Here is a 123,292-nt window from a genome sequence, read left to right as displayed (position 1 = left end):
CCGAATTTTATTTGAACTGTGATAGCATTAAATCAAAAGCAAAAAATTCAAGTGCTGTGAAAACCATAGCCTCTCATGTGTTGGTTTCTAAGGGCACTTTCTACAGGACTTTTTCATCTTTTCACCATATTTTAAAAACTTCAGTTCTTCCAGCTGAGCTGAGAAAGCTTCATTTTGTTGCCTGTGAGGTTAGTGGGTGGTTGGGTCTGACATTCAGTACTGAAAGGCTCAGATCCAAACTAATGTGTTCAATAGCTTGTCAACTAAATATGATGAAGAAGTGAAAGACTCATAAAAAGAGTACTTGTAAGTTGAGTTATTAAAGCATACAAATTTTAATGGTTTCTTTCACAGTATAACAGTAAAAAATTGCAAATTGCCAAAAACCAGCAAAGATGAAAGTGAGAGTTGGGCTCTAAGTATGTTGAGAAAATGACTGAGAATAATGAAAACACATGGGATGAAGCTGAAAAGAAAATTTGTTCAAACCTGTTTAAATAAAATGTGCTGTGACACTTGATGAGTTGGTGAGATTTCTGTCTTCAGTGTGTGGCCAAAGGATTTCTGTGTCTATCCGTAAGTGTCTTCAAATGGGGAAGAAGAGGGCTCTCAGGAAACTGTAAGTTGAGTCTCACCCCTCTCCTTGGCACAGCCCACATCCCACTGCCGAGCTTGGTGGTCCCAGGTCACAGTCTGCTGGTGTTTGTAGCTGTGCCCTGGCAAACCTTCATCACCCCTCCAGTTATTGAAGACACTAGTAAGGCCTCTCCCCTGGTACCAGATATATCTCATCATGCAGTGGCTCTCTGCCTGCTCTATAGCAGATTCAGCAAAGTTGTTGATTTGTCCATGTTCATGTCATTTCAGTGGTTTGTTTGTTTGGAAAACTGCAGTTCTGATGTTTGTATTTATAACTAACAACCCACAGTCGCCTCAAAGGGCTCTCAGCCGAAGTAACTCCAAGTGTGATTTTCCTCAGTGAAATGTGGTTGCTGTCTGTAGAGCGATGGCAAAAGCTGTGCTTCTGTTTTGCTCCTCCAGGCCCATTCCCTCAGCTTACGAGTCAAAACAAGGCTTGTCTGGCCTGTCAGGATTGCAAACTCAGGCTGACATCTGAAAACTGTGCTGTGTTCTCCCAGCATCATCATCCACCCCCAGTTGTGGAACTTGTACTTCACTCTTAGCTGTGTTGATGCTGGAGGCAAAATTATCCACCGTCATGACAGTGACACCCGTTGTTGTTAAAGGAAATGCCTTCAGCACAAGGCGCTATTTTCAGCTTTCTCAAAAATTATCCTTTATATTCTCATCTTTCACGCTTATCCTCAGCCCAGGGGTGATTTTGTTCCCTTGTGAAAATGTAGCTGAATGCTGACCAGCTATTAGTGAGATATTCTGGCCCTGGATGAGGCAGTTTTACTAGATAAAGCTTTAAAAACCTTTTTTTTGGAACTGGGCAGTTTGTAAATAGCTTCTTTTAAACACTCTCAGAATGCTACTTGTCTAGTCTTTTGGAGTGACGTTGATTACACTGGTTTTAAAGAAAGCTGTCTTTCTGAATGTCAGGAAATCTCTATGGGCCACATGAAGTGTGGGACAGTTCTTGATTTTTTTTTTTTAGTTGTTATGTTTTGGTTTTTTTTTTTCTAAAGCAAACCTTTCAAGGAGCCAAATCCTGAGTATTTTTTTTTCCCATCAGAAGTAATGGGAGGTAGGTCTCAGGAAAAGGGGATTAGAACATTGTTCCATAAAGGGAACAGAAGAGGGATTGCTTTGAGCAAGTGTAAACAAGTTGTCCTGTGAGCAGTAGAAATGATAAAACAAGGTTTCTACAGATGTTTATGTTTTCACATTACTAGGCATTTTCCTCTGCAATAGTCAGTCTTCTGCCCTCAGTTCGCTCCTCAAATCCTCCATCTTCTCTCTGGTCCAAACACCTCTCTCTGATGTGCTGCAATCCTTCCTACAATCTTCTATTTCATCCTGGAAGTATCTCTGTTTCCCTGTTCCTGGTCCCCCATAACCATGCTGCTGTATCCTGCAGCCGTGCCTGTATCTGTTTGGTACTGGATAGGCAAGAGGTGGAACTGCCAGCAGCCCACCTGGAAATAAATGTGTGCTGAGTGGGGTCATCAGGAAGCTCAAGTTGTGTCTCTGTTATTTCACTGCCATTTCTCCTTGCGGGACTGCAAGTCTGGAGAAACCTCTGCTCCCATGATGACTGTGGTTAGAATTTGCCAGTTGGTTCAAAAATCAGTTGAGGAGAGGTGGTAAAGGCAGTTTAATTAGATTGATCATTATCTTCCTAAGAAAACATCCAAAAGCCATTAGTGAGTTTTCTTTGTGTCCTAAACCTACAGGCTACAAAGATGGTGAGGGGTCTAGCAGGGAAGCCCTGTGAGGAGCGGCTGAGATCACTTGGTCTGTTCAACCTGGAGAAGAGGAGACTGAGGGGAGAGCTCGTGGTCTTCAACATCCTCATGAGGGGAAATGGAGGGACAGACACTGATCTCTTCTCTGTGGTGACCAGTAATAGGACCCAAGGGAGTGGCATGAGGCTGTGCCAGGGAAGGTTTGGGCTGGACATAAGAAAAGGTTTTTCACACAGAGCGTGGTTGAGAACTGGAACAGGATCCCTAGAGAAGTGGTCACAGCACCAAGTATAACAGAGTTCAAGAAGTGTTTAGACAATGCTAACAAACACATGGTGTGATTTTGGGATTGTCCTGTGCAGGGCCAGGAGTTGGACTTTGATGATCCTTGTGGGTCCCTTCCAACTCAGCATATTCTCTGGTTCTATGAAACAGGACCTGAAATGTTTCATTCCAGAAATCAGTCTATATTAGGAACATAACTCCCACAAATCCCTTCACTTCCCACAGCAAAAAAAGGGTCACAGACTTCCATTATGAGCTCTTGTAGCACTTGTAATTGCTCATGTTGATTCCAAGACATGGACAAGGCATATCAAAATTAACAATAAGTAGAAATCCCCCGCTCCTTTTTTTTCCCTCTCTATTAAGTTTAGAGTAAGTTTGATTAAAAAAACCTCAGTCATCCTCAATTTTTATCAGCTGGACATGGATATCCTCTCTGAGGCACACTTCCACTAGCCTAAGTGTGTGCCTGAAGAGGAATTAGGGAGAAGCTGGCTGCAAATGGTTAGTTCTATTTTAATACTTAGGAAGTATTATAATGACATAAGTATGCAGGCAGATCAGATAAATATTGACTTGTGGTTGACAAAGAGATGTTTTAAAATACCTATTGAGTGCTGGCCCTGGTCATGCACTTTCATTCCTGCTTTCCTGCTTTCCGCTGTGTCTCTGGATGATGTCCTATCCCACTGGCATCAGCTGCAGGTGGCACCAGCAGGGCTGTAATTTTGCTCTTCAAATTAACATGCTAAAACCCTTGTACATGCTGTCATATAGGTAGACAAAATAAGAATGGAATAGTTATGAGGACAGTTTTTTTAATGCAATGAAAACAACCATGAAGGGAGTATGGACTGAATGCATCCAGCTCTATTGAAGTCAGTCTATGTAGAAGGAATTAAGCAATATGAATGCAATTTTTAATTGAAATTCCATGCTTGTGGAAGTTTCACAGGTCCAAGACACAGGAAAAAGAACGGAAAAGTTTCCCAGATACTTATGTGTGCACCTAGTAAATTATACAACCATTAAAAAAACAAATCCAGAAGCAAATAATGAATAATTCCCTCAAGAAACAGTACAAACATATAACCCAGTGGGAGTGGGCAGCCTCCCTCCTCAGTCTGTGTGAACTGGTTCTGCAGAGAGCTGAGCTGCAGCCCTGTCATCAGGGACAGGGAGGAGTGTGTGCATGCACAGCAATGAGGAAAGCACTGAAACGTGATGGCACCTGGAGCTGTGGTTGGGCAAACCCCTAATGATAGAAGGCTGCATTGTGAGAAGATAAGAGAAAATGAATCACACAAACAATTAGATAAGATCTATGGAGTCTGCCCTGGAGTGTGGATGGTGGTGATGGAGAGCTGTCCCTGGGACTCCTCACAGAGGCCATGTGGCCCTCGGCCGTGGGCTGGCCTGGTGGGTGGTGAGGGGACTCTGCCATCTCGAGAGCACAGACACTCACAGGGCCTGGGTGACCATCTCCCACAGGCAGCCCAGACAGTGGCACAGAGGCAAACTGACTTGCTATAAAGTGTAAGAGCATTCCTTTGGTTTCCAAGGGCTCTGGAAAGAAAAGCCTTGATGCAATCTTGGATAATTTGGTGTATTTGAGAGAAAAAAAAAAAAGGTAACAAACTTGAAATGAGTCTACATCGAGCAAATGATGATTGTGCAATCCTTGTACAAAAAAAAATCCTTGTTCTAAAAAAAACAAAAAAATAAAAAATGCACTTACAGAACTAAGGTCCTTAATGTATCAACAGCAAGAATTAGCAAGTTTCACCTGTGGCAAGGTTTGCAACCCCAGAGATTGAGAAGCATCTTCCAAGCATCTTCCTCTCTTTCTGTGGGAAACTTCATAGCTGTATTTAAGGGAGGAAATACTTAGAGATGTATCCTTACAGGTGTGTGTGTACATGTGATGTATACAATATAGATGTGCAAATATTTGAGAGAAGAAATGAAAGCTGACTCCAACACAGGACCAAATGAAACCAGGGACAACCCAGAGTACATTTTACACCTAAGGGGTGAATTGACAGGAAATGAGCTCACATGGCCTGGCATCCACATTTCCCAAAGATCTCGATGTGATTCAGGGCATTCTGTCTTTAGGTTAGGAAAGCAGCCGTGCTTATCTCGAGGCAGATTACGTTCTTTTGTTTTTTGGTGTTTCTTTTTTTTTTTTTTTTACCAGGGTCATCACGGCAGGGAAAACTCCAAAGACGAGGAAGGCTCTGAAATTCCGGGTGGGAATCCGCGGGGTGGGAGCCGGGGGGGTAGGGAAGCGCACGGCCCGGCCGGCAAGGGGCGCTCCCGGGCGGGGCCCCGCACCTGTGCGGGGCGGGGTGGGGCGGGGCGAGGCGGGGCTGGCGCACCTGTGCGGGGCGGGGCGGGCGCACCTGCCCGCGGTCCCGCGGCCGGCGGGGCGCGCTGGGGCCGCGCTGCGCGGAGGCTGCCGGCAGCATGGCCCGCCTGCTGGGCACCCTGCGCAGCTCCCAGCCCGTGGCGCGCTTCCAGCGCTCCTGCGGGCTCTTCCCCGCCGGCGAGGAGGGCGGCGGCAGCGACCCCGCGGACGGGTCCCGGGACGGCGGCGCCTGCAATGGGGCGGCCGCGCTGCGCTGCCGAGCGGCCGCCGGGCGCGGCCCCCCCGGCGGGGTGAGGAGCGGCCCCGGCCCGCAGGTGAGTGCTGGGGGGCCCGGCCGTGACTCAGCACAGCCGTGCGCGCAGGGGCACCCCGGGAGGGTCCCCCCGCATCCGACCGCCTGCCCGGGCTGGGGACCGGGAGGAGGGATGGAGGGGCCGGGCTGCGAGCGGGCGCCGGGGAGCGCTGTGCGGTGCCGCAGCCCGGCTGCATCCCGGCCCCGCCGGGGAGGCAGCTTTGGCTTCTCCGCTCATCCCCATCGCTGGCGCCCCCGAAATGAGGCGGTCGGTGCGAGCGGGACTTGCCTGCTGAGGGGCCTGGAGGAGCCCTGTCCCGTCACCCCGGGGTGCGGGTTTTCCGGCGGGCAGCGGCCGGGAAGGAGTAGTTCTGTTCCCCGCGGGTCTCTCCGTCCGGGGTGCACCTGCCGCGGTGCTGCGCTGTCCCCGCACCGGGTGCCCGCAGCCGGCCCCGCTGCCGCCCGGGACTGGCGGTGAGCGGCTCATCTCTGTTCGTCGCAGCCGGGGTGCCGGTGGAGACAGGCTGAGCTCCCTGCGCTTCCCGCTGGCCGGGCAGGTCGCGGCGTTTCTCGGCACGGTCTGTAATTCCCTTGTGTATCAGAAGGGAACAGGGAAGGGCATGATGCAACCCATGTGTACAGGTCGGACGACCTGCTTTTTCTCTTACAGTAATGACTTCATTAGTAGATCGCTTTGTGGTGCCTTTTGGAAAGCAGGTGTGATAATGGGCTTCCAAACTCTACCTGCAAAATAAACACGGACCAGCCGTGAATGCTGCAACTCTACCACTCCTTCCCTGTTTTGCATCCAGTGCCCGGATTCCTGTTTCAAGTATCTAAAACTCTTCATCAGCTGCTGCTTGACTCTTTGTCAATTAGAAGATGTAGTTCTTCAGTCTGTTAATTTCTGAACTACAGTAAGATCTATTTGGGTAAAATATGCAGATATTTCACAAGAAGTTTTGTTATCTCTGCTTTCTTTTGAACAGTGACGTAGTTAATGTAGCAGTGTTGATACTAAAATACTGTCCAAGTTAATGCTCCATGAATGCAGCTGTTCACCTTGAGCAACTGTTTTGGCTTTCACAAAGTAAGGCACAACTACCTGTATATGAAGGGTGAATGTGTCCTGAGTGAGACCACATGAAACTTGGAGATAGAAGCAGAAGGGTTTGTTTCCATAGAATTAGGACACTAACTTCTGAAACATGTGAAATTTGGGTTCACATGGAGATGGGAGTAATGGTTTGAATAGTGTTTCTTTCAGTGAGGTCCTAGAATTATAAAGATAGACTCTCTCTGCTCCTTTTTTTGAAACTGGAAATGGAAAATCCATTTTTACAAGGAGGGCCTTGTCCAACCTGCCAGGAGATGAAAAAAGTGAATTTGGATCTCCCCCGTGCCAACTCCCAGGCCCACTGCTCTGTTGCTAAATGAACTGGGGTTGCCCTGATGTATCTGCAAATAAATAGTTTTAGGAGTTTCATACACGTAGCAAATTCCTTGGCCGTAAGTTCTCTATGGACAGTGGTATTTTCTTGCCGTTAGCTGCAGGTGTTTGTAGAAAGGTGCTTAAGTGCTGCCCCTGCATCATCTCCTGCTGACTTGGAGTGGCTCTATGCTCATCTATCCCTTCCTGAAACTTGGGAGTTTTAAAGTTTGTGTCATCAGGACAAGTGGTTTCTGTGAGGTAGTAACTCTCACACTGCTTTGTTCTTGCTGCCACAATGCAGTAGTTAAAGGTTTTCAGGTTTTCCTGTGTAAATTCTTGTGTAATCTGTGGGTTATATCTGTGAAAACAGAGTATATTGCATGCAGTGAAGATGTGAATGGCTGACTGGATGCTGGGGTTGCCACAGCCCCATCTCTCCAGGGCATTCCCCCTTTCTTCAGTGCCAGCTCTCAGGCCCCTGCATCTGACATGGGCTGGACTGTGTGCCAGGGTGTTCCAGCTGGAGAGACTCTGGGAAAAGGGAGTTGAGGGCCTGTAGCTGGTGGTGGTTTGGGAGGACATGGACACACCTGGTAGGGATGTATGTCATACTGGATGGAGAGAAAAGAGGATCCCTCAGGAGGGTAAAGAGACAGGACAGCTCGTCATCTGGGAGAAGGAGGACTTTAATTACCTGCATACATCTGTTGCCAGGAGGGCTGCTCACGATTCATGAGTGTCTTTTATGTATAACCTGTTAAAAATAAAAGGCCAGCAAGGCCTGATTACAGTTGCTGTATTCCTGAATCTTTGGAAGTCAGTCCTGTCTGCCCCACAGGAGTTGCCATGAGATGATGAGACAAGGAATGAAATGCTTAGATGTGACATCCACGGATACATATTAATTATTGAATTAGTTGAATTACTTAAATATTGAATTAGTTGCCTAGCCCATGTTCTTGATGTTCCCTGGTTACCAGATCATTTAGAAACACTTTTTAATACCTCAGATGAAAACTCTGGTATTTGTGGATGATACAGAACGGTGCTAGTCCAAGATGCTAACTGGATTTATGACCTGGTTTGGACTGCATATTGAACCCATGGGCTTTTAGTGGAAAAACTGTCTGTTTTTATTGCTACAGCAGACAAGACAGTAACTTCTTGTAATTATCCTGTCTCTAGCTAATACTACTTTCTTTTCTGTGCTCCTTTCTATTATTAGCTTGTTTCACAAGGAATTTATTTCTGAAACTGCTTGAAAGGTATCTTTTCCTGATGCTCTGTATAAAGTCCTCAAGTTGTGTACTTCAAAACACTGACTTGCTTTCTGAGGATTTCTCTGGTGTTCTGTGAGTGGTCAAATAAATGCTAGATATGTTTAAAAAGTGGAGCTCTGCTTATCTCTAATCTCCTGATGGACTTTTGCTCCTGAAATTAATAGCCTGAATGAAAGGGAGCAAAGGAAAAAAATAATCATCTATTCAAAGTTCTCTGTAGAGATTTGTTTGTCTTTCTCCACTCTTCCTTTCCCAGATGCTTTATCATCTCTTGAGATCTTTCTTTCTGCCTTTGAAAGAGTACAGTTCATGTTTACTCTGTAGTTATACCTTAACTGCCAGAACTGCTCCGAACTGGCACAATGTTTACAAACTGCCTGATGACGTTTAGTGATTGTATGGTTCTTGCTCATGCTGTAGGTGAGGAGGATAATAACCAGGATAACAGCAAGGTGGTGGTAACAGAAATGGAAAAGGTGGGTAAAAACTGCCCATCCAGCTCAGGTGTATTGCAGTTCCCAAAAATTGTAGTCAATTACTGGCAAGATGTAGATGACAACACTGCTTTTGCTGTGGTGGCATGGCTGGTAACTTGAAGCATGCTTGTTCTAGGGCTAGAGTCAAGCTCTCTCTTCTGTGGTGTTCCCTTGCAATAGATTTTTACATCAGCCTCAGTCTTTCTTTTCTTTTTTAATCATCTTGCAGGCTTACTTGGTTTCATGTTGTTTCCCTTTTCGTGCAGCAGTAAGTTGGTGGTAGCTGGGGTAGGTCCAGCAGATGAGACAAACTCCTGTGAAAAATGCCCATGAGCACTGTTAGGAGAACTGGCAGCAAGGCATTCCTGCCTCAAGTGCTAGCACTTTGTCCTTCTAGAGAATGCAGCTGAACTTTTGGAAGTTCCTCAGTTTGGAGCTGCAGCTGGAGAAACATGAGATCCAGTTTCTTATTTCAATGAGCACAAGGCTCACGTTCCCCAACGTTGTTCCCATGCTCTGGTACTCCATGTTCAATCTCCCCTACCTGGTGTGGCTGCTGAGGGAGCTTGCCTGTCTTGCATGTGTCTGATTTTTGGTTTAAGGTTTAAGCAGGCACTAAGGGATGATGTTATTCTGTATGAGTGAGATGGTTTCATTGGATGGTTTTGGCCAGCCCTCTGAGTGACGGTCCTTTGGAAGATGACAGTACAGTCACATCCAAGATTCAAGTAGTGTGTGGCAACCCTGTGAAAATCTGTTAGCCCTGGGTTTGCCACTCCTCAGTGAGAACCCCAGTGTACCCTGCAGAGAACAGACAGCAAAGCCAGACGTGTCATTTGTTACCATCTCACCTTCAGGATCTTGCTGCAGAAACGCCTGATGCTGACAGAAGTTTGTGAAGCTTCACTGATTGCAGTAGGTATCCTGTGTGGTGGCTGTGTGGTGCCAGCTGCTGAGAGAGCTGCTGCTGGCCAGGTGGGTGCCAGTGCAGGTGGTGTGTGAGGGGCTGTGCCGGCAGCCCGAGTCCTTACACCCATGATGATGAGCTTCATGACTCAGTGCTTCCTGGCTCACAGCCTCACTCATCTTTTTTGGAGGCCATTGGACCTCGTAATGAGGAGCTGTCAGGATCCTAGGATTAATTCCAGTTCTTGGAGGTGAGCCACTTACTGCTCTATAATTCTGCTGAATGTCTTAGGCCATTAGTTCAGATATCAACCAGAAGAATAAAAGTTCATCTGCTGTCATTGTTCTCCTTTACAGCTCTGGAGAACAGGAGTAGGTTTAACAGATGAGAAGCTGGAGAAAATTTGTTGTCTCTGGAAAATTCCTTTGAACAGCCAGTTCTTTCACTTTACCTTGTGTATATGCTCTGCAGGGAATGTTTATGGGTCATCTGGACAGTGGAAGGTGACTATTGACTGCCAGGGCAAGTAAATCTGAGGTCTAGAATGTATGGGTAGCATTGTCTAAACCATGAGAGTTTTATTTTAAATGGCTATTCACTTTCCTGCTTTATAGGGCTTCATATCAGTTCAATTTGGTTAGCATCTGCTACTTATTCAAGGTAAACTGCTATTGGTTTAGATATAGAGGCATTTAAATGCTTTAATATGGAGCTGCATTGCTGATTTATTGCTATTTTATTACTATATTTGGAAATATTTATTACTAAATGTAAAAATAAAAATAAAAATGTTTAATTCTTCCTTTTGAAGACAATTGGCAGCTGCAAACTGGATTCTGGCACACAGGAAGCTGAGTGGTTACTCTATAACCCCAGGCCAGGTTGTTATCCCCTTTGTAGCTCACTTCAGAGGACTGATTTATAAATACTTATGTTAACCAGTTTAATGAGGTGTATTGCCTTCAGTGTTTCCCATTCCAATTTCCTCTTGTAAAGAGAGAGCACCGAGATACTTTATTTTACAGAAGGCAGTGTCAGACACCTCAGTCGTGCCACAAGAGCAAATATTGAGTGTTTGCAGGGAAGGGGCTCAGAGGAGTTGGCAGTGAGGAGCCTGTTCTCTGAAAAATATAAGGCCTATCCACCAGGATGTATGGCATGAAGGAGAGAAGAGAGTAAGCAAAATAGTATATGAAAGGTCTAGGAAGGAGGAGGGGGGTCCTTATAGAAGGGCAGCTGTGATGCCCTTCACCTGGACCTATGAAGTGCCAGGGTGAATATTGAACTGGCACAGACTGAAGCATTAAGCCTTGCAAACACCTGCCAAGTAGTGCCAACAGTGCTATGCTGGCACTGCTGGCTCATGGAGGCTGCTGGAGTGCTGAGGGGGCTTCAGCCACAGAGTCACTTGTTCAGCAGGGTAGGAGATCCAGGCCTTGAAGCAGCAGAAGAAATCCTTGAAACTGCACTTGATGGCAACATGAGGTTACATGTTGGTCTCCCTGTGTGTTTCTCCATTGGAAACAGAACTGACACTGGCATGGCCTGCACTTATTGCAAGTGAACTGAGAACATCTTATCTACAGCTCTCCTCCCCAGGGGCGGGCTGGCTGCTGAGGTGTCCTCCAATATGCCTCTCCACAGCCACAGCTGCAATTTGAACACATATCCCTTCCCTCTTACAGTGGTCTGAGAACATCTGGCTGGGAATTGCATATTTGTGATGATACTTAGCCCTAAGTACTACCTTAGGAAACTGCTCTTTGACTTGAAACCTCGAGCTCTCTGCAGGGGAAGCAGTCACTTCCCCCTGTGGTGCCTGATTATAAGAGATTAAAAAAATAATAGTTTAGTTTTCTGAAAATGGTAAATGTTTCTCTGCCCATTTATCTTCCAGAAACCTTACTGCTCCATGCCTCTCAGGATAGACCTCTGCTGTGGAACCAATCTTTGTGCAAAAGTAACTGACTGCATTCTTGGTGCTGCTGGGTAGAAATATGTGACTAATCTGTGGTGTCAGACTTCCAGGATATGTTTAATTTCTGAAACAAAATCTTAAGATGCGAACAAGCTTTTTGCTCTGAGAAGAAACATAAAAGTGAAGTGCTGGTTCTCCATGGTCACTGGCCATTCACACATGTTTCTGTTGAGTTAGGTCAGGTTAAGCTTCTGTTGAGGAGCTCCCATCAGCTGGGAGCTCCTCAAACCTGATGTGCTGGGGGAAAAGTAATAGAGGGGCTTCCCATTCCTCCTCCCCTATATCTCTGAGAACACCCTGGCTATTTAGCAGCCATGCAGGTTCTAGTAATGCTCTGACTCATGTGTTTTTGGCAGGAAGTCAAAACTAAGAGGTGGTGGTGCTTGCAGGGAGCTGGTGTGTAGGCAGGGTGGCCATCTAATGCTGTGCAGATTGAAAACTGCTGTTTTGTGACACATCCTTCTTCTGTCCAAAAACAGTTTTAGTAACACTCTGCCTTTGCAGAGATGAAGTACAGTTATGTTTCAGAGGAATGTGATATCTGCTTTGAAGTTGGAATGCCCATCTTTCTGAACTGCCTGTAATTTTCTTTCTCTGGCTTTTAACTCATGTGTTTTCCTCCCTCTGTCCACAGACACAAATGCTACCTAGCCCTTAAAATAACTTCCTCAGACATTTCCAGGTGTGGACCCTATGTTGCACCTCTCAAAATTGCAGTCTAATTCTCGTAAATTAAAATGCAATTAAATAAACCTGTTCTTCCACTGTAAAACAGGGAGGAAGGAAACCTTTTCCTTCTGCCCTTCCCCCTCCTGGCTCCCTTTTGCCCTGTTGTTTTGATATTGCACAAATTGGCCAGTTCTTCCTGGAATGTGGGAGGATGCTGAAGTGCATGGGAAGCTCACCCATCACTTCTGCCGTGGCCCTTGAAACCATGTCAATCTGCCCAACCTCTGACTGGCAAAGCAGGGCTGAGGGGATGCAGGAGGTGAACTCATTGAGAAGGAGATGCACATAGCCCCACCTACGCTGTTGTTGTGCAGCTTTCTTGGCAGGAAACTGCTGCCAACACATATCAGTGATTAAAAACAAAAGAGTAAGAACTGGACATTGGGGAAGTCACTTGAGCAACTGGAATGGCCGTGAGAGGACCAACTTACCATAAGGAGCATGCAAGGAAGCAAACACAAAGGCCTTACCCTCTGTGTCAGGGAGGTGTGTATAGGTGTGTGCTCAAAACTCTGGAGATCATGGTGGAAGGTAGACCTTTTTGGGTTCCTCAAAATTATACCAGAAGAAAAGGAGGGAAGCATGATTCTGATCTCATGAGACCACTGTGTGGAAAAGATCAGAACACCTCGCCTTTTTACTAGCAACTGGTAAAAGCTCCAAAGTATATGAGCTAGCAGGTTTGAGGGTTGGACTAGATGACCTTTAAAGGTCCCTTCCAACCCAAACTGTTCTATGATTCCCTGAATCATGGTTGTCAACTCTCCAGGTATCGGCTAAGAAAGGAATATATGAAGCTGCATGGCTTGCAAGTTTGAGTGCCACAATGGACACCTTTTGATGGAAAACAATGAGAGCCTCTTCAGAATAGGTTTCGTATCTATGTGGAAATAACTAGATGGAAATTTGATTGTGAGAGACATGCTGCTTGTGAGATGAATTTAGGAGAAACTGTAGTCAGGCTGGAGGATGAGAACAGAAATCAAATACTCTTGTCAAGCTGAAGGTGTGTTTGAAAATCGACTTCTGTTCAATAGGTGCAGATACTTAGTGAAGAAGCAGTTGTAATAAATACTCAACTGCAGAATGGAAAACAGTAGACTTGGTAGTGATTTCATGGAGGAAAAGAAGTGGGTAGAGGAGATCACAGGTTGGGCATGGTTCAATGGTGGCATGCCTCTGAAAACCACCCTCAAAATGAATGAAATTCTGCAGGACTGTTTCTTCAGCATTACTGCACCATGTCTGATGTTTGGGCTCTGAAATTCAAGACAGGCATGTTAAGTGCTGCGTCTGGAAAATGCTAAGTATCTTCTGGAAGAATTACCAGGTGATTAAGCAGTGGAAGAGAGGACAGTTATGTCCTTTCTGAATGCTTGTGTAACCTTCTCCTGTGTAAGCTTTAAGAGAGGGGAAACAACTTTTTCCTTGTCTGCAGCAGATAATAAAATAGTCATAGGTTTAAATTTCAGTAAGAAAGTTTCAGGCTAGGTGTCAGGAGAGCAAAACACTTGGAGATTGCCTGGAGAAGCAATGGAGCCTCCACCACTTGTGTCAGTAAGGACAGGTCAGACAAATTTTAGACGAACTTCCATCAGAGTGATGGGAGTGTAAGCTGTCCGTCCTTGGTGGACAAGCTGGACTAGGCTTGGGTTAGGTTGTCTTTTAGGAAACCCAAGGCTGTCCTTCCAGTGACTGCAGGCATGGTCCTTCATAAGCAATCTCACTCTTGTAACCATGCCCCTATGCATCTGAAAGATTTATGGGGTTTTCTTTGTTTCTTTAAGAAGGCTTTCTTTTAGAAAGACAACGTAATCAATTTTTTCCTTCACTGATTCTTCCTATTAACTGCCTGAACAAATGCTCTGTCAACTCTAATCTTATGTTATTCCCTTTACATTTAAATTACTTGGCAGATTCTGTTACTTCTATGTGTTCTTCCAACTGAATGAAGGAGGCTAATAGTGTTACCTCAAAAACATGGTACAGAAATAAAACCTATAATTCAGTCTACCTCCCAAGTACTAATTGGAGTGGAAGGAGTTATAATCTGAAGTTTAAAAAATTAAATCTTCACACATAAACTGAGGTATTTTAACTGTGTGCTGGGTGTGTGTTGATTGTGCAGGTGTGTGTATCTCTCTCAGCTACCCCATCCTTTACTGCAGACTGAAGGGGAAACTTCAGATGAAGATGTACTGATGTCAAATGTGGTGAATGGTGTGAGAGATTGATTGGGTGACCATTGTGCCCAGTGGAACAGTTGGAAGACCTGGATGCTCATGTCCTCTTTACTACTTGACTGATTTCAGGCTTTGGTCTGGCAAAGTATAGCCCCTTTCAGCCTGACAGCTTCCAGCCAGCCCTGGTGCCATTTGCAGCACTGCTCTGTTACGGTACCTTTGCTGAGAGCTTTAGGTAATGGCCTTTTTTAGTGCTTTGAATGAATTAAGAAATGTTACTGGGATTCTGTCTGGTTTTTAGGCTCCCCACTTGTTTTTTGCCTGAGATGACTGAAAGTGCTCTGTGACTCTGGCTTGAAGCTCATGTGTTGTTACTTCTCATGCACAGCAATTGTCTTTGCTTCTGCATCAGCTGATGGTCCCAGATCACATGTCCCTGTAATTGCTGGGAGCTGGACGTTGCCCCTCTGTGTACTACTCAACAAGCACTTGCTGCAAACAGCAGAACTGGACTGAACTTTATGGCATTGTCTTGTGATTTCTGTTTGTCTCAGTCTCCACATTTCTGAGGTTTCATTAGCTCTAGGTGTCCCTCCTTCAACAAGAGCAGTATGTAGACTGCACAACTATTGCTTGCTGGCTGCCTCACATTCTTTAGAGGGTAAAAAATTAATTACTCGTTTAAAAGTGGTTGAACAGAGTGGGAAGCTGCACATATGTATGAGTTTGGTTAGGTGCGTTTTTCATGCCTTGGGGCTTCCTGTGCTATTGCCCTCCCCACCACTGTCTCCCTGACATCTTTGCAATTCCTTCCATCTCTCTGTAACCCTCCTTTGCTGGCTCCTCCCTCACCTCACCATGGGTGCTCTGCCACCAGCCCCTCCCTGTGAGGGTTGAGGGACCACATCAGGATCTCCCACTGGGGCACAGAGCCTGTCTCATGGCCACCCTGTTCTTTCCTCTTGGAGCACAGAGTCCCAGTGTTGCTGCTCCCAGGGAAGGTGAATGCATAGGTCCTGGAGTGTTACTGAGTGCTCTCAGCTGCTTGTTGGATCTTCAGGAAACTCTGAATGTGTTTGACATTGAGATGGATGGAAGAGCTGAAGCTTTTGATAATCATGGTTTTTGCTTTTTCTTATTTTCCAAAATCTAATCACCAATATCTAATTTTTTTGTTGTGATTTGATAGGTTCTTTTATTAACTGTTAGTAAACATAGAAGCTGATGTAAGACTGACTGTTTCTACAGAAGACTGGAGCACAGAATGTTTTTTCCCACTGCTTATACTCCAGACAGCACTGCCCTTTGGGGCTCAATTGTCTGATTTATACTTTCTCTGTGTGCAGCAACATCTAGATTAGAATTTTTGGCTTTTCCCCTTGTTCCTGGTTTCTGGTGGCTTCTCTAAATTTTGTACCTTTTTTTTTTTTTTTTTACTGCCATAAAAAAATCACTTAGATGATAAATATTGCAATGCATTAACTACGGACTTTAGAGGGAAATCGCTGATCTTCTGCAAGGCAATTCTGTTGGAAGGGGAAGCAAGGGACTTCAAGAACTTCAAATAAACATGTACATCTTCTAAAAGATCCAAAGTAATTGAGAGCTGAGAACAGAGTGTTGGTTAATTGTATCTCTGGGTCAGACTCTGAGCCTTAGAAGTCTGATGCTGCAAAGCTTGTCTCTAGAGACAGGGCAAGATAAGCCAGGGCCTGTTTAGATCTCTGACAAGAGATATCCCACTGGAATTGCAGGAGTAGTATCTTTACACAGCTACTATTTTTTTGTCTTATGGGGTTATACCTCTGCCTAAAAATACATGTTATGTTAGTGGTGCAGCTGCTGTTCTCTCAGCTTTGAAGGCTAAATGTTACATATGCACATCCTTTTCAAATGATGGATTCCTCCTATGCTGTGTCATTGTCTGTTATTGTATCTCCAGAGTCACCATGGTGTTGGTTTGCCCCGCTCTGCTGGCCCTGTCATTACTGCTCTGTAGGAATGCTTTGGGGATGCTCCCATGCTCCAGGGAGGTTGGGTGGGTGCTGTGGCACAGGGTTTGCACTCAAGGGCACTGAGATAAGGCAGCGCCTGGTGTGGGTGACCCACTCAAGTGCAGAGACTGCCAAAGTGGGATGACCTACAATAGCCATTTTCCATGACAATACTTCAGGTGAGTAGTTAATTTACAGAGACTCACCATTCATGAGAGTTTCTTATATCCTGAGCAGTCAAGGATTTTAAAAAATAGATACTTTACAGTTGATGAGAAGAGTAATTTGTGGGAAATTACGTGTCTTCTGCATCTGCAAATGTCATGGCTTATAGCATCTTCCTTCTGAAATACTCTAAAATTCTGATTTTATATACAGCCTTAATTACTGCCCATTAAAACCCCTCTGGTCCAGACCAAATAGCAGTGGAGATGCATGAAAGGGCTGACTCACTGAAAGGGCTTCAGGGATTGTGAAAGGCATCAGGTCACTTCAGTACATTAAGAATAACCAAGTCTAAAGATCAGAGCTACTTAAAATTAAGAGATTGAATAAACTTCTGAGAATGTTAGAATATGCTAAATGTTCACATGAATAATTGCAATCACTTTTCCTGCACTGGGATTAGAATGAGAATAAAAAGGGAAGACACTTCACAAAGCACAGCAGTCTTTGCTTTCTGCAGGAATAGTGTGTATTAATAGTGAATGTGAGCTAACTGCTGTCTGAAGGTGCATGGAGCAGGTTTGCTGTACTTGCAATGCTTTAGGATCACAATGAGTGCAAACATCAATTTTTTATTGCCATGCACTACCAAACATCAAGTGGTGATACCGTGCATGTCTGTTGTAGCTGTTAGCACTGTGGGTCACAGACAGACTCTGTTTGTCCCCTGCCACACACTGGCTGTGCACAACTGCTGGTGTAGAGTTAAAAAAAAAGTGTTAAAAACCCAAGCAAACAAAAAATCCTAAACGGGTGTGTGAAGGGGGTGATTTCTGATAGGAAAGGAGAAAGGAAAAACAAAGGTTTTAAAAATCACGTGGAAGGACTTGGCCCTACCCTCTACCTGGAAATATTTTTTTAACTCCAGATTTCTTTTAGAACCTGAAAAACTATTCCCCACAAAACAGCTATTGGAGTTGGAAAATTTTATCCCTCATTTCATGAGATTCTGAGTATAAAAGCATTACCTTAGGGATAAATCTGATAATCTTGAGCTAAAGCACACAAGCACATCATTCCTAATACCTTGGAGGATTGATGCTTAATTGAGGAGTTAGTGATGCCAGAAGAGGGCTTTTTGTGGGACCATGTTAAGTGTCACCAAATATGGTTTCAGAATCTCAGACAGAAGCAGCATTGGAGTGCTAATTGCACTTGGGGTGTTTTCTAAGTGGCAGATGAGACTACAGACACTCAGACTGATTGCTCTGTCATTTGGCCAGCCCCAGCATACTGCTGTGTTATCCTAGAGGGATTCCAGTAAATCCTCTGTGACCTCTGCTACTGATAGATGGGGGAACACTCCTCTGACCCCGGCGTTTCAGACTCATCTTTTCTGTTTATTGACACAAAAATCAATTTAAGTTGTGTTTTTTCTATGATAGGTGAATGGATGCAACTTCTTTCCATCTTGCTTTTGTTGTGTCCATGCAGTTTGCCTCATCTCTGCATTAAAAGCAGATGAAATGATTGAAACTTCTAATGGCTTTTACAATGAGTCACAATTGTATATCTAGACTCCTTAGATGATTTTTACATTTTCTCACTAGCACATAGGATGAGAGTTTCTCTCTGGTTAATGAGTTACACAGACCACTCTGAGTATAACAGTGTTCCTATTAGAAGAGTTTTGCTAGCTTATGTCAAAGCTGTATCTTAACTTAGTGTGTCCATGCTGAAACCTTTGTGATTCCTTCTTAGTTCTCATCTTTAGGAAGGTCTGTCATCTCATATTTACATAGGCAACCTCTATATTAATTTTTGGGGGGGAGATGGAGTGAGACTAAACTGGCTCCTTTGCTCCTTCCCCAAATCAAAAATTCTCTTCATATACATTTGTGTATGTGTATATATATATCCTTTTTTTTCCTTAAGTGTACAGGTACTCCTATAAAATGTGATTGACTTGCATGTTGCTCCTGCTGACAGGGTGTGAGGGTTCTTAGTGGTGTCCTAGTCCCAAATGGCAGCAGCAAACCTTTTCTAGACACTTTGGACAAGTGAACAAAGTCACAGACTTAGCAATGAGTGCTGTTCTGTGGCTTCCCAGCCCTGGAGGGCTGCGTATCACCTTTTAGAAGAGAGAATACAAACGTGTTAGGTGGGGTACATCTTATGAAATCATCCAGCTGCCAAATCCAGAGATTGAATGAAATATCTAGCTTAATAAAATGAATAAATAAAGTGCTCAAGTGTCACTGACTGTGATGTATCTGCTGGTAATGTTTAAAGAGACAACCTGGTGGTTGTTACTTAAAAATTTCACAGAAGTGAAAATCTGGTGGTGACAGGGGCAGCTCCTCTCTGCCCACTCATGGCCTTGTTTTCCCCTGGATCTGCTCATGCAGCTGTGGCTGCTGAGCCCAGTTCCATGTAAGAGCTGTAGTTTACAGCTGTGGCATCTCAGTGTGGGGTGACACCCTGAGCATCCTGCCATGGGCAGCATGGGGTGGGAGGCAAATGGAGAGCCCAGTGTTGAGGGCAGTGCTGGGGATCCTGCTGTCAGTGGACCTGGCAGCAAATTTCTCGTAGTAGCAGGGTCAACTTTGCCTGCTATAATGAGGCAAATCCTAATTGAAGTTGTTTGCTAATTGCAGTTTATGTTTTTCATCTCAACAGTGAAAACAATGGTGGCTTTGTCTACAGATGTAAAAACTTAGCACATCAGTACTCTTTTCTGAAATACTCTTTATTACCCTCGAGGAAGGGCTGATCCCATCTCTTGAAAGTTTCTGTCAGTTTAATTAGCCTGAACAGATTTCTGCTCTGCAGGAAACGTAGTTGAGCTATCACTATAGTCTTCATTTTAGTATAAAAGTTGAACTTCATTTCTTGACACTTTTTATAACAAGTTGTTTAGTTTAAGGTCTGGGAACTGTAGCAGTTAAAGTATCTTAAATGTTTGCTGTGATTTTCTAATTCATTAAAACTTTCCAAAATTCTCCATTTCCAGGGCTGCACACAGAAGTATATTGTGAAGAACTACTTCTACTACTACTTGTTCAGGTTTTCAGCTGCTTTGGGTGAAGAGATTTTTTATATCACTTTCCTTCCATTTACCTACTGGAATATTGATCACTCCGTATCTAGAAGAATGATAATTGTTTGGTCTGTAAGTATTTCTATGATTAATTTAAATGTTGATTCTGTATCTATAACAAATGAATATTTAAGAATAACCCTTCAAACAAAAGAAGAACTGACACTATTTATACATAACTCGTGTGTTCAGGAATCAGAGGTATTGTGATGCTGAGAGAGGAGCTGGCAGGCATTAGCTGATGTAGGGTGTCTGTTCATCTCTGCCATATCTTGGATTGACTTATTTTTTTCCAGCCCAGTCACAGATTCAGCAGCTTTTGATGGATTTACATAGAACAGTTGGGAAAACACTTCCTTCCCAATGTGTCATAGTATTTTAATGATAATTTTTCATCACTTCGGGAAATCTTTCTCTTACTCTAATTTCTTCTGCATAACTTCTTCGTATAGTTCTTGCTTGATTGAAATTACTATAAACCTGATAGTAAGGGGATGTGCAGGCTGCAGTGGGATAAGCAGTAATTTGAGGGGGGGAAAATCAGATTGTCTGTTGAAGACTAAGACTAAAAGCATTGATTTTTTGTTAATACAAGAGCATTCCCAAATTAACTGGTTTCTCCATTACTTCAGCCTTCACAAGTGTGGTTTGTGGGTATCCAGAATAATGTATTCCATTCTGGCGCTGAAAAAAACAGTAGATAACCAGGCACTTCAGGCTGAGATTGGCTGTTTTGTCACTGACATTGCTCATCTTGGTATTGATCAGATCTTTGCTGCCCAAATATGACCATTTTAGAACAAGGAAGGGAGGTAAGTGAGCACCTCTGGCAGATGGCAGGACCATGGAGGTTTAGCTGTCAATTGATTTAAGAAATTGAAGTTTGGTAAAAACTTGGGTTTGATAGCTAGCTGCTTTTCTTTACAGTGAAGCTCCTCTGTGATTTGGTCAATTCTGTTTAATAGTGTTCTGTCTTTTGACCAAATAATATGATAAGAAACTATTTGAATTCCTAATACACTTCAAATACACGTGGTCTTGGAGAGAAGGCATCAGTTGCTCTGTGCCAATAACCCTAGTCAATACATTTTATAAAGAGAACATGAAAAATAACTTGCAAGTGAAATGTAGAAGTAGGTGGACACTGTATAATTAGAGCTGGGTTTTGGCCAGGAGTACACCTACTGCTTCTGGAAACATGCCACAGAAGATGAAAATTGGTAGTCACTGCCTTCTGGGTTTGCATATTGCTCAGAAAATGACTCTTTAGAGCTCCTCACATGCAGACTTGCCTTGTCTTTTTCTTGCAAGGAGTTCATCTGAGTACTGGCCAGATCTAGTCTGGTTTAAGACCTTGTCACAGTCTATAACTTCCTCGTGAGGGGAAGAGGAAGGGTAGGCACTGATCTCTTCTCTGTGGTGACCAGTGACAGGACCTGTGGGAATGGTCTGAAGTCGTGTTAGGGGAGGTTTAAGTTGGATATCAGAAAGAGGTTCTTCACCCAGAGGGTGGTTGGGCACTGAACAGGCTCCCCAGGGCAGTGGTCACAGCACCAAACTTGACAGAGTTCAAGTGTTTGGATGATACCCTGAGGCACATGGTGTGATTCTTGGGGATGGTCCTGTGCAAGGCCAGGAGTTGGACTTGATGATCCTTGTGGGTCCCTTCCAAATCAGCATATTCTGTGATTCTGTAATTAGAGTATTCAAGCATGTGATATTATGATTATTAATATTATTTTTCCAGTTACTGAGGGAGTTGTGGAGTTGTACTTTATAATGAAAAGGGGAAATTGTTTTAAATATATGGGCTTATGACAACCTGTATTTTTAAAACGTTAATTATGTGTAATTGCAAAATGACTAAAGATGTCTGTGCAGGCCGTGTGTTAATATTATGGCAAGCTCAGCTGGGTGGGTTTCTTGCTGGAGAGAAGGCTGTGAGCAGGAACTGGTATTAACAGTGCTGTAAGTGGTGCTGGTCTGTCTTACAGAATCATAGAATGGCTTGGGTTGGAAGGGACCTTAAAGATCATCTACTTCCATCCTCCCTGCCATGGGCAGGGACACCTTCCACTAGACCAGGTTGCTCAAAGCCCCATCCAACTTGGGCTTAGTCATGTATGTGACAGCACAATTGGTTTAGCTGCATGGGAAATGCCAAGGAGTCAGTGGGACAAAGCCATGGTGTCAGCTAACTGGGAGGTTCTTGGTGATAGCAGTGGAAGGACACCTGTCTGGTGACACGGTGGTGAGCAGAAGTGCAGACCCGCAGGCTCTCTGCAATCCGGAGTTTTGAAGAAATGCTTCTGAATGGATGATGATGATGTGGGGCTAAGAAGAGCTGTGTTAGATAAAAGTAAAAATCCAGGTAGCCTGATATCTCTGGCAACAGCTGCCAGATGAAGTCTGGGAAAAGCATGAAGGGGCAAGTGCAGCACCCAGGCATGTTCTGCGGAAGGCTCTTACCCATCAGGGGAAAGGAGATGGTATCAAAGGAGAGCTTTAAGGGGAAGGTAGTAGTAGTTCCCTTTAAAGGAGATGGTCAGGATGAGGAGGGGCTGTTAGTGAAGCTCTTCAGCAGAGAGCAGACCAGCAATGATCTTTGTGAGAGCTGGGTACGTTTGGAACACAGTAGGCAGGGATGGTGGTGACAGAGAGGGTGAGATCATCGGCCAGGAGAAGTGGGGCTGCCTGTGAGCACTGCAGAAACAGAAGGGTGCTGAGGGTGGTACTTTGGTTTGTGCTGTTTCCAACTTAAACCTATGAGTTTCTGCTGCAAGTTGGAAATAATGTCAGTTTGCCAGGATGAATCAGGGGAGTTTCTTCCTTTAAAAATCAAGCAGCATTAATGCTGTTTACAAAGCTTTCCTGCCATCTTATCTGTAATATTTTATGCAGAGCCAGTCACCCCCATTTGAGAAAGATGATTTCAAACTGGAGCAGGGCCAGGGATGATTAAAGAACAGACTATTTTCTGAGCAGACTGAAAACTTAGATAAGTCCCTAACAAAATGAAGTTGGAGAGAGAATGGGGCTGGCTGCAAACACCACAGGAAAGGAGCTTCTTTAAATAAAAGTACAATCACAAGAAGAAACATGCATAAGGCAGTTCCAATGGTGTCTTTCCTCTGAGGATTCACAGTACATATGCAGGCTTTACCTTTCTGGATAGATGGAGGAAATAACTGAAACTTCTGAGCAAGATGCTGGGTCAGTGCTGAAGGTACTCCGGTGTCTTTGCTTCTCTTCTCCAGAAATTTGAAGTAAAAGCTCTTGAACCTGCACAGACAAAGCTTTGAAGCCTGTGACTGTCGTGACTTCAACCAGGAAGTACAGAGATGAAAAATAGCTTCACACAAACCAGGTTCCAAATGTACTTTAAATTCACTGCACATCTCAGGTCAAGAGGTGAAAGCTCACTTCGGGTTTGTTTGTTTGTTTGTTTTTTATTTTCTGCACTTCTTCAGGTCTGAAAGCTTTATTTTGGTGTGCAATTTCAGAGGTAGAGACCTGGGGAAAAAATTAGTTACAGTTTCAGTTTGTTATTCAGCATGCCTGGAAATCTTTTTTTTCTCTTTTTTTTTTTTTTTTTCTCCAAGGGTATCCACACTTCTTTATAGCCTATAAAACTTTAATTTATGCAATATAAATAAGAGCTGGCCAGCATGGACTTTGTTGGGGCAGGTGTGGAAGCTGTTGGCATGTGACAGTGATAAGCTGCTGACTCAGGGGTAGGCGTCAGCTCTGAAGGAAGGCAGGGTTTGGGTGCCTGGTGATGCCAGGCAGGTGTTTGCCAGGCTGTGTGTGCCCCTCTGGGCTCCTTGAGCAGCACTGGGTGTAGACATTTTCAGCAAGTCTGAGAAGGTCCTGGGTCTGAGTCCATGGCAATTTAGCATCTTGCTTTTCAGAGGAACAGTTTTCTACAGATTGTCAGCACACAGTTAGGAATGATGAGCTCTGAACTCCATCTCTCAGGGTAACCAGGAGTTTCCTAACCAGCAAGAGTTTACCTGCAATTGAGATGCCACTGACATTACTGTGAGGTGCTTGAATCCCTGGACACTGCTTTGAAAACACACTTCCAAGCAAATTTTGGGTTTAACAATTCTTATGTGTTTGTTAGTTTTACTGCTTTTGCTACATTTCACCCAAACAAGCCTGGAACAGCTGATAAACATAGTCACTCAAAGGTCGAGCTCTTGAAAGCATCATGTATTACACTGCACAAGATCACGTAAAACTGTATTTGGGCTCATAAATAGCTACATAATGTCAGAATACAAAAATAAATGATCCCTAAAAGAAAATGCCATGTGGAAGTTGATAAAGTGTTGATTGAAATGGAATTTTGTAAGAGCTGGTAGCTGTACTCCACCCCTGAAGAAAGAGTGCCAGTGAGGCTTTCACAACTGAGACCAGCTGTGAATCATTTAAGGTGAAGTTTAAATTGGCAACCTTTTGTATTTCACTAAATCTACTAGGTATAACCATTTCCCAATTTTAGGTGTTAGGTGACAAACCAGATCAGTGTGACAGTACTTTTCCTGCTACCAGGAGATTGGCCCCAAATTTCCTTCTTTGAGCTCATTATGAGATAGTCAACTCCTTACAGTTTTTGTCCAAAGGCTTCTTTTAAAGACAGAGTGAATGTGCTAGGGTGTTAGTTGGTTGTTCTTCTGGAAGCACGAGATCTTGTTCTGGTTTTGTGTTTCTGAAGCCTGAATTGAGACAAAGTCCTCCCCCCTTATATACATATATATATAAGTTTCTCTAGGAAGCTGTCCATGGTGTCTCTCCTCTCTCCCTGTCTCCTGCTGACCCTTGCCATGACATGTGTGCTGTGATGCTTGTGGTGGGCTGGAGACCTGCCTCCAAGATTTGCTGCTCCCATCGTGGAGCTGGGACAACCCAAGTGTCTGAGCATCCCACCAGCTCAGTGTGACCTTGAATGTCCCATTCAACCTGACTAAACCCTTGGAAAACATGTAAAGTTCCTGTGCAGCTAGCACAAGATTGATGTACTTTCTGAAAAACAATAACCAGGCTGGAAATGGCAGATCCTTGAGTTCCCACAGCCAGCTGCCCTCTCCCATAAGGCATGTGTGCCTCAAGGAGGATCCCAGCCCTTGGCATATCTGCATGCAGGGAGCAGCCAGGGAGTTCAGGGAGGGGATGGGGAGCAGGATAAAATCAGAGGGTGGCTTAGGGCCCCCCCAGGCTGGGGGTGCCTGGGGCTCCTCTGCTCTACAGGGCTTCCTCCACATGGGCTGCTGCCAGGGCAGAAGGCCAGCAGTGCTGCTCAGTGACTTTCACAGTGTGTTTTCCTGATGCCAAACCTTAGTTCTTGGCATTGACTTGGGGGTAGGAGGAGCATCTCCACAAGAACGTTCTCTTCCTTTCCCTGCTCCTCTTTCCTCATGAACCAAGGGATGCTCAAGGGGCACAGTCACAGCTATTATCTGCTGCAGTGTTTCTCTGGTCACTTAAGCTTTCGCTGGGGGATGCTGAGAACAGAAGCTCTGAATGGTGCAGCCTGGGTGCTTGGTTTAATTCCTGTATGGTAAATGAAAGTCATGCCTGCCTTGGCAACCACATACAGTTTTGCTTCTGCTTGACTAATCTGCAAATGCCAGTTTATTAATAGTGCATCCTTCTTTTTTCCCCTGATGTGCTTGGTCACTCTTATCAGTGCATAATGTTATGGAAAAAAACCCAAAACAACATCATTTTCAAACTGTGAGTGAGTTTCCTTTCTGAGAAGATGACATATGCTACTGCAGGCCAGGGTTTCTAGAGCCAGGTTATAGAGTTTCTGTTTTGGAGCCAAAACAGCAGATTCAAAGTCAGGCTGCCACACGGTGAGTCTCGGGGAAGACGTCGCCAATGCTTTTTGACCCCATGTCTCCTCTTGAATTTCATCTTGTCCTTTTAGTAGATCAATAGCATAGATAGGAGAGCTGTAAAATCAGAAGTTGAAAATAAACATGTTCTGGTTTCTCTTTGTTAGCTGAAATATTACAGAATAAAAAAGAGTTGCTCCTCCTGACCTTCACATGCCTGTGGGAGGCTCAGGTGTGTCCAGCCCTGTGTGGAGGCCGTGGCAGGGGAAGGGTGATGGAGGATGTCCGATGTCCAGACACAGCACACCTGCAGCACTGAGCCTGTTTCCTTAATCCTGCCAGACTCAGGGTCTGGGCAGCTGCCATAGGAATGTTCCACAGGGGAAATCGTGCCCTGAGGCACTGGTGCTGTGCCTCTGCATGCAGAACTGGCTTGGCTGTGTGTCTGTATGCCCTCTTGTGCATCTGCACTGTGGTGGTAAATCTGCTTGCAGTGCTCTTGCTTCCTGCCACGGGAGTGCTGCCTGCAGCAACTGAGAGAGGAGTGAGGGAGAACCACTGCAAATGTCAGACAACATCTGCAGGTGAGAAAAACCTCTTCTTAGATGATTGACTCAATACCAGAGGTATGCAAATGTCTAGGAGACAGATCACATTATGGGACTAAAATGTTCAGAGGGAAGGGAGCAGTCTCTTACCCCAGAGAGAAGTCTTGCAGATGTTGAAACAAATGAATTGGCATCTGGACCTGTGTGGATGCTAATGCCTCAAGTTTAATTCTATGATTGTTCAGTAAAGCAAGATCTGTTAAAATTACAAAAGTAGATTCATCTTGTTTACCGTGATGTAAAGGCCCAGGTGAGGATATATTTTTGGAGACAGACCATATATATGACTCAGAGCAAATTAAGAGGAAGCTCTCAGAAAAAGACTACAGAGGCTGTCGTGCTGCTATAGCAACTGCCAATTGCCTTTGTGTAGTAAAATGTAATGCTGTTGACCCAAAGTGGCAATAAAGCTTTGCCTTTACTTCACCTGATACCCTGGCTTACTGTAAATGATTGCTATTGCCCTTGCACAGCACAGGCCACCCCAGCTGTACTGGTAGGCACCAGGGAGGGAAGTCTTGATTTTAAGTTGCTTACAGTATTAATAAAAAATAATTTTGAGTGGGGAACAAGTAAGAAGTCCTTACCCAGGTATTTTTTTTTTAACTGATGCTTACATTTTTTGTAAGGATTTAACTTGGGAGACTTCAGAGTCATTTTCATTGCATTCAGAAGGCATGGATGTGTATGAGAAAAGAGCAGTAAATTCACAGGATCCAAAACTGAATAATAGTGTCTATGGGCTTGGATTTAGACAAAAGCACTGGTGTGTCCAGCTTGCTGCTCTGGCCCATGTGTTCAGCCTGTGTGGTTATAGATGCAAGACCCTTGGGAGGGACGGCAGCTCAGGCACAGTCTGTGCCACATCACATTCCCAGCTGAACGGGAATGACTGAACTGGTGTGGTAGCACCTGGCAGTGCAGAAACAGAGGAGGCTTGTTCACTTCTGTTCAGATTAGGGCACTTGTACTCTGGGTTTCAAGCATGGCTCAGTTAGCCGGGTTGCTTACTGCTTCGCTGCGGAGCAGAGTGAGATGCAGATAACACATTCCCGTGCAGTGCTGAGCAGGAGTCCTTGGGAGGAAAAGCCTGCCCTGGGCTCTCCCTCTGCCTGTGAGTGCAGCTCACAGATTCAGCCAATGAATGGAGTGCCTGGTTTGTGCTGCACTAAGGCAGGAGCTGTGCAGCCTGAGGCCAGGGTCTCCTGGGAAGATGGCAGAGGATAGCCCCATGGTGACAGGCTGTGCCCCTGTGGCTTTGGAGGAAGGGACTGAGGGGATGTACTTTACTTCCCACAGCTGGTGCTGCCATGCCCCTGTAAAGTGACCCTCCAAATGTTAGGGAGCTGACATAACTTCCTGAGGGTCCCTACCATGTCAATGCTATGGGAGCAACTTTTCCTTGTGTGTACATTCACACACCTCAGTATAGACAGGAAGGTGGCATTTCCCTGCTATGCATTGTGCATGATGGTTGCCAGTGACCCCTCCACCACACCTCTGCTCCCAGGTCACGGTCCTGCTTTTGCTATCATTTGTTTAATAAGGACTCACGCTGTAGCTCTTGTCTCAACCATAGCTTGTAGGACTGGAAAATGCAGAGGGAAAGCAGGGTCCCTGAGTGTCCCTTAACAGGGGTTCCTGTGGGAAAGTATGGTGAGGGTCTTGGGACAAGGGCTCCTTGTGCAAACCTATCTGATGTTCAAGAACATTGCTTCTTTCTGCCCAGGTTTGGGGCCTGGTTTTGGGTACTTTTCCCTTGTCCATCCTTGAGCTTCAGCTCCCCCCCCCTCCCTGCCAGCCTTAGCAGTGCCCCTTTTTCACCCATACATCATTAAAACTCGGGTTATTTAAAAGAGCCTGTGCTAGAAATAAACACAGAAGAACAGCACTGAGAGCTGTAATACAGCACTCTAGGCAGGCAAAACATGTCAGCAATGCAAGGAAGAAGCAAACAGAACAATTAAGCATGGAGGCATTACTTGCTTCAAGGTTTTGCTCTCTGCCATGCCTACAAGAGAGCAAACAGCACCTGCTTGCTCTGTGGTCAAGGGCCTGTTCCCTCTTCTCCCCAGTGTTCAGCCTTGGGCTTGGAGACCCCTTGGGTGGAAATGTACACGGGAACAGAAAAACTTTTGGAATGGGTTTTACTTAAATCTTAGATGAGCGTGGTTTGAGTCTGGCTCCTCCAGCTGGTGTGAGCAGCATGTGGGGTGCAGGCAAAGCAGAGCAACACCTGTGCTGGGTGGCCTTTAGACACAAGCACTTGCCATGTTTCGCCTCTCGGGGAAGCCTGCCAGTTCAGCTGGTGGGGGATGTTTTACTGCGCCCACAACTGCTGCTTCTGCCAAAAAATCCAGGACATTGTGTGTAAAGACACGTGCATGGTACCCAGATAAGCTAAAGGCAAAGGTCTGGTGTGTCAGAGATCAGTCCTTAGCCTGAGCATATTCTGGATTCCTCTTCATGTTTATACGGAGGTTGTCTCACCTCTCCTTACCGTCTGTACAATATGTGTTTTTAAAAAGTAGAAGGGTCAGAATTTAATCTGGGATGCCAGGAAGGAGGGTGTTGTGAGGAAGCTTGGTATTTTTGCTTACCCATACCACCTCAAGCATTCAGCCTGTTTGTCACCATCACAGGAGTCCTAGCATAGCCTTCATTTTAGAGATGACTCATTTCCTCTCCTGTAATGCTCTTACGTACCAGCACTAATAATACTTCCACAAGTGGAAGTCATTATTACAGAGGACTGCTGATAAACTGGCTCATTCTACCTTGCCTCTCAGATGGTATCACAAACAGCAGCCTCAATGTTTTATGTTCTGCTGGAGAGAGTAATTTTGCTTTCTACCCCAGAATTTAATTAACTTCCAAAGATGTGCCTGCATCCATTTGGAAACTGGTAGCATTAACCAAATAAACCCACACAGTGTTTTCTAAAAGACATTTGTTCCTTGAGCCTTTGTTTACTGTGAACAGTCTGGGGCAGGATCTTGCTGTCTCTGTGCCCTGTGTGTCTGTAGGAGCAGCCAGGAGTGTCACACCTGGTGCTGATAATAAGGCAGTAACGTGATTCACATGATGAGGGATAAAAGCTGAAAAGGCACCAGCAATCACTTTTCCAGGCTCTGGTGCTGGATCTAAGTCTAGCACTCCACACAGCATGTGTTTTGCTGTAGAGAAAAGGGCATGACTTTTGGCTTTTTCCTGGTCCTGACATGTGAATCCTGAATCCTGATGTCTTTCTTTCAATGTGAAGCCATTTTTTAAATGGCTGGTGGGAGAGAGAAGGATGTAATGTGGCTGGTGACAAATGTGGCACTGGATGATCGTGTTGCTGTTGTAGCATATGGCTAACACCAGCATGGGAAGGATGTTATTTTAAGACCCCTCCTTTGCTAGTGGAAGCGTGAGAAGCAGAACAGTGAGCTGTCTCACACAGCAACTGAGCTTTCATGGTAGACATCAGTTAACCTGATTTTTATATTAAAAAAAAAAAGGAAAAAGGTTTGCTTTGTTTTGAAGAGCCTTCTTTGCCTATGTCTGGCTACACTATCTAAAGGGAGGAGGCTGGAAATAGAAAGGAAATGCATCCTCCAGGGACAGCCTGGCTGATTTTTCTCAGTCCTCACTGGATGCTGAGAGCCTGCTGCTAAGGAGCAGAGGATGTCGACACAGTGGGTGCCCTGGGCATGGCTGGATGAGCTGCACCTTAGGGATGCTGGCCATCCTTGCCTCTGCTTCTGTTGCTGAACCGAGAATGCAACATTTCCCCCCCCAAAAATAGTGTTGCTCTGCTTGGGAGCTAATTAATGGAGTCTTTGCTTAAACCTCTGGGGTCCCAAGCAGGGAACAAAAGCCTTTTACTGGGGAATTAGGCAGGAGAACTGGTACTTCATGTTGCTTGTCCAGTTCTCCCTCTGCTGCCCCACCAAGGATGCTGAGGTTGTAATTTAATAACCACACGGGTGGTGCATCCCAGAGGGTTTCCTGCAGCACCTCGTGCAGTGGGTGGAGTGGGAGCTGCTGGGAATGGGGGAGCTGGTGCTGCACGCAGCTGGGAGGGACATGGCTGGGCAAGGCAGTGATTCAAAGATGGTGGTGGGAAAACTTCTCTTATAGCTGTTTTCTTTGAAGGAGAGGGGGTGTGAGGGATAGGGAGGGAACTTAAACTTCTCTGGCATGGGGTGGGAGCCAGCTGTCTGTCTCACACTGTCCTGTATTGCTGCATCTCGTCAGCCAACCCTCCTTTTGGTCCCACTTCTGATCAGGTTACCACACGGTGCAGTAAAACCACTGCTTCCTTTGCTGACTGAGCTAATGGAAACCCCTTTAATAATTCAGGGGATAAATTCTGCACTTGGAGGGGTGGATTTTGCAGGAAAAAACACAGAAATACAGGTGGTTGTTGGGTGGGCTGCATGGGGGTTGCCTGTGCTGACTGACAGCCCTGTGGCCTTTCCTGTCCCCAGATAGTGATGTACATAGGCCAGGTCTCCAAGGACATCCTGAAGTGGCCTCGGCCTCTCTCACCACCTGTCGTCAAGCTGGAAATGAGGACGAACGCGGAGTATGGAATGCCTTCCACCCACGCCATGGCAGCCACAGCCATCTCCTTCTCCTTTTTCATCGCAACCATGAACCAGTACAAGGTAGGGGGTACAAGAAGAAAGGAAGGAAAAGAAAATATATGTCTTTAAAAAAGCACGTGTCTGCTTCCAGCAAGCTACACAAAGCTGGCAAATCCAAAGCTGTTGCCGCTTCCAGAGGAGCTCTGTATTTATTTTCACAGATGTGTACGTATTCTTTCCTGTGGTTACCTGTAGCTGGCCAATAATAGACACAAAAAGAAACTTAGTGGAAATCTCCTCTCTTTAGCATGAACTGTGGGCAGGCTGCACTGCTCTGCCATGGTTTGGTGAGTTCACTGTGCTTTCTCACGTGGGGTGACTGTGGAGGGAAGGTGCCCAATGCCAGAATTTTGTGCTCATCCCATGCCTGCCAAGTCACTGCTGTATGTCAGGACAGGCCAGCTCCCAGGGAAACCAAGGGGCTCTGTGTCACCTGTTTTTTGTATGAGAGGAAAAGCATCCTTGGAAATCCCCTGGCTCTAACATTTGTTAGACTAACAGCATACAACATGATTTGAGAGCCTGTTTGCCGGAGAAGTAACAGCAATTTCACTGCACTGGAGCTGTAGGCTGCTTGGGGATGTTTCATCATTATTTTCCCTCATTATCTAGAAACTCATTTCTCCATGATGATTATTTTCATTTCATGTTATGAATCCAAGCATGCGTTTCCTGTACTCTAGCAATAATAACTTCCTGGCTGCATTGTACTTAAGCATGTTTCTCAGCCCTCTCAAGTGTATTTCAAGGATAAATCCATGTAGCCAAGCGGGCTTGCAGTACAGCCAGGGGGGTCTTGCTGTCACAGTGTCCCTGGGTGTCCCCCCTTGCAGTGCCAGCCCTGTGCAGGGAGAAAGGTGGCCACTGTTCACTGCGTCCTGGGACTGCAGCTCATAGCAATGGGGATCTCTGAGTTACACTGAGATCTCTGAGACAATTTAACTTCCAGACCCCTCTGGTCCCAGCTGTGAAGTAACAGGCTTTTCTCCTGCCCACAGCATGGGGACAAGTGAGCAGGTCAGTCGTGCCCAAAGCTGTGCTGCCAGCCCCCTGCTCCCTGATCACTGTGTGGGAACTGATCAGAACAGCTCGACTGTGGGATGGGGACAGGAAGCCATAAGATGGGATATTTGTCATCCTTGGAAGACCAGATCCATCCCATGTGCCAGAGCTGCCAAGAAGACCTGGTCAGCAGCACCTTCTCCTCCTCTTTAATCAACAAGTGACCACTGGGACATGCAGCTCTTCACAGGCTGCCTGGCACTTCTTGGAAGCTGCCATGAAACAATAAAACTGCTGTCAAATAATTAAATGATTTAATTGCCTCTATTAGGACAGAAAAATCTTCCAGAACATTATGCTGCTATCTTCTCAAGCTGCCCTAAATATCAATTACTGATCTGGACTAGCTCCCAGGCTGCTCGCTAAGGGGGGAGTAAAGTGGGTGTAAATCCTCTGAAGGCTTAGAGAAGCGAGGAAAAGTAGTGTTTTATGAACTGGGAGTGACATCTGCAGCTGGGTCTGTGCTCTCTATTTGGTGGTTAGAATATGCTGGGTGAAAGCGTCAGAAGAGAGTTGTTATGCTTAAAATTTCCACAGATGCATTTTTGCTCTGACCTGTGGCCACCCCAGTGAGTTGGCAGCCTCTGGCAGAAGATGGAGACTTTGTGTCAAATTGGGTGAATTAATTTCATTTATTTGTATTTTGAGTTGGTTTATTTTTTACAGAAAAATCTCCTCTTTGGACTGAAAGGAACCCAGCAGCCCACTCGGTTTCAGGATTTGAATGAGTGGATTATGGGCTAATATGTTAAGTTTATTCTTTACCAAATGTAGGAGGTTTTTTTCCTTTTTAAACATTGACTTATTCAAATGCTTCTTTCGATGATTGCAGGCCACTTGGAGAGGGAATTAAGCAAAAACAGCTTCATAAGAAGATGATTAAACTTTTAAGTGTCACGGGGAGGAGCGGTCCTGACTGCTCTAACAGCCAGATTGTGGTTTCAGCCCAGACATTGATTCTCCCCTCTCAGCCCACTGCTCGAGGACTATTGATCACACATCTGCTCAGGCTCTGGGACTGTCACAATCCCCTTGGCTGAGCTGAGGCTGCAGTGCAACCTTGGACATCGTCTGTACATACTGTGACTTTTTCCTTAAGGTCTTTAGCACTAACATGCTAAAGGTAGATATTGTAAGGGAACAACTCTGCAAATGCCATCTGTTTCCCAGGATTCCCCACACTGAGACTATATTTTTGCAAAAGCAGCACCACAGGTAATGAAATGACCTTCTAGGAGGATTGCACGTTGGCTGATGTGGGGTCTTTTTTCAGGTCAGATTAATCTCTTTGGGAAAGTACAGGTCAGGAGCCACTTCCCAGCACGAGGTCCTTGCAGACATCCTTAGGTCAGTCCAGCTGCTTGGTGTAATGAGTGTATTTATTTTAATTTTTTTCCCTTTTCACAGTATCCATTTGAACTTGGCCTGGTAGCAGCGTTTGTGTTTTCGACCCTGGTGTGTCTCAGCAGGCTCTACACGGGGATGCACACAGTCCTGGTAAGGATGCCCTGCACCAGCCCCATGCTGGTTGTGCCTCCAGCTCTGCTTTCCTACAGCGATTCCCATCTCCCACTCTCCAAATGATGTGTGACCTGCCTGGGCCATGCCACCACAGGGATATAAAAGTTGTGCCACTGAATTTCAGGCTGTGCATTCAAAGGAGCTGTGAGGAAACCCTCAGGCTATTGCTATTTGAGTGCACAGGGAATGATTTATAGCACTTGGGAGAAGCACAAGCGTGCGGAGGCTGAGGAGCCGGGTGAGGTCGGGGTGGCATCTCAATTGTAGTTCTCTATTTTGAAATTTTAATTGTGAGGAATGTACTTGGGTAACTGACGCTGATCCTTAGCTAAGCCTTTTGTGCAACAGTATCACTGTTTTCAGCGAGAAATACTCGGGGCTGGTTTAGCCTGGGAGTGTCGGGGCAGGAATAGCAGGTTGGTGAGTCACGAGGGTAAACCATGGCAAGTGAGCTGCCCTTGGGGACCTGGGGGACAACAGGTCTCCTGTTACCATACAAGGGGCACTTATAAAAATATTATGACAAGTTTCTTGTTTTCAGCTGGAAGGAAACTAATTCTTAAAGGACTAAGATGCGCAAATACTTTGTCTGAAAATAATCATAAAATATCTGTGACTTTATATGACAGATTTGTTGGGCACAGTTGCTTAGAGACATCAGTCCTGTTTTAGGAACAGATTTCAGTGTACCTGTGATAACACAGTAACTGGTTCCTTCCTGACAAGAGCAAACACTATTTATTTGTTATATACAGTGGTCAGGGTGGTGGTCCAGCTTCCCAAGTACGGATAAAAAATCCTGGCTACTTCCCTGCAGGAGTTTGATATGCATTGTTGGTTGCATGTGCATAAATAATTTAATCTTTTTTACTAAGCAGTAATTATGTTTGTAATGAGACTTGGTGACTGTAAGAAAGGGAGCCCTTATGAGATTAGGGTTAGCTATAAAATATAGCTTGACCTTCCCTTTCAGGCCTAGTGGATCAAAACAATAACTTACATCGAAGCTGGAGACACCCTTTCTTGGCTAGTGACCTTAAGTCAATCAGTAAAAATTCTTTGCATACTTCTCTTGCTGGTCCATTATAATGAAAGACTCCTCTAAATTTAGATGGATTTTAGGGTAAAGAAGAAAACGTCCTTTGTGCTTTTGACATGGTAAAAAAGGGCTTTAAAATAACCAAAAAAAAGCTCCTTAGTTGACGTGGGAGCAATGCTGCCTTTCAAAAGGGCAAATGTACTTTGCTGGGGTCTTCATCCCATATGTGCCGTGGTGGGGAGTGAGATGGGGAAAGGCCCAAAGATCACAGCTGCCCAAATGCAACCCCTCTCCCTGCAGCAGTGTGCAGCAGCTGCTCAGCCAAGCCATTGGCTGGAAGAGCCTCTGGATTTTTAACTGAGGTTTTAATACAAAGGATATAATTATGTATTAACCATCATATTTTAGTAAAGTAAGTGGATGGGTAACATATATCCACCAGCTTGGTGTAACTGAATTTTTCCTGTCTGAGGAACCACAAGAGGAGTGACAAGGAGGGTTGCATTGTGCTTTGCTACAGCTGTAGCTTGGGTGCAGAAGCTTGTCTTCTGGAGTTTCAGCTCTACAAATCAGTTTGTATTTCAGCACCACTGGTCTCGCTTTTGAATCAAGAGTGGTCTCAGAAAGCACAGTCATGTCAGTAGAAGAGATGTTACCATTGAAGACTTTCTGGAGAGGTAGTAAGCTGGTATGAGAGCTATCTGCATCATTATAGCTGTACCAGAATGAATACTATGCTTAGGGAAAAGGGAATAAACACCCATTGCCTGGGCCGTTACTGGCAGAACATCACCCAGCCAAAGAATGGGGTGGTAGCAATGCACTTGCACTGCTTAGAGGTAAATTAGTTACAACAACCCACCTTCACCGCCTCAGAATGTCCCATGTGTGTGGAAAGGCAAGGTCACTTCTTTTAGGTCTTAGATGATGGAATATGAAGGCCTGGCAAAGAGGGAATCTGGAGTTACCTGGAAAGGCCAAAGCAAAAATTTGGACACATTTTGAAACAGTGAATCCGTAAGGTTTTAGGAGTTATTTTTATGGAACAAAAAGCAATTGGAGACAATAAGACTGGTCGTTGTTTCATTTGCCTTTTTCATCAGAGAATTGTATTTTAGAAAATATCCCTTTGCTTGCCATCTTAAAACATTGGCCCAGTTTTTGGTCCCTGCCTCAGTGCAGTGAACGAGTTTTCCTGTCTCAGCTGTTGAAGCCTGTCCCTCCAGAGCCACAGCTGATGTGGTGAGAACATCACTGGTACTGCAGCTGCCCTGAGTTACAAGCAATAATTCCCTGTGCTGACCAGCACTGTGTGCAGGGTATAGGGAGGAGTCAAAAGGTCACTTTTTATGACCAAAAAGAAACGTGAAAGTTGTTTCTGTAAACAAAGTCACTTATTTTTCTCCCAAGATACACTGATTCAGTGTTGATGCATTTACTACTGATGACACTGTGCTCAGGAGGGGGTGTTCTGGAGCCTCCACCTTGCCCCTTTCCTGTGCTGTATTGCAGGTTTTTTAATAGTACCATTAATCCTGAAATTATCCTAAATATTTTAAAGCTGATCAAGAAACAATATATTCACATTACTTTACACACTGTGCAGTACAGTCCTTGGGGGGTGAAATAAAGTAACCTTTAGGAATGGAAACCAAATAAGATATTTATCTTTAGGAGACCGGGTGGAGTTTCACATTAAATGAAAACATGAAGGTAACTCAGGCAATAGGTGACCATGTACAAGACAGAATGGGAAAAGTGTGATTTTTGCTTTGATTGGCAATATCAGGGAAGGTGCTTGAGTGCCAACATGTTTGAAGGTTAGCCTGATGGATTTTGTGAGTGTTTGCAATTACAACTGTAGATTCAGTGGGAAGAGTGTAGGAGGGAGGGTCTCACCTCCAGAAAGCTTTTTCAATCCTACACCAAACTGTGCTCTATGACATAGTGAAATAAAAAGCCAGCAAGAATGGCAGCTGGTGATGGTACTCACAGACCCTGATGACAGGCAGGGAGCATCTTGAAGCCCCCAGTCCTGCATCCCAGGCATCACCTGCAACTGGGTGTTTGCCTCCGTTGTTTTTCTGTACGTACCTGGTGCACAGCAAAACAATCTGAATGAGTGCAGCATTAGAAACCCCCGGTGGCCTGTTCTTAGGGCAGCAAAGCAAACTGGCAGTTCTCCACTTAAAATCCATGAGAGCGAAAAGGGGCAGATGTTTGGTGCTATGTGGGAGAGGGCCGAGCTGCAGAGCAGTGGGGGGCCTTTCGGGGAGGCAGATGGAGCCTGTGGAGGGCTCATCTGTGCTGAGGAAGTTGGAGCATCCCAGCAGGGGATTTTAAGCTTTGCCGGTAGTACTGCACCTTGAGCAAAATTCGTGCCTGCCCTTATTTAAAAATTCCTTTATAATTGTGGGCTTGGCGAGAGGCTAATCTGTTTACACAGGCGTATAGGAAAGAATGTGCTTCCTGGGAGTGCTAACAGCAGCTCCACCCCCGGGAAAAACTCGGGTCCTGCTCCAGGGGGCACAGCAGGGAGGGTCCAGAACAGCAGCGTTTCTCGCAGAAATCGGAGCCGACCCTCCTCTTCCCATTTGCTCCTTAGTTTAACAGGCAGGGGGGGAAATAATTAATTCACTGCTAAATGTCTGTATAAAGGGTTGGTCTGGAACATCTCTGTGTGTTCAAAAATTCAAAGCTGTCCATGCACACCAGGACCGAAGAAGTCCCCACAGACTGCCGTGGCTGGGTGTGTCCTGAGCTCTCCAGCAGCTTTTAGTAAGCTTTAAGCTCCCAATATATGAGCAGCCGATATATTGGTGGATAGGGGTTAAAAACAGAATAAACCACTGGCCTCCAAACTTTTTTGTTCAGTAAAAAGTTTTGAACATACACCACCTATACATACATATATATTTACTTAGGAATTGCATACATGTACTACTGTACTGACACATGTTATAAAATATGCACAAAATAGACTTTAAAAATGTAAGAGAGGGATAAAATAAACAGTACTTTGAAAAAAATATGTATATTTTATTTTAGTCATTAGTGGTGCCAAAGCTATGTTCTTCCCCCAGCCCGACGGGTTGCCTTGTGCACCCCATTTGGAGACCACTGGTATAAGACACTGGTTGGGGCAGAGCTGGTTATCTGGGTCCTGCTTGAAAGCTACAGGAGCTGTGTTACTGTACTGGGACTGAATGGGGAGTATAATAAAATTCAGAAAACTTTAATCAGGTTTGTAAATAGACACTGTCTGCAACCGGGTTGGGAACTGCTGGAGTTGGCTGGGTAAATCTGAGCAAAGCCTTTGTGAGGGAATGATGATGTTTGGTTACATCTCTTTAATTGGGAAAGAAAAGCACGTGAACAGCTTTTGAGTTCACTCCTTAATCACCCATAGAGGGGTATTTAGGAAGACTTTTTCTTCTAATATGAGGGGGACAAATAACAGGGTGGTAAATAGAGGTACAGAGTGGGGATGGAATTTCTGAACATCAGTCCTGGGAGCAGTCCTCAGCTCTTTTGTGTTGAGGTACTTAGTGTTGGACCAAAACATGCTTTGCATGTAAAGTTATCACCTAAAAATTGATATAAAAAGAGGAATTATTATGAAATATGGACAGCTAATAGTATTTTACATACTAGATATCTGTGAACAACTTTGTGTATTTCCATGGCTATCCTCAAGTTATGAATGAGGGAATAAATGTGAGCAGAAATTTGTATTAGGAATATGCAAAATGACTCTTGAAGTTGCTTAAAACCAAACATGCTGTGAATCTATTGCCTGGAAGTTGTAAAGAGCTGAAGTTCAGCCATACTGGAGTAATGCATTTACCAGAATGCCATTAAATATTTCTGTTGTGAGAAAGTCCCCTCATGCCTGCCTAACTAAAAGTGAAGTTTGCATAAATAATTCATTTTCAGACTGTGACCAAGCATGGTAGTATTCACACTGCCATGATTGGGTGAAAAAGAAACAACCCTGAGAAGAGGGACATTTCTGTCTGTGACTAACTTCAGCTTTTGCAGTGTATTTTGTGGCTAGAGTACTAACTCTGCTGCCTCTGAGAGCAGCACAGGGAAACTCATTTTATTGCTTTTTACCTGGCTGTTCTCATACACACGGCTTTTGTTAGGGTTACCTCCTGTCTTCTTTCCCAGCTTTGTAGCTGACAACAATCAAGTTCTTAAAACACCTTATTTGCCTCTTAATAAATTAGGGTTTAATTATGTGCTTGCTTCAGGCGCTGTACTGGAAGCCAGACTTCAGTGGCTTGGGCAACAAATTCCCTCTTGATGTATTCCTGCCTGGCAGTGCCTGCCTCTTGCCAAGGCTGGCAGAAATCATGGCACACGCACCCCGTCCCACAGCTCTGCACTTCTCATCCCTGGAGCTTGTGTTACCAGGATGGGAGCTTGTCTCTGACAAAGGACAGCATCTTCCCATTTATGCAAAGCAAGCGAATGATAATCCTGCTGATGTGATGAAATTACTTGTAGGATAATGGGAGGGGAAGGGTTTGTGTGAAGGCAGCTTACTGCGAGGTTGTCCCTGAGGTGGAGCTGTGTGTGTGCCTTTTCCAATCCGGTCATAGGTGAAGAGTGCCCTTAAAACACGAGAGTGGGTGAGGGGGAGAATTTCACTTGTTCAGGGGAAATGTATGTGTCCACAGATACATACAGATACGCATGTGTCTGGGTTGGGTTTTGTTTAGCACAGGCTTCAGGTTGTCCCTGCACATGAATAGTACCATCACTGTGAATTCAGTGTGTTCCTCCACCCACCGATGCAGATACTGGTCTTTTATCATCACCTGAATATCTTGTTTACCTTCCAGGTCTCACAAAGTTCCTAAACGTGATTTCTTTGCAGGATGTGATCGGTGGAGCACTGATTTCGGCCGTGCTGCTCGTGCTCTTGTATCCTGCGTGGGACATGATAGATCACTTGCTGTTAACTAGTCCCTTCTGCCCACTGCTTTCCATAGTTGTGCCTCTTCTCTTATGTTACAACTACCCCAAACTAGACTATTACAGCCCTACTAGGGGAGACACCACTACTATCTTAGGGGCAACAGCTGGAGCAACTGTGGGATTTTGGTTAACCAACCAGTACACTGCACCAGTCTATGCCAGCAAAAGTTTGGAGCTTGGATTTCCTCTGGTCACCAGCAAATTGGTGGTTGTGCTAGCCAGGTTCTTTGTAGGCATCTTAGTTGTTCTACTGACGCGCTGGCTCATGAAGAGCGTGGTCCTTGGTGTGCTGGGTTATCGGTACAAGTTTCCCATTCGTGACCTGGAAGCCCGGAGACGACTGGAAGTTGAAGTGCCCTATAAGTTTATCACGTACTCCTCAGTTGGCTTCACAGCTACCGTGATTGTGCCGCTGCTGCACGAGCTGTTGGGGCTGAAGTGAGCTCAGCACCTTCCTCACTGAGCGACGGGCGGCACCACCACTTCAGAGATGTGAGAACTCCATCAAGGCTGGTAACTTGACCAAAAAGTGTTTTGTGCCTTTCTGCACTGGTGTGGTGGGTTGACTCTGGCTGGATGCCAGGGGCTCACCAAAGTCGCTCTGTCACTCCTCAGCTGGGCAGGGAAAAGAAAATATAACGAGAGGGTCATCGGTTGAGATAAGGACAGGGAGAGATCTCTCAGCACTTACAGTCACAGGCAAAACAGTCACGACTTGGGGAAATTAGTTTAATTTATTACCAAACTAATCAGAGCAGGAAAATGAGAAATAAAACCAAATATTAAAAACACCTTCCTTCTTCCTAGGCTCAACTTCACCCCCAAATTCTCTACATCCTTCCACCCACCATCACAGGGGGATGGGGAATGGAGGTTACAGCCGGTTCATCACATGTTGTTTCTGCTCTCCTTCTTCCTTGGGGGTTGGATTCCTCACATCCCTCCTCTGCTTCAGTATGGGGTCCTTCCCGTAGAAGACACCTCTCCAAAAACTTCTCTAATGTGAGTCCTTCCTGTGGGATACAGTTCTTCATTAACTGCTCCAGTGTAGGCTTCCCATAGGGTTGCAGCCTACTTGGGGCATCCCCCTGCTCCCATGTGGGATCTTCACAAGCTGCAGGTGGGTCTCTGCTTCACTATGGACTTCCGTGAGCTGCAGGGGGACAGCTGCTTCATGTAGTCTGTGCCACAAGCTGCAGTGAAATCTCTGCTCTGGCACCCAGAGCACCTCTTACTCCTCCTTCTTCAGTGATCTTGGTGTCTGCAGAGTTGTTCCTCTCCCATGTCTTCACTCCTCTCTCTGGCTGCAGTTGCACAGGTTTTTTTTCCCCCTTCTTAGCTGTGTTATCCCAGAGGTGTTGCCACTGTTACTGAGGGGCTCAGCCTTGTCCAGCAGTGGATCTGTCTTGGAGCTGGCTGGCACTGGTTCTGTTGGACACAGGGGAAGCTTCTGGCACATTCTTAGAGAAGCCACCCCTCACTACCATGACCTTGCCACACAAACCCCAACTGGCTGACTTGGAGGAGTCACAGGAATTGCTGGGCACAGATAACTTTGGGTGAGAAATCGCTGCCCCCACTGTGTCCCATAACTAGAGACCCCTGTGGTCCAGGTGGCTAAAGATGACAAGCACAAAGCCAAAATCCCTCCCAGAGTGGCAGCAGTGGCTGGTTTGCTATGGGGTTCAGGGTGCCAGGGAGTGTGGCTGTGCTGCTCCCTGCCCAGCTGTGGGCCTGTTCCTGCTGAAGCAGTAGAGCAAGCCAAGGAAGGGCTCAGGTTTGGGGCATGGGAGAACAAGTGACTGGTGGTGTGGGGGAAGGACAACCATCCCAGAGTGAAGTGCCATCATCAGGCAGATCTCACAGTGTCTTCTGATGGCACTGCCAGAGCTGGCTAGTTCTTTGTGGATGGTTTTACCCATTGCAGTTCAAAAAACCCCCCCAGACATAAAACACAAGGAAAATCTAACACAAAACATTTTATGTGATTTGTAACAAATTTATCTTGGATATTAGTAAGAAAGCCTCCACTAAGAGATCATTTGCCCACATACAACTGAGCACAGTTATTACCACAATACTGATGTTTGTGTTCAAACTGTTTAACTCAGATTAATCTCCCCTGTCTAAAGGATAGGGAAAAGTCCTTCCTGTCGTGCAGGGATGACAAGTAGTGTCCAAAAACTGCGTTGTGGAAGGAGCTGAGTAGTGACTCTGGTGACTGCAACGTGTGGCAATAATAGGATGCTATCATTTTCTAGTGCTGCACAGCATCACAGTTGGTCTTCCATGCATCCTGCAATACTGTTTGTACATTTGTAGAATAGCAGGTTAGGAGTGTTCATGGGAGGGTCATCCCTATAACTCAGGCTGCTTATTTAAAAAAATATATATCAGCTGTTGGACCAATGAGCTGTTGAGAAATACAGCGGTGAATGTGGTCTGCTTGGCTAGAAAAATGTTACCATGCTATTGCTGCAGAGCTTCAAGCATGGCCCCCGTGCCTTTCCTGGCAGAATCTACAGTGAGAGCCAGCTTTTTAACCATGTACACTTGTCTTCCTGGCTGCAAGGAGAATGAACTTGAAGAATGTAAAGGAGGTTCTTTGCCATCAGTTGACTGCTTGGATAAACGTGATCAAGTTCCAAAATGGTACCTGGGAGTTCTTCTGAGGAGTGGGAGGCATGCACATGAAAGGGCTGTGCCACTTTAAAACCCAGGGTGTCCATCTCCAGAAGAAATGCAGGTAGAAATTTTAACCACTTTTAGATTTGTTCAGGCTGTGGATAAACTGTTTTATATCAGGTTGTGTGGACTTCACATGTGCATGCCAACAGCTTCAATGAGCCTTTCAGCATGGCACATGCCCAGTCACACTTGCCCTTGGGTGAGTGCTGGACTCTGACCATCAAAGCCATGGGGTTCCATCCTCACTCTCTCTCCCTCCCACACACCACAAAGGTGCTGCCATCAGGCTTTAAAACACCTTTAAAACCCCAGTGTTAGAAGTGCTGTATGATGTACAGCTGCTGTGCAGAGCTGGAGCCCTGTGGAGGGGCCATATCACAGTGGATGGGACCAAAACTGGGAAAAAACTTGGCAGCAAGCTGTGTTTAAGCTGGGGAGTGGAATCAGTCCCAAGAAAGGCATAGTTTGACAGGGACATTCATGCAGCTTTATGTGTAAAATTTCTGTTTTGATTCACAGCTATTTTGTGCTACAAAGATTTTATAAATTATATATAAATGCTGCACAGGTATTTTTATAGTATTAACCTGCATGTGATTCATGGAATAAATGCAAACTGTATTTGGTTCAAATTTTAAAATATATCTATTTTGCAGAGTTTGGTGTTTGTCTGTTCATTTTGTGTCCTCTATTGCTACTTGTAAATGACTGATGTGAGGGGAATGAGTCACAGTTTAAAGAGATTCTCAAGTGCAACCATGCACCTCTCTTCCCAAGCTGTCCTGTTTGTGGCCACTTGTCTTCAGTCCAGCTGAGAGTTTTGGCTCCTACAGCAAGATCCTGATCTTTTTAAAATATATATATAAAAAAAGACTGCTTATCTACTAATGATTGTTTGTTACAATCTTTGCAAATGAAAATGGACAAGTTGCCTGTTATTAGTGATAAGGGATGTTTGGGCAGTGGAATCTTCTTCACCTGCAATATCTACCTCTAATAGACTAAACAGTTAATAGGAAGACAATTTAAGTTAACATGTGCAATTATAGTGGGACAAACCATGAACTGAAGAATATTTTGCATTCACTGAGCAGCCCAACAAGGTTTTGTGGCCAAGGATGTGTATTTGAAACCAGGTAGAACCATGTCCTCCCCTCAGCATCATGCCTTGCCTGGAAGTGGCATGGCCCTGGGCCCCAAGTGCCCACAGCTGATCAGAGTGAGCCCAATTGCTGCAACATCCCTTGGCCACCTGGGCCAGGTACAGGTTTCAGCTGGGCTCTGTGTTGTGTCTCTGCTTGTGGGATGCTCATGGGACCACAGCCATTCCCACAGGGCCAGGCTTGGAGAGGCAAGTCCTCTAACAAGGTAAGAGACTTCACCCTTTCTGTATTCATTAACCAGGTCCTCATGGCAAACCCGTGTGTGTCTTTGCTGTCTGTGGAAATGCTCCCCACCCCTTCATCCCTGCAGTGTGTGTGCCTCTGCATTTCCAGTGTGGTGGTAGAAAATGAGTTTTTGTGGTGGTTTTGCTGGTCATGTTCTGTTCTCAGAAAGTCACCAGCTGAATCCTCTTGAGTAGGCATGCTCAGATTTTAGAGTAAAACACTGTGTTTGATGTGAACAGGATAGGAGGTAACTTCCAGAGCATCAGCCTTGGAGCCTGGGCTGTTGAATTCTGTCTGTCCTGGTCCAGTGCTACAGGTCTCCATCCTGTGGCTGCCTACAGCTGGAGGGGTGGTGCAAGGCAATCTGTTTCTAAGTTTCCTTCGTTATTCTGTCAAGAGGGATGTAGCAGGCACCTCACCCTTAGCTTAGTCCACTCTGTCCTGCCTTGAGGCTACCTGCTGAAATGCTCACTTTGCAAATCACTTTTTGGATGTGTGGTGCCAACCCAGCCTTCATCCTGTCGTGGGGCATCTCTGTGTGACAGCCTCCCAGTGCAGAACCAGCTACTCTGCCAGCAGCAAAATGGTATTGGACCTTTTGGCAGGGATTAAAACTCAAAGCAGCAAGCACTGAATTTTCCTGCTTTAATTTTCCAGCAGTAACTTTGTCATGACCTCAGTCTCCTAATCCATCCAAATTTCTATGCAAAATCACCAGCAGGCTTGCGCCTTGCTTTTCTGGATACAGGGGATGTAATTTAGGGGATAGAATACAATGGTCTGTTTCAGTTTTGACCCCTCTAATATCTGTGCTACAAGCAGAAGCTAGGGAATGCGAGTACATCCCTGCACAGGGTGGAAGTGCAGTTCAGAGGTGTATGTGTGGGATCTTGCACATTTGCTAAAACCCGTGTAAAGGAAGGCCCTCGCTTGCTGACAGCCAGCTCCTGCCAGCTTCCCCTGTCATCTGCTGGGGCTGGCAGTGGGCTGGCAGTGATGACCAACCTGCCCACTGTCCTGCTGCCGCCCTGTTGCTGCCCCACTCACCCGGCTGCCCTCGCACCAGGCTCGGTTTCGAGGTCACCGGGCGGTCAGAGGTGTCGCGTGTGAGAGGCCGTGACCCCCCAGCAGCCTCCTGGCAGCGCCCGGTGCTTTTGCTCAGCCTATTCCATACTCACCTGCCAAACGGAGAATGATTTGAATTGCAAGCAAGCACAATGCCAGCACGGAGATGGAAACAGTCCCAAGTGTCACCTTTACATAAACACTCTTGTGCAATAGCGAGGGTGACCTGCGAGCACAGGGGCCTGTGCTGGGAGCTGCAGCCGGGCTGTCTCAGGGTTCTGCTCTTTTGGAAAATCACCTTTACACCTCCAAAGCACAGCAAGGACAAACCCAGAGGTGCTCGTGTCCAGCAGAATGGAACCCGGCAGTCACCTGGACGGCACCCTAAATCAGCTTTGACCTCTCTGTCATCAGCTCTCCAGCCTTTTGTGCTCGTGTTCAGATCCTCAGTGATGACCCAGTACGCACAGGCAGCAGGAGCAGGCCAAAAGTAATCCATAACTCGGGACCAGTAGTGAAAAATCCCACTTCACACTCTTCTTTAAAAAGAAAATCCAAATTCAAAAGATGTTAAAAAATTGCTCAGAAGCCACCACCAGCAGCAGACATTTCCTTTGCCAGAGACCATGGCTACAGCAAAGGGTAAAAGCAAATTTCAATGCTCACAGTGGCTCGCTCTAGCATGAAGCTGGGTGACAGCTACCTCGAGTTCTGCATACAGCTACAAGCAGGCTGTAAATACCAGATAATTGGTTTGGAGCTGTGAAAGACAAAGCCTTGCAATAAATACACCAGACTTATATGAAGTGCCCCACTCATCAGGAATCATGGTTAATCCTGAGCACAGCACTACAGCAAAGCTTGAATTTCATTGCTACAGCAGCCCCTGCAAGGCTGCTGGCACCACAGTTAGCTGGGGGGGCCAGGGGCTCCAAATGGGTTTTTTAACCTTTATCTGGATTCTCATCCTCCACTTTTAGCAAGTAATGGTACTTACCTGGGACAGAGTTAGTGTCCCGTTTGTGGTGCACTTAGCTGCCAATGCATGGGCAAACGGTTTGAAAATGAAGCAATCCCTAAAAGCCTTGCAACACATGCCACTGAAGCTCAAGCCCTTAGTCCCAGCCTAATCTGGTCTTTAAACTCAAAGGACAGTAAATTCACGGGAGAATTGGGACACCCAAAGAGTCAGAAAATCTTGTGTAGAGAAATATATTTAGTGCACGCAAATATGCCTGCACTCTGCTGCAATGCAAATCTGCCTTATTGTCGTCCTAATCCCCGTGCATGACACACCAATAAACAGGGGGGGTTAATACTTACCATCTGCGTTACAGATTGCTTCCCACACTGCAAGCTTGCTTGGTTACAGTTGTGTAGGCACCACGGAGAGATATATCCTGCAAACAGCAAGCTGGCTAATCCCTTGGGAGATTTAAAATGTGAGCTGCAGTTTTCTCACTCTCCGTGGGCACTGGAGCCAGTCGTGCAATGTATGGCAATAGCTATATTCTCATTTCACGTCTGTCATGCAGAGATAATTAAAATCTACACTTCCATCTGAGGGGAACCGTAGGGTTTCCAGATGAGTAACTGTAGTGCATTTTTCATACTGGATTAGCACTCACACCAAAAGGCCTTGCCTGTTGCCCTCCCACCTGTTAAGATTATTGACGGGGCTGCCATTGAAAAGCCCCCGTGGGTCCAGTGATATGGGTGTGTGCAGGCATGCAGCTCGTAAAACTGTGAGCTTACCTCACCCTCACCATTGCACATCCCTCTGCTCAGTGAGGCAGTCATTGTAACACCCTTCTCCAGCATCTCCCAGATGCCCACTTTTGGACAGTCCCCTCCTGGGATCAGGGGCTATCTGGCTCTCCCAGTGGAAATGAGCCACAGCATATAGACCTAACATAAAACACTGGCTATTGTTAGCCTGCAACCATTAGCAATGGTTATAATATTGCATAGGAGGGACAGCCAACTTCACAAGCCAGAGAGTAAAGAGCTGCCTCAACATACTGAGCTGACCACCCACTTGGTGACATTCCCGCAGAAAGGCTGGATCGGGCATTGCCGTGCTGGATGGAGCTTCTCATTTTCCCAGAGAGCCGAGGCACAATGTGCCAGGCTGCGGCATAACTGCTGCCAGAAAGCCACCTAGAAGGAAAAGCCTGACACATGAGAGGTTCTCATGTATTGGCAGGGGCAAAACTTCAAGAGAAGTAATCCTATCCCGAAGCTGCGTGGTCCCCGTGCAGCTGGGGGCCAGAAAGCCACCAGCGGGGTGTGAGTGCAGCGGGCCCACGCTGACTTCTGCAGACAAACATGCCAGCCCCAGAAGGACAAAGGCTTTGATAGTGCTCTGCTCCTCATGCAAAAGACCACGGGCATATGCTCTTAAATGCACTTCCCCAGTTTGGTTTGGCGCTTCAAAAACCGCTAGGCTAACATCAACCATGAAAAAATTTAATTCCACCCCCTCTCCTTTCTGAATTTAGAATGATAAAGGATCAACAGTTATGTCTGGAGTAGGGGAGCAGATATTACACACATCTTGCTTACAAAATAGCTCTGGTTTTCATGAAACAAGTTTATTTTCCTCCCCCAGCCATTGATGAGCACATGACAACCGTACAGAATAAAAGCTCAACTCCTTAGTTCTGCTCACATTCACTCAACATTTGCTCTAATCAATTATCTTATTTCATGCAATAAGAAAAGAATGAGATTCCTGTTATGCAGCCATAATCAGTTACAGTATGAAGCTATGTCTGTGGAACATTTCTGATTTTGAAAACTAATCATGTGCTCTGCCATTACATTTCTCTTAAAAAACACTGGGCTTTGACCCAACTTGTTTCTTCCCCCCTGCCCTTTAAAAACATTGATGGCACAGCCTAGTCCGAGATGCCACATTCCTTCCCTGCAGAAGCCAGCCAGATTGACTGTAAGGAACACATTTACTCCGGGAGACAGGGTCTGTTTTTCTAGTTTATTGGAACATAAAAGCACCAGCCGATGTCCCCTGGGAAGGAGGCAAAAGACCAGAGGGTGCTCCATGTGACAGTGGACAGCTGTTGGAGGATGTCTTCACACGAAGGGCTCAATATTGATCTCCAGGGCAGAGCATGGCATGGTGAGCTCAAACTTGGTGATAACATCAGGGTGTAGAACTCCAAGTTTCCCAATGCTTTGACCTTTGGCAAAGACCTCAGCACAGCGACCAGGAAAGAAAGCAGAGCCTGTAAAGAAAGTGAGAGAAAAATCAATGTTTCTTTGGGCCAGAGAAGTCAATAGGCATTTAACACGCAGAACAAAGCTCTCAGTATTAAACTGTTCTCTGTGCTGAGATGCTAAGAAGGGGCTCTCACTTTCTTGCATTAACAGTTGTCATGATTGATAGAGAATGAGAAAACACTGAGTTAAAAATAAAATGTGAAGCCCAAAGCGTGGGCATTTTTCACACTCCAGTTGTTTTGACTAAGTTGCTCCTGCAGTAGAAATTAGCACAGTTAAGTCGAGTCAGAGGGCTACTGAAATAAGGAACTTTTGCAGCCTTTAGGCTATTTAACACCTGAATGTTTCCCACCTTAGTCTGTTTAAGGAAATAAAGCTTGCTGTCATCTAAAGGGTAAGTAGGCATGTCATCCTTGATTATATGTCACATAATTAGAAACAACCTACATTCCTCATCTGGAGAAGAGCTTTTAGGCAGTTTCCTATACACTGTAAAACTGTGAAACAATGAACAACTCCAAGGAAGTCAAAGATCACCTTCCTCTTACCTCAACCCAAGTCCCAGGTTTTCAACGTTAGTTAGAAGTTTTAAAAAAATAGTAGTTGAAGAACTTGGAGGAGCTGTGCAGACTCTTTCATGGAAAGCCTTCCCACATGGGAACTTCCCTGTGCGTGGTGCCTCCACCAGCAACATGTTCGAGCTTCTCTAGAGCAGCTACACTTGCATTTTTGGTCTGAGCTGAGAGGCATTTTCAACTGATAGCCCTTCAAAAGACAAATCCAAACCAAACCAGCAAGTTGCTCCTTCTGAAACAACCTCTTTCAGAACAAGTGTGCGGAAGCCAGGCACAGGGTGTGGGATATCCAGTGAGTAAATGCTGCAGCTAATGCTGTGATCTCAAAGGAGGAAAGGAGAGAGGATGAAACAAGGCCACTGCATCCTACAGATCCTCCTCAGAAAGCTGCCTCCACCATGTTTTTAATGCTGCTGCCCTTGCAGAGAGGAAGGGCTCTTTACTGGATTTCCACTCAGAAGTTAAACAAGTCAGCAGGGTCAGCACTGGGGACCAGTCAGCTTCCCTGCCCTCACCCTGTGCTCTGCACCTTTAGCTAAAATCCAACAAAGCATCTCCTACCAGGAGACAGTTATTGGGGGTGTGTGAGGTTGCATCAGTGGGGATGAGGGACCTCCCTGCTGTACTTGTTTCTGTGCCAGTGTGAAGACAAGAACTGAGGAGTTGCTCCCACTCCTGCTCCCTGCTTGCTATTGATGTGGCTCTCAGCCCTTCAGCATCCTCTATCTCCTGAAAAAAGATCACAAGGATTTCCTAACAGCAACTTACTCTCTAGTTGTTCCAAATACTACTTAAGGTTCAGGATAAGCCCAGGACACTCTACTATGTGAACAAGGAGATAATTAAAAGGCAAATAAAGGTCCAAATGAATCTCAAACCTCAGGAACACTTTCGTGACACTCTGATCACTAGTGGTCAAGTCTAGAGATATATTCTCTGTTAGCTCTCCAATGGAAATAATTCATTTAAGAAGTATCTCCTATGAGGTTTGTAGTTGTAACCTGCAGCTACAAGAACAGCAATTAGGTCTTTTTCTTGCCCAAGCTGCTGCAAGAGCAAATTATCTTAAATATCTTACGTCAGTTCTGGCTACCTTGTGAAATCTGATGGCAGTAGTAAATGAGCACAGTAACATTACTTAAAGGCTGTTTTAAAAAATATTCATCTTTTAAATGATCCAATTCCAGTCTTAGCTACAAGCACATACCAGCTACTTACACTGGACATACAGCAGTGAAATTATCTCACCCTGGATGTTACTGGCACATGACTCCAGCCAAACAGACACTTGAACTGCCAAACTGCACTATTCAAAACAAGTGTTAAAATAAAACTTGATGAAACAAATTTAGAAAAGAGACAAATGCCACACATACAGATCACTCTGCAGATTGTGGGTGAAAACACAACCTAAAAATAAAGTCCCCTTTTAGTCAGTGGTAAAGGCTTTCCTATTTGTGAATAAAGCCAGTATTGTCCCAAAGATGTGAGCAGCATACAGTGACATTCTTTTAGAAACTGGACTGCAAGATTAAACTGGTACAAGAGCAAGAACCAAGCAGAAGTTAATAACGCTGGCATGGTACCCCACTATAAATCTATAGGAAAAAAGATCTCTGACAGTATGGTCAGTTAAAAAGCTATGAGTCTGACTTGTCTGTTCTTCTGAGCTGCCTTGTCTGTAGTCTTGGGAAAGTTATTTTATCTTCTTGCACATCTAGACCCAACTATATCATGCGACTTAAGTGGTTTTAAATTTATAGACATCTGATGGGGTCTAAAATAATACTGCACTCAGTCAATCTGTCAAGGGCAATTTCCCAGATCTGTAGCAATTCCCATTGTGTGAAACACTGTTATGTTTTCAGGCACAAGAAATGCTCTGCTATCCAGGCATCACCAGTTTTGGTCTCCCAGTCAGAAGTCAGGCAGAAGCTGAACAAGTGGTGGGGGGACTTGAAGCCTTATCCAACCTGCACATCCACCACTACTGACCTTCCCTAGAGGGTTAACTTCAGGAGAAGTTTCCTTGCATTTAACTAAATAACATGCATTTGTGATAAATTTTGAAATCTGAAAGCAATTCATGCCATTGTATCAAAAACTATGAAACGGCTTAGTGATTATGGCATAAAGTGAAGACTGTGCTAGCTGGAACCTCAACACTGATAAAATTTATCCCTTCTCCCCATGAGCTTACAGCACAGCTCCATGGCACAAAGGACCTGAACCAATGAATCACTATTGCCAGAAGCAGGTGGTGACTGGCTCCACACCTGGAGGGGGGAGGAGTGTGGGACAAGCTGTTGATTTGGCTGAAGCCCTTTGCCATGAAACCAAACATTCAGTGTGCTCCAAACATGGTGCTCCAGGCTACAGGTTAGACATTCAGCAGTATTTTTCCATCTCATGCAGCAACTTATGCTGGACCATGATGTTACTTTTTCTTGCACTTCCTTGCAGTGAAGAGGTAAATAGATAGTTAATATGAAGGGGGAACATTTTGGTCCCTAAAATGCAGGCAATAGGACCTTCAAACCACGTCTCCATTTCTGGTTAAGCTAACCCTGAAATGTTTGCTACTTCACAGGGCAGTCACCATTGTGCCTGATGCTTTGCAGACATGGCAGTTGCAGGGCATAATTCTGTGACTGGAAAAGATCAGACAATAAGCAAATAAAAATGAAAGAACCTGTTAAAAGCTTTAGAGCCCCCATCTGTCCAGCTAACACTTGGCTCTTGCACCAAAGAAACATGAGCTGAGGAACAGGTTTACAGAGAGTTTATGAACTCTGGTTAATAATGGAACTATTATTATGATAATTGGCTGCACTACAGAATGCTTCAAAGTATATTCCTGCCTGCCAAAAGGGCCTCCAGACTGCATCCCACATGGGGGATCTAAAACCTTCCTCATCTTAGGAACTCTTCCTTTGACCACACAGGTGGAGAGAGAAGGAGGCTGTCTCAGGCACTGGACCGGGCAATGTTGGTTGCCAGGGCACTGGAATTTGGAGCAAATGTAAATTTCAGATTAAAAAATTCAGACAGTGAAAGGGAAGCACATAAAGAAGGAAAAAAATCTCAGAAGAAATAGGAAAAACCTGAGCAAAAATCAGGGGGAAAAAAGGAACAAGCATTTCACAGCTGGGGGGGGAGGGATTGAGGGACCAACCACTACCACAAAAGGAGACCTGAGGAAGAGGAACCTGTGCTGAGGACAGGCTGCAGGAGGGCTTGAGCAACCAATGGAGCAGGGCAGCAAACCTGAGGGTACATCAAAATAACCCGGAAACAAAGGTAAGGACTTTTTTAATCCTAATTTGTGTGTTTCTTGTGTTATCAAGTAAATAGCAATGGTGGTTTAGATTTCTAGCAAAGCTTGTGTTTTGTACTAGGCAGTGTTACGTGACTTCAACTTCTGAAGTAAACTTTATAGAGTGAGAATCCAGGCTGTGTGAAAGACAGGTGCTTATGCTACTTGCACATATGGGGAGACTGCAAAAAAATGCACACAGTGTTACCCTGTTTGAATAAATCATACCATAAGGTGAAGCCCAGTGCTCTAAGGCTTCAATAAAGCATTGATGCCAAAAGGAGCCTTCCCAGAATCATTAGCAGTTGTGACCTGCAGCTTTTGAGCAGGAGTTCATCATAGAGTTTGTCTTATCTGTCTAGGCAGTGCCACCAAGAACAGTGTGGTTGTGAAGAGTATGGTCTTCCTGAAGGAAGCTTTCATCAGTCAGGCAGCCACTAAAGCACACCTGGAGGCCCCACTCTTGGTAGGTGTGCAAGGAAGGCACTGTGTTTGCTGCTAGTCCAGTCACACTGAAAGGCTGCTCTTGTAGGTCTGTCTGGTTGTTTGTGGAGAGTCAAAATTAATTTAAAAATTGTAGTTTATTATACCTTCTGTTTTAAGGATAACAGATTTGTCATTCTTGGTATGTAAATCCTTTCTGCTCTGCACAGTAGTAGTACTTCATAAACTTCACCTTGAAATCTAGTCAGATTGTATTGTCCTTGCTGATTGAGACCTAGACAATGCCAGAGGAAGCCTGAAGGTCTAGCAATGGAAATCCACCTCTTAATATGTCAGGTCTATAATTGGTAGTTAGGAGAAGGGGTGGGGTGAAATACAATATGTGTTCCTAAAGAAGAGATGCCAAAACCGGCCGTGTCTTATGCTGACATACTACACGCCAGTAAAAGACAAAAGCTACTTCTCATGGCTGCAAGTAAGAATTTAATTTCCAATGTTCAGTGATGTAGAAATAATACCTTTAATTAAAGCTTCTGTAGCATGTCCTCAAAATCCGTAATTGCCTTTCTGTATTCAGGCAACAGGGCCACTTTGATTGCTCTGGGGTAATTCTTTGGCCAATAATCCAACAGAGCATGTAGTCTTTAGCACATTTTCTGGCTAATTGACCCTCAAAGAGCTCTGAGTTCCCTGCACTCTCTGTTGTCAAACACCTTGCACAGTTTCTTTTCTCTACCTTACTCTCCCTTCCTTTCAAAAAGAAATAGATTAAAGTGGTATTATAGGCCTACAGTTGCACTAAGCCTTCAAACCCACTTGTTTGTTCCTGTAATTTGAAGGAACGCTGGAAGCTGATGCTTAAGAAGGTAACAGAGCAGAGCTCATCTGGCCTCAGTGGTCTTTCATCTTGATTCTCCCCCTTTTAGTCGTCCAGCTGCCCTTTCACTACCTCATCCTGACTCACCTGGTGAAGTATTTTGCCTGTGCTGGACTGGGTGGAATTTAGTTTTGTGAGGTTAGATGTTGGTTTTAGGATCAGGTTCTTCACACTTTCGACCAATTCTTTCTTTTGGCAGATAATACAAATCAAATGCAGAGTCAGAGGACACTATCAGACTGGGCAGTGTTTTAAAAGGCACCTTTTCTTGCCCATGCACACAGTGCAGCCAAGCTCCCAGAACCTTATGCAAAACAGCAACCTCAAAATCGTATCTCTTTGTGGGATAATTTACCTTCAGCTAATTTTTTAAATCACAGACATCTCAAATCTGGCATGATTTTTGGAACACGTTGAGACCAATTGTTCTTTTAAGTTGCACAGTGTCTGCAGTTCTTCCCTCTTATATTCTCATGCCCAGAAAAAACATACTTTGGGAACAGTGGAATATTTATTAACTTTAGTCCCTTGGTTTGTAAATCCTGACTACAGCTGTGCCACAACAACTGCCACTCCCCAGATCACACCTAACTGTAATGACACATCAGGAAATTCAAATTAGTACAATCAAATTTCAGGTATGTGCCTTAATTCTCCCCCTCAGGAAAATAATTAACATCTGACAAAAATGACAGAAGAAATATCTTTATGATGGGAATGAATATGTCCTTGTCTAAAGGACATTTTTCATTCTGACAACCTCCTTTTTCAAAAGCCTCCTCATACAGGGCATAACAGAAGAGGGTAAAGTGACAGTCAATTATTTACCTGGACTGGTACACTGGATATCCAAAAATAGAGCTGAATATTAGAGTCCTTGTGCAGACAATGAGACTAGGGAACATGGAGAATCATCCACAAATCTGCAGTGGTCAGTCAATTAATCATCTGCTCGTATTACAACTAAGTCAATGGCTGTGTTTTTATTAATTTGTATCTCAGGGAGGATGTGAAAAAAATTAACTCTTCTATCTCATACTACAACCCTATAAGCCTGACTTATTTTTCATTACTGCTCTAGAAACAGAAGCTGTTTGGTGTTGCTGGATTTCAGGAAGTGGTTCAAGAATGCAATAGGTTTGGAGAACCTGTTTATCTGCCCATGTTATCCTCAGGATTACAGCAGTCTCAGATACTTAAGCTGCATCACTGTGTTCCTGCCTTTCCTAATGGAGAGTAATATTTGGGTGGATGCTGAGGCTAAAGGAACACAGACATTTTGGGTCACTGATTTGGGTAACAGTGTTTCCCTTATTCAGTGCTGGAGTACCAGGGTGGTTGTTTAAATACTGCGTACAGAAAAACTACAGTAGGAAACCTAGAAAGGAATCTGTCAAATTCCATGTGTTTTTCTAGAAATCGGTGTTTGTGTCTAAAGCTCAAAAACTTTGTATTTGTGGGGCAGTTGTGAGAAACAGCAATTCTACACTGGAGTTTAGTTGCACTGCAGAGTTACCATTACACAGCTAATCTTTGCTTTTAGGCCTGTTTTATCTGATTTATCCAGATTTATCTGAAATATTATACTTTGCCTTTTCTAAAAGTCACAAATCTAAGCTGGTATTGTGTCACAGCTATTGTATTGATAAAACTAGGGAATTCCTAATCCCAGATAAAGCTCACTCTTTTTTTTTCCTTTTTATTTTTTTTAGATGTCTTGCTATTTCACTTGAGTCAGAGAACACAAAGCTTTCAGTATTAAAAAACTTAATTCCTTTCTGTTCCATGACTGTTTTTTATCTCTCTTTGCATATCTAAAGGAATAATTCATCCTTGCAAACATCACAGTCTGTCAGAAACTAGGAAACAATAAACCATATTCCTTATGGTAGGGGGTAGAACTTTATGTACTCGCAGTAAGGCAGCAGTTTTAGCTTTTAGGCTCTGCTTTCACACAAGCATTAGAGAATAACGAGAACCAGCACTAAGTCAGTCTGCAAGTCTACTTTAGTATGTCATACTTAGTTTGTATGTTGTTTAATCATGTCTCAGACTGAGCTGCCCTGCCCTCCCCTCCCAGTGACCTGACATCACTTGCTGAGATAACTAACAGCCACCTGATGTTGGCTTTCACAGCTACCACATTTCATGCCCTTCAGGAAATGACTTGACAAACTAGCATGGAATAATACATAATGAAAAGATGAACTCCAGCAGTCAGTGGAACTGTTAATCACTCAAGTTTTAGCAGCTAGGGTTTCTGTTGCAAAACCAAGGCCTTGCTTGGGGCTGGAGCACCACGGCTGCTCCACCAGGAACAGAAACGCCTGAACTGGCTGAGTGTGAGCTCGCCCAAGACCAGGGCCTGACACAAATATGGCTGTTCTGCTTCAGGTCCCAAACCAGGAGGGTCTGTGCCCAGCACAGGTACTGGGCTCAGTCTGACCTAGCTCAGCATTTCTTTGTTTATCTACTGTTTTCTAACATATAGACCACAAGTCAAGATAAAAGTCAGTTCCTCCACCACGGGCAACAGAAGTCTTTGGAACCTGCATTCACATTGATCTAAAACTTTGAGCCAGTATCTTGCAAATTCCTGTTTAAAATGTAATTGCAGACATTAAAAAAAACCCAGTAAGATTAAATTTGAAGCACTGCCCCTCTGCTCCCGTATCACAGTTGAAAAATCACACCAGACTGGAGAACTGCTTAACTATAAAGCATAAAATTGACATGCTCACATTTGGTAGCATTAATATTAATATGGTAGTGAAAATGAAAGCATATGCACACTTAGCTTGCCTCTAGCTATAGCAGGCTGTGCAGGTGAAAATGGAATTGAAGGATCAAACACCCTGACCCTCAAGTGCTTAGATCACTGCCCCTGTTCACTGAGAAAGGAGATGTGCTATTGCTGCTATTTCTGCTTGGATGAATCATTTCTTTTCCAGAGAAGCCTTTGCAACATTAAAAATATAGTTTATGATTAAGAAGTAATTTTCTATTTAAAAATGTAAGGAAACAGACAGAAAACATGGAAATGACCTAAATCTATAATTATATCAAGTAAAGCTGTGCCAGACATTTAAAACTCTTGATGCAAGAAATATTTTTATCTGTTAGACTTGTTATGATGTGTGATTAAAAAAGAGAGTTGCCTTTGGGGTGGAAAAAGAAGAAGAATTAAACTCTGAAGAGTTTATTCCCCCAGTAAGGGAATAGCAGCAGAGCAGAGAATTGTCAGGGAGAAGACACTGACACCTCGAGCTCAAGGAACACAAATGCCAGTGATTTAGATGGTTCAGGGAGTTTACAAAAACCAATAGAAAATGAAAATTCTTAACTGTCATGACAAATGCTACTACTTCTTGAAGCACCCCTAATCTGTCAGAATAAAATGCAATGGGAAGAACAACATTGTAATCTGTATTAGTACCTGCAAAAAGAGAAAGGTATAAGGTAGCTTGTGTGTCTTTTCAAACTGACTTGACACTTCTCCTTGCAGTATTCTTGCAGTTTTATCTTTGCAGATTTATTCCCTCCCCCCTCCCCTTCCCTACAGGGGGATTATACCACAGGACACAAACTTCTAAATTAGTCAGTTCAAAGGAGTTTTTCTTCTGAAATAATCTTCTGGGTTTGAGAAACAAATAGCTTCCTTTCTTTTCTAATAGAATTTGATTTCATATGTGGGGAAAAAAGTGTCTCGAACATAATTTGGTGATGAAAGTTTAAAAGACAAAGAAGTCTAAGCCCGTAAAACCTTTTATTATCCCCTGCTGTGCTAAAATAAGGCATTTTTCCTCTAACTGATACAACTTTTGGGGATAAGTGCTGTACAAACAGATTATACTCAAAGGGTATCGGGAAGGAACATTCAAAAACTTCTAGAGAGAAGCTGAAATGGCCACAGGAATGGAAAAAGCCCTTCTCAAACCCACTTCTGAGAGCCTCTTTTTCATTAAAAAAAATCAACAGTATAACACAAAGCTAATTAAGTGAGACTTATTTCTAAAATCAAACTATGAGTTTTGCCACAAACTCTGTGTTGCTTGGCCTACCTGTATCACTTCCAACATCTAGACACCTCTGAGATGTCCAGTGCCAGACTGTGCTGTCAAATTTTAAAAAAAACCAGGTTTATCTGGAGAAACTCCAGACACTGGAGACTCCCGTTTTGGCTAAATAAGCAACTCTCCTGTTTCATATCTTCCCTGGGTACCTCCTTGGGTATTAATGCATTTAAAACCAAAATTGAGGCATTAGCACCAGAGTGGGAAGATATTAGATAAAACAGAAATAAGCTTGGCCTAAATATGTAGTGATTTAGTTCCTATAAATCTGAAGACCTGTATTACAGAAAGAAGATAAAGAGCAGAGATAACAGACAATTTAAAGGGACACCAAGTGAGCACCCACACCCACTTTATTAGACAATTTAACTTTGAGTTCTTCATGTAACTAAGCTCCCTCGATGCTACAGAAAAAACTGCTCAGGTAAAAAGGATAAGAAATTAGTTAGAAATTCATTAGATCTCAAAGTAGTGGCCAACACTGGAAAAGCCACAAGAACTAGTGACAAACATCCAAGTTTGCAAGATGCCTTATAATTAAGCCATTTTGATGATCAGTGCTGGAACTCCTCAAACCCCTTGCAGAATTATGGTAATACATTTAAATGTATTAAAAGCAGTGTCAGATTTGGAAAAAAAAAAAAAAAAGGAAAAAAAGGGACCTGTTCTTACTTGTGTTGTTAGTTCATGAAGCTGACTGTGAGACCAGGAGGGAACTAAACAGAGAAACAGGAGTGGAAGATCAGGAGATCTTCACAAACAATTTATTTGACAAATGAGTACTACCAGCTCCACAACCAAAAAACAGGAATATCTTTTAAATATTCATATTTAGTGCTGAAGTGAATGTGGTCAAAAATCAGAAAAGCTACTTACAGACAAAAATGAGAGAAATAAATTGCACTGCATAAAATGTGACTAATAACAGTGGCTGAAGTTCATCAAGGAACTGAAAAAATTAGGAAAGATTAATGACTGGCTGCAATAAAGACTGTATTAGAAAGATTTTTAAGAGTACTGGAAACAAATTGTAGGTACAGCACTTTCATTTGCTAACAAGACTGGCTGAACTTTTCATGAGACAGAAATGTATTAGGTTTTTAATAAATATTTCTTTTCACCTGGCAGGGGGGAAAGGTATTCTTGAATATAAAAAAAATTAAGAATATGTCTGGTTACATCTACCAGGATTAGGATGTTTCTGAGACACTGGGAGTCTTAGGTGTCAGAATTATGGTGCAGTTCTCAAAGCAAATATCCTGCCTGCTGCTGTTAACTTACAGTAACAATACTGGGAATTCAGTAGTACTAGAAAAACATCAATGTAGTGCCAGTATTCCAAGGTGGATGATCCAGATTTATCCTGGGTGACAACAAAATAAATCTTGGGAATTGGCAAATGTGAAATGAAGAGGACTTGAATATATTGAATTACCAGCTGATATGTTTTTGTTGAGAACAGATGTTTTCAAACAAACCTGATTATCTACCAAACCTGTAATCTGAAATACTATAAATACAATTACAAGGATGCAATAGCACCTATAAAGTAACTATTTCTGAATGCCAGTTAAATGGATTAAGAATTGTCTGACATCTCCTAGTATGTCAGAAATGATATCTGGAGGCTTCATAGTAAAATTGGCACATGTCCTTTAGTTATCTGTGAGTAAATAGACAATTGTTGACATCTATGAGCAATGCAGTGGCTGCCAAGACAGGCAGCTGAAAGGCCAGGATTGCCATTAAAAGCCATCAAGCTACAATTTCTTAAGATAAACCAGGCATCAATAATGCCAAGTTCAACATGGGCATTAAACATCTGTACAGACTGTAGTCTCCCAGTTTAAACTGATCACCAGAGATAGATGCTGTGGTTCAATTCTATCCACCTAACTTCGAATTAGTCCCAGATTTCTCTCCTCTTGTCTTGTGAATTGAGGTTCATGGTCTAAATCTTCTTTTAAAGTTGTTTATTGTATAATTATTATTATAAAAGCAAATGTGTACTGATGTTCTTAGTTATGGAGATAACTATTACATCTCTAATTTCACAGCTAAACATTACTAAATGGGAAGCTATTACTATGATTTACTGTGGAATTAAAATTTTCTACACTTTACCATACCTTTCATTTAATTAAATAAGGGCAGTAAAAAGAAGGGAGTGCAGTTTCTCTTTTTTTGTTTTTTTAAAGACAATTGTCAGTTACTGAATGAAGCAAGAGTTAGTATGCATTTATTATGCACATGTTTATGCTGAATACAGACTGACCTCCCAGCTTTGCTAAGCTGATGATTACCCTAAAAGAATGAATGGCATGAACATTTAGTTAAAAAAAAAATTAATAAATCCAAGAGTTAGCTGAGATCCATAAGAATCAATCATGTACAAAAAAGTAGCTCATGTCACAAGCTGACACTATTCAGGGATTGCTTGTTTTCACATGAATGAATGCTACTTCAGTTTTACCATGGAAGGCAGTGGGGGAGACAGTGAAGCAGTATCCATGCATATATGTATATATGTTTTTTCTTTATATATAGATTTTTCACTTTTTGTGAACCTGTCAAATTGCTTCTTTTTTATAAAATAGGGATATTGTTTTCCCTTCTAAAACAGTTTGTGCCCAATTACATTTCATTTGCAAAGTAAGGGGACGCTTCAAAGGTACTGTAAAACAAGGGGTTTCTTCCTTAAATAAGGGACAGTCATTCTAAATGTTACATTAAGAGTGAGGATAATTATACCTTAGACTTCACACCACTCCTTTGAAGACTGTGATATATAATCTGCTGTCAGTATTTACTAAGCCCTTCTTTATTCTTCTCAGCCTAAGTAAGACTTTACTATGGACCCAAATCCCATGATTAACAGCACCTCCTGTGATCATTGTCCTGAATTCTGGAAGAAAATAGTCATCTCAGATGGTCATCCAGAAGCACAGGATCACTAAAATGTTGCAGAAAACATACCCATTCCTGAAGAGATTAAAACTTGAAATTAGGAATACCTTCCAATACAATAATGAGAATGCCTCCAGTTTTCAATTCAAGGGAACTGAAACCAATGAAAGTGAACTAAAAATTTAATGATGATATGAAATTACCTGACAACATATGACCATATTTTGTTGTCTTTTTCTACCCATATTTTTATATTTTAAAAAGTTTGATTCTATTTGTTTACCTCCTAATCATACACATTCACACTGATCTTTACATTTTATTAATGGTATGGAACTGGCTAAAATCTCAAAAGTTTTATGCAAAAATTTTTTATTATGGAGCACATACAAATTTGAGGATTGATGCAATGATTGTACTCTTTTCAATCTATGTTTGATTATGGATGCCTATGCCATAAAACAAAGAGAAAAACCAAAATGCTTTTCTTGGCCAGTAGGATTCACTACCGCATCAAAGAGTTAATTCTGTGCATTTTAAAACAATGGGTTGTATTTCAGAATTCTGCCTTTAAAACTTTAATTTTGTATGTTTAGAGGTAATAAGAAAAAAACCCAAAAGGTTTCATTAGTAACTTTTAAGAAACTGAAAGGCACTGAGTGCCAAATGTATGTTGAAATCCTTGAATTCAGTCACTCAAAACCCTCTCTTCCTTAAGGCTGCTCTAAACAGCTCTTCTCCATTTATCACCTAGCTCAGATTACACGAAACCCTAGTGCAAAGGCCAGGGGAACATCACAATTTCACCCATATTTTCTAGCATCTGTACTTTTTTCACAGGTGTTGCTAGGAAGGCAAAAAGACTCTGACCTTAAGGTCAAATCACAGGGCACTTAGGTGTTGGTGGAACAGAAGGAGCTTAAATAACCATGATTTGCACATATGGACCAAACAGGGCTACAGTACAGGCATTTCATTTTTCAAAGTGAATTTGGAAAAGTGACAAACATGTCCCTAATACATCTCTATCTTTTCTCAGTTGTTCCCCAAATCTTCATTCACAAAGCCTAGCCATGATTCTCAGTTGTTCGTTCAGAGCAATATTTTATTCCCTGTAATGTTTTTCAATAATCACTGGAACTATTTTAATCAGTTACACAAGGAATAAAAACAACTGGACTAAAACCCTACTTTTACACTCTGTTGCTCACTAGTCTCAAGTTTTGCTTAAAATTACATACAGAGAAAGTACCTCTAAATCTCTCTAAATCAGAGAATAATCCAGTCACAGGATAAACCCATTTCTCACTGTATAAATTTTAAATTTGGCACAGGCAGTAAAAAAGCAGGCTCCATAGAGATGCATCTAAAAATCCCTGCCATGTGTAATGTCCTGATTTAAAACCTCTGAAGTAACTTGCAGTGTTCTCATGAATTATTTCAGTATCCTGCAGTCTCTTTAAGATGTTACAGGATATCTTTTTTTTTTTTTTTATTCAGCAATTGACCTTACTCTATCATCTGCTGACATTTTCACTCTGGCACATGCTCAATTGACAGATTGTGGAGCAAGTTTAAAAGAACCCAAAAATAATCAACAAACAAACAACAAAAAGCCCCAAACAAAATTCCCCAACTACTTTGACTTCCAACCATCTCTGCAGTGAAGGTCTTTGAAGATAAGTTGGTGCAGTGACACTGCATTTGCTATGGCATTGGAGTATCAGCCATCTGCATTGTTACCAAGGTTAAATTCCAATGTCAGGAGAACTGCAAGGAATCTATGTGCCATCCCACGAGAGTTTCTGAATCACTGATGAAACAGAAAGTAGTAGACACTTTTTTCTGGCTATAGCCAACAGCCACAAACTGCTTGTAATATATTGAACATGGCAAGGCATAATCCACCCTTTACACTAAATGCATTGTGGAGTAATGTCATGAGAATGCAGGGATTTTGAATGAGCATTACAAATCTCACAGCATCAGGAATACTGAGCAGCACTAATATCTAGAAATAACTTCTTCCCTGTGTTAGGATTATTTTTGAGATCTTTTTCCTGTTTCTTGCAGCCAGCTGAAATGTTACAATACAGAATATAAAACCACTTGCAAATATTTTTCAGTATTAAAGCAAACTCTTGATATGTCTATTCAAAAAGCAGCTACAGAAGAGTTTTAATAGGCGTACAGCAGTTTGTTTTAACTTCAATGACAGCTGAGTACCCAGCTCCCAGAGGCTCTTCTAACTCCCCACTACCACACCCCCTTTCCAGATATGAAGCTTTGCTATTACCCATTCTGTGCTTGGTAGAATTAGAATAAGAAGTATAATTGTATTAAACATTTCTCTGCTCAACCTGGGAATCCTATTAGCAATATTCTACTAAACCCTTTGAGAGTCTGTCTAAATAATACTGAGCAAAACAGTACTTCCTTAAAAAAAGGAGAGGGAAGATGCGTCAGTACATTTGATAGAAGTGTGCACTGAAGTGCCAGAAGACTGCTTAGCTGAAAGTGTGATGTTTGGCTTCTTGGCAGCACACTGCAGAACAGGGATGTATCTGACAATTTTCCATTACAGGTCTGTGAACAGGTGAGCTCGGTCAGGCTGTCAGGGACCCTGTGCCTCTGCTCCAGAAAGTGCAGAATGGAGGCACTTCTGCAACCTGAGTCAGTGTCTCCTATCTCTGGACATCAGTGCATGACATGTAGGAAGAATCATAGTTGCCATCCCTGCAGTCTTGCTTTTCTATTTTGTATTTTCTATGCTGTTATTTTAGGCAGCAGAATAGATGAGTGCTGGTGCTTGCTCTCTTCCATCAACCTATGCTCTCTCAATGAAGTAATCAGGTCAGCCTGCTTGCTTTCTCTATAACATGCACAGGCACATACACAGAGGAGATTCTGCACTTAAGAATGTTATTTTTAATTCATATGCAGCTCATCCTGTATGGAGAAGGAAGAGGGCTGTTATAAAACTGTCTAAGCAGCAGGGTCAGTCTCAAAGACTGAATAAAAGATATATAAGGCACGTACCTTCACATGAATGTATAAATAAAACGTACCTATAGGAAAAAAAGCTATGGATAAAGCTCTAAACTAAAAGATAAGGTGTAAGAAGTTGTCTCTTCCAGCCTCTTTTTTATCCAAAGAGCATACAGTGGGTGTCTGGCATATTCATCAGTTCAGTGAATTCCTACATACCCTTGCCATCAGCAGATTAATTTGTTATAAACAGTCTATGATGCTCATGGCATTTGCTTTACTATAAGTCTCCTTAAAAGGCTGTCAACTCACAAACTACATAAAACTACTCAGAATAGCTCACAGAAAGACAGCAATTCCATCTTACAGTCAGTGAATGCCATTAATGCCTTTTCACTATCATTTCATCATGCCTCAAAATGACAGCATATATAATGATATTAATCTTTAGTGTCTACTGCTGAGAACAACCAAAAATTCACCTCAGATTGTAGAGGAACATTTGAGCTGCAGAACCACCTCTGCTGTACACTTTACTTCTGTCTTCCTTACCTTCAGTTGCCTTGATTGTGTAGCCATTCTCTTCATTTGGTGGTACTTCCAGAACCTGCATGATCCTGTCCAGCAAACCATGGATGATCTCAAAGCCCGGGCTTTTGTTGTAGTAAATGGCACATAAATGTCTGTAGTTTCTTGCACCGACATCTGAAGGAGGAGGAAACAATTACTCTATCTGGGAACTTAATCACACTTTCAACCTTGCCCTTTGCATCAGTTTTCTTCTGCTGTACTGTGAGGCACTTGTGGCTGAAAGGAGAAATAAATATGTAAAATGGCTTCTCTGACACACTTGTCATGTAATCTGAGGAAATAATGGTATTTCTTTAACCCACTGGACTCTCACAGTCAGAAATGTAAAGAAAGATTTAAAGTACCCTATTCCTTGGGCAGGAAAGAGGGTTGTTACATAGGAGTATCTTCTGTGCAGTGACAGGTACCAAGCATATAGTTAAGTGTTAAAAGAAATTTAAAATGGACTAGCCAAAATGCAAATACTCAGTAAGCACAGAGAAACCTGTGATGGTGGGGGGAAAGCTAAATCTTTATAGAACTCGGCTGCAGAACAACTACCACTACAAAAAAAACCAGCCCACAACCTGACATGAGTAATAACATTAGCGTGGTGATCTGTGAAAAGATCTAAATTCACAGAGGGTTTCAAATCACAACTGATGGTTTTTGTGATCATCTTGGATATCCCTGAAACCAAGTGATTATGAAAATTGTACTACACTGCACAAACTCAAGACAGTGACTGACACAATTATCTCCCGCTTTTGACAATTCCTTAAGCAAAAACCCTGCCCTACTCCTTCTTACATTATTGATTTCAGCGAAATAGGTCTCCCTTTTTTTAAATTTTCAAAATTAGTATGTGGTAGTATGTTGTTATACTTGTACCTTGAGGCTACTTCATTGCACTACACACTCTTTAGGACTACCGTGGTCTGCTTTTGAGGGGGTTTCAGCATTTTCATTAAAGTCAAGAGGAACCAAACCCAAAGCAAGAAACAAGAAAAGGACTGGGTTCTTCAGGCAGCATAGAGTGAAGTAGTGAAACTTCTCTGCAACAGGATTTTGTGGGTGCCAGGAGCTTACACAGCTCTGAGGAGGCAGATGAAGTTCATAGCAGATAAATCTACTACTTCTTAGCACAAAGAACCGTGTTATGTTGGGAAGTCCCTGAGCTACTCGTGGCCAGACAACAGGGAGCTCTCTGAAAGAATTATTTCTGTGTACTTGCTCTCATGCTTCTCCCCTGACAGGCACTTTCAGCAGGAGTTACAGGCAGGGCACTGGGCTAAATGAGCTTTGATCTGACTCCCCATAGCCAATCTATGTGCATGACACAGGGTGAGCTGAAATAGCAGCAGAAACTTTCACACTCATGAGTGTTTCCTGAACTGTTATTATTTACCACATAAGAAATTAGAGAGTAAATGAAATTTACACTTTGTTTATTTGCTCCAACTAAACAATTTTTTGTAACATTTAGTAACAAAAAATCTGTCAGAAACTAAACAGGAAAACATCTAACAAATGACTAGAAATACAGGTTAAAAAGTACAGGAAAACACAGGAGCAGAGCCTCCACACAAGATGAAAGCTCAGCCTTTTTGAGCCAGAAGTCATTCAAAGCTTCCACTGCAGCAACCTGGTAACACAGCTGCAACTTCTCTAATCAGTCACTGAAAGCTGAACTTACAGTCAGTCTGTATTTTGTCACTCAGGATATTTTTCCTATCATGATAATAATGTGCAGTGTTAAATAACGCTGGAGAATCCAGTCTTGAAGTTAAAATGGCAAAGCAAAAAAGTAAAGGCTACAGAGAAAGTATGAATAAATGCAGCATCTGATTTTGGCTCTGAGCACACTGGCTGTTCAGCTCCATAACATGTGTCTCTGTTTCCCAGCTCTACTAAGATACCAATCAGTAATGCAGTCATGGATGGTCGATAATGTTGTATTGAACAACAGAATAGAAAAAAAAGGTTTTTTTCCTTCCCTAAGACAGCACATTCTTTGGGCTAGACATTCAGTAAAATGATTTCCTTTTTTTTTCCTGTGAGTCATTATGCTAGCAGATTTTGTGACAACTATCTGAATTTCAGTTTCATTATGATTAAGATAGTCAATGGTGTCTTCAGATCAGAATTGTTAATTAAAGCATCATAAATAAACATACAGAACATTTTTTACGCCTTATGTTTTCAACTTTAGAAATCTTTGGTAAAGGAAAGGATGCTTTTTCAAGCACTCAAAAAAGCTGTGTTATAAAACTCACTCCTTTACAGAGTTATATTACAACACTGGAAGTTCTTTACAGGCGATAGGAAGAAAAAAGAAACTATTACGAATTGTAGGCAAAAGCTGGCAGATGTTAGAAATGCTTCAGTTCTTTATAACTCACTTAAGAGATCTCTTGTGTCATGCCATGAAACACTGCTGTTTTTCAAATGAGCCTGCCAAGTATGTCAACCTAAATTATAAATACATATATATATATATGTATATATTTCTGAGACTTCAAAGCACTTCCTGGGGATGCTGCCGAAAAACAATCTAAAGGATGGGCAGCTGCTCAGGAACATGTGAGCCAAAAGAGTACAGAGGAAGATAAAGCAGTGTTGTGTGCTGTTCACTTCCAAATTAGAGATGCTTCAGAAAAGTGACCTGGTGATCTGAAAGGAGACACCTGCTCATTTAAACCTGTCTTTTCACCTTCCGAACTATTTTCTACATACAACTAACACTTCCAGACAGTTTGGAAAAATGCTTCAAAATGTGGCAGCAGCTGTACTCACAAATGATGTAAATTGTGCCAAATGTGTGCTACCATAAGCTCGCCAGATTCTCCAGGATCACCAGTCAGAGGTGATTTTTTAATGGATTAATTTCTTTTGTTGTGGTGAAAGGGTATTCTCTGTCAGGCTCGGTGGTAAAAATGACGATTTATGCCCTGATCTAGTGTAACTATCCTACCTGAAGAGACTCTCTGGTGTTACAAGCTAACCACACAAATATTGTGCAACATATTCAAAATCAGCACATTTCCTCCTGCCCCGAGAAGAAAAATTTTTGCTCAGATTTGGTTCCATTTAGTTACATTAAATCTGGCACACATTTTGCTAATTTAATACATCAAACCTTTCCTTCAGATATGTCTGAAGAGAAATGTGTTCTGTTCACCTTGGTAAGCACAAGTTCTGTGTAAGAAGGTATTTTATTAAAAACCAGTGTGTTTAAAAGAGACTGGTTCATTCACACATGAATGACTACAAGATGCCATTTCAAATACAGTTAATGTCAGTACTCTTTTGACTCATACTTTTGAAATTATTAATTGGAAATTCTGCATGCCAAAATCATGAAATAATAAAATTAAATTACTCAGTCTGATGACATAAGCCTTGTGAGGGAAATCTCATTCCATATGTGAGAGGACAACCCCATATTTCTCAGTGTTTGCAGAGTTACCTTTCTTCCCACCCCCTCTTTCAAACTGTTTATTAGGCAAGTTTAATTCTGAAAGTAAATCTGGGAAAGACAGTAGTTGTTATTTTAAACGCAACCTTAAAACCAATTTCAGACATTGCTCAGAGTCTGTAAGTGCTCAGTCCATGAGAGGGCTGCCCAAGAGCACAAAGCTGCTGCCTCAAAACTCTTTTATCTGATGCAATGATTCCCATCAAAATGAAGCACACCACAAAATCAGTCTTCGTAGAACTGTTAAACAGCCATCCACATAAATGAAACCCTTCAAGAGCTACACTTGAGACACACGAAATAAAAGTAACAATTTAATCTGCAAATGTTATAATGCCAGAGTAAATGTTCTCCTTAGTCCAAGATAAACAGCCCCACTCTTGGTCCTGAAGAATGCTGATGCTATTCTGCCATCTGTACCACGTTTTTTGCATTGTAGCTAACTGCATGCCCAACAAGGAATGAGCTGCACCACCAAACTGTCTGTATTTAATAAAAAAAAGTCGATATGGCTTGCTAAAACTGCTTATTTTGCTTGGCAAAGCTCCTTTTTTTTTCCTTAAAAAAACCAAAAAAAGGTAATCTACAAATTAAATTCATCACCAAAGCAATTTACTTGCCATTTTGTTTATGCCTTATATAAACCTTTGTTTTGCAGATCCCAGATACTTTAAACATAACCACTAAAATCTGAAACCAGATAATGAAACAACAGAACAATTTTTACTGCTGAATTTCAAGTAATGTCAGCCTTTTTCACTGAGAGGCAAAACTCCATTCAGACTTGTAACTCTTCCCAGAACTTGTAGCTTGCGCCCTCCTTTTCCCTCAATATACCATAAAAAAAGAAATGAATCAGTAAAATTTTTAACACTTAAAAATCTATATTTACACTTCATTTTCCTGTGATACATTTTTCCAAAGGCAATTTGAAATTTTGATCATATACAGTGAAATCAGTGCAAAGAGGCCCAAACCACAGGGCAGCCACACTTTCTTAGCATGGTTGGATGAAGTGGAAAGATAAGGAAAATATTTTTATTGATGAGAGGGGAAGTTCTGTACTGTGGAGCTTTTTTATTTATTGATACAGTTTTATACAAAGACTTGCTCTTTGTATAAGAGCAAGTATAAAGACTCTCTACCCTGTATCTCTGCTACCAATCTCATTCTTCATATCTGTTGTCAGATTCCCAGAAGATAATTTTGGAAAGCAAATACAAGCAATCCTGTTTAAAGATGATGGAAAAGGGATTCATGTTGAGGCACACTGACCCCAAGATTTTCCTCTGAATCACCGCTCTCCAGGACAGAATCTGTCTGCAAATACAACCTGCTATTCCCAGGCTCAAGACCTTCTGCTCTACAGCTGGCAGAGCACTGCACATCTGCAGAGGTTCAGGGCTCTAGGACTGTAACAGCAGCATGGCTTCAGTATTTACTACTTTACAACATTTGTGCCACTTGAAAACATTACCAGAAGGTAGCTTCTGAGTTACATCTCTGATAAGAATATCAATTACATTCCTGATAAGAATCCAAAGGGGCCCTAGATCAGAGCAAGTAAAAATAGGTGCATCAACACAAGCACTTTAGAGCAGGTTCTTTCTTGGTGCAAAATTGCCTTGTGTTTATCCTTGCAGTCTTTCTGTTTTCTTGACAGATTTTAAGTGATATTTAGATACCTATAAATTTACAATCTACCTAACTTGTACTTTTGAGAGAACATCTAAAATGAACCATGTTTTTAGCCACTCTAAAATCCAGCCTGGCCCACCAAGCTCTCTTGTCCTGTGCACATAAATAAAACCCCCTATGTAGTATGTAATGACTCTTATTATTGAAATTACTACTTTTAAGGAAATACAGATTTACTTACTATTGCCTTTTGGTATGTAGGCATATTTCCACTATCAAAGATTCTTACCTGTATTAGGATCTTTTACTACAATGTCAGAAATCTCAAAGAGTTTCAGAGGCAATGGCATCTTTCTGTTGGCAGCAATAGTTTTCAGCAGCCCAGGAAGGAGGGTTGTACGTGCCACCTGCAGGACAAACATGATGCTGCAAGTCAAATACCTTCCAAAATAGCTCATGTTCGTTTTCTTCACTTTTTTTTTTTTTCTCATTTGTAACAAGAGTTTAAAAGTAGTCAGGTGCAAATACTGCACTTATCTCTTATGTTTAAGCATCTTTGATTTAGAATGACTGAACATGAAAATGTACATTCTCTGCATGTTCTTTATACTGCATTTTCTCAAAGAGCTTATATGTGACGTTAAGAACAGGTACCATTTTACAGGTGCTTCAGCTGCAGTGCAGGGTAGAAAAATAACACAGTGCAAAAAATTCCCAGAAATTTACTCTCACCTATGCAAAAGGCAAATCCTAAGTGTTATTTTGGAAATATTAAGTGCAATCAAAACTACTATCTTTATGCCTCCTGATACCAACCAGTGATATAGGAATATGCTAAGTAACAGAAATGGATATATTCAGTCAGGGACAACCTGAAATCCATGGAAAAAGTATGCAAAAAACCAACCAAGAGACAGTCATACCTGTGAATTTATCTGTAGGAACAGTAATATTTCCTGTGTTCTCCATTCAAATAGTTCCTTAGAAGTGCAGCTTTTTCATTTTTACTTGTCAAACCAGAAGAGTCTAATTCAGTAAATCTAACAGAAGAGGGATGGGAGTGACTGTCTGCTCCTTGACTGCAGGTCAAGTTACCATGTGCTCAGCCACAGTTACTTATCCTTGGTCTGCAGCATTTCTGCCTGTTTATCCTACTTTTCATAACTAATGAGGAGTTCTAGCTGCACACTCAGCTGGAGTGTGCAACCCCAACACAGCAGTAAAAATGGTTAATAATTAAAAAATATCCAAATGTTTCCTATCCAGAGCTGAGGAAGTTTAGGGATTGCCAGGTGTAATACTTCCTTTTATGTTGAATAGATTTTTCTAAATGCAGGAGTTGATCAACCATCTGGAATTTTCTGTAGTTAGACTGCTCAGTTTTGCCACATTCTGTACACACAGCATGGTATTTTACTTTATTGAAAAGCTAATAGTATTTTGCACCAGAAAAGGTGTTTCTCAGTGAAGGAGTAACAGAAGATGGCTGCTAGCAAGTTCAGCACGTAAACAAACACAACCTCTTTAATGTAGGAAAAGTAGCTCTATATAAATTTTACTTTCTGTTGGTTCCTTTCTCTCCTTTTTAAACACAGAATCTGTGACAATACTGCTCCCCATGTCAGTGACCTCACCTGAAATTCCGCGGTTTTGGGGTTCGCTATGCGCACGGCATTTGTTGCAGATATATCCATGCCAAGTTTATCTGCTATATCTTCTTGAGAACACTGAAAACGAGACAAAACCCCACCAAGGTCAAGTGGTTAAAACAGACAGCAAGCCAGTGATGGAATTTGATATCAAGAATGAACAGTGCAATTGTAGCACTGGCTCTGAGGCCCCATAATATATATGCTCTCATGTGCAACAACCACTCGTAATAAAAATTAAGCTCTGGTCCTAAGATTAAGTAGGCAAACTGGTTTATTTACAAATGTTAATTACTAAGCAAAATAAATCTTTTTTTTTAAAAAAAGTGTTTATTTCAGCTTCTGTCATGGATTGTTGTCATCTGTTTTAAAAACAGAGGCTCAGATTGTGCCCCCTGACTTGCAGCGGGTGAAGTGTTTTATTTTATTCTTAAAATAACACTTGTAAAGGGACTGTACCTGAGCTTTCTTGTGAGAACAATCCTTTGGGGGAAACTTGGAGCAAGTAAAGTACTGTCTATGAAAAACAGGTCCTATGGCCAAGACTTCAATCTTCAGAGCTGCATAGGACTCCTGTAGTTTGTTCTTTCCAATTTTTTGAGTTGGAGTGTTTTTAATGCCCTTATTCTAGAGTGTATTTTCATGCTGGTCAGTAAAACAATACGCATTCACTTTATCAGGCTCAGACACTGTCTGTGCACATACAGCAATAGATGCTACTGATAAGATCCACCCTTCAGATTTCCAGAATTTATAGCTTTATTAATGTATTAAAGAAACCAATAGCAGACTAGGCATGTAATTGAGGATTTGCTTGTATACTGCAGTCTCCCAGAAGTGCTCCCTTTGCACTGGCAACACTCTGAAAAGTGTGTTGATAGACCAAATATGAGAAAAATGAGCAGATGATACCATCTGAAAAAATGGATGACTGAATAACAAAAATCCCCAAGCAACACAAGGAATGCTGAACTCAGGAGGAGAAAACTGTGTTAAACAGTTTTCAGATGTGTATCTAAACTACAGCATGTTACTGTGATTTAACCAAGTGCATTCTGGCTAAATTGGAGCTTCTCACAGAAGGTAATGTTATTGTGTACAAGTATAAATTATCTAACCAAAGGAACAGATTGAGGGCATAAATACATAAGCACTGTTTATCATATAACACTGGGCTACAGAATGTTATAGCATAAATTATAGTTATCATAGTCATGGGCCTCACACTGGTGTTTTAATAGTGTTGGTGACACAGCAGACTGTGGGTTTCATCCTGCCACAGCAGAAATACAAATATGTAATGTGATAACATGATATACTGCATGACCTTCAAAAATTTTGCTGTTGCAGTTCATAAAAGGTTTTCAGTTGTAGCGATGTAATACATTAAATGTTTTAAACATATTACCTATTCAGTGCTGAAAAAAAATTAACTACATTTATTAACGAATAAGAAAAACTATAAAAGCTTGACCATGTAATATGTCAGGTTTCCCCAACACAGTACTACCACAGGTCTGAATACCTTTGTCATATACCAGCACTGCAGGAAGTAATAATAGTTATTGTTCTGATTACTTAAATGAGTTAATAACAAATATTAAAACTGGAATATATTTTTTAGAATTAGGCCAAATTTTGCTTTTGAAGCTCTGTGAAATCTAAAGGTGTTAAAATTTTATTTAATACATTCAAATTACCAAATTTGGTTGCAATACCTGAATTTTTCAAATACCGGAGGTGTTTTAGGAGCCTGCACTGGTGCATCTTGCTGTTGCAGAGTCCTAATTCTTGGTCAAAGACTACTGGCATGGTTTGTAGCCAATAATATGAATAATATGTACAACCAGTGCTAACAATAGCTGTATTTTTATTTGTTCTTTCATACAAAAAACCCCCCTTTATCTGTGGTGAAATTTACCGGGGATTTTGTGTCCCTTTAGTGTGCATTGTAACTTTTTAAAGGGTATTCTTAAAATAAGAATAAAAATTTGCTGACTGAATAATTATATACCAGCTTGGTATCTAATGCAAGGAATCACGGGCAAGTAACAATACTGAAGAGAAATACAGAAACAGGGTAATCTCTAAACTGTAGTAGTATCCACCAGAATGTATAAATGTTTGTTTTCCAGATTATAGAACTGTGATGAATTTCACTGGTGACCAAAGTCTCAAGAGAGACTTGCTGTCTTACAATTTCATCCTATCAAGTTAAACTCAAACTAGTACTTCAGCAGCTATTTTCCCCTCTATACTTAAAACTCCATGCCACATTAAGAGCGATTCATTCAATTTCTCTGACCTACAAACTCACAAAATATATTATACTATAAATCCAAAGCACTAGTAAACAATCAGCTGCCAAAACAGTACTGGACAATACTGGTACATTTACACAACAACATATCTTCACACCGTCCTCTGCAGTTCTGACTGTGCTGCTGTTCCAACATGCAACTAAGAAAAGTATGAAATCAATATAATATACCAGGGCAAAAGTGAGTGCTTCAGTGAATCCAGCAGCTGCCAGGTCCAGTCTCAGAAGTTCTGAGAGCTTATTCAGAGGGAGCTAAAATGAAACAAAACAGTTTTCAGCTTCCATCTAAAAGCACTTTGCTATTTTTCCCCGAAGTGATTCTGCCTGTTACATGACGGTGAATTCACTAGGGAAGGACTATACTTGTGTGCTTAAAATTTTAGAAAGCATCAGCCAGCTGCCTTTAGGCTTGCCTGAGGAAATGAATCTCCCAGTTAGAGATTTAATACAGGCTCCCTACTTAAACCCTGTCTTTTTTCAAGTACCAGCAACCACTGGTCTTGGACTTATTCAAATCAGCGGGGCATCTGTTTTGTATCCCATCCATGGTAAATACTTCTCAAGGCAAAGCATGTCAAAATATTTAATTCCTAGGTTCTGTTTTCCCCAAAGCCCTTCTGGCATGCACCAGTCATTTACTGACAACAGAGCGTTCATTTGAAGGGGCAATCTTACTTGATTAGCTATGGTGTACGTTTTCGGAATAACCATCTGAATGTTGTTATAACCATAAGCTATTGCTGCATCTTCTATGATATCACATGCATGGATAATGTCTGCCCTGGTAGGAGGGATTTCAACCTCTAGATGGTTCCCATTCCCTATGACGTGCGACTTCAAACACATCCTGGTCAGCAGCTTTGCAAGGCTTGATGGAGTTTCACTGAAACAGAACAAGAGAGTAGTAATTTAGGGATTTTGCACTATATTGACCGGCTTTTTAAAGTAATCAATGTTTCTGCTGCATTGCCTTATGTCCTAAAGAATCTCCAAATGTTTTATGGACTGCACATAGACTTAGCATTCAATCAGAACCAGCTCAGATTCTGACTCTTGAGAGTCATTTTATTTTACTTCATAACAGTTTTGTGGGACCATAAAGAATCATTCCCTTCCGTTGAGAACAGGAGAAGAAGTCTTACAGAGTCATTCAAATTACCCCTGAATTTTTTATAAACTAAAAAAGTCACATAATCTAAACATTTTTAAAACAACGCAATAATCAGTGTCTTCTAGTACCTCTTTCATGATTAATGGAAACTGTTTTCATTTGCAATAACACACCTGATTCCTATTTTCTTGTTAATGACTTCAGGTTTCACCTTCTCTTTTCGATAAGCCAGTTCCTAAAAAGAGAAAGCTTTTAAGCATACACAGTGCCTGCCATTTCCACCTAAGAGGATTCAATGCTGACATCTTGGTAATCCACTTTCTAACTGCCATATTAAAATGATATCCACAGAAGAAAATGTGGAGTATTGGGCTAAACCTAGCATTTTAAAGGTAACAGGATTCTTGAAAACATACTATAGTATGTGATGCAAAAGCTGGTCTTGGTTAAGCTAGAAGGTTGAATGCAGCATGAAATCCCTGTTATTGAAACTTCTGATAATTTCTGACCTATGCAAGTAACAGAGTCACTGAAAGTTTCTGGTCACCAGTTCACCCTAAGTCAAAGCCCTAAAGCACTGAATGCATGAGATCTCACAGTCTAGTACAGATCAAGTGACTTTTAGGATGAAAAGGAAAGAATATTTTCTATTTCCATATTAGCAAAAAATATCTACGAGTATCTTACTTAGGAAGTTTGCACCATATTTTAGAAAGTTATTTTGTATGTATTTATGTATTTTGTGTGCTTCTAAACTTGTTGATATACACATCCTTAAAAACCATAGCATCCAAAACTTTGGGGATTTTTTTCGCTGTTTTATCTAGAGAAGCTACTTTGGTGTCTGCAGAGATTTCTGTTTTGTTGGATATCTCTTCAGGATTCAAGGTCTTTCCTCTGTTGATTAAAGCTGACATTACAAAAAAGAAAAAGCTAAAATACCACTAGAAAACCTCTCAACAAAAATAACTTTCCCTCTAAACAGTTTGTACTTGCTTGATATATCTGATTTTAGGAACTCAACCAGATCTGTCTTCGGTTACTTTCAGGAAACACGAGGAATTGCTTTCTTTATACTTATTAAGAGAACAAAAATGTAAGACTCCATTACTGCAAAGAGGTCTGTCTGGGACTCTGAATGCAGGCAACCTGCACTTGAAGTCAACATCCTGCCTTACAGACCTTTATATAGTTGGTGTCTATGAAGTGAAAGACTGAAAAATGCAGTGTTACAAGGTTATTTTAACTGAAGGGCATTAGAGCTTCCAGATCTGATAAGTAAGTTATGCTGAGGCTGATTTCAGCTGTCCATGGGCTTAAGGCTGAAGAACCTCTTCCTGCATTAATTTCTCCCGATTTGGAACACATAGGTTTTAAAGGCTTTAGACACAGACTATGACCTTTGATTGCAGTTTTCATTTTTTCCTGAAGAAGTTCCTATCACATGCATTCTAAAACATAATAGTAGTTACCACTTGTAACTTTAAACCCTATCCTTTTTTCTGGTGTACAAAGCTATGTCAGTGAGTCTGTATCTTTAGCCTTATCACAAATTAATGGGACTACATATGAGTTTCCTAGATAAGAGGAAGTGAGTTATTTTCTATGGGGTTAGAGAAGGCTCTGACTCACTAATACACAGATAGTGCCAGGCTGAGTTTTTACTGCACCTCAGAACCAGCATATGCTTCCACTGCACAAAAAACCCCCCAATGTCACTCTTACCAAACTCTGTGTAAATAAAATCCTTTCCCTAAGGACACAGAGATATCATAATGCAATGCTTACCGGATAGATGTGGGTCTTCCCATTGGGATAAACCACTTCTGCTGCTTCAACACTGAGAGAGACAAAAAAATGGAAGTAAAAATGTTTTGAACACATGGCCCAAATGTCTCTCTGACTGGAGATTTATACTCACGTGAATGGCTTCTCACAATATTCACTAAACATCGTGACTATAATATCAAGAACAATTTTTGCCTACAAAATAAAGAAAATAATCCCACTGAAATCTCTCATCTACTTGTGTTGAAGGAGACAAAATATCTTAACAAAAAATGGGAGGGGAAATCTTGTGTTACGCTCTTTTCATTCTATTCTAATAACTTAACCAAAATCCTAGCAGTAGAAAACTAGATTCAATTTTAATGGATGTTTTTCTTCTGACGCAAAGATGTTCGTGCAAAAACTTGAAATCTTTGGGTTTTGTGGTTCTGAAGTACTGGTTTATCTTTTATTAATTCTGTTCTGAAGATACACAGGGTCTTGATGACCATTTGGAGCTGGGGCTTCCTAACCTTCAGTCTAATTAGTCATTTCGTTGAAGTTCAAGTGAGGACATAGAGGGTGAAGGACTGTGCATTGCTTAGTAATATATTATTAAATAACCTTGTCTGCAAATTTTTCTTTTTTACAGTTAATATTTCAAGAGATTAGTATAGCAGAACATAATCATGAGATTCAGATGAACTTCTCCACCTACAAAGGGGGTTTTTTTGATGCCTGACAGTATAATTTCCTTCATGTAAACAGAATAGCACTATTTTTATTTTTACTGTCAAGGCAAGCAGTAGCAAGAAGCAGTTACTTATTAGTTTGCTTAGAAGCCACTCCCAACGTGCAGATTTATTTGTGCTGTTAACATATAATTGTGTAGTAGGGTAAGTTAAAAGCAGTTTTGCTCTTAAGGATCGAGTTACACACTTTGGGGAGACTCTCAATGAATGCACAACCTATATTCAAGAACAGGCAATCATAATTGCTAGGCTTTCATGCTTCAGCTTTGAGTTACAGAATTTGCATATGGAAAGACTTGAATCTGGCAACTATTTGCACAACATCCCTGCTTGAAAAAGATAACTATGAAGAAAAATTGCTGCCTTCCTTCCCTCAGCCCAAATTTTCAGTAGGAGACGAAATGATTATTTACAAAGAGTATTCTGCCAAAACAGGCAGTCTTAGTGAATTTTACTCTTTTCAGAGTCTTTCAGATTTAGAAAAAGTGCTGAACACAACAAGAACAAACAGTTCCTAATTTACTTAAATTACTTTCTCATAGAAGCTGAACACTTACTGTGCACATAAAGATACAGGCAAATTAAAACTCAGTGAAAACAGAATGCTGTCTATTGAGCAAGCCTAAAACTGTGTCAAGGGAATTCCACAGTCCTACAACTTCTGAATTGGAAGGTTGGCTCCATGAAGTAAATGCCTGGTTATGGTAGGTCTTTGTATTGGAGGCCTATCACCCATAGGGGAAACAATAATATTAATACATATCAAAAGCAGGAAAGATTAATTTACCTTTGTAATATCTGTGCCTGTACATTCAATAAACACATTTCTGGTGTTCAGTCTTATTTTTGTATGATCTCCTAAAAGATGCGAAGACAAAAACAAGTTAAGAAATATTACTTTTATTGCAATAACACTGATACTGACTCAATTTGTGATTCAGAAAGATCACTGTCATCTTCTGCAGCTTAAAAAAGCCACTGTCTACTGCACCAACATTCACAACTGTTGGCAGAATAGCAGCTCTTTTTAATTTATGAATCAAAGAAAGGAAAAAGACAAGACCAGACACACTGACTGGGCCATGACTTTCACTAAAGGACACATGAATTTACAGGCATCTCAGTACCCAGCTGAAAAAGCCAACTAGCAGGACAGTGGCCATCTGCTGTTAGCAAAGGGGTTCTGCACTGCCACAGCATCCCATCGTCCCTGGATTTAGTCTCACATTCGCATCAGATGTGTGAAGTGCATAATTTCCTCAGGCAGGAATAAATGAAATGGTTTTTAAAAAGTGCTTTAGACTAATGGCTATCAATAGCTAATTCTGTGAATAACCAAGATCCCTAGACACTGTCTGCTGACACACTATAGGTTGCTCTACATTAGTGATTTATATCCTAGTATGGATCCCTTCTAGGCATGAATTTGCTTTGTCTGTCCTGGGAGCCATGAGGTGTGCTAAAGCACATCCCTGATGCACTCAAAACTGTTTCTTGTCTGGCAGAAGCACCTAAGGTGTCTCTCTTGTGAACTGGATGCAAACTCCCCCAGTAGCTGGTTCAGAAGTGAGGTTGTGAGTAAGCCACACGCAATCCTGGTACTGCCTGTTAGGTACAGATGGGCATTGCACACCTTGAGTGAATTCCATTGCTGGTAACCATGCACCATGGGCATACAGAGTCCCAGAATTGTATGGGATCATGGCAAATCCAACCTCCTTTTCCTTCTTGCCTTTCACTGCACCATTAGCTAAAGCAGATGCACCCCACTGGAAGCAAAGGGAAGCACTTGGATACACATGGGCATTCCTGCTTCCTCTGACCCTGAGCAAGTCATTCAGATTCTCTGATTTAGTTTCCTATCTGAGAAACTAAGTCACAGATAGACTGAAAGTTTGGTGCACTGAAGATCCCAGGACTGAGGGATTTTGTATTCCCTCTAATGCTGTGCTGCATCTCTTTGTAGATGGAATGTATTCAGCATTTCTGGACCCACTTCAAAGCAAACATAACCCTTCACTTCAGTGCTTGTAGATAACCCAAACAACCAATAGTGATGTTTACACTGCATTGAAAAAGTACCTTTAACCTGGAAGCCTCTCTCAGATACTGTTCAACATTTTTAATTGATAAAATATAACCAATATGTAACACTTATACATGGAACACACCCAAGCTGGAATGAGCCCAACAAAGAAGGATCAGACACAGTGGTTGACATCGGCTTCAGTTCACAACAGTTGTTCTTACCAGTCCCTGCCAGAGAGTTTGAGCTGCTTTTTAAGATTTAGGTTAGCTGGATAAGGTCAGTTAGGAAAAATACATCCAAAGAGATTATCACTGCAGATTTATTGGTCAGTGTAGGGAAAGTTACTGATTCTTGACCTGTATTTCAGTATATAGGTATATATAGATATAGACATACTGAAATATCTTTCTTAAAGGAGTAATTAATTCTTGTCATGCCATTAAATGGCTTCAGTAAGCGTGGTTCTCAAAAATCACCTACTTCTTTTGCCTTCAGAGGAACCCATGTTTAGAAACAGTCGAGACCAATCTACTATTTTTAAGCCATCAAAGTCTCCTGAAATCACTTGTGAGATAGCAATAGGTATCCATAAAAACTAGTTCACGCTGCTGATAAATACACTGATCTTAAGGCGGAGCTGAAACATTCTCTGCTGTGACCACATAAATGGAGTACAAAGTTACAGTTATCAGTTTACAAAATAATTTATTGCATGCTCCTTTTAGCTAGATAAATGCTTTCCTAACAAAGATACCTGTCACAGGGAATTTTATTGAGTTGTAGAAGCGCATGAGAAGCTAAATGCAGAGGTTTGCAGTTGGACTTTTACATCCTCTCAATGAGGATCAGAAGAAGGAATAGTAGCAGCCTAGGGAGGGAGCAAAAGGTTTGGCTGCATTTAAATTGAAAGAAGATTATACGAAACCGTAAGTGAAACAATGTTAAGAAAGTACAATAATCCCTGTTACACATCAGTGTTTCTGTCAGACATAAACACACACAGAACAGCAGTGACAGCACAAGCCAGTCACAAATTAATCTTACCATTGATGATGGGTGGCATGGACAGAACGACACCGCTGCTGTCGTAAATGACAGGATAACGTGGCTTGTTCTCAATTAGGGGCAAATAGTGCCGAAGGTGGCTGTCATTCTGGAGAAACAAAGCACAACCTAAATTTCACTTCAGCTCACACGTGAACTTCCGTAGTGCCACAAACCCTTACTGAGGGGAATTTTGAAAGGAGGAAGGATTGGTCTTAGAGCTACATAATTTACTAGCAAAGGCTGTTTGCTCTCTCAGCAGCAGGAGAAGTTTGAAATGAGAGAACTGGATTTTTGGGTTTTTTTCCGAAGTGTTAAAAATTATTACTTTCGGGATTTCCTCAAACATGCATAGGTCATGCTGTCTGGAGGATGCCCCTGTTCACCACAGCAGACATTTCACTGCCAAACATCGTTAGTTTATGGGAACTGTCCTTAAAAGTGACAAAAATTAGCACTGTAATTCTCTTAATTATAAGTTGCTGCACACTGGCACACTTGAATTTGATTCAGAATTTGCATTTATTTGAATGACATAAGTATATGCCATGCCAAAAACAGAATTTCCTTTTATTTTCTCTGATAACCCTTGTTTCCAAGCTCTTACTCACCTTCAGCCAGAGATATCTGAGGATTTGTCTCTATGGCCAGTACATGTGCTCCAGCACAGCTGTATATTGTAACAATAGTGATAATAGTATTATTTTCAAATGCTGGCACTAAAAGTGGACACACAGACATCATAAGTTAGCCCTGACAGCATCTCTTCCTAGCATTTGCCTGGTTTCATCAGGATGCTGGGCCAAGAGCAGTGCCAGAGCTAACTTGAGCCTTTCACACAGCTATGCTTGCCTGATATGCAGTTGGGTAAACAATCCAACATCTTCCACAAATAAACTGGCCAAATGAAAGTAACATTAAAAAAATAATATTTACCCCAAACTTTTCGCAGCTTTTTACACTGAGTATTTTACCAGTGTAGATAGATAAATACAGAACCCTTTTACAGTATTATAAGACCATCATAAAAAGCAGCCTTTGTGTTGACAAATCAGAGGGTTACTATCAAACCCACTATTCTTAGAGCTGTGCTTAGCCACAGAACACCACGATGTATCCCTCATGGACAATAAAAATAAAGTATTACCATGCATTTCTCATGAATAAACGTGGACTCTTCACTGTCTGTGAAGCTACAGAAAATAACAGTGGTTTATTTGTAAGAACAACTCTCAGTAACAAGTATATTAGCGATGTTAAGCCTTGGAAATTTATCTTCCTGCATTTAGTGCAACAAGCCTGAAAAATCTCACTTACCCTATACAGATCCATAATTTGTGAGGCTGTGTACTCCTGAGACTGATTCAAGGGCTTGAATTTAATTTCTGAAGGTGGTTTGGCTGTAAAAGTAAATGGACCAGAGATGGTGTCCAAGTCATGGGTACCTATTGCTACTAATGCTCTTTTCCTACAAAGAAAAAGAAGACAAAATAATGTTTTTACTAATAATACTTGGAGTTTCTTAGAAATAGCATCTCATGATGCTCTATACTTTTATGCATTCATAGAACTTACTGAAAAAGTAGAAGGATAATTCTGAGAAGCCCAGAAATTGTTTCACAAATCACATTTTATCAAATGTTAACAACACAACAGTCAAGGTAAATCCAGTGGGAATGTTGTAAAACGCTTCTGTCACAACTGTGGTATGAGCTGTAACAGCTATTTTTGTTGAACATTATTGATAGAGGGCAGAAACAGGCAAAGAAATGAGAAGGATAAAGACAGGGAGATAGAAGATTTCCCTGGGTGTAACCATAATGCCTCTCAGCAACAGGGATGTGCAGTCTTAACATGTGATAAAATCATAGACATAGACACTATATACTACTTTAAGTTTAAGCACTAACCTGCAAATATTTTGGTGTAGCTTTTCCTGGAGGTCAATGAAACTCTCATAACGTTCCTTGGTAAAAGTTATATTACGGAGGACGGCAGCTACAGCGTGAGGACGGATTTGGACAGTCTGCAGTTTACAGCAGCAACATGTAAGTTTCAAGCACACAGAAAATACAAAATTCCAACTGATTAAATGTGCACTCTTCTGCATAAAATCCCCTTTTGTAAAGTAGGAAAATTCACGGAAAGACATTTGAATCCCAAAGGGGAAAAAACCCAAATAAACCCAATCCAGGTCGGTAGAGACCAGGAGGTTTGCAATATACTGTGTAATGGCCCAGAAGGTCAATGGAATGTGAGCACCTGAAACTTTGATTTGATCTGCCCTTAGGTTCACCCAAAATAATTTGCCTATTGTTCCTCCCTGTCCACTTCACTAAAAATAAATCGCAATGAGTAGAGATATTTTAATTTCCTTAGCTCTTGTTCTGCAAATAAGATTTCCAGTCTCACTGCTCTTACAAAATTGGCACTGATACAGATCTTGCTGCTTCAGCACCTCTCAATACATTTACAAAGGTGCAGTAAACACTTTTACCTGTTCAGTGATAATCAGCTTCTGACCTTCACCCTCAGCTGGTATTATCTTTTCATATCTAGGGACATTTATCCTATAACAAAACCAGAAGTAAGTTTGTAAGTGAAAAAAAAAAAAGCTCCCCAAGGGCAGGAAACTTTAGAAATGTAGCAGCAATGATATGTACAAAACTTCCTCAGTAACGTTTCTTGACATGTAATTAGCTAACCATTCAAAACTTCTTTTCCATGGGATGGTAAACACATTACTGAACTAGAAAGGAAGGACTCAAGAAGATAAAGTGGAATAAATTCTTTGTTTTGGTATTTATTACAAAGGATCATAAGGAGGTTTTGCTGCAGGAGTTCTTTACAGAGGATAAGTCTCAATGGAACAGCAATTGAAAAATTTTTAGAACAGATCCAAAACCCAGTTAACAGTCTAGTCTTTTTAGTAGATCCTGTCCAGAGGAACATCTGGTGAATCTGATGTACACAAGAAATCATATTCATAATCCAAGCACGTAGAAAGTTCATTTACTGATCAGAAATGGACTTGTATGTCAACAAATAACCAACCATGCAAAAATCTCACAACTCTGCCTTACCTTTCTTTAAAGACCTGCAGTCCTCGGACCAGCCCTTCCAGGCAAAGGAGATCATAACGGTTGGCAGGAACATCAATTTTGTAGAGAACAACATCAGAGGCACCCTTTGCCTTTTCTTCGCCTTTTTCTTTACTTATAATGTCTTTCTCAGATGTCTGAAATTAAGAAAAATGTTGTTTTGAACCTGAAATAACTTATCACTGACAGGAGTGTGACAGTGATATAACACAGTAAGAAAAGACTGTATTAATTAGAAGTTTAACAGTGTAATTTGGATTTATACAACAAGTGGACACACCAAATATGAGAAGCTACATACCATCTTTCTCAGACTAAGAGACTATTTTAAAAATAGAAATTTTAGAAGCAAGAGTCTCCGGGCTGTCAGATCCCAGTAGACAACTGAGACATTTTTGGCAATAGATCAGCAAATGACTTGTTATAATCAAGTCTATTCTGAAATAAAGCATAACACATGACGTTCAGGTGTCTTTTGACAAATGTCATTAAAAGATCAATAAATTAAAATTAAAAAATCCAAACCAAAACAGGTCTACTTGAAAAAGATTTACTTGAAAAAGATTTACATGTATACATTTGTCAGGGCTAGCAAATTTTCACAAGTACAGAATCTAAATCAAAACTTTAAATATGAATTAATTACAACTTAGGTAACAATGTACAGGACAAATACATTTTTTGTGGATACTGCATAGAAGAATGCATACAAAACAAAGCCAGACAAATCTTGTAAAATATAATCAATACATGGTCTGTGGCCATATTTATGCTGCTAAATAAAATGGGGCCAGAGACTGAAGAACAAGGGGCACAGAGTGCTGACCTCCAGAATGTCCAGTAATATGCCACCTTGGAGTCTCTTGCTTCCAAGGCAATAATTTTTGTATACCAGGGGATTTTTTTCAGATTCAAAACACCACTGTTAATACAAAATTGCATTACAACATCCATTACAATATTGTACCACAGGATACACTGGAAATAATGTAGTACAAACTCTTACCAAATATAAACACTGTCAACACGCTACCTCTACCAAAAAAGCAACAAATAAAAACATTACTTACAATTTCATCGAGCTCCAAACCAAACTCAAAGCAAAGCTCATCAAATTCTTCATCCGCTGTGAAGGAAGGTGAACTTTGGTTAATAAGCAGATCTCAGACTTAATTTTTTTGTGTGTTTGTTTTCAATGTTTTCAAACAAGGTAACGAATGATATTTTGTAAAAAAAAAAAAAAAAATTAGTAGCAGTAATTTAAAGAATTTTGCTTGTATTTGCATCCAAGTGGCAGCTTCTTTAGTATATGTACATTTACTGACATGGTATTCTTACAGTCACAGCAAGGGCTTCTGAGCCTTGGAGCTTAGCTCCTCAGACAAGCTTGTCAGAGCAACTCTGGCCTGAACAGATAATGAAAACAGGAGGGAATAATTGGGCAGCTTCTGCCAACTGCTCCTGCCAACTGCTCCTGTCAGCTTGTTATACAGAGGTTGCATCAACTGCGTCGTAGCATGTAACATAGCCCTGATCTGGCCATGGAGATCTGTCTAAAGAGCCACAGCCCCTGCGTGGGATAAACCGTTGTATGGCCCTGAACGCTCCTGCAGCCCAAGAGTCACGTTTCTAAAGAGCCGGGAAAGGAGAACTGAATAAAACCACGGTGTTCACCCCTTGCTTTGACTACTCCCACCTCTCCTCTCTCCTTTTTGATTTAACCAGTTCCTAAAACAGTCAGTGAAACTCCCAGACAGAAATCGCGATTTGGGAGCGCCTGGTTCAGATTCCCCAAGAGATTTGGGCTCAAACAGCGCCCATGTGCTCCAGGCCGTGCCTGGCGTGCCGGTGGTGCCGAGGAGCAGCCAGGTGGGCTCGGGGGCACCCGTGATGCGCCACCGCGGCCCGGGCTCCCCCGGGGGTCCCAGCTCAGCCCCCGGGACACACCACGCGGAGGGAGGGGCCGGCGGGGCTGTGCCCACCCAGGGGCTCGCCGGCCCGGGCCGATCGCAGCCCGGGCGGCCGCGGTGCTGGGCCGGGGGATGTCGGTACGCAGCCCCGCGGCGCGGCCGTGGATCCCGGGACACTCACTGTAGGTCCTGCCCAGCGCCTGGAACAGCAGCTCGCGCTTCACGCTCACGGTCGGCATGGCGGCCGCTCGCACCGCGCCTGCGCTGCCCGCGCGCCAGGCCCCGCCGCGCTGCCCGCGGTTCGCCCGCCGCCCCCCGCGGCCCCCGGGGCGGACACGGCGCGGACACCGGGGAGACGCGGCGCGGACGGGCGGCCGTGGGGAGGGTCCCCCCGTGCCCTGCGCCCGGGGACGGGGCGGGCGGCGCGCCGGGCCCCGGCAGCGCGGCGGGCAGCTACGACCGTGACATCAGCCCGCCGGCCGGGACCCGCGGCGCTGGGGCGGGAGGGGCCGGCGGGGAGCGGGGACTCCGCCCGCGGGGATGGTGCGTCCCGGTACTGCTGCTGTGCCGGCGCTGTCACTGTCCCCGTCCCTACATGGCACCGCCAGTCCCGGCGCTGTCCCTTTCCCCGTTCCCACATGGGGCCGCCAGTCCCGGTGCTGTTCCTGTCCCTGTCCCCATACAGGACCATCACTCCCGACGCTGTCCCTTTCCCCGTTCCCATACGGGACCGCCAGTTCCGGCGCTGTCCCTGTCACTGTCCCCATACGGGACCATCACTCCCCGCTCTGTCCCTCTCCCCACACTGGACCACGAGTCCCGGGCGCTGCCGCCGTCCCCGCGGGGAAGCGGGTTCAGCCGGGGCAGCGTTGTGCAAGTTTCGGGAGTGTGTTTTCTTTTTCACTTTTCATTTTTGTTTGGGACGGTCCCCGTCACGGACACCCCGGCAGCGGGAGGAGGCTGTGCGTGTGCTGGTTTAATTAAGAACGAAAGGCTTGACCCCGAACGCTGCAGGAACTCTTAAGTTCTGGGTCAGCTGCATAAGCTCTTTAATGGCAAGAGCCTTACGCTCGCCCAGGAGCGCCGGCGCTCCGGCCGCTGCGAGAGGAAACGCTGGCCCGGACTGTCAGGGCAGCACAGGTGCCGGGGGTGCGGACACAGCTGGCTCCGCGGGTACAGGGGGTGCGGACACAGCTGGCTCCGCGGGTATAGGGGATGCGGACACACCTGGCTCCGCGGGCCCGGGGCTCGCTCCGATAAAGCCGCGGGTGCCTCCGCCCCGGTGTCGTTCAGGACCGGGAGCAGCCGCGGCGTCCCGGGCCGTGAGAGCTGCCCCTGAGGAGGGGGCGTAGCAGAACCAGCCGCGCCCGGGCTCCGTCCCACTCCCGCTCCAGGATCGGGTTTCCGACGGCCGGGGCGGGCGGTGCCGCCTCTCCGTGGGCAGCGCCGGCGGCGGGAGGGGCGCGTCCTCCTCCGGGGCCGCGGCAGAGCGGAGCGGAGCGGGCAGGTGCGGCGGGCTGGGGCTGCGCCTGGAGCCGCGCCTGGAACCGGAGCCGGCAGGTCCGCGCCTCCCCGCCCGTCAGCATGAAGGTCGAGTTTGCCCCCATCAACGTCCCCCTAAAGAGGAGGATCCAGACAGTCGCCGTGCTGCAGTGGATCTTCTCCTTCCTCCTGCTGGGTAACAGCCTTCCTCCTTCCTACCCTTGCCCCAGAGGGAAAAGGGCTAAGAATCGGCTTTTTCCGTGGCCGGCGTTACCTGTGTACATCGCTCTGTGCCACCCCGTGTCCCCACGTGGGTGCAGAGGCGGCGGCCGGAGGCGAGCAGCTCCCTGGCGATCCTTGGGCGGGGAAGAGCATCGCACTTCTTTCTTCTCTTAAAGCTCTGGATGGCTTTCCCTCTTTTTTGGGTCTATTTCTTTCTATGGGTTCTTTTTCAAATATGATTCTAAAAAGCTAGTGACTGTGTCTTCACGTTGAGGTGCTGTCTAGGTTTCTGACAGCAACTTTTTACTGAACATGAGCATAAAGGCTTGTACATGTCTAATGCTGTTTTCGTTAGTAATTGTGTAAAATAACTTTGTATCCTGCAGTTCAATAAAATTCTCATTTAACTAGGTGATGAAAATTAATAGGGATCATCAAGGAACTGGCTCAAACGCAGCCATTTCTGTGAATGTCCTCACTTGCTTTAAGAAAGTGTAACAATTCTACTTGATAAACTTTTTACACTGATTGTTCCTCTATAATTAATGTTCATAATATCTTAATAGACACCTATTACTAAACACCTATTGACAGCAGCAAATCTTATTCACATGGGTAGTTATCTTGAACTCAGTGGAATGGGTCACTTGATAAGGAAAGATAAGCCTTAACTCTCTCAGACTAAAGCCATGGATTGTGTAAATTGGGAAGTGGTTATCAAATAATCTGTTCTGAGGTACAAAGCAACTGATTACCTGTGCCTTACTGGAAATGTTGGATTGCTTCTCGACCGTCTGTGCTTGAGGACTTACAAGGAGAAAAGGAATGTGTGCATATCTTCCTTGTGTGTCTTACAAATATGTTATCCTTCAGATGGTCTCACGTCTTTCAGATGACTTCTTTTTTTTAGGCTGTTAGCCCACACATGAAAGATATGCATATGTGGGAGAAGCATGGAGGGTATGAAGCATCTTCATAGATTTATCCTTAGCATCTGGCTGTTTTCTTACCTCTAAATTATATGTAGTTGGAGTATGAACGGTTTGTGTTTGTGTCTACATGGTAAATAGTCTGTACTTCTAATTTTCTGTTATTGAATTAGATCTTGGCATCTGCCATTTTTCCAGTCTCATAATGCAGTGGAAGTTCAGTGGCAGTGGAAGAAAGCAATTTTTTATCCTAATGCAGTGGAAGTTCAGTGGCAGTGGAAGAAAGCAATTTTTTATCCTATAGTAGCAATGCTGCTGCAGAAAAACACATTCTTCTGAGCTTACTAGAAGTGATTGGGATGCAGAAAATCCACTCTTGCTGTAGTTCAGCAGAAGTAGGCAGCTGTCATCTGCAGCTGGTGGTGTTTGGGAATAAATGTCAAGGAAAATCAACAAGGAGGTGGTCTTATGGCTGGTTATGTTTGGTATAGTGAGTACACAACCACGAAAAAGCGGTTTGCAAGAATGTTTGAATTTTGGTGAACAGGTTGATTTTAATAATGATTGTCTGCTTGTGCTTCATGGGGATGCTTATCTTTAGGGCTATCCAAGATGAGCTTTTAATATCATAGAAGTAAACTTTCAATCATAGTGATCTGGCCAAAATGTTTCATTTAGCTGCAGGAAAATTCAGGTGGCTGAATCCTAAATGACTTAAAGCAGTGAAAAAAGGGCTGGTTTCTGAAGTTCTGAATTGTTTCTATGTCTGGATTTTTGTCTTTTTTTTTTTTTTTCCTGCTGTGCAGATAAAATAGGGAAGCATTATCTGTTTGTAAGCTCTTGAACTCTAAAGTGACACTTTCAAATCATGGAGGGGGTGTCCCAGTACAACTGAAATACCGTGTGAGCTGATTGCAGGAGACGTTTGAGATTTAGGTGTTGTTTGGGGGTTTGTATGTGGCTGCAACTAGTTTATGGCAAGCAAGATCTTATGTAGATTCAGTCTGTCTTGTGTTAAATATCTACATGTGAAAACATGAACAGATAACACCCCATCATAACTAATGATTCATATTATAGATAGAGGTATTATGTTTAGAGCAGTGAATAACCAGGGGACTGTCCTAGCTCCCAAAGTTGTCCATCTAGGTATGTGGTGAGGTAAAATGAACAGTAGGACTAACAGATAAAGATAACTCTAAAAATTAGTGCCCTGAATGACAAAAGCTTAATTGGTTAAGGATATCCTTTAAATCTGGGGAGTGACATGTGAAAATGTGATTTGGCACACTGAATAAGCGGTAAGGGGTATGTGAGGCTATTACAACTTGGAATTTGTAATGTGGCTTGGATAGAAGACTCAGAAAATCAAGCATTGGTTTTATCTCCCTGGCTGAGAAATGTAAAAATCCCTTTCTCTCCAGGCTTGGTTTCTCATAATGCTGCCTGGTTTTCTGAGACTGTGGAATTGATGACTAAAAATGCCCTCTTGCCTGTGTGACTAAAGGCTGCGCACAAGTTGGTCTGAAATACAGACATGCAATAGTTGGTGAAGGCTGAATCTTATCCCCACTGTAGAAAGAGCGAATCAGTCCAAAAATACTGAAAAAATAGCTGCAGCAGAATCGTACAAGCAAAGTTGTGCTTCTTCATGCAGCATATCAACTTAGGCTGGGTCTGCACTACGGATACATTGTTTCTGCTGTACAGCGTAGGCAGAGTAAACATGCCTCTGCCTCAAAAAAGCCGTACAGATGTGCATAGAATTTCATTACACACAAAAGGAACCTCCTTAAAATTCTGGCTGTAAGCTCCTGTGCTTCCTTGTTCTGTGCTGCAAGCTGCCAAAGTTCACCCTCAAAGGGAAAAGACAAGTTTTCATTGTGACAGTGATTTGTCTGTTCGTTATCCAAGGGCATGACACCAGAAGCAAAAACAAGTTCTGAAATACTGGATTAGATGAGAGAAATGTCCATTCACAGATTCCCACCGTATGCTGGCTGAAACTGCCATATGGTTTCCTATCTTATGTTCTCTAAGTGCAGCAGGCCAAAAAAGTTTAGTTATAAGTTCCATGAAAAGGTGTTTTAAATGGGCTTCCCTCTTTTGAAAGAAAAGTGTCATGATTAGTCTGGAGTCCAGAAAATTAAACCTATGAAAACTAAAAATGAGGAAATGCTGAAATGATACTGCTACTTGCAGTATTAGGCAGGTATCCAAAAGAGCTTCAAGCTGAATCATAATGTCAAGCGATTAGTGTTATACTGCTGAAACAGCAAATATATGAAGTTTTGCAATTTCATAGCACCTACCTTGGAAAAAAGCCAAAACAGACCATTTTGATAGGTAGTTTTATGGCTGTAATTACTGTTGTTAGAGATTCATCATCTTGGCCAGGGACTGACAGTCCTGGGGCTGGTCTGGCCCCATTCCAAGCTCATGCAGCACCCACATCATGTCTCACTCTGAAGCTGTCTGCTCTTGATCACTCTGTGCCATTGTCCAGCCCAACCCCAGGCAGAAAGGCACCTGGAGAAATGAAATCTCCGAGCCTGTAAGTGCTGCTGGACCAACAAAGCAAAGAGGTTACATCACTCACATTTTTGTGCCATAGGTTTCATGGTACACACACACACAAAAGGAATTGTCGCTGTCAATGAATGCAATGGATGTCCCTAGTGTTTAACACGAAATCTTTGTTTTTAAACTTGGAAATATTTTTCTCAAGAATTTTGAATTAATTGTATGTGTTTACCACTTTGTCCAATATTCTCCTGTTAGGAACAGGTTTTCTGTTTCTTGCAAAGTAACTGGGCAGTGATTTATCCTTGGTGTGTGAGCTGTGTGCCTCAGTACTGCACATCTGTCAGTGAGGTTCAGTTTGTATCAGGACGTGAGCAGTACCTAGCCAGGAGGTAGATCAAAGAGTTCATTTAAAGACAAAACCATTTAAGCAAAAAACCAAAACAACAAACCAAACCAAAACAACCAACCAAACAAAAAAAAACCCCCAACCAAACAGAAACCAACAAACCAATCAGATTTGACTGAAGTGCTGCTTGGCAGGTGCTTTAGCCTTTTGTTTTCCTTTCTTTCTTATGTGCACAAATCTAATGACAGCATTTTGGAGAAAATAAAGTTAGAAGATGGGTTGGTGAGCTTTTCTCCTGTTAGCTCTGTGCAACTGATGTGAAAAGGGACAGTGGAGTTTGAGCATGTACAAAATCAAATGCATAACTAGGTAACTTGGGTGGAGTGGTGGTGTCTTGGATGATGATGAGAGAGGAAAATGAGAGTTTAACCCTATGACAGAGGTACCAGTGTTTTGCTCTGCGACAAGGTGGTGGTAGGGGATGCATCCTCTAAGGCTCACTTTTGAGGTCCAGCTGGTCTTCTTCTGGCTGGGAATTTAGGAAGTGACTGTTGTGTAGGCACCCCTGTGTTTACTAGCAAAATACATACAAAATGAGTATGTAATATAAGGTACACTTTAATCTGCATGAAGCCACAAAATAATATGTTGAAGACATTGTTATATATTAAAGTACATCCTGTTTTCTAGTGATTAAACTTCTGTGCATGTAGGATGAAACAGTCTGTTCATTGAACTTGCCAGAGACAGTTTGGGGTTGTGGATCTGGCTTCCCCAAAAGAGTAGAAATGATGAAACATTTGCCACAGGGTGAGATATTGCTGCTGGAATAATAAGTGATTTCTGTGTTGAGAAAGCAGGTAATGTGCTAAAGCAAATAATAACTTTTTCCCCAAACATGCCATGGTTGGTTGTTATCTGTTGTTGATTTAATTCATCAGCGATAGCTGGCTAACTAATGCGGTCTTGTTCTTCCTCAAAGCCTTTTTTAAAAAAACTCTTTCAATAATAAGAAAACTCAGCTAAGCTCCATGAGCCTATCCTAGCAAGCAGGCTGGTATTGCTACATGTTTTTATCAGTCTGAACTCATCTATCCATAAAATTTATTGCTGGCCCATGGGTAGTGACTGAAGTGTGATCACAGAGAATAACAGGATATTTACTGATGCCTGACTGACTAGTATTTCTAGGAATGCTGGCTCTGTTACTTTCGTCTTAGGGAAGGAATTTCACCATATATCTGTGTATATTTGTTTGTATCTCTCAAGAATAAGAAGAGAAAATGACTGTGCTGTGTCAGGCCAGAGACGCTGGCCTGGCAACCTGTGTGTGAACATAACTGACAGTGGATGCCTAAGGAGAAATAAAAGAAACAGGAAATATGTAGACTAAATCTGGCAAGCTGTTTTGGGATTTGGTAATTAGTAACTGAGGGATTTATGGTATCCAAACCACACTATCTGCAAGTCAGTAGTGCTTAATGCTCTGTATCTGTAGTTTATCAGTATTTGCCAGTGCAAGGTCTTGGGAACTGCAACCAAATTTCGGCATAAACAAGCCTTCAAACCTTGCATCTTAGGGTGGTTTGTATTCATTATCACACCACTGTTGAGATACAGCTCCCTTGGTAGGAATGCTCAAATATCCTTGTGACTGGGGTTCCCAGTTGTAACCAATAGCCTGACAAAGGCCCTCCACTACAGGAGACTGACACATATTCAACGAATGCTGGCCACCTGACCACCTCAGTCCTGGAGGTGAATACCAAATTCCTGTGGGCTTCAACAACTTCCCAGTGCGGTTAGTTTAAATAAATTCCCAGCTTTTTCTTTGCCATAATTAAAAAGTGACAGCAAGTTCCTGTGCTCCTGGTGGAAATTTGTAAATTGACAGAATTGCACAGACTAGTAGGCTTTAAACAGGATAGTACTAACATTATGACTCTATTTTTTAAAAAAAGAGACTTTCTATGTATGAGCTGCAGAGGCATGATACTGTTGCCCTAGAAGGTTGCCTCCTTTCAGGTGTTGCCTATTGTCTCAGGTCTTACTTTGGTGGGACTGTTGGAGTCCGTTTGTGGTATTTGTTACTTCATTTAAATTTCAATCACTTTCTTTATGATTTATAAATAATACAGAAAATATTTCCAGAAATTAAAGCTGATTTTTTTTTCTTTTCCAGCGTGAAAGAATCCACTAAGCAGGGAAAGTAATTTTTTTTAAATGCCAAAATCAACTTATCCAGTGGTATCTTGAGGGATAATAGAGAAGAGCATTAGGGATGAAAACATCACTGTGGAATTCTCTTTGTGTGTTCCCTCCAATGTTCTGTTCCTAACCCAGCTCAGAGTCACTGATCTGAAAACTAAAGGTGTTCCATTGTAGATACATCAACATGGTTGTTGAAGGATATGCCATCTTTTGTTTTGTTGGGGTTTTTTTTTCCCCCCTCTTTGTCCACAGGTGTAAAAAATGAGCTTTTCACCTTGCTTTGTGTTTTGGTATGCACATGTACTCATAAAGCCCAGAGAAGTATAGTATTAAAAATCACATCTCTACCTGTGTATTTAGTAGAATGCCAGCGGAATAAAGATATTTTATTTATCATGTCCTTGGTGGGATGGGGTTCGAAGGGCTGAACTCTAAAAGTCTTCATCTCATTTAAGGCATAGCAACATAATGTGTTTAGAGAAAACTTTGCTAATGGCATGTGGGAAACAGCAGGGGCTGGCTGGTAGTTCAGAGCTGTCAGGCCATGTGAAGGTTTTGGGGTGAGCTGCTTTGCATAGGTTTCTTGGGGCACTACAGAGAGCCTGTAGTGCTGTTTGGATTGAGACAAGCACCCTTGGCACCTAGGACACACTTGTGCTGTCTGGGCATGGTTTATGACTGCTCTGAGAGTAATGAGAGGCTTTTCTTCTAGTGGACAATCTTAACATTTGGTGGCCATCACATTAGGTATTACTCAAACATTTTTGACTCCTTAATAACTACAAATGCATTTCGATCTTCCAGTTGTAGGCATCACCTGTATTTTGTCCCCCAATATACTGTTTTCCTACTTCCTACCTCTGTGGTATTTTAACTATTTTATGAATTTGGTGCCCACAGCTGCAAACTCAGAGCCTGTTCAATGATTAAAGCATCAGGGGTTCAAACATCACTGGGCAGGATGGCTTCCAGTGGTGCTAACACTACATCCATTGGTTGCAACAGATGAATATCCACATGTTGTAAATGGGGAAATGGAGGAAAAGGGACTCGCCAACATTGGCTGGAAAACCCTATGTTCAGAGTCCCATGGCAGTGATTTTTCTTTTAATCTATATTTCCTTTTCCCCCCATTATTCCAATACACCATAGAGATATTTTTCAAAGCTTTAATTCAAGTTCTACCAAAAAATTATTCTTACGGCATACACTGGATTACATCCATGGATGTAATGATAGAGTAGAATGATGAATTCCAAGTTATTGACCTTTTGCCTGGAATTTGTTTATGAATTTGGGTAAAATGGTTGTCATTTGTTTACTCACTGTCTTGTCTGAAGGAGAAAACACCCGGTTTGTGTTTATAGGCTCCCTGGGTTTGAGTCATCACTGTTTAACTCACCTTGCAGGCTGCTAATGCATTGAAATAATAAGGAGGTAAGGTAAAAGGAATTTGCCACATGTCTCACAGGGAATGCAGTAATCCACTTTGTCCTACAAGATGCTGAGCTCTCCTTAGGAAGTGCTAACAGCACACTTATCTCCCCATACCTTGCATGCACTCAGGAATGTGTTCTACCTAAAGCAAAGCATTGAGCTTGTTCTCGTGTGTGTTTGTCTGCATAGGATTAAGTGTTGCTATCGGGCCTTCTCACTGCTGATTTAATTAGGTCTCACAGCAAGGAGGCTTTGATTAAAAAACACCTTTCAGCTATTTGGCTTGGAAACTGATACCAAAAACCCATGTGATTCTGCACTGAGCCAAAAGTGCTTCTGCAAGGAAGGCTAGCAAATATAAATACTTGACAGTTTTTGCATAACAACTTGAAACTAATAGATTTATGGTGATTTAAAAAACTTCTCATACTTATTCAAACTTAGACTGTGAAATTTAGCATCCTGTCCAGATTAGCATTCCTAGAAATTCCTGTAGTTTCAGAATCTCTTCTTCAAAGAACAGGTAGTGACTTTTCCTCAAAAGACTTCTGTGCCCTATTTTGAAGTTATGCTGGTGTGGGATTCCCAGTGATTTCTCCATCTGGAGCAGTGGAATTGAGTGTCATCTTTCACCTGTGTTACTTGTCCTTCATTAGTGACATTCCTTAGAACTTGTTGCAACTCTTGTGAGTTTTCCACATTGACTTTGGAGGTCTGTGGGTCTCAGTTAGCAGTTGTATTTTTCAAGAGCTCTCACTGAAGTGCTTTTCTGTGCAAAACTGGGGTTGCCTGTTTGAGCAGGAAGCGGTGAGCTTCTGTACTGAGGAATGGAGTATCCTTCAAAATGGTGGATTTGATCAGCTCTTGGTTTTGTTTATGGTTGTTTCCTTATCGCTTCCTCAGAGCAAGTGAAATTCCTTATTTTTCTGCTCATATCCCTGCCATAAATGTGAATGTTCATCTCTTTCTTTCCTACTCAATCTAACCAGCAACTTTGCTTTCTCTGTCTGCTTCTGGATTCTGTGGTAGTTCTCAGTTACCCCATGACAAGATATTAATTTCTGTTCTGAAGGCACAGTCAAACTAGGCACAAGAACAAGTTGGCTGAAGTTCAGAAAAAGTAAGTATTCAGGTTGAAGGAAACACAAGAGTGCCATCAGGCCAAGTTAAGCTCTGAATTTCAGCAGTTTGAAACCTGCTTAATCTGGGAAATCTGCTGTGAATTTTCAATGCCCAAGTAATATCTCTTGAATGAAGGTGATCTAAACTAGGATGAGTGGGTTTTACTGTTGGTCCATCTGCTTATTTCAAAGTTTTCAGTTCTGGTGATATTTACCTAGCCAAATTATTGCCTGAAGTACTTCTGTTGGTTTGGTTTTGTTGGTTTGGTTTTGGTTTTTTTTTTTTTAATTCTGCTCTATTTATTGGTGTATTTAGCTCAGCATGGTTTACTGGTATAAATTCTTTTAGGACATAACAAGGTATTTCTCCCATGAAAGCCAGTCAACTGGGAGACATCAAGTTCTACTTCTCCTCTGTAAAACATCACTGAAAAATGCCTGTTTCCTACAACTCTGCCTGTTGAGTCTTCCAGTGAGGACTGGGTCCTATTTTGCTTGCCATTCTATAAATACATGATGCTAAAGCCCTGGCTCCCTTTCAAACCTGGAATTCAGGATCTGATCCATGAGCCTGATGGGGTTTTACAGGAGGTGTCAGAGCAAGCTGGCTGCTGCAGGGAGTACCACAGGGCAGAGAGCAGCAGGTACCTCTGTACTGCTCTTCAGCCAGAGCTGCCCAGGGCTGTTCAAGTTGCTCCAAGAGTGTAAAATTCTGCAAGTTCTACAAAGATAAAGTTTCCATAGTGTTTTCCTGAATAATTATTTGAAAGTTGAGTCCTAAAGTAACGCATTGTGTTTAACCGAACAGCTTTTTCTTGCTCTTTGAATTGTGTATAATACAATTCTTATGTATCATTACTGTAGCAGGATGTACTTATGGATGTATCAGGACTTAAAACTGCTGCTGTGTTTCCATAGCAGTAGTGAACTTCCACTTAGAGTGAGTGACATGTTTAGTGGCTGAAGTGGAACCTCTTGATGTTTTGATCTTGTCTATTGTGTCTCCTTGACCACTGACAGCACTTTTGACTGGGATTAGAACTACCATTCCCATGTTATAGGTAGAGAAACTAAGAAACAGAATGGAAAAATGATTGCCCAACACTGCTCTCATTAGAAAAGAGATGGTGCTGTGGTCCCCTTTCTGTTCTTTCCTTCCACAGCTCTCCTTTCTTCTCACTCCCTGGAGCTTCACATCCTTGTTAGCTCCTGCTATGTCCTTTTATTCTACCTTAGCTAAACCAGATGCTCTCTACCAAACATTAGTTACCAAATATCCTGTTGTGCAGTAGAAGGAGAAATAATAGACTGAGGTGATATACCCATGAGATGTTTCACCATCAGGGTAACAGTGCAATGTGGAGTAAGTTGAGTTCAATTTGTATGCCTTGTGAGTAACATCCATAATAAAAATATCAGGGCTGGACATTCAGGGTCTTAAAAGGAGACAAGTGTGATTAATGCTTGCTGTGGTTTCCCTTTTTGTATCTTGCAGGACAGTTTTGCTGTGGGTTCTTTGTGATCCTTATCCTGGGCAACTTCTGGTTCCTTGCTGTTCTGTATCTGCTGTGGCTCTACCTCGACTGGGAAACACCATGTGCTGGAGGCAGACGCTCCCAATGGGTCAGAAGCTGGACTGTTTGGAAGTACTTTAGAGAATACTTTCCCATTCATGTGAGTAAGAGGTTTCTCACAGAACTGTAAACATTGGAACAGAGGCAGCTTGAATAGCCATGAGCATGGACAACTGTCTAAGACTTATCTTTGGTAAAAATCTAATACTTACTCCAGGGTGAACTTAACTTCTTTCTAAAACATGGGAAATCTCAGATATAGTGACAAAAAGGGACAGGGCCCGGTTTTCTGCTTGGACTGTTGGGTCACAAGATAGTGCCTCAGCACAGTAAATGCTAGACATGATATCTTGAGACACGTCTATTTAAACTTCGTTCATCTGTAAAATGGGACAATAGTTTAAAGTGCTCAGAAGAGATGAATTGCCATCGGTTCTGTGTCCTGTCAATGTGCAATCTCCGTACTTGTTGTTTTTGAGGTAAGTATTATAATGTCCTCCACTGACTCTATTTTTCAGCTTATAAAAACTTCAGATCTGAACCCAAATCACAACTACTTACTTGGCTTTCACCCTCATGGGGTCCTGGTAGCTGGAGCCTTCGGAAACTTTTGCACCGGTACAAGTTTCAAAAATTTATTTCCTGGGCTTACTCCATATCTTCATATCATGCCCATCTGGTTTGGCTGTCCCTTCTTCAGAGAATACGTAATGAGTGCTGGTAGGTAAAAGCAGAATGTCTCAGCTGTTCCTCCATATTGTAGCTTCTGCTTCAAATGTAGGGTCTATTCCTCTACTTATAAAGGTAAGTAATTTCACTTCAGGAGGATCAGTGTTGATGCTAAATTTAACCTGTATTTTATGATGAAATGTTGTGGCAAAACAATTTGGAAAGTTTTAGTAATAGTTTTGTTAAATTATACCACTGAGCTTTTTTTTCCTTTCTGAAAAAATTGCTGGTTATCTCTTGAACTGTGAGACAGCAGTACTGAGTACTCATTTTATGCAAGAAGAGAAGGGCATAATCATTTATAACGTTATTTAGTCATGGAGCAGGCACTTGTGAAACAAATTCAGGCTAATCTCTTACCTGAGGGAGCTTAAAGTTCTACTCATTACAAATATCTTTCTAGTTAGATCTTAATTACTTGCTTCTGACTGAGGTCCCATATTGCAAATTTGTGTACTTTTAATTGAGATATAAGCTCTAAAAACAGGATCCTTTTTTCTCTGTTCCGAGCAGCACTTGTCATAAAGGGGTGATATTCATGACTAGTACTGCAATAATAAAAAATAAGCAATAAAGTTGGGGGAAGAGTAGAATGAGTCATGAAATCAGGACTAGCATTCCCCCACAGTGGTTTAATACAGGAGCTGTTTTACTTAAATTCACTCAACTAGAGTATTTGAGTATGGTCTGATGCACAAGACTAGGTTTGGGAGATAGAGATGTAACTTTATTCCTGACTGTAACACAGGTGGTGTGATCTCAATGAGCTCTTCAGCTGCTCCATTCGTAGAAACAGATTAATATCAGAATTACATATCTACATATACATCAACATAGCAGAGAATGCCTTTCCAGGCAAATGTTATTTCTGAGGGGATTCTTTGAGGCTTGCAAAGTGAAGGATTGGCAGTGGTAGAATATGACAATTTTAAATACTGTCTTTTAAACCCTGTTAAACTTCCTAGGCTGGAAGTCAGCTTTACGTGTTTTTGGCATCTTGACCCCCAGGAACAAATATTTAACTCCAGGATAAGAAACAACTGCAGTAAAAAGCATGCTAAAGAATAGTCAGCATTGGAGCTTGGTTTTCACGGGTATGCAGCTGATAAACCAGAGAGGACCTTCGGTGTCATACAGGTTATCAGTCAAGTCATGGAACACAAAATCTTCTATGTACTGAAAGCCATGCTCCTAGCACATTATTTCATCTCCCAGTGTTGTTCTGCCTGTCTCCAAAGCCTGCCAGGCTGGAGTTGTCGTTGCAGAGCTGTGCTGTGAGCGAGCAGGGAGCAGTGCCTGCATGCAGGCTGACATCTCGGCCTCAGCAGTGGGACACGTTTGTCCTGGGGAAAGACAGTGGCCCTTGCTTTCCTTTCCAGAGAAGATGCAAGCTGATGTGTGAACGAGCATCACTTGAATTATTTGTGAGTCTCAGGTCAGCTGCATTTCTCAGAGTAAAAGTGACTGTGAAGACCTATATGGCAAATGGAAGTAGCTTTTTACTGAGGTCTGAACTTGCTCCAGGAGCAAGCTATTCCTCTTGGTGGCCAGCTCTCAAAACGAGGTGACAGTCATTTTCCCTTTTTTATGAACTTTTTATAATCCACATTGTAATGTCCCTGAGAGAAAAACACCCAAGCGAGTAACAGGACATCCAAAAGAGTGCATTTTGATACCAGCTCTGTAAAACCAACTACAACATCAATTAGACTTGATCTCTGAATTATCATTTGGATTCTATTAATTCAGCACAGTGTATTTAAACATTAACATCTGGGTAAATGGTGCTACTATGAGCCTTTGAAGTGAAAATCAGGGCGCAAAGGAACTCTGGAAGGGGTAGGTGCATATCTGTTAGAAAGGGGATTTTTCAAAGCACCAAGTCCAGAGCAAGATCTAAATCATTGATAAAGGCTGATACAGCAGCATGCCTCTGATTAGAAGTACCAGTGGGAGTACCACAAAAGCTTCATGTAGTCTGCTATTTTAGCCTCAATAGGTTGGTGAGTGCCAGGGCCTGGTTACTAGAGAATGAGCTGTTGCAGTCACTGGGAACAGTGCAAGTTCTTATGTTGTCGGGCCATTGCCTTAAATGGAGCCTCTGCTTTATAGCTTTGAAAAGAATGAAGGGGATCAGCTTGGCACTGTAGCTCCATTGAGTTAACAAGTCCTCTATTCATTCTTTGCCTGTGTTTATACACACCTGCTATCTGGCTTTAGCTGCTGCTTCTCAGCAGAATCTGCTGCCATTCAACTCCTCTGTTCCCAGGCACAGAGTCTCTCTGAGGGGGAGTTAACTTGGCAGAGGAGCACACTGAAGAACTCAGAACTGTTGCAGTAGTCAACAGCATTTAGCTCATGAGTGTGAATCAAAGGACTTGCCTAAGACCAGATTTGTTGCAGACTTGAACTCTGTCCTATGCTGTTATAATTTTGAAACACAATCTAGATATTTAAAAATATTTCTTAAATTCCATTATACTTGCACATGAAGATCCAGTGGTCACTCTTAAAATGTTTTCTCCCAAAGGAATGGTTTCTGCATCCAAGGAGAGTGTCTCGTATGTGCTGAATAACGAAGGAGGTGGCCACGCGTCCATCATTGTGATCGGAGGAGCAGAGGAATCTCTGAATGCACATCCTGGAAGTCTAACACTGAACATCCTCAAGAGGAAGGGCTTTATTAAAATGGCCCTGAAACATGGGTAGGTTTCCCATTTAGGCTGCTGTAGTAAGCATGCTTTGAATGCAGATTGATTCTTAAATATAGTTCATATTATATAAACTTAGAGACTTTGAAAGAGTTCCTTGTCTAAGAACATGCAGATATCTGGCACAGGAGTGAGCCTGTCCACTTAGATCCTATCTGGGAGTGTTGAAAACTCCCTTTGACTTTCATAATTTGTAAACAGTAGGTGTTATTAGCATATCTTTTGTTTCATTTGTTTCTTGCACTAGCAAAGAGTAAGAATTGTGAAACAATATTAGTAAACCTTGGCTGGTTTTGCTGAATAGAACAAACATTCTGTTGTCTGGTCTGTAAATTGAAGTTACATTAAGATAGACTTTTCTTATCAATTTAAGCAAACAAACAAATTGAAAAGCCAAGCCCTGTTTTATTAAATCACTGAAAATCTGTGGTCGAGGAAGATCTGCTTTCACCATTATTCTAAAGACTTCCTTTTTGAAGATTGTTATTTGCAAAAGTAAATTCCTGGGAATTTTTGGTGAAAAACTAGCTTACTTTTTATTATCAAGCAGCCATCAGTGTGTAACTAAACAGAGATGGTATTATCTTTTGAGTGATTTACATATTAGAAACTATTGTGTTTGTTCTGGACTGGTCTAGGTGGCTTGTATATTAGAAATATTGAAACCAATGACTTGTACCTGATAAGCTTTCTGAAAAGCTCCCAGGATTATATATTGACATGTGAAGCAATGAGAAAGAATTACTAGTCTTGCAAAATCTGTAACAGCTTTTTAAGCTATTAACTGGAAAAAGGTGGTCTACAAAAAGTTTTCACACAGGATGCTAAGGTCTGTTCTAGAAACTGTTCTGTGTCAAAATTCCAAGAGAGTTTCTTAGACATATCACTAGGAGACTTATAAAGGACCTGTTTGCCAATAGAAAGTAAGATTTTAGTCTAATTTGCACCCAGAAACACCTCTTGTGTATTTGAATTAGAACTTTAGCACCTAAATGAGTCTTTACTCATTTTCTGCTCAGCTGCTGATTAATTCAGTGGAATCCTCAACACTCTCAGTAGCTTTTACTTGTTTTAAACATAAAGTTTAGAAGAATAGTTAAGTGCCCTTTTTTTCTCTCTTTTTTTTGGCATGTTGATAAATGTCTGGTCTGTCAGATCACAAAGGCTGGCCGTTATCTCTCATCTAAATTGATTTGGATTGAGAAATCAGATATACCTGTGCCTGTCGTGGCCTTGATTTCAAAAGCCTCTCTAACACACAACAAGAAGATCAGGACGCTTACAAAACACAGGAATGGCTGCTGTGGGACAATATGACTCTAACAGAGCTCTTGCCCAAAGATTCTGCATCCATTAATTGCTTTGGGTTTTAATGTTTTGTTTCTAAAAAGTAACAAAATGTGAAGAAAGCTTCCAACTAATGTGGCAATGAAAGGGTAAGGGAGGCTTGCGGGACGTGGCTGAGAAGAGCCACCTGCCATCAGTGCCTGCAGACATTCCTGGTGCTCATGAACTGCAGCATCAAATACCAAGAGAGGAAGGGGCAATGCAGAAAGCTGTCCTCTCTGCCCCTGGCTCCTGTGCTGCCAGCACAGAGAAGCTGTGTTCCTCAGCTAGGAACTTGTCAAAAGTGGTCTGAATATGTCAGCAGAAGTCCTGCACTTCTGCAAAAGGTATCGTGGTCCAAGGCAGTACAAATATCTGATATGAAGTGAAGAAATCTTAAAGACATGAAACAAACAGCGAATCAGCTAACTTATCTTTAGTTTCATAACCATAAGTTACTTATTTCTCTGTCTCAGCCTCCTACATAGCATCTTGCAAAAGCCTTCACCAGATTAAAACAAATCCCACAGTGTCAGGGTAATGTTGCACCACACGATATTCCTGTTTGTCTTAGTGTTGGAATAAAAAGTGGAGTTTTTACATGGCCACAGTAAGTACCAGGCTTTATAGTATTTCCTTTACAGGTGACTGCTGATATGTGCTCCACTGGAGAAAGAAACTTCGAGCAGACACCAGTCAGAATAGTAGGTGGGAATGATAGTCTGTGTGATTCCTCAGGCTAAAGAAGCTGTTGAAGCAGTTGATTTTTTTCTGTACTGGTGGGTTTTGATTGTCCACAGTATTTTCCTGCCGGCTCTGTCCTCAGTGCATCCTCCATCCTCCTCAGGCATTCAGAGCCATGCAGAAATTCATCCTGACAATATTATAGCTGCTATTTTACGGTAAGGTTTTCCTCAAAGATAACGTGGGCTGCATGGAGCTAAAATATAGAAGCTAAGACTTAAGTAAAGCAAATAAAACATCTATGAATCCTTCAGAGACTGCTTAGGATTACCCTGCTCTTTTTTTCTCTAAACTCTGTAGAATATTTAATGAAACTAAGCATTATTCAAAAAGCATACTGCAATCAAAGTTTTCAATATAATGGTGGGTTTACCTGCTGCAGACAACTGCACTGATTCCATCTACCCAAGTAGTTTGTCCAGGAGTCAGTACCTTTCCTGCCAAGCCAATTCATGAACTGAATGAGAATTCATTAGGCTGTACAAGAGCCAAAGCGAGTTCATGTAATTTCTTTGGGTAGGATTTGACCTCTGGTAATAATGGATTAAGGCTGGTGTTTTCAAAGAAGTCTGGAAGAAGCAGGATTTCACTGGGAATTGGACAGCAGAGGAGAACTTTGCCAGTGTAGTCATGTCTGTGAGGATGTCTGTTTTTTATCATGGCTTTTAAGCTGAAATCAAGGGCATGCATTGTGCCAGTTGAAAGACAAAGGCAAGCCAAGATCTGGTTTTGATGCCGCTCAGCTGGGAGCATTATAAGGTTAGAAATGAGGCTTCTTTGCTTCCCAGTGGAGAAAATGTAGTGCAACAAGTGTGGACTTGCTGAAATAGAAGTGGATAAACTTGTACTTATGATATATACAATTACTCACTTTTATGATTACGAACAGTCATAACAAGTTGCAATAGGTACCAACCAAACACTGCCAAAAGCTAGTTGCTAGTTGTATGCCTATCATTTTTTATTTTTTTTTTTAAACACAAACCACCCAAGGCATCCAAAAAGCAGCTGCACATCAGAAGAGTTGAATGCCTGTTGCTGATGAAATCTAAAGCTGCTGAAGCTTTCTGTGCTGGGCATTGTGAAACTGTTTCCACGCTGCTGGTGTGAACTGCAGTGCGAGTGCAGGCTGATGTGGGGTTCTCAGTGCCCTCTTTGTTTTACAGGGCTCATCTGGTTCCGGTGTTTTCCTTTGGGGAAAATGAACTATTCAAACAAGTTGCAAACCCCAAAGGCTCGTGGCTCAGAAACATACAGGAGAAGATGCAAAAGATAATGGGCTTTGCTTTACCCCTGTTTCATGCTAGAGGAGTATTTCAATACAGTTTTGGCTTAATACCTTACAGGCAACCTATTCATACTGTTGGTAAGTTCCCTGTGCCTTTTCTAATGCTTTTGCAAATGTTTAAAAATTCATCTGTGTGCTGCTTTATAAATTTGTTATAACAGAAAGAATTGATTATTGTGCATCTAAAACCAGTATGTGAGGTTTAAACTACTTTTTTTTTTTTTAATTGCTATCCTTCCCAGTTAAAAGGGGAGGTTTTCTTCTCCCTTTCTCCTTTCTGCCCTGGGCCATATCTTACTCTTCATTCTCAGTTACTCACAGGCTTCTATCCTTAGCAATCCACAAAGAAACACAAGGGTTGTCCAGTTCATACCAGAGGGATGCCACGGCTCTCCAGCTGTTGCTGTGGATTCTGGATGCTGCAGTTATTATGTTAGAAGCCCAGAACCTTCATTTCTTAGCTCTGCAGAGAAGCAGCAGTTAGGTGATGCCACCACAGCAGTGCTCTGGAACAAGGCTACTTGTGTGGTCCTGACCTGGTGTTCATCAGGACAGAGGGAAAGATGGAGGAGGAAAGGGAGAGGGCACCTCGCAGCACCTCTGCCACAGCCCTTGGGCAGGCTGCCACTTAGATGGCTTTGCAGGTCTTTAGGGTGTTTCCTTCCCTTTTGGTTTTTTCCCCATGGAAAGATCCAGTCATGTTTACTTGTGAGTGTTCATGCCAAAACAGGCAGTTTGGAAGAGCGTTTTTCCCCAGAAGTTTTCATTACTGGTCTTCTACTCTCACTGGAGTGAGGAGCTGAATATATTTTTAATGGCTTTAACTAGTGCTATTGACAACCACACTTTTAAAAAAAAAAGTGATGCTGGGCATCACGCAAAAGCAATACTTCTCAGTCTTTACACTTTGTGGCAAATAATTTTTTGTCAGATTCTGACTGGAGTGAGCTAATGAAGCCTTTTTCTAAAGAAAAGTAAATCAAGCTTTTCTGGTGTTCCACAAGGGACATTTAAGGTGGCCCTCCTTTTAATGGAGGGATGATTTGATTTTAGTATGAAGCAAATAAAAATGTTTAAGACAAAAATGTAGCTCTTTTTATGTTAAATTTCATGCAGATCTGTGTTTTATCACTTCATGCAGTTAAATATTTTGAAAAGATTTAATTTTTAAAGCCCACGTCGTTCACAGGTAGGCTAAAAATGTCATTTATTTTAAAGCCAGAGAGTTAAGAAAGCATTGGAATTAGATGTATTGGATGACCTAAAATGTATTTTCTGCAATTTTTCCTTTGGCTGATGACATTGAGGCTGATGAAGCTTAAAATGTCTTACTCTGAGTCAAATCATCATTGTAATATTTACTGCAAGTGCAGAGGTGGTCCCTGGCAAGAGCACAGGAGTGCTACAAATCAGCAAGACCAGAGTCTTGCAACAGAACTCATAAGATCTGATGAAATCCTTTACCTTTATCTTTCCTCATGTTTGAGAGCTATCACGATGTCCTTGTGTCCTTGGAGGCCTGTGTGGGGTATTCTTGGTATGGCTCAACATGGCTTGGAAAGCACTGGCTCTGCTCCTGAGAGCTGCAGAGTCACAGTGAGCTCTACCTGAGCAAGGTTCACAGATTGCAGAGTATCCTGAGTTGGAAGGGACCCACAAGGATCATCAGTTAGCTGTGTTGACAGCGTTTTACTCCTGGTTCAGAAGTCATGGATCCTAAAGCCATTCAGCTAAAAGCCAAGGTTTGTGCAGTCTGAGTGTTTTGGGCTTGATCAGTACTTCTGTTTTTCCTGAAAATTATTACTGCTTTTCAGAAATAGAAACAACTCTCAAATATCAAATTAAGCAGGTTTCTTAAAGCTGCACATTAAATTAGGGAGATGAGTGTAGTTTCTAATTCCACAAAAAATCTCCACTCTTGGGAGAAGAGGCTGTTGCAGAAGGGCTTGGGGTTTGTTTGCTGTTTCCAGTCTTGCTTCTGGAAATCCTGTATTGTATGTATATTGATTTCATACCCCTTAAGGTATTGCTCAATCCAGGGCTGGGTTCCCAGTTCTATCCACGTAAAGTCTGAATTTCAGCACCACACAGGGCCTGAGAGCTGTTGGCAGCTGTTGGCAGCTGAAGCTGCAGCAGGAAAATGCAACCTCAGCCTCTTTGTGGTTCTGGCTAGGCTTCCCTATAGTCAACACCATCCAATTTGAAGTGGCAACATCTCTTGAAAGGGATTTTCTGGTGCCTCTGGAAAAGCTCCTGAGGGTGCTTTTAACTCTCTGCTTTTTGACAGATTTTCTCTGTAATCCAGGTTTGGGTCTGTTAAGGTCTTGGTGCCTCCAGTGCCAGAACAGCTGTCAAAATCTGCAGTGATTGAACATCACAGGGAAGACTGAGATCATGGGAAGCTTCTCTTAGCACATCACAAGCTTTTTAACCATTGTAGAGGAGGAGACTGCCCTCTGGACTTCCATGTTCCCTCTTGCTCTCACTCTGATGGAGCAAGTAGCAGGCTTTGCAGTGCCTGGAGAACATTTTGGTTGCAATGACATTTGTGGGCAATGGATGGTTCAGAGACATCTTAGAGGGTCTGGGAGTTTACATGCTACCGTAGGCTGAGGTCACTGACAACATTTCTGGTGCAGTGATACCCATTCTGAAAAAAACTGGAAGGTAACTGTGTTTCCTTCAGTCCTGTTTTGTGACTGTGTGGCTGAGGGCACCACTGTTGTCTTAGGCATGTCCCACACACTGAATAGCTTTAGTATTCCCATCAGAACAGAAGACTGTGAGAAAGTACATTTTTTAAATACTGTGTTGAACTTGTGGACAGCACATAACCCGTGGGATTGTATCTTGAAGTGTAAACTGCTCCTTCAAGTTAGAACTTAATCCCCTTCTCACTTGCTCTTTTGCTGCCAAACTGAAATGGTGGCGGTTTTAACTGATTTTACCTGAACTTCAGCAAAAGCAAGTGAAAAACCAGACCCAGGACTCAGGTTTGTTAAAGGCAGGATCAGGCCCCACGGCAAGAGAATTGTGCTGTGATTCTGCCATCTCCCTGGGAGCTGTGTAGCATCTGTTACAAGAGGGACAGCAATTCTAATTTAAAAGGGATGTCAATGAAGCTAATGCTGCTGTTGTGTTTGATTTGCAGTGGGAAGCCCCATCCCTGTGAAACGGAGCTTGAACCCCACCACTGAAGAGATTGATGAGCTACATGCACTGTATCTACAGAAACTAAGGCAATTGTTTGAAGAACACAAAAGAAATTATGGGATCCCTGAGCATAAATCTCTCATCTTCGAATAGCGAATTACAATTTGGAATTCCAAATCTCATGGAAAGAAACAGTATCTGCTGAAAGATATCTTTGTTGCAATCCATATTTTGCAATCTGTAATTATCCTTATGTAAGGAATACTTTTAAGAAGGGATTATTAGATGATTTTTTGATTTTTATCTTACCCTTGGGGGGGGGGGGAATCTTTGGGATATAAGCCTCGAAGCCAGTGCTGTTTTGAGTTGTCCTTTTAGGTTTATCTATACCAGAAATGCAAGTGAGACACCCCACACAGATGTTCTTACCACCATGGTACCTACCCATAGCTTGAGCACAGGAAATTGCCCCAGCATGAGATCATGAGCAGGAAAAGTATAAACCCAAGAAGTGTTTGATTAGAAGTTAAGAGACTTTCTAGCATTTATCAAATGTGGCATCAGGTTGTTCTCTGAATCCCAGAAACCCCTGCTGCTCTTCCACAGAAATGAAGGTGTGTGTTTTCAGCAGATGGGTATTGTAAACCATTTATGAGAGAATTCAAGAATAAATAGGAGCTTTCAGTCCTGAATAGGATATTGGCAAAAGTGGTTTGTCCGAGTTATGAAGCAAAGCAAACCTTCTGTTTGGAGGAGGACAGTGTGTTGAGCTTTTGTGTGCGTGTGTGTGCTGGGTGGTGGGAAGCACTGAATGATGTGACTTTTTGGGACAATCTCTGTTTTGAATCATCAGTTTGATAGTTCCAGCTTCAGAGGAGATGGCAGGCACAGGACAGGAGAAGTGAGGGAATCATGTGAACTTTACGCCTTGTGCAAAGTAAAAATGATCTTATGTCAAGCACTTGCACAGAAGGAAGGGGAGCCCGGTTTGCTCAGTCTGGTTCTGAATCTTCACCAAGGAAAATGTACTTGATAATGCCTTTTTCTTCCCCACTGACAGATGTGGGGAAGTATGTGTAAAGCTGTGCTGCAGTGTGACACAGCTGCAATGCCAAGGCATGTGAGCACAGCTGTAGGGTGCAGCAGGTTAAGAGGAGGCTTTGTATATAAACCAGGTGCCTAAAATTGTATCCTAAATGTGGATATCCATTTCAGAAAAAAGGAAAAAAATCCAAGCCAAACTGTTTTTCAGTTAAAATGCCTAGGTCTTGGAGATTATGGCATGTGGAGAGAATTGTGGGATATTACTGATTTTTTTTAATGAGATAAATTCTTGTGTTTGTACATACTTTCTATCTGCATGTGGACTTTGCAGATCTGATATTAATGAACAGTTTGTTTTGCTTTAAGCAGTTTTGGTGCCTGAATATTACATCGATTAGGTGCTCTGGCAAGTTGTGCACAGGGTTGTCAGGCAGCCTGAGGCATCTGCAAATGGTTCAGTTCAGCACTGGGATGCTCCAGGAATAGCAGGACTGGGCACATTGTGTGCTTGCTGGGCTGGAGGCTTCTTAGAAGAAACACAGTTGAGACTTTGGCAACAAGGTAGAACTCCGTAAAGAAAATATCTTAGCAAGATGAAAGTGTTTAAAGAACAGAGTGGAAAGATCTCAGCTCTTACAGAGTGAACTGCTAATGAACCAAAGCTCCAAAGCCAAACAAGTATTTGCCAGACAGAGCAGATGTATGTGTTCCAAACCACCCCCCCCAGCAACAAGTTGGTTTCCATAGGAGAGCTCTTCCTTTTAGTGTATGGATGTAGGCAAAAATGCGCCAGTGAATCCTGCTCTCATTTTCTCTTGGACAATAGAATCTTTCTGGGAACCAGGGCTGGAATTTGCACTGCCTGAAGAAGCCCCTCTTCCCTGACAGACTGCTGTAAATGTGCCCATAATTCACCTCTACTTGAGCTTTCTTGCTGCCATGTGTGTTTGCCCTCCCTTCCCGTGCCTTTGCTGCCTGATGATCACTGTGGTGTAGGCATCTTACTTCCTCACTCTCTGTCCATCTTTCCCTAGGTTGAGATCTCTGGACTGTGTTCATGCAAAATATTGAGTGGTGTCTTCTCATTCAGCAGAAATGGGTTTTAGGAGCAGGGTTTGAGAAGAGGAAGCACTGTGACTGTATGGGTTTGACAGGAGTTTAAGATCAGGATTGTTTCAGCACTTGGAAGGGCGTGTTTCTAGGGAGGTCAAACACAGCAGGTTTTTTCCTGGGTCTGTAGGTCTGTAGGGTCCTAAGCATTGTACTAAGTGATGAACCCTGAGCAGTCATTTTTCCTTAACCAGCTGTGTGAAATTTCCTTTGGATCTGTTTCTTTGCTGCCTGCCTTGATGAGTAGTGCTGATTATTCATGAAAGGAGAATTTGAAGTCCATGTCAGCCTGTTCTCTCCTAGATCATCTGCTCTAATGAGATATTTCCTCTCATTCTCTGTTTGTTCTTTTTCCATTACCTTATGATATAGAAGCTCAGACTGTATGTAAATTTAAAAACATTAATGTTGAGGTTGACGATGGGAAGTAACAATGGATTTTTGTTGATCAAATTAACCAAAACTTCTAGGGAATATGCATTATTTATTATTATTATGATACTGATTTGGGGGCAATATCTGGTCCGGAGAGTACCTTAAAAACAGGCTTACCTGTGTTTTCCCTGAGAAAATTATCTGTGGGCTCTGAGTACCATCCATAACTGGCATAGGTAGAACAAGAGTAGGGATTATGTTACTATGACTACTGATGTTGTCATTGCTTTGTAACACAGGGAGATGGAAAAAAGAAAAAAGGGAAACAAGATCTCCAAGCTACTTAAATGTTTATTGTTGCTCAATAACTGCTGCTTATAGTTTATAATGGTCCTTCCAAACTACCTTTTATTAACCAGTTGTCTGTAGGGCTACTTTAAAATAGAATTTCCATCTCTAAACCTGGTAGACATGGCATCATCTAAAAATTTTACTGTGTTAGTGTGTGGATTTGTAAAGCAGCCTCACAATACTGAGCTTAAAGACCAGAGTCCTGGAAGCCAGAGACTCATTTTGGCCAGCGAAGGCACCACTCCCACCACTGCTGCAGCCACGAGGAGGCTGCCCATGTTTGTTGGAGTAACACAGTCTTCAGTTGCAGTTCATGCTGGACAAAGCAAGAGCCAGTAGGAATGGTGACACCCCCTCCCCAGCTGTGACTAGAAGAATTGGGTGGTGCTTAGATTTCTGATGGGATGACCACACTGACTGGGGTCTGCTTCGTGGTGTGTTTCTCTTTGTGCCTTTTAATGCCACAGGTAATCCCAGGGAAGGGATTTTAATGCCACAGGTAATCCCATTGACAGAGATGCTCTGCCTCTATACCACGCAAACGCTGCTTCCCTAACGTGCTCAGGATAACAGTACCTGCCTGTTCCCTTGTGTGTGAACATCTCTGTGCCAAATTTTGTTTACAGAAAGTCAGTCCTCAAGCATTTTTACTTTGTGAACTACAAAGCATATTTTACACTTTGTAACTTTTTATGGTGCCTGTAAAATATGAACATCAATTGTTTCAATGATAGCTGTGGCAAGATGTGAGATAATAAAGGTTTGTATCAAAGTGGGCTTGTGTTGACTGAAATTCAGATATGTACCACTGCTCCTCAGGGGGTCATATGTGCTCATAACATGCTGAGAAATCAGGGGGGCAGGAAAGGTGGATGGATTGCTTGCAGTCTCCTGAAGGATCACCAGAAACCAGGTTCCTGCTGGGGTTCCAAAGGATCTGAGGAACGAGTGACCCACAGCAGGGAAGGGCTGGGCTGCAGCAGCCCACAGCCAGGAGCTCAATGCCAAGGGGGCACAACAGGGAAGCTGGAGCATGAGAGGGTGGGCAATCCCCTGAGGAGCTGGTGAAATAATAGTTTTTGGAGTTGAATTTAACTTCAGTTTAAAGACAAGTTTGAATTTTACATGAAACTTGCATCAAGGAGTCCAAATCTTAGTAACTGTACCCTAGAAAGAAGAACAAACCCTGCAGAGGCTCTGCTTAACTCTAGGAACTGGAGAACTAAATAGCTGTTTGGAGTAAAAAATGTCTCATTTGTCTTTTGAGAAGAGGAAAACCACTTAAAACAGTGATGTACTTAATGTTTGGGGTTTTTTAAGTAGGGTAATGTTACACAGCACTAACAGCTGCACTGACAAGTGTGAATTCCAAAGCCTAGGAAAAGGTAATTGTATTTTGTTACCATTTTAGTACTTTCTTTGTGCAATGATCCCATCTTGCATCTCAGTATACTGTAAAGAGGAAAAATGGATAAAAAGTGGCCTTGGATTGCTTTGAAGTAGTCCCATTATGTGTGTGCATGTGTAAATTGAAGGTGTGGCATGGTTCATCAATGGATCAAGATCACATCCTGGTTTTGCTGAAATACTAGAAAGAAGCATGTTATACCTGTAAAGCAAGAAATGGAGAAAAACAAGGAATGGAGAGGAACTGGACATTCATGCTTCTCAAGGTGCTGCAGCAACACAAATCCTGATCACAACTGCTTGTGACAGGTAAGTGATACAGTGATAGTAAGATGGTTTTTCAGCTGATGTTTCTTAAGCGTGTTATCAGTTTCCTGTCAGCTGAACTGCTGGAGCAGTGCCTATAGTGCAGACCCCAGAAGAGCCTTGTTTTTTTCCAGTTTAACAGACAGAATAGAGCTGCAGAAAAGGAAGAGAAGAAGACAAAAGAGAGGAAATTAATTTATTTAATGTAGTCACATGCTGGAGAAATACATCCATCTAAAAAAGTAGCTAAAAGAAGGTGAGGAACCATATCCTTTTTGGTTGCCTTCCATACAATAAGTTTCACAAATAGTGCAAGCTTGAGAAAAGCCTTTTGCGGTGCAAAGACTGAGAGCTTCCCTTAAAGCATGCTGGGATCAAGAGATACTTGTTACCCAGTTGGGCAGGCATCTAACCTGGATCCTTTTCCCTTTGGGGCAGTACTAACAATTACAACTGTTAGCCAAGGGGCATTTTCTGTTTGTGAATTTATTTTCAGTTAAATTTCCTTCTGGCATGAATGGAGCCCCATTGCTTTTGGAATGGCTATGCTGGAATTTAATGAACAGACCAGGAACCTGACACGTTGACTGGGAGCTTTTTTTTTGGCTAACATGAGTTAATAGTCGTCTCATCTTTCCCTTCTGCAGTCAGCAAGCAGTATTTAATCACAGAGAATAAGTGTGTCGAGTGGAAAATTCTCATTCTCCCTATTTGCAGAGCACAGATTGTCCTCTAGAGACACGAACTACAGTGTTTTCCTGGGGAAACTGCTTAGGACTAATTCTCACACGTAATAATATGGACATCTGTGTGCTTTAAAATGCGCTGGAAGTACACGTTAAAACAGAAGCCAGGTGGTTTATTTGTTGCTAAAATCTGTGCCGTTTCTCGTTTCGGTGGCAGTTTCTCTAGGTGACACAGCATTGTCTTTTTAAGTTTCGGCCGGGCCGGGCCGGGATGAGCCGTGCGGGCTCACGGAGCCCCTCTCGCCGCCAGGTGACGCCCGCGGCGCGTTGCGGGAGCGGCTCCGCTCCCTCCGGGCGGCGGGACCGGGATGCGGGGAGGAACCAGCAACCGGTCCTCATCTCCAGGGACGGGGGGGGGGGGGGGGATGCCCTTGGAATTCTGTCCCTGGATACCACGATTTAGGCATGTGCTCTCTCACGCTTCTAGAGCGGGAGGGATGGAAGCGTGCCCTGCCGCGCCGCACGTGTGCGCTCCGCGGTGCCGTGACTCCCTGTTCTACTCGCTTCCAGAGCAGGAAGCCAGCGCAGGTGGGATGAGAGGCAACAGCGGAGGAGATAAGTTTGTCTTACTTCTCCTGCCTGCTGGAGCTGTGGGGCTGGCGGTTTGCTCAGGCTCTAAAACACGCAGGCTCTGCCTCCCGACTGCCCGGATTCGGCGTGTTTGCTTTCTGCTCTGAGAAAGGTGTTGCTGCTCGAATGCCTTCGTTCCCTGGCTGTTTTCCTTCCGGTTCAGTGTTTCACCTGAAAAAAATTCTACCTATGACTCTGAAGCTCGACATTTTAATTCCTGAAGCTGGGAGGAGGAAGGAAGGCACAGAAAAGGTAACACAACTGCTGCTGCTCTGGAAGCTACTGAAACAGATAATTCCTTTTTGATCTTCAGCAAAAAGAAAAAAAAGACCCTATGAAAAAATGTTTAATATTCTCAAATTGGAAGCCTGTTTACATTGTACCAGGGTTTATTTTTCAGTGTATTCCTCCTTTTGAGCGACTTTCCCTACCCCAGTCTACTCTTCTGTACTTGCCACGTTCCCCTGTGGATACTTTTGCCTTCCTCATTCGCAGTATCCTGTCCCACTGCTGTGTGAAGTGAGTGGCTTTGCTGATGATGGGCCAAGATGTTTTGTCTGCCATCTCCTCCGTAGTCACAGGTAACCCCTCTCTTTGGATACCCACTGTCCTTGGGGATGAGCAGAGAGGAATGGGGTGTCTGGTACCTGAGCTGCTGCAGGTCCTGCCGTTGTGGCTGAGGCGTCACCTCTGCTGCTTTCCCCATCTCCCTGATGGACGTCAGCACTCCTGAAGGAGAGCTGGTAGGACAAGATGCGTGTCCACATCTCAGCCTGGCATCTTGCCTCAAGCCTTCGTTGAAACTCAGGCTGGCAGCGACTGGCAGAGGCATGAGGAAGAGGCAGGTGTGGGCAGGAACATCTCTGGCTGTTGCCAAGACTCAATGCACTCACCTGTGAGCATCATCCCAGGAGAGCATCACTGTGGTGCTGCACGTGGGGGTGCTGGCAGGCAGATTTTAAGGAAGTCGGATTCAGCTTGAGGTAGATGGCTGTAAGTTTAATGTCCATGCTCAGGCATTGAGGCTAGTGGCTGAAGCATGCTGAGTGAAATATTAAACATTTCTGGACACTTGGTTCATCTTTTAATCTCTTATCTCTTTTGCTTGCAAAACCTAATTTTTTAGAATACAAATGACTTAGATTTCTAATGTAAAAGAAGTATTGATGTGATTTATAATTAATTATACTCTTTTTAAAATAAATTTTACTGCATCTCTAAGTCACATAGAATAAAAAGGGCTTTTAACAATGTGGAAGTTTAGTGTCCCATGCCTTGAGTCTCAGCCAGTGATAGACAACCTTATCACATATTCTGTCATTATTACCTCCATCAACCAAAGCGTTATCAGCCATGAACCAGAAAGAGATAAGTCTGTCATTTGATCATAAAATCTGCTGAGGTGGAAAATATTTGCTTAACTGTAATATAATGCATGGGTGGAGGAAATTGGCATTATTACTGTAGCTGGGTTACCAGTGGTGTCATATGAAATGCTGTAGTCCTGGCTACCACTTACAAATCAAGATAACCCATATTTTTTAACACTTTAAGAATAGGAAAAGCAGTGCTGGAAATTCTGAAATATTACATGTCAATAATTTTTTGAATGAGCCATCTGAACACACTGTATTTGCACTCCTTCGGGGAATAAGCAGGCCCTATGTAAACACACACTGCTGCCAAAGGACATTTTACCTGAGTAATGACTGTAAATTAATCCTATTAGATTGGACTCAAGTCGTGACAAGTAGAAGTTCCCAGGAACTCCACCTTTCTACCTTCTCCTGCCTGACAGATGGTGTGCCTTTCGAACTGGACAGCTTTCTGTGACCTCTTCGTTTGAAGGAAACGTGTTTTAGGACTTTGGTATATAAATAGTGTCTAGTGGCTTGACTTCACCATGGCTCGTGTCTCGGTGTAAGGATGTCTTTCTTTTGTGGATCTCTTTGCTGGAATTTTTCATCTGAAGTTGCAGAAGTGGGGCACGGGGTCAAAGCTGACAATTTTCTTTTGAAATGAGGGGTGCAATACCCTCTTTAAACCTGCCTGTTTTTAATATGTAGCTTTTGTGTCCAACTCCTCAATCCTGACAGCAACCAGGGAACAGTGCGACAGGTTTCTGTTCCCAGCACTGGTCAGCATCTCCTCACTCCAAGTGACTGTGCCGCTCCTGAGGAGAGCGGTTTCCCTGCTGACGGCCCAGCCCGTAACATCAAGTGCTCTCCGAACGTAGCTGACAGCGCTAATCTGCATTACATAGGATTAAACAGGCACAGTAATTAACTTGCATAAGCGCTTTAGCAACTTTTGGCCTTTGAATTGCAGTGCGTCCTGTATATTGTGGTGCAGGGTCTCTGTAAGCTGGGGGTCAGCACGGGGCGGGGAGGGGAGGGGGGATGAAGTTGGGGAGAAGAAAACAGAAGCTGAAATTCCAGCCGCCAACAGTGAGCTGGAGAGAGAAAGCACGGGGTCAAGCTGAAATAGCTGTTGTCATTTTTTTCAGGAGTCGAGGTGTGCTGAGTATCACACGGGTGTGTTGAAAGGGCAGTACGGGCACTGGTATCCACAGCTCTCACTGAATCCACTCAACTATGGAAGGAAGGGCTTCATTTCTAGTCCTGTGTTAAGTGTTATTCCCAGGTGAGAAATGAAGCTGTATCCAGGAATTTACTTCTTCAGTTTTATAGTGTTTAGTCATCACAAATCATACCTTCAGCTAATTCTGAACTGCTGTGCTTGGAAGATTTGGTTCAAATGAGCAACCCTAAGCTGAACTGAAATGTAGATATGTCAATAAACTCTCTCAGCCACTATCCTCATGTGCTGGATTCTGCTCTGTGACCAAATGTCTGTAGACTTTAAGGCATTCATCCCAAGAAGCACTACAGAAATAAGTCCAAAGCAATGTATCTTTTCACTGGTGTATGGCAACTCTTAAATATATCTGATGCAGCTTATTCAGATCTGCTTTGAGTCAGAAGAACAGCAGGGAAGGTTAAAATGCATTTGCTTGTAGCAATTTCTCTTTCTTTGAACACATATGGTTCCAGGGTAAAGGTCTCAAAGTCAGCAGGAAAACTTGAGAAGATTTCACTTCCCCACTATACAGCATGTTATCCTGGGTCTTATGTGTGAAGCTTGTTTCAGTTTTACATGAGGCAAAAGCGAGAAGTCACCAGCAGGTCAGCTGAAATTTCTATACCTTGAGAAAAAAGTTTTGATCCAGTCTGACTTGTAGACAGTGTGGGTTTCTTGTTTGTTTAACTTTCAGACTCAGGATCCTCTTGCAAGCCTCACAGGAATGTGTTGTCAAGACCTTTTTGCCTTTCTGGAACTGTTGTCTTTGGACATTTCAGAGCAAAGCACTGAAAGTTTTCTCATCACCCAGATAGTCCCATAGCAGTCCACGTGTCTTGGGAGCCACTGAGAAAATGCATACAGCTGAAGTAAACAGAACCCTTAGGTATGATGGACCTCAGTGCAAAGCCACAAACCCTGTGGGAATGAAGCACTTCAGAGAGACACATTTCAGTCTTAAAAACCTGCAGTAACCTTGGGAGAAGTTACTCACACCAACAGATAATCAGCTCAAGGGGATTTCACTTACAGGTAATGATGGTGCAACAACTTTCCTGTGCAAAAGCAAATACAAAAGGGGAAATTGTTCTCAGTCCTTTTAACCAGGTAACAGTGGGTCTGGTCCAGTAGCCTGAATGTGGTCCAGAAGTCAGGACAGTGGATTGGCAAACAGGGAGCAGGTTCACAAAGGACTAACCATTTTGTAATAAACAAATCAGAGTTCATTAACTGATTGCCTTGGGATTCAGAATGGGCCCTCATCCTCTGTGCCTCGGTTTACCTCTTTGGCCAGAGCATAATTAATGCTTCCCAAGTATCTGCTGCTGCAAATTGCTGGAAGTGTAGCTAGATCCCAAAACCTGCTGGCACTCACTGGCAGGTATGGCTGTGTGACAGGCAGTGTGACAGGCTGCTTCCCCTGCAGCACCTGGGACCCCGCTTGTAATAACCAGTCTGTACAAACACTGGTGTAAAAAGTGAAGAGAAAAGCTGTTTTAGGGGCCTGATCCCAGCAAATGCTGATTTTTCTTGTCCCTCAAAATCCAGTGCTGAAACACTGACCCTCACTGCAAGGTGAGCAGCTCTACCTGGAGTATCTTGAGAAGTTCATCCCCCTCTGATGGAAACCACCCATGGATGTGATTCTTATCTCGGTCTGGGCATGCTGTCAGTGGAGGTAAAACTAGTAAGTGATATTGTCATCAACTTGGATCTTTTCTAAGCATTGAAGTTTACCTTCATAGAAGAGAGAGCTCCTAGATTCCTTCCTCAGACAAAAATTTTTGGTTTAAAAGCTGGTATAAACTCCATAATTGACCTTTCCTATAAGAGTTGGAAAAATTAAATGGACACATTATTAATTATTATTATTATTATTTATCCATTAGTAAAAAAACCAAAATATGTAAGAAAATAATCCACACTTGAAATAACAAAACCAAAAGTATGAATGTAATAACATAAAATTACTTTGAAGTTAAATTAATTGTTTTAGAACTGGAATCCTAAACCCCGTGTCTTGTTTCTACAAGAATCTCCTCACTTGATTTTGTATGACGATAACCTGGCACTCTGAACCCTTGGGAAAAAGGTGATCTGTTTGGATACCTGCATGGAAATCTGCAGTTCTCAAAGTGTTTATCACACTATTTGTCTACAGTCCTTCATGGTGGCAGCTGGATAATAATGTTGATGTGCTTGATATTTATATGGCATTATTACAAATTTTGCTAACATATGTGATGTATCCTTTTCAGTATTGCAAGGATATTCTTTTAATATTGCTTGACTGTATTGCTATGTTTGTCTAAGATTTCACAGTGCAAGATGGTAAGAGCTAGAAAAAATAGAGAAGAGTATGAAATTGACTCTTTCCATGTAAAATTGCCAATCAATGCCATTGCACATTTTACACAGTTGCATCAAAAGAATCTGATTCTGCTTCCAATGAAGATTTGTATGGCAGGGCCCCTGTGACACCTTCTGATATAAATGCAACTTCTTTGCTTAAGGCAAAGTGGTATTTGTAAAAGGGCATCATTTCAGCTGTGTGCTGAGACTTAAGATGCTCCTCAGAGGCCAGGCTGTGGGGTACAATGTCTTCTGCTTCATTCACAATTCTGGTCAGTTTGATGCCACTCCTGACCCCATCTACACAACGGGAGGGCTGCTCTGCCCCGTGGTGCTTGAGGAGCAGTCAGGCACAGCCTGCTTAGCTTGGCCTGTCTGCAAAGGCATCTAGATTGCCCTTGCCATGGTAGTCACTCACTGGAGTCACCTGCTGCTCCCATTCAAAGAGTGGAGTGGGAATGGGGCTGAGCCAGGCTCTGACATCAATGGGAAGTGGTCTCAGAGGGCTACGGAGACTGATTGTCTTTACTTAATCTGTGAGAAAGCAAAACCAGCTGTCATTGGCAGTGCAGATGGGCAGCTGCGCTTTTAATCACTTGCATTAAAAAAAATATATGAAAATTAATTGGAGTATAGTGTACAACTGTCCCCAGTCGTGGTTCTGAGGCTCCATCATGGCCACCTGCTGGCTTGTCCCCTCTCCAGCCCTGGCTGCAGAGGAGGATTTGTATCCTTCTCTATTTTAAGCTATACCCTTGATTGCACAGGAAAACCGTGCTCTTGGCCAGGGTCCAGAGTTGTAACTCTGTTGCCAGAATTTATTAAAACAGCACCAACCGACCCTCTATATCACTTAATCTTTTTTCTGATCATGATTAGTACAGAGGTACCTTTGTAATGCACCAGGACAGACGTTTGATGTAATGCCAATGCTGCTAAGGGCTTTCATTATTACTTGGGATAACCTTCAATTAAATTTTCAACAGAAAAATAGCTTTTCCCTGTGTGTGCACTGGCACTATATTCGAGTTTATGAGGTATTGAAATAAACAATATTGTTAAACAAAACAACCTGAGCTTAGGTAAAGCATGATTTCTCTACACCACAGTCAGCTAGATCTCCTATTTTAATAATTTATAACCATTTGAAATACAAAGAATTATAACATAATGTCCACATTCTGTTAATGTGTGAAAAGGGCTGTGCAGCTACCTCTAAATTTTTGTTAGGAGCTCTCAGCAAAGGAGCTACAATGGATGGGAGATGTAAAAAGTTCATTAACGAGTAAATAAGCAATTCTGCATGCACGTGTGTGCATGTATGTAATAAAATGGCAGAACTTTCTGTAGCTAATTTCTTATTAGCTCTTAGAAATTTTGAATGATGGTGTTTCTTTTCATGAGCTTTCTTAGTTCTTTCATGAAGCACTGAAGTCTAACCTACTGGAATATGAAGCAATCTGAGGGTTGTCATTGCTCTACAATAGCCCAGATCAAATTAATATTGAAGGGAAGTTTGGTTTAAATTAATATTGAAGGGAAGTTTGGTTTCTTTTGTTTGTTTTTTTTTTTTTTTTAAATGTTCATTTGTTCCATCAGCACTCTCATCATCAGTCCTAGGCTTGTTCCACCTTTTTACATGAAGTGCACACCTGGATTCTCAAGATTATTGCATTTAGTACAGCAATATTGATGAAATTAGGTGAAACCTTTAAAAATGTATATATACACAAAATTCACCTGGATTTCTTTCCTGTTCAGATCCCTCAAAAATGTCCTGATTCATCATCAATTTCAAACAAATCCTTGCAGTTGAAGAAATAGGCACAAAGAACTAGAGAGGGGATCTGGATGGAGGTTTTCTGGTTTTAAGTCTGAAGAGTGCAAATCTGACTTCACACATGAAGTCCGAGTGTCGTTAGGGGACCCATGCCATGATTTCAGCAGCAAGTGAATGAGGACTGAACAAATTAATTCACTGTGGCTGAATTGCAGCCTTAATTACATGCAATGTAAAGTAATGACGGTCTTGGGCTGTGACAGCAGGTTGCTGGTATTCTCACTGCTCACCTGCTGCTCATGCCTCTCCCGCAGGGAGGAAGCTCCATTTTGTTTATTCCCTCGACTGAATCATTTCAGAAATCTACCTGGGAAGACAGCCATACCCAGAGGAGCTGGAGGAGCTGAGGGGCTGACCAGGGCTGAGGACACAGCAGCTGAGCGGGGCTCCAGGGGGTCACCCCTTGCTGGAGGAGAAGCCTGGTGGAGCCTGAGCCTTAGATGTGGGCTGGTGATGCTGCAAGGAAGCTGAGAGGCAATGCCATGGATTTCAGTAAGACATGAGAGTCATCCCTGGATCTGCACCCGCCTGAACGCCAGAGGTATTTGGATACAGAGGGAAGTTTTTATCTAACAGATGTTAACAGAAATGCTCTGACTTGTGGGGAAGGGGATTTACTCATGCTGGTTTTAATTCAGCAGTGAGAAAAGGAGGGCTTAGCTTCACTCTTTGGAACTGGCCATCACTGCCCAGGGATGTCTCTAATTTAAATGTCTGGTGGTGGCCCTGCCTGGTGCTCAGCCCTACAGCCCAGCAAGAGGTTTCCTGAGCTAGGCTTGGCAAAAATAAAGAGTTTGGGATTTGGTTGTCTTTTGGTATGCAAATCTTTTTCTTTAATGGGCAATAATACTGTATAGGGAACTAGCGATGGATTAAAAAGAAAAGTAATGAAATAGATTCATAGAAAAAAAACACGGATGTGTTAAGAGCATTTTTGGTTTGTTTCCCTTATTGCAAGCCTCTTCATGTTTCTAAGACCTTGCTGAAATGGACTCTTAGGCTCTGCTTGGATTATAACAGTGATGCAAACTGCTGGTGCAGATCTGCTGCCACTAAATACACAATGGCTGGAGCAGCAAATACCCACTGAAAATGCAAAGTATGGAGGGGAGAAGGGAAAGGAGCGTGCATGGGGCAGGCTGTGAAGTGTAGAGTCCAGTGGTAGTTTTTGGTGGAGTGTTTGTTTATTTTTGCTCAGGATATGAGTAAGAGAGGACTCAAATAAAAGCCACCAGAAAGTGAGGTGATGCCAGGCAGGTGGTACAAGAAATGGTGAGGAGTCACCTGCTCACCCACAGGCAAGGATGTCAGACATTAGCATGCACAGAACTGTCTGCTGTGAGGCTGTTGTGGCCCCCTTTGCTGGTATCCAGCAACAGAGGCACACCAGGCACGTCAGCCTCCCAGGTGTTTACTCACATACCTACGGCCAGGCTGTGAATTCTTCAGTTCAGCAGGAGCCAACACACTCCTAACCCAACAGCAGTCTGGCTCAAGCGAGAGGGATGTGATTTGGGTTTTTAGTTACCAAGTCTTGCATCTAACTGAACCTCCTGCGGGGGAGAAAGGCTGATCTTAAGCTCGTAATTCCTTGTTTAGATGTGACTTAAAATAACTGGCTTTGGGGAGCAGCAGTGCCTCCACTGATCCCAGTGAGAGCTGTCATCCTGCCAACGCTGGCTGCAGGTTCCAGAATTACCACTGCAAATGACATCAAAGGCCCACTATCCTGCCTTCCTTATCACCCATGAAGGACTGAATGAAAATAAAGACCAAGAGCTGCTCTGGCCCACCAGGGCCTGAAGAACCTGGCTCAGTTTTACCTTCCCTCCCTGTTTCATTGCAGCAGAAGCTGTCAGCCACTGCCTAGCTGGGCTAAGGGTCAGGGAATGCAGCTGATGAGAGGTGATCACTAAACCTATCATGTAGACAGGCTGTTACCACAAGCAATGATGATGAAATAGGATAGAGATGCATGAACTTCTGATTTTTTTTAAATATATCTGGCTTTCTGTGAATAACTACTTGCTTGTCAGTTCAGGTCACCCATAACTAGCTCATGCTGCCACATTTTGAAATTTTAACTCATGGTGGAAAAATAAAAGCACGTAGGGGGAGGTGTCACTAACAGCAAGTGATGAATCCTGGCACAGTCAGCATTTTGGATGATGTGAGCACATCTCCATGCACTCAAGTAATCTGTATTATTGTTACTCATCATCATGTGTCTAACCATAACTATGCTTTTAGTTACATGGCAGCAGAAGTATGCACGTTGTTTTCCAAGTATGAAAAGGCCTTTTCCTTGTGGCTGGAGCCTCACATGCTAATTTGCCAGCCTCTGGACTTTGATCCTAGTCTAGCACAACTGCTGTAAATCAAGGGCTGTGTTCCAGGTACCACAACAAGCGTTGAAGATGATGGAGAGCAGGGGTCACAGCAGCTGAGCTGTACATGATGACTACAGTTCTTGCAGAAAGGGAAAATTCAGAATCTTCACAGGACCTAAACATTTAATTCAACAGGAGGATTACCTGGGTGTTGGCCTGCCCTTCCCTGGTACCAGTTTTGTTGTCCTCTTAAAAGAGCTGTCATTGAAATATAACATCTTCCTCTTAAATACCAGTGGAGTTCCCCTGCCGGCATTTCCAGCTGGCCACAGCTGGGCTACTCTGCAGCTGGCACCTCACATGTGACTTTTTGGGAACTTAGGTTAGCCAATTCCTATGATATCATAGCATATATATATTTCCTAAACCAAGAACTGGGTTCTGTAAGCAATAAGTGTCTCTTGAAAGCCACACTGTAAGCTTCAATCTAAAAAAAAAAAAGAAATCTTGCACCACAAAAAATGTTAATAGCAAATCTAGGATTCGTCCTTTGCACTGTGGATTCAGAACCTGTCAAGATTTCAGACTTTGTTTATAGAAACACTGATGTCTTATTTGCTGGGATGTGTTTTTAGACGAAGACCAGTTTTCATTTTGTATTTGTCTCTGGTAAATGAAACATAAGAAAACCATGGGTTCCCCAAGGCTGACTATGAGGGCTAGAAGCACTTTGGGAATGGTGCTTTCAGCAGGCAAAAGGTATTACTAAATATAATACCAAACCATTAAATAAGGGTGATGGGGTGTAATCTGTTCCACACTGCACGATTGTATGTTTGCAGAATAGTACCAATGAATTTCTAAAATCAAACTCCAAGCTAGATTTTTCTCTTGCTTAAAAAAGTATCAGCTTCTTTTCATGGTGTAATGACTGTGATGTTGATTGTTACCTTCAGTGCCGGGTACTGAGGAGGGGATGAATGGAGTAATAATAAGGTATAAAGGGCTTCATGAATTGGTGTTGAAAACTGTTAAGGATAGAAATAAAGATGGATCAATTAAACAGATTTTTTTCTAGGAGTTTTATCCTTTGAGATAATCAGAGGAAACTTAATATTGCAATAAAGTCTGCTATCCATTGCACTTCCTTATTTTTAAGGAAGTAATAAGGAGAGTTTAAAGCCTTTTAAAATAAGTTTATTAATAAATATTAGTTCTTAATGGTTTGTATCATGCTTTCTTTGCCTGGAACAAAGCAAATGACACTTAGTGACAGTTTTTCTAGCTGATCATAACCTAAAGGCATCCAGATTTCACACATTGATTAGTTATTCCACAAGATACTTTCAGTAGCACCATTCATTATTCACTATTACCATTATATCATGGTAATTACAGTGTCAGCTGACACTTAAAATTACATTTAAAAATTACACTTAAAATCTTGAAAAAATCATGCTCTAATGTATTGTAAGAATACTGTGTGCTAAGTCAGCCCTATAGTTTGCAGACATTTCTAACATATCCGTGTACTACAAAACTATTGCTCTCATTTCTTCAGCGTAAGAGATGAAATAGAACTTTAAGTGTATAGTGATCTAATATTTATCAGGTCTGAGATTTTACATCCATGCATCTCGCCAAGTAATTTACAAGACTTTTATCTAGGTCTTCAGAAAACTAATTTCTGCTTGTTTACATAAGAAGCAATTATTGCCATACCCTCCCCTGGTGAACAGTAATACCTTGCTTCAAGAAAAAACAATGCTGTTGCTTGTGTTAACATCCTATTCTGGAAGAAAATGGAGCTGACTCAGTGCATGCAGTCGAGCTCTCAGAACTCTCTTCCAGGAGCAAAACAGGTTATGTGAGAACATGACCTTGGTGAGCTGTGCTAATGACTGTGATTTAAAATTCCAGGCTTTTGTCTCAAGCAGAGAATTAGATGAGACAAAATGCGTTTAAAACAACACAAATAGCGCTAAACAAAATGTAGATACAGTTAAAAAATATTACAATTAGTAACTAGGTGATCTCTAGCTAAAGTATGTTCAGTTTTTCCCAAGCTGGCATGTGTGGAAACTTGTGCTAAACCCACAAGATTTGTGAATACCTGTAGTGTGGTGGTGTCAGCTGACACCTGGCTGCACAGGAATGCAATGGTCCCAGTACTGAGCATATTGGCCCTGTAACTTAACTGGCTGGCAAAGACCAGCCCTAAATGTATTTTGTGAGTGATGTGTAGTTTGAAAGGATAAATGCATGTTCATCACCTTCTTGCCAAAGGTAATGACT

The 123,292-nt window shown here is 42.6% G+C and overlaps 3 protein-coding genes and 1 long non-coding RNA gene across 5 annotated transcripts; 3 read left to right on the top strand and 1 right to left on the bottom strand.

Annotated features, from left to right (window-relative positions):
• Positions 1–5,126: 5,126 nt before the first annotated feature.
• SGPP2 (sphingosine-1-phosphate phosphatase 2) lies at positions 5,127–39,894 on the top strand. The gene is made up of 5 exons (XM_032698488.1): positions 5,127–5,342; positions 19,478–19,636; positions 30,491–30,670; positions 33,119–33,208; positions 39,157–39,894. The coding sequence occupies exons 1-5, from the start codon at positions 5,127–5,129 to the stop codon at positions 39,697–39,699; spliced, it is 1,188 nt and encodes a 395-aa protein (XP_032554379.1). The 3' UTR covers positions 39,700–39,894.
• A 7,079-nt stretch (positions 39,895–46,973) lies between these two features.
• On the bottom strand, positions 46,974–84,455 carry FARSB (phenylalanyl-tRNA synthetase subunit beta). Its single transcript, XM_032697956.1, has 17 exons — positions 84,369–84,455; positions 83,348–83,403; positions 82,260–82,414; positions 81,674–81,746; positions 81,087–81,202; positions 80,494–80,644; positions 79,177–79,285; positions 76,891–76,961; positions 75,506–75,567; positions 75,373–75,424; positions 73,758–73,819; positions 73,149–73,356; positions 72,645–72,725; positions 70,139–70,231; positions 68,794–68,911; positions 63,371–63,523; positions 46,974–47,643 (listed from the first exon to the last, which is right to left on the bottom strand). The coding sequence occupies exons 1-17, from the start codon at positions 84,424–84,426 to the stop codon at positions 47,492–47,494; spliced, it is 1,770 nt and encodes a 589-aa protein (XP_032553847.1). The 5' UTR covers positions 84,427–84,455; the 3' UTR covers positions 46,974–47,491.
• A 1,241-nt stretch (positions 84,456–85,696) lies between these two features.
• On the top strand, positions 85,697–109,638 carry MOGAT1 (monoacylglycerol O-acyltransferase 1). Of its 2 annotated transcripts, none has more exons than XM_032698228.1 (6): positions 85,697–85,865; positions 95,957–96,135; positions 96,554–96,653; positions 99,295–99,469; positions 102,712–102,911; positions 105,985–109,638. In XM_032698228.1, exons 1-6 carry the CDS (start codon positions 85,772–85,774, stop codon positions 106,137–106,139), a joined length of 903 nt encoding a protein of 300 aa, XP_032554119.1. In that variant the 5' UTR covers positions 85,697–85,771; the 3' UTR covers positions 106,140–109,638. The 2 variants fall into 2 exon arrangements, with proteins under 2 accessions (XP_032554119.1, XP_032554118.1); XM_032698227.1 differs by having other exon boundaries at positions 96,554–96,755.
• A 4,721-nt stretch (positions 109,639–114,359) lies between these two features.
• On the top strand, positions 114,360–119,286 carry LOC116791644. The gene is made up of 3 exons (XR_004358807.1): positions 114,360–115,507; positions 116,024–116,162; positions 119,027–119,286. It is a non-coding gene; the product is annotated as an uncharacterized LOC116791644 (long non-coding RNA).
• The last annotated feature ends 4,006 nt before the right edge of the window (positions 119,287–123,292 follow it).

This window comes from Chiroxiphia lanceolata, chromosome 10 (genome assembly GCF_009829145.1).
Source record: "Chiroxiphia lanceolata isolate bChiLan1 chromosome 10, bChiLan1.pri, whole genome shotgun sequence".
In the NCBI taxonomy this organism is placed as follows: Eukaryota; Metazoa; Chordata; class Aves; order Passeriformes; family Pipridae; genus Chiroxiphia; species Chiroxiphia lanceolata.
The sequence above is the reverse complement of the archived record's forward strand: the minus strand, read 5'-3'. Positions and strand labels throughout refer to the sequence as shown.

Coding starts and splice junctions, on each gene's coding strand:
- SGPP2 (XM_032698488.1), top strand. CDS start 5,127: ATGGCCCGCCTGCTGGGCACCCTGCGCAGCTCCCAGCCCGTGGCGCGC. Junction 30,671..33,118: donor CAACCATGAACCAGTACAAG/GTAGGGGGTACA, acceptor CCCTTTTCACAG/TATCCATTTGAACTTGGCCT. Junction 33,209..39,156: donor CGGGGATGCACACAGTCCTG/GTAAGGATGCCC, acceptor ATTTCTTTGCAG/GATGTGATCGGTGGAGCACT.
- FARSB (XM_032697956.1), bottom strand. CDS start 84,426: ATGCCGACCGTGAGCGTGAAGCGCGAGCTGCTGTTCCAGGCGCTGGGC. Junction 82,415..83,347: donor GTTTGGAGCTCGATGAAATT/GTAAGTAATGTT, acceptor TCTTAATTTCAG/ACATCTGAGAAAGACATTAT. Junction 75,425..75,505: donor TATTGTGAGAAGCCATTCAC/GTGAGTATAAAT, acceptor TGTCTCTCTCAG/TGTTGAAGCAGCAGAAGTGG.
- MOGAT1 (XM_032698227.1), top strand. CDS start 85,772: ATGAAGGTCGAGTTTGCCCCCATCAACGTCCCCCTAAAGAGGAGGATC. Junction 85,866..95,956: donor CTTCTCCTTCCTCCTGCTGG/GTAACAGCCTTC, acceptor TGTATCTTGCAG/GACAGTTTTGCTGTGGGTTC. Junction 99,470..102,711: donor AAAATGGCCCTGAAACATGG/GTAGGTTTCCCA, acceptor TTTGTTTTACAG/GGCTCATCTGGTTCCGGTGT.